At 42.1% G+C, this 121,896-nt stretch overlaps 1 protein-coding gene across 1 annotated transcript; it reads right to left on the bottom strand.

Annotated features, from left to right (window-relative positions):
- Nucleotides 1–28,169: 28,169 nt before the first annotated feature.
- LOC145353440 (succinate--CoA ligase [ADP-forming] subunit beta, mitochondrial-like) lies at nt 28,170–116,892 on the bottom strand. Its single transcript, XM_080204219.1, has 11 exons — nt 116,623–116,892; nt 114,423–114,606; nt 88,169–88,268; nt 81,951–82,113; nt 76,079–76,207; nt 71,874–72,012; nt 66,431–66,592; nt 50,177–50,319; nt 37,974–38,094; nt 29,859–29,947; nt 28,170–29,137 (listed from the first exon to the last, which is right to left on the bottom strand). Exons 1-11 carry the CDS (start codon nt 116,707–116,709, stop codon nt 29,063–29,065), a joined length of 1,392 nt encoding a protein of 463 aa, XP_080060345.1. The 5' UTR covers nt 116,710–116,892; the 3' UTR covers nt 28,170–29,062.
- Nucleotides 116,893–121,896: the final 5,004 nt, after the last annotated feature.

Raw genomic sequence — 121,896 nt, forward strand, 5'->3', positions numbered from 1 at the left:
TTCTTCTTAAACAAATGCCTAAGTTGATTGAATTACTAAATAAGACTATAACATCACCACAGATGTCTTAGGCATGCGGGCGATACCATTTTAATAATTAGTAACAAATCATTCAATAGGGTACTGGATAATAGGTTAATGGCTTCAGCATCATTGGCTAATTAGAAAAGGCCAAAAGCAAAGGAAATAACGCGATTAGATATAAAGCTTAATACTTCTGATGAAAAATAATTTGAAGTTACAGACGTCAGTATGAATATCTTTGTCTATTATGAATGTATTTTGTGTGATACAGGCTAACTCATGATTCGGGTTCAGATTAAAATTCTTCAGATCAAAGGAAACAAACTGAATGTGTTAGCTTAGACAATGTAAGAAGCATAAAGGATCCTCAGGAGTGACTTGATTTGAAGACAGCATATCTGGTTTACATTTGTTATTCTGGAAAAGGTATGAATGCTATGAAAGGTATGAATGAATAGGTAATAAAATCTTTCACGTTATAGCCAGAATTAAGACTAAATAATGCAAGATTGCCATCTACTGGTATAATAGTGTATGATGTGGAGATGCTGCTTTTGGACTGGGGTAAGCACGGTAAGTCTCTCACCTCCAGGTTAAAGTCCAACAGGTTTAATTGGTAGCAAAAGCCACTAGCTTTCGGAGCGCTCAGTGCTCCTTTGTCAGGTGAGTGGGGTTTCAATTCACAAACAGGGCACACAATTGTGTCTTTATATGCCCTGTTTGTGAACTGAAATCCCACTCACCTGACGAAGGAGCAGTGAGCGCTCCAAAAGCTAGTGGCTTTTGCTACCAAATAAACCTGTTGAATTTTAACATGGTGTTGTGAGACTTCTTACTATAATAATGTATGACATAAAGATCACATGGCAATAACCTCAGATTTGACATGTTCGGAGCAAGACGTCTAGAGCAACTATCTCTCTAAGTCTATCAATATCTCAGCAGTTCTTCAGCATGCGGTGCTGAGATCTGAGCTAGATTGGATCAATCCAGATGAATAGCCCACTGGTAATTAACTGAACTGTTTAAAGCATTTATTTATTGTATTTACTGCTTTGAGAATTCTGAGGGAGTGGTTAGCAGGCAGTTGTGGTTCATCAGATTTAAATATCAACTGACCACAAGGTGAAGCCTTCCATTGTTTGCTGGAGCAGACGAGTGAAGGAGCAGAGAGACAGCTAAGATTTTACCTGTTAAAAACCAGTTTAAAATAAGTTTAAAGCACTTTGTTCTTTGTAGAACTGTTTAAAGCATTTATTTATTGTATTTACTGCTTTAAGAATTCTGAGGGTGTGGTTAGCAGGCAGTTGTGGGCCATCAGATTTAAATCAGCGCCAGGTTTAAAAGGAGGCCTGGTGTAGACAGCGGGCAGCGTCTGAGCGGGCAGCGGAGTGAGAGGGAAGCAGAGTGAGCTACTAGGGCTTAATATCAAAAAGGGCTGGAAGGAAAAAAGGCCAGGTGAGTTCGTTTGAAAAACAAAAAAAAACAAAAAAAAAAAAAAATTTTTTTCAAAACTACTACAGTGAATAATGGAGGAGCATGTGATGTGTGGTTTCTGTATGATGTGGGAACTGGTGGACCCTAGGGTTCATCCCAGTGACCATGTCTGCAGTAAGTGCAGGTTGCTGGAGGAGCTCCAGCTCAGGGTAAATGAGCTGGCCTCTGAGCTACAGACACTGAGGCTCATGAAGGGGAGAGAGGGTGCCATTGTCAATGGGGTGCAAGTGACAGCCACCCCCCCTAGACTGGCTAACTCTAAGGGTCAGGGACAAGAGGGGGCTACTGGGAAGAGGAAGGGGGGTGAGGAGCGGAGGCCTCAGCCTCTTAATCTGCATAACAGGTTTGAGGTTCTTGCTTCCAAGTTGGACGAGAACGAGGCAGGTGAGGTTGGTGAGCAAGCTGCACACGGTACAGTGCTACAGCAGGACATAGGCAAAGAGAAAAGGAAAAGGAACGTAGTAGTTATTGGGGATAGTGGGGTGAAGGGTATTGACACTGTCCTTTGTCACAATGACAAAGTGCACAGAAGGGTGTGTTGTCTGCCTGGTGCTCGGGTACAGGATGTCGCAGCTGGGCTGCAGAAGAACCTGGAGTGGGAGGGTGAGAATCCGGTCGTTGTGGTACATGTGGGTGGGAGGGAATAATGATCTGGAATAATGAATAATGATCTGGAGATGGGGCGGGCTGTTAACGCGCAAATAAGTGCGGCGTGCAGGAATGGGACGGCCGTAGTTATGGGGGATTTCAATCTGCATATTGATTGGTCGACCCATGTTGGACGTGGGGGGCTCGAGGAAGAGTTCTTGGAATGCTGCCGGGATAGTTTCCTCGAACAGTGTGTGTTGGAGCCGACGAGGGAGCGAGCTATCTTGGATCTGGTGCTATGTAATGAAGCGGGTAGAATTAGGGACCTTGTGGTGAAGGATCCTCTTGGGGAGAGTGATCATTGTATGGTGGAGTTTCTGGTGCAGATGGAGGAGGAGAAAGTGGGTTCCCGGACACGCGTCCTTTGTTTGAATAGAGGGAAATACGGTAGGATGAGAGAAGAATTGGTGAATGTGGACTGGGAGAGCGCGTTGGAGGGAGGGTCTGGTAAGGAGCAGTGGAGGATCTTTAAGGAGATCTTTCTTGGTGCTCAACAGAAATTTATTCCGATGGTCAAAAAGGATAGTAGGAGGAGAGGTAATAAGCCGTGGATAACAAAGGAGGTGAAGGAAAGTGTTAAACTAAAAGCGGAGGAATTTAGAGTAGCTAAGAGTAGTGGGCGAGAAGAGGATTGGGAGAGGTTTAAATGTCAACAAAGATTGACAAAGAAGTTGATAAGGAAGGGTAGGAGAAACTATGAAGCTGGGCTAGCGCTTAATATAAAAAAGGATAGCAAGAGTTTTTATAAATATATAAAAAGGAAGAGGCTGGCTAGGGTGAATGTTGGTCCTTTAGAGGATGAGAAAGGGGACCTAGTGGTAGGGGATGGGGATATGGCTAAGGTATTGAATAACTTTTTTGTTTCTGTCTTCACGGAGGAGGACGTGAATAATTTGCCGGGTGTTAGCGATAGAAAGGTGGTAGGACTGGAGGGTCTTAATGACATTACTGTTAATAGAAAGGCGGTGCTCGACAGACTGGAGGGGCTGATTGTGGACAAGTCCCCAGGACCGGATGGAATGCATCCGAGGGTTCTGAAAGAAATGGCAGAGGTGATAGTGGATGCCTTGGTGGTTATTTTCCAAACGTCGCTGGATTCCGGGGAAGTGCCGGATGATTGGAAAACGGCTAATGTTACGCCGTTGTTTAAGAAGGGTGCCAGGCAAAAGGCGGAGAATTACAGGCCGGTTAGTTTAACATCTGTGGTAGGTAAAATGTTAGAATCTGTCATTAAGGAGGAAATTGCGAGGCATCTTGAAGGGAATTGCTTGATAGAGCAGACGCAGCACGGTTTCATTAAAGGGAAGTCGTGTCTGACAAATTTACTGGAGTTCTATGAGGATGTGTCTAGGGCGGTGGATAGAGGAGAGCCGGTGGATGTGGTCTTTCTAGATTTTCAGAAAGCGTTTGACAAAGTGCCTCACAAGAGGTTATTGCAGAAGGTCGAGGGACATGGAGTTGGGGGTAGGGTGTTAGCGTGGATAGAGGATTGGTTGTCAAATAGGAGGCAGAGAGTGGGGGTCAACGGGTGCTATTCGGATTGGCGGATGGTGACTAGTGGAGTGCCCCAGGGGTCGGTGCTAGGGCCTCAGCTTTTTATCATTTATATAGATGATCTGGAGGAGGGAACCGAGTGTAGAGTGTCGAAATTTGCTGATGACACCAAGATTGGGGGAACGGCAAATTGTGCGGAGGGTGTGGAGAGTCTGCAGAAGGATCTAGATAGGCTGGGCGAATGGGCCAGGAAATGGCAAATGGAATTTAATGTTGGCAAGTGTGAGGTGGTCCACTTTGGTAGGAAAAATGGTAGGAAGGACTATTACTTACGTGGCGAAAAACTGCAGCAGGCGACGGTGCAGAGGGACCTCGGGGTCCTTGTGCATGAGTCGCAAAAACCCAGCTTGCAGGTGCAGCAGGTGGTCAGGAAGGCGAATGGGATGCTGGCCTTCATAGCGAGGGGGATTGAATATAAAAGTAGGGAGGTCTTGCTGCAGCTGTATAGGGCATTGGTGAGGCCGCAAATGGAGTACTGTGTGCATTTTTGGGCGCCGCACCTGCGCAAAGATATTTTGGCCTTGGAGGGAGTGCAGAGGAGGTTTACTAGGCTGATACCGGAGTTGAGGGGGTTGAGCTATGAGGAGAGGCTGAATAAACTGGGCTTGTACTCGTTAGAGTTTAGAAGAATGAGAGGAGATCTCATTGAGACGTATAAGATGATGAATGGGATGGATAGGATAGAGGTGGAAAGACTCTTCCCGCTCAAAAAAGACAATAGGACTAGGGGGCACAGCCTCAAGATAAAGGGGGGGCGGTTTAGAACGGAGTTGAGGAGGAACTTCTTCACTCAAAGGGTGGTGAATCTCTGGAATTCTCTGCCCGTTGAAGTGGTGGAGGCTGCCTCGCTAAATATTTTTAAGACGCGGGTTGATGGGTTTTTGATAGGAGAGGGGATTAAGGGTTATGGGGAGAGGGCGGGAAAGTGGAACTGAGCAGCGACAGATCAGCCATGATCTTATTGAATGGCGGGGCAGGCTCGAAGGGCTGGATGGCCTACTCCTGCTCCTATTTCTTATGTTCTTATGTTCTTAATTACTAAACATTTGGACACATACTTCCTATCAATATTAAGAACACCTAGTTCATTTCCTTTGATGTCTGAACTTTTTATTATTTGATTTAATCTACTTGTTAGCTCAAACACAAACTCAAATTACACAAAAGAAACAGAGAAAGGTGATCAAAAATAAATAGAAGAGTACAATTTGAGAGACAGAAAAGGAGGAGACACTAATTTTTTAACCAGACAAGATCAAATCCAGCCAGTAACAACAGTGGTGTGTGAAGCTAAAAATCCGATTTGTGTCTGGTGCCAAATGAGCTGTGATCTTCCTGACCCCTTTCGAATGCACAAATCACATTAAAGTTTCTTAGCATGAGATTGACTGACTGGATTTCAGTATCATTAGTGAGCTCGGCACACAATCATCCCCACCTCCCAGAGACTTCCCATTTCTCTGGCATGATGTCACGCCGCTACCAATTAGTGCAGATATTTAAAGATGTGGGTCAGTTGCAGCAGTAGTGAAGGAGATGAGTACTGCTGAGCACCAACATCTAAGTTGCAAAGGTGGAGCCAGCCGCTGCCATGGTGTGGGATATGGTGGCGAGCTTGCGTTGGTGTGGGGAATTGTGGGACTTGGACATGTCCAAGGACTCACTGGTCAGGGATCACCATTGGCTTGGTGCGCACATTCCCCCTGGACACTGAATGACCCCCAAAGGGTTGCATAAGAGGCCATGTCCCAATCACACTAATGTCGCACTTGTTACCCTGTCATCTGCCTCCTGGGGTTGATGCCAGCAAGCAGATGACAGGGCTGTGAGGTTCATTGCAGACATTCCACCTGTTCATTGCAGACATTCCATCCCAGGTCCCACTAACAGTAACAAGCACGAGGTCTGGTAGCTGTTGCCCCAATCAAGGAAACTTGGCAGGTGTTAACATGGTTGTTCACACTGGATAAACTCTACAGTGCTCCCTGCAATGGCCATCCATTGCTTGAAAGTCATGAGGGTGCATCTCTGCCGTCAGCCTGAACTGCAAGCCATTTCCGGAAGCCAGTGCACCAGATGTGCAGATGGATGCACACAGGTCCATATTTCAAGGATTCCCAATGGGGATCTCCTCACAGCCACTCTTATGCTCTATGCGAGCACGGAGCCCAGTCTGTCACATGCTGCCGGCAATGACCTGTGGTATCGGGGGGCGGGGGCTGTAGCTGGGATGGAGTGTTGGCTGGCCATTTGAAGGAGCAAGCTTGCAGTGCACACCAGCGACCACACAACTTCAAGGGCTGCGGAATGCATCATGCCACACCATATGAAGGGAGGGTACAGCCATGTGGGAAGCCATTAGTGATTATGAGGGGGCATTTGCAGTGCCTGTGGCCACCATAGTGATGATGTGGCAATGGTCAGCAGCCCATTGGGATGGGGCATAGCACCAGCTGGCAGTGTCCAGAGTCATGGGGACATGGGTTGATGGGAGGGATTGAGGAAATGGGATGGATAACTTCATGGACCTTCTCCCTCGCTCTCTCCTTACCCACCCTTGACCTGTGCCTCATACTATGGTTAGCAGGCAAGGCATCAGGCAGTCTGCCTGCACTTAGGCTTATTGAGGCCACTTAGAAGCCTTATTCCACTTCTGCCTGGGGAAAACGGGGTCAAAGGGAGCAGCCTGGCAGCTTTAACTGCGCGGGCTGGTGTTGGGCATGAGGAGGATTACCTCTTTTAGGAGGTCCACTGTGCCCTTGGGGCAACCTCCCAAGACTGTACCCCACTCCCGGCCCCTTTATTCCTCCTTCTGCCACTAAAACCCAAATCTCCATTCCACCCGCCCTCTCACTGGGGTTGGCCTGACCAAAGATCTCTGACTTACCATCTATCCATCACTCCTTCTTCCTGAACTGCCTATAGTCCCAGCAGTGGTCAGTATTCAATTGTGAAGTCCCTGTGTGTTTGACACAGCAGGGATTTCACAGCTACACACCAATCAAATTGGCTGGTAGCTTTCTTGGGCAGACTTCCTCCCAAATGGGGGTGGAGGTCCCACTCTGAACCAATTGAAACTGTCCCTAGCATTTTATTGCTGCTGAGTACTGGATTACTGATCGCCTCTGTGCAGATGGATTTTTCAATTGGTAGGGGAGAGAGTAATCCATCCCACCATAAAATCCATCCCATTATTACACTCTGTATTTCTAGGTATAAAAATGCATGAAGAAAAGTATGCCAAGAAAGGAACTGGTCTGGTACTTGGGAAAAGCAGGATAATCCAACTAATTTCCTTATTCAATTTATCTCTGCTGGGTAACTGTCTTATGTGACTTCTTAATAACGAGTTTTGTCTGGACTCAGGGTATATCATTTTCCCTCATTCATACTACCTGTTTTCATTATCAAGAAGAAAGATTTGCATCTGTCACAAGTCAGGACATCCAAAAGCACTTTAAAGCCAATGAGTTACTTTTGAAGTGTGGTCATCATTGTAGTATCAATTGAGTGAGATGAATGTGACTGCCCTAGTTGGCATTAAGGAGCCCTGGCAAAATTTAAGAAGGTGGAAATTGGAAAAAGCTCTCCACTGGCTTGAGTCATACCAAACACCAAGAAAAATGAGTGTGGCTTTTGGAGACCAATCATCTAATAGCCCAGGACATCATGCAGTTCCTTTGGGTAGTGCCCTAGGCCCAAGCATCTTCAGCTGCTTCAAACATGACCTTCACTCTGTCATAAGTTCAGTTATTAGTACACTGTCCTCCATGAATTGCCAGCCATGGCTTGCTGGGTAGGACTCTCAATTCTCAGTTAGAAGGTTGTGGGTTCAAGTACACCCTTGTAAGAATGGGATAGGGCAGTCGACTCATCGGTCGACAGTTCCGATGCGACACAGCAAAAAACCACAACGACCTCAGAAGACAAACATGGGACACGGTGGACAGAGTACCCTTCATCGTTTAGTACTTCCCGGAGCTGAGAAACTACGACATCTTCTTCAGAGCCTTCAACGTGTCATCAACGAAGATGAACATCTCGTCAAGGCCATCCTCACACCCCCACTGCTTGCTGTCAAACAATCCATTATTTGCAGCAACTACCCAGCCTTGCTGAAGAACAACAATGATGACACCACAGAACCCTGCCTTGGCAACCTCTGCAAGATGTGCCAGATCATCAACCAAGGTACCACCATCACACTTGAGAACACCATCCACCAAGTACCTGGTACATACTAATGTGATTCCGCCAATGTTGCAGGAAAGGATGTCCCGGGACACGGTACATCACTGAGACCGTATGGCACACATACGTTACTTGGCCAAGTCTGGATTTTTGAGGTCTTGCTGCATTTGGAAGTGGTTGGCTTCAGTATCTGATGAGTCACAACAATGGACGAACGGACACTGCATGACAATCACCTGGCAGGAGTCAGGGAACACTTACGCAGTCAAGAGCATTCAGCCTCCGATCTTCAGGTAAGCAATCTCCAAGGCGGCCTTCAAGACACACAGCAAGGCAGAATCACCAAGTAGCAACTGACCGCCAAGTTCCGCACGAATAAGAACGGCCTGAACCGGGACCTTGGGTTCATATCACACTACACGTAACCCCTACCATTTGGCCTGGGCTTGCAAAATCTTACTAATTGTCCTGGCTTGAGACAATTCAGACCTCTTTAATCTGTGATTATCCTTGTCCACTTGTATTGTCTGTACCTGTAGAGACTTGATTAGTAAAGATTCGCATTCCAGCCAATCTTGCAATTGAGTCTTTGTCTATATAAGGCCTGTTTGTAAACCCACCTCTCCACTCACCCAGCGAAGGAGCACACTCCAAAAGCTCGTGATACCAAATAAACCTGTTGGACTTTAACTTGATATTGTGAGACTTCTTACTGCATTCAAGTACCTCAGTCCAGAAACCGAAGAACTAACTCAGGTAGTGCAGTGTCGAGAGACCAAAGTCGTTTGGATGAGACATTAAACTGGGGCCCTGTTTGTTCATTCAGGTGGTTGTAAAAAATCTCATTTTGAAAAAGAGCATAGGAGTTCTTGCTAGAATCCAGGCTGATGTTTACCGCTCAATCAATATCTCTACAAATAGATGATCTGGTCATTATTTTAATACTGCTGTATGTGGGAGCTAGCCCTATGTAAATTGTATTTCTTTTTATCATTCTTTCCCAGGATGCGAGCATCACTGGTTAAGCCAGCATTTGTTGTCCATACTTAACTGCCTCTGAGAAGGTGGTAATAAGCTCCCTTCTTAACCTGCTGATTCAGTGATGGTAATGCCATTGAATGTCATAGGGCGATGGTTAGATTCTTTATTGCTGGAGATAGCAATTGCCTGGCGCTTGTGTGGCACACATACATTACTTGTCCGGCACACATACATTACTTGTCCAAGTCTGGACGTTTGAGGTCTTGCTGCATTTGGACATGGTCGGTTTCAGTATCTGAGGAGTCACAATTATCAGCGAATATCCCCATTTTGACATAATGGAAACAAGGTAATTGATGAAGCAGCTGGAGATGGCTGGGCCAAGGACAGTACCCTGAGGATCTCCTTTAGAAACATCAGCCACGATTCTCCCAAAAGCACTGAATTGGTGGGAAAAATGTGCTAAATGTCAATTGTTTTGTCAGTTCAACTTCTCACCCGAATCTCCCCACTCTGTGCACTGCAGAGGTCCCAATCGTGAATGTCATTAAAAACCCGGGGTCGGGGGTGCCTATTCACACCAGAGTCTGTCAGTTCTGGAACTCTGTGCATGCGCAGTAGCCCCGACCTGTCAATCTCCCCGATCACTGGCCATTCTGGGACCCCCGCAGTGCTGCCTCTCCCGCTCCCCCCATGGCACAATTGCAGCCCCCACAACAATTCCTGGGCCAACTCTGACCCCACCCCCCCACAATCCCCGGAGTACCCTGATGTCCAACACACTCCTCCCCTCAGCTTTGGGGATATCCTCACCCCGGCAGACCCTCTCCTCCCTCCCAGATGACATTTAAAACATATTTTAAAACTTTCAAATTACTTACCTGCCTTCCTGCCAGTTTCCAGCATGGTCTGATTGGCAAATGTTCACTAGTTCTGGCAAATGCGAATCTGTTCCTGGCGCATGCACAAATTCTGGAACAAGGCCAGCGACATGCATCTCCCCACCCCGACCCACCAGAAAAGTCGCAGGTCAGGATGGGAGAATCGCAGCATCATTTCAAATGAGTAAGGGGCCAGTTACCTCAGTTGGCTTGATGGCTAGTGTGTGGTTTTGAATATGACCAACACCATGGGTTTTATTTCCATTCTGCCAAAAAAGATTTGGGACCTGCTGCCTCACCCTGCCACTGTGGAAATCTCCAGTGCTAAAGATCAAGATGAAGAATGAGCAGACAATGAGCCAAGGACCTGCTTTTGGGCCAAGCACACATGAATGAATAAATGAAGCCTTGATGGTAAGATCTATACTGTCACCATCTCCAGGCTTGTCTGGTCCATTGCTTGTTACCCACATACCTGGGAAATAATCAAGGCCTATGCCTCAGCAACTGAATCAGGCTTAACTTTAGGTATCCTTTCATTCAAGTGAAAGCCTGAAAGTAGATCCTTCAAGATTCCAATAATCTACTTACAGCCTGATGTTTCTCTTTTGCCACAGAATTACATTAGTTAGGAGTTCATTCTTCTGTACCAGTTGCAGTCTGAATTTCATAGCACGGAATTTTGCAATATGGAACTTTATAAAATAAATGCACCATAACTCAGCCAACCAGAACATCGCTTCAATAATTCCACTATGTTCTGTGTTCACAGATTACAAATCTTAAATGGTACAGGTCACACATGTTGCATTCAATCCAAGGAAATGTGGGCAGCATTAAAGATATAAGATGTCCACCTCTCCTTCACTTTTATAAATTAAGGGAAAGTTGAAGCAACCTTTCTGAGAGCCAAGGCAATCAGCAGACAGGGAATGGAATCATATAGCAGAGAGTCTCAACACAGACTCAGAAACTTGTCACATTTGGAACAAAGTCAGCAAAATCTGTCTATCTTTGCAAAGGCATAAATATTGTATTCCTCACTCCTTTTATATTTTTGGGTTGTGTCAAAGCACTTTATTGCCACTAAATTATTTTTGAGGGGTAATCACTATTGCTATAAAGGAAAACTAAGAACTAAGAAAAACATAGGAGTAACCAAGCCAGGTGCATATGTTACCGCAAGATCTTATGTGGTATGTAATATATACAGGGAATTCACTGGCCCCATTTGCCACTAATGGGAATCTCAGTGGCCCACTGAATGGGGTGTTGGCCGAAACTTGAATGTTTTGGATTCGCCCGGTCTGTCCCGAAGACCCTGATCAGGTTTCCGTCCATAGTGGGCATCAACCCAGTAATTACAGCTAAATCCATAATTGGTGGGTTGGACAGCCCATTCAGCAGGCACCCGCTGTACACCACCTCTCCAGCGGGTAACCTGAAGGGGGGGGCCTGAGTGGTGGTCTGAAGGAAGCAGGAATTGGAATCTAAGTGGACAGGGGGCTGAGTGGGTGGTCTGAGACTGGGGGGTTCTATGGGTAGTCTGACGGGGAGGGGGGTTGAGTGGAGCACCTGAGGACAGGGTTGGGTTACCTTCATCCCTGCATGATGTGGGGAGGGTGACCTGTTATTTGAGTGGTGGGGGTTGGGGTGGATGTTCTCTTTGCTGAGAGATTGGTGCTGCTCCACTGGTCAGCAGGTGGGTGTGGGGGAGGAACCTGTCTCTGAGCACAGAGATCTCTGAACAGCTGGTTTAACTAGCATGTCATGCAGGATAGCCTCTTCCTGCGTATTTCAGGTGGGTGAGTCTCACTTGACGGATACTGCCAGCGGGAAATACGCCTGTTTTCCTGCTGTGTTGGTACTTATTTCCAATTTGACTTAATTGCACCCCATAATATTTATATAGATAGCATAAATTCTCTCTGCCCCAATACATCAGACAATTTCTTGCAACTCAACTAACTCTACACAGTTTTTCCTACAATGTAATATAATACCATAAGGTGTCAGAGCCTTGATTGAATCTGCCTCCACCACACTTCCAGGCACTGCATTCCAGACCCAAACCACTCACATCGCTTCCTCACGTTGCATTTGCTTTTTTTGCAAATCACTTTAAATCTGTGTCCTGTCGTGGTTGATCCTTTTACAAAAGGGAGGTTTCTCCCTATCTGCTCTGTCCAGCACCCTCAATTGTCAATATCTCTCACAAATTTCCTCTTAGCCTTTTTCTCTCCAAGCTCCTAGCCTCTCCAATCTATCCTCAAAACTGAAGTTCCTCATCCTTGGAACTATTCTTATATATTACATTCTAAAAGCACGTAAGACATGATTGAGTTCTTCAGGGGAAAATAAATATCATGTCATCTATTGAAATTGACTTGTAAAAGAGATATTGTGGGGAGTTCCTGGATTTGCAGAGAGTGTTGCTGTATCCTTGAAGGGAGGGCAATGGATTCAGTGGCTACGTGACAGAGCTACAGATAAGGGGCTGTAGTGACACTGCCTCTGGATCCGTAGCAGAACAGGGAGCAGAGACTGTGAAGGGAGGAAGCTCTGCGCAATGCCCTTCCAACTTGCAGTTGGCCGTTGTCAGTGACTGGAGACTGTTTGTTTGACTGGCCAGGAGTTACACAGCTTCACATGTATGCTTACCTATCAGCACTTTCCTGTGTTACCCAGCCCCCTCCTCCCAACTCTCCCCACCCAAAATGGGCAGAAACCAATTCCAAACCAGCCTCTAGGTAGTATTGAGTTGGACTCACTGACCTTCCAACTTGCCTCTTCCCTCCGGCTAATGTTGCTAAGTTTGATTTCATTTCATTTTATTTATTATTGCCACATGTATTAACACACAGTGAAAGTATTGTTTCTTGCATGCTATACAGACAAAGCACATCGTTCATAGAGAAGGAAATGAGAGAATGCGGAATGTAGTGTTACAATCACAGCTGAAGTGTAGAGAAAGATCAACTTAATGCTAGGTAGGTTCATTCAAAAGTCTGATGGCAATGAGGAGGAAGCTGTTTTTCAGTCGATTGGTACGTGACCTCAGACTTTTGTATCTTTTTCTCAGTGCAAGAAGGTGTTCTCTTTGTTCTTTAGAGAATGTCCGGGGTGCATGGGATCCTTAATAATGCTGGCTGCTTTGCCAAGGCAGTGGGATGTGTCGAGAGAGTCAGTGGATGGGAGGCTGGTTTGCAAGATGGATTGGGCTACATTCACGACATTTTGTAGTTTCTTGTGGTTTTGGGCAGAGCAGGAGTCATACCAACGTGTGATACAACCAGAAAGAATGCTTTCTATGGCGCATCTGTAAAGCTTGGTGAGAGTCGTAGCTGACATGCCAAGTTTCCTTAGTCTTCTGAGAAAGTAGAGGCACTGGTAGGCTTTCTTTAACTATAGTGTCAGATGGGAGGACCAGGATAGATTGTTAGTGATCAGGCCACCTAAAAATTTGAAGCTCTTGACTCTTTCTACTTCATCCCCAATGTAGACAGGGGCATGTTCTCCTATACGCTTCCTGGAGTCGATGACAGTCTCCTTCATTTTGTTGACATTGAGGGAGAGATTATTGTTACAGCACCAGTTCACCAGATTCTCTATGTCATTTGTGTACTCTGTCTTGTCATTGTTTGAGATCCAACCCACTATGGTAGTGTCACCAGCAAACTTGAAGATTGAATTGGAGGAGAATTTGGCCTCAGTCATAGTGTGTATAAGGCTATTGTAGGGCACCGGTGTTGAGGATGATCACGAAGGAGGTGTTGTTACCTATCCTTACTGATTGTGGTCTGTGAGTCAGGAAGTTCAGGATCCACTAGCAGAGGGAGATGCCGAGGCCCAGGCCACGGAGTTTGGAGATGAGTTTCGTGGAAATAATGGTGTTGAAGGCTGAGCTGTAGTCAATAAATAGGAGGCTAATATAGATGCCCTTGTTGTCTAGGTGTTCCAGGGTTTAGTGCAGAGCCAGGGAGATGGTGTCTGCTGTGAACCTGTTGCGGCGATAGGTAAATTGTAATGGATCCAGGCAGTCGGGACGCTGGAATTGATTCATGCCATGACTATCCTTTTGTAGCACTTCATAATGATGGATATCAGAGTCATTGGCCAATAGTCATTAAGGCATGCTGCTTGGTTTTTCTTAGGTACCAGGATGATGATTATCTTGTTGAAGCAGATAGGGAACACAGATTGTTGCAAAGAGAGGTTGAAGATGTCTGCGAATACTCCCACAGCTGATCTGCACAGGATTTGAGTGCTCGTCCAGATACTCATCCGGTCCAGTCACTTTCCATGGGTTGACCTTCAAGAAAGCAGCACTAACATCTGCAATGGTGACCCCAGATACAGATTCATCCAGGGCTTCCAGGGTGGAGGGTGTGCTCTCGCTGATCCCTAGCTGAAAACACAATGAGCGTTGCTCAGAATGCAATGAGCTCATCAGAGAAGGTGCATTGGAGCAGCGATTTTACGTCTTGTAGGCTATAATGTCTTGCAGTCTTTGCCATAGTCGGCAGGGATTGGTATGGCTAGCCTGGGGTTCTAGCTTTGTTCAGTATTACCTTTCGGCATCTTTGATGGATCTCCTTATTATATCTGGTTTTCTTGTATAGGTCAGGATCTCCTGACTTGAATACCTCAGACCTGGACTTCAGAAAACAGTGGATATGAAATCATGTTCATGCATGGTTTCCAATTGGGGAACACCTGGATTTGTTTCTTTGGCACACAGTTCCCCTTGCCACCTCTCCCGAGCACGGCTGGTTCTTACATCCTCATGTTCCTGGCCGTACACACTGGATCCTTACCAGCCCCATTTCTGCTGTCAAACTTGTATTGCACCTCAGAAATAAATATCTGCGCCAATAGAGCTCATCTTCCCTCAAAAACTACTCACTAATTCAGAGCTAGAAAAACCAACTCCTCCTCTCTGTTATCTCCAGCTTCCAGAGCTTTCTCTCTGTCTCACTCTGTGCATTATCAAGAGGCTGCCAGCCAATCAGCTGTTGCCACATGGCCAAGCATCAACAGTAATCAGGCACCTTTGGATTTCTGGCCATGTGTGACCTCACAGCTTCATAAAATGTTGATTGGTGAGCAGCAGAATACTCTCCACATGTCTTGCTGGCAATGTTAGCAATCAAGTGTGCAACAATTGATGACTGGTGCCTAGCCACGTGGTTTAGAGGGGACTTGCATTCACATGCGTTCACCAGACTGTTGAAGAAACTGCTTCAGTAGGAACTCAGTCAAGGCAAAACATTTCGAGGAGGACAGTGGAAACATTGTAAGGGTGTCCTCAAAGCATGCCTGAAGAGACCAAACATCCTGACTGACTCATAGGTGACCATGGCTTGTGACTGACCAAACTGAAGAAGGTTCATTCAGAAAGGCTATGAACGTATCAAGAGACGTCATTAGGAATATGCAGGGGCAAAATCAAAGCATTGGAGAGAGCTCACAAACCTCACAACAAGTCATGCAACCAACCCTTCAAGCATCACCTGCCCTGCATGTGACAGAGTCTGTATATCATGCAATGGACTTACCAACTCCACAGAACCCATCAAACAAAAGTGGAAGCAAATCACCCTCGCTCCTGAGGCATTGCCTAAGAGAGTATTTTGTAGTTTTTAAAAATTTCTTTTTAGCTGATTATTGGAATGATTTTGAAGGAGCTGCAATAAAATGACAATACCTTCCCTCAATGGTCTACACCCGGAAATGGGGTCAGGCTATCTGAAATCAAGGTCTAGATTGTTTACTCTGCTAATTATTTAAGATGCATTGTCACAGCATTTAGTGGTTCCTGAGGATGTAAAGCCCAGAGGAAATGTAAACAGGGTTATGTTCAAAATGTTCCATTCTGTTTGGCCTGATTGATATCTCCGTGTCTGGAGGCCTCTTAGGCTTGTGATTGAGATGGCAATAGTTGAACCGTTATTTAATTTACTTGTTTGAACCATGTGCCTAAAACATTGTGGCAAGATTCTTGAAGATTGAAACATCCATGTTTTACATTTCTGATTCACTGTCATCGTGAACATTTAGAAGAACTTCCAAAATGCTTGTTCGTTGAATCATAGAAACTTACAGCACAGAGGCCATTCAACCCATCATAATTGTGCTGGCTCTTTGAAAAGAAATTTCAATTGCACAGAAAGTTAACCTGTGTGCTATTTTAATTTTAGATCCTGAATAATTTAATGTGTTGTAAAGAATTCAAAATAGCAACCTCATCCTTAATCATTCTTTTTAATTAACTCAACATGCTAATTTGTCTTACCATCAGGAATGCTGTAGGATAATTTTCCAGAAAGTTAACTCGCCCAGAAAAAGATGCAGGATATTAATTAATATTTGCTTTTTACACTGACTGGAACGCAGTAAGAAATATTGACCTCAAGGTGGAGTATATATGTAAAGAAATAAACCATACTGGAATGGATTTGTTGTTTAGTTTGGTCGTGTGTTTCATGTTTAGAGTCATAGAAGTTTACAGCATAGAAACAGGCCCTTCAGCCCAACTCTGTCAATGCCGCTCCTTTTTTAATCCCTAAGTTAATTGCCCGCATTTGGCCCATATCCCTCTAAACCCATCTTGTAACTGTCTAAACGCTTTTTAAAAGATAAAATTGTACCCATCTCTACTACTACTTCTGGCAGCTTGTTCCAGACACTCACCATCCTCTGTGGGAAAAAATTGTCCCTCTGGACCCTTTTGTACCTCTTCCCTCTCACCTTAAACCTATGCCCTCTAGTTTTCAACTCTCCTACCTTTGGGAGAAGATATTGATAATCTGGCTGATCTATGCCCCAATAAACGAATCAATTTGGTCTTTAACACACCAACACTTTACTTACAATACCCCAAACAAGTTCAACTTTACTTTGGTGGAGCTTGCTCCAAATTTAGTCAGACTGATGTCCACAGCTGCGCAGCTGTGCCAGTGCCCAGTCGAGTCTTAGTGTCCAGATACTGAATGACTTCAGCAGCCCTAAGAGCAAGCTGTAGTTACCATTGCGCAAAGCAGCCACATCAGTATCCCATTCCCAGCAAGAAATAAATCAGCTGTTTGACTCATCATTAGGTGAGCCTTCATGCTGCCAGTATACACCAGGAAAGTTGGCACAAATTATGTGGAAGTAACATCACACAACAATTGTACTGACCAACAGTTAAAACAGACCAGCAGCAAGTTTCTATTTTGTGACGAGCCTGTGAACATTACTTTTTTATTGGCTGTGCAGACTCAGAAAGTTGAACATTATTACAAAGGCATCATGATGTAGAACCGATGAATTACAAATAGGAAAGGTGATTGCAATTCAGTGTCTTTCTTTAATCTCGCCATTGCACGAATACTGATTGCATAGCAAGAGATCCAGCAGTTTAGGAATGTAGGAACTTATGTGGAGATATCAAATGTCACAGCATGTTGACAATTTGGACTAAAGGTTCTGGCTTTCAGAGACTTGGAGTGCGATATTATAGATAGATTCTAAGTGCCGAGTGAGAAAATGGGAGAGAATTGCGTTTTGCCTTTAGTGAGCTGAGCCGCAATCTTATGGCATTTTGTGAGAGGGAAGCGGGGGGGAGCCAGAGCTCACCTGGGAAGCTGGATGCTGAGGCATATTGTGTAGGCATCCCGATCTCCCAGTCAACTCCACCTTCCGCACCTCCTCCCCTCCGCCTGCCCCAGAGACATAAGGAACCCCCGCCAATAATCCACTGTGTTGGTCCCCACCTCCACAGACATCAGTAGCTCTCCGCAACATCGATTGCCCCCCATGTCTGTTTCCCCCACCCCACGGACCTTGCCAAGCCACCACTGCTGAGGCCCCCCCCCCCCCCCCCACGATTACCCCCATCTGCAGAAGGTGGCAGGATGGCACAGTGGTTAGCACTGCTGCCTCAGCACCAGATGACTGTGTGGAGTTTGCATGTTCTCTCCGTGTCTGCATGGGTTTCGTCTGGATGCTCTGGTTTCCTCTCACCAAGATGTGCTGGTTAGGTGCATTGGCCATTCTCCCTCAGTGTATCCGAACAGGCACCAGGGTGTCGTAACAAGGGGTTTTTCACAGTAATTTCATCACAGTGTTAATGTAGGCCTACTTGTGACTGATAAATGAACTTTACTTTAGTTCCCCTTCCGTCCCCGATCACCACCACTACAGAGTTCCTTGCTTCCCCGATCACCACCCTTGCAGAGCTCCCCTTCTTTCACCTCTGTCATCACTCTGGATGGAAACCAGCTGTGATTCTCACCAGTAGGAAGCTCAACTGACCTGCAAGTAAAGTCTGGGCACGAAGCTGATTTCACCGGCAAAAAGTGGGAGGTGAGAATTGAGCGCATTTCTGATTTCTCACCTCTCAGCCCAACGGACCACCTCGCTTAACATTGGTCAGATGAGGTCGTAAAATCGCACCCTTGGCCTTTCACAGTTATTTGTTAACTTCTGAGGCATTGTGCTTAGCAGGAGAAATAGGAAAATTATCTCCAAACTAACAATGTTAAACCACAATATCTAGACATCATCATTTCTGAAACTGAAATTGATCGAGATTGATTTGATTTGCTGTTTCAAGGCTCAAGAAATGAACATTTATTTATGAGGATTATTACAATTTCACTAAAAGGGGATGACTGTTGTGTATCAAGGGAGAAAGTTTGTTGGAAGAGAGGGGAAAAATATTCAAGATTCACAAAATCTGTCCATGATTTGCAGTCATTTTGGACTGATAAAATGGACTCAGAAATAGTTCGTCTGGTTATTTTGGTTATTAAGGAACACAAATAAAGAAACAAAATGTTTTCATAACTGAGGCCAAGTGGAAATATTTAAATCTGTGTTTTTTCCATGTTTAATAATCAATCGAATATTACATTTCTTCAAAGAACCCAACTGAGATATGATGGAAATAAATGGCAATTACTGTGAAAAGATTGAATGAGAGAAAGTGATTGAGGAGATAAGATGGAAATTGGAAAGTTTCACCATCAAATGAAAAATTTTCTAAAATCATTTTCTTCAATGAATTGGAATAAAGCATCTAAGGGCAATTCACCAGAAGCTATCAGTCTAGTTTTAATGTGCATTCTGGTGAAAGTTAGGAGAGTGAAGCTGTGAGTAATAAATTAATGCTGTTCTTTAGGAGATGTTTGTATCCTGGCTTATGAATATCTTCTAAAAACTGCATTTCACAGTGTGGTCGCTACCTGAAACATGAGGATAATGGGAAGAAGATAAGTAAACATGAGGGGTGTGTGTATACATGTACATGTGTGGATGTAACTTGTCACGTATGAAGCAAACAACATGTGAAAATACATAGTGCATTGCACTGAAGAATGAGTCTCAGACATGTTTAGTTATTTGCCAATAGCATGTACAAAATCAATAAGAATGTTTTCACTCTGGCGAATAAGACAACCATTTATACAATCAAGACATTGGCAAAAACTCCATCAAAAACCAACTGTGAAACAATCCAGTTATAGTCAAACACACTGATACCGGTCAGAGGAATTATAACTAAAGAGTTATGTAGCATTTAGACTGGAAAATTAGGGGCTGGGGAAAATAGTACCAAACAAGGGATTTTCCACAAAATGGGTATGGGTAAAGAGATTCTTTTGTGACTACAGTTTATTGGTGACATTTAAACTTTAACTTTCTGTACAGTATATTTTGCTTCATGTTACTTAGAAAGTATGTATCTTGTTGTGTCTGGGATAGACCTTTATGGGATTATCACTAGAAAAGAACAAGGGAGGACTGGGCGCGATCTTCATTGTATTTCTTATCTCCCCGATTTGAAGGAATGCACTCAGAACATTTCCCTTTCATCCTAGACGATTTTTGACATTCTCGATATGGGGGCCAGGAAATATAAACAGGGGGACACATACAAATAAGAGAATGGTTAGCACTCTGGATTCTGAATCCAGTGACCCGAGAATGCAAACCTCCGAAGTGTCTACACAGGAAGGAAGCTTGGTGACTTGCTGACCAATGGCTGAGACCACAGCTGCCTGGTTTTGGGCATCGAGCCATTTTGACCAGGGGAAAGCACACGAGGTACGCAGGATGCAGCATAAGGGTTTGGGGTTTGGACCCCCTGCATAGGCATGGTTTTGCCGGGGTTCGAGTCCCCGTGAATGCTTATCTTGATTGCAGCGGTCCCGGTTTGATTGATTACCTACGTTCAAAAGTCCACGCCAGTTTTTTTTTGCTTTATTGCTGCGTTATTCTTTTCTGCCACATGATGGTGCTCTGGACCAAATGATTTCACTCTGCTACAATTGTAAATATCTTAACCCTTCGTTAGCTTTAACTGTTCTTCATTTGTCTTAACTGTTTCAGTGTTTGTCGATCTTTGTCTCTCTGTATGTATCCATGTCCAACAACGGCCGGCAGAATAGAACAGATCCCCTCTTTGATCGTAAGAAATTCATTAGGGAACGCATATGAGCCTCCTCCCAAGGACACTAAGGAACCCTTAGTTCTCTTAGGTTTTGTTTCTTATGCCGGTTTTGTTTTAGTATGGACGCTAAATGTACATTGGTACAGGATACATAGCATGGTATAGGAACCCGGTAAGCGTGTATTATGTAGAGAAGTTTTGCTCGGTTTTTATGAATTGTATGGATATACCTCAAAACGCTGGAATGTCAGCGCCTGTAAATAGTCTTGTCCAGGGGTTGCATCCTAATCTGAAGAAAATGTTTACAATGACTTGTATTGGAAGTCGAAGGGCAGATAAAATCAACCCAAGTTTGTTAGTGTCCTCCAGAACTGTGAATGCCAGCTCCAATACCAGCAGCCTAAATCGAGAAGTAAAATTAGGGCAGAGGTAGAGGACACAGGCTGCGAAAAGATAATTAGAGATAATCAGCTGGCCCAGGCAGCGACTCAAGTGCCTGTTTCACCGGCGGTCTCCAGGAACACTGGTCCCGGACTGTATCCGGAGACAACAGGCACAGAGACCTTCGGCTGTGCCACCCCTGCCTTCCCCACTGCCTGTACTCCAACAACTTCCTATACCATGCACCGACACTTAATTTAGCCATAAATGTCAATATATACGACTGCAGCTTAAAATATTGTAGAACTTACTTGTACGATTATCATATGCAATGTTATTCCTGTGATAAGATTCTTTTTTGTTTGTTTTGATTTTCTTGACCTTGTGAAGCTTCAGTTTTGCTGTGTCCTTTCAATTTAACTCTTCGTGCCTAGTTTTGATTATACCTGAATCAGTGACAGTTTCTTGGACATCGCTTAGTGCATATATATTTATTGATCTTTTCTGAATTCTTTGAATGATAAACTGTCTCTGCAATTTTTAACTGTCGGGCTAACACAAGAGACAGCTCTTTTTTTGGTCAATCTGGATCGACCTTGACATTATCAGTACCAGTATTGTTTTGGAATGTAATTCTATTTGCCAGCGTCCCTGCCAGCGAAGTCTGTCTTTATTTTGGCAACAGTAATTTTGTAGGGTTTATGAAGTTGTAATTTAATATACCTGGTAATTTATTTTGCTGATTACTTTCATTCTTGCATTTAACATATGCAATTTTATCATTCTCATGTGTTTCATGTGTGAACATTTCACGTATGAACAAATGTTTATAACTGCTGTTACAGAAAAGATATACTTTAATGATTACAGTAAAAATCTGATGTCATTTGAGGGAGGGGGTTTGTGATACAATTCATCGATTGCAATTTTCACTTGCTTAGCATTTTAAGGATTGTATTTAAAATCTGATCAACTGCCTTCTATGTAACCCTTAACACTGGTACCCCCCTGCTCGCCTCCCACAATGCTCACTGTTCTCTTTAGCATAGATTTTAATATTTGTGAAGACATACATATTTGGCAATGGATCTGGTGAAAGAAAGGTTTAAATTTAATCTTGACCTTATTGTAAATATTTAGAGGGAGAAAATCTTCTCCTGTGATAATTGTAAACTATCACTTCTTAACACTGATTTACATGAATGTTAAACTCATTTACTACTCTGACAGTTTGGCTGTAATAAAATCAGGTGATTGTGTAAGTTATGAATCTTTCAGGAGAAATCTTACATTTTATTTCGGTTAAAAATATAAATTTATTAAAAAAAGGAGTTCCAACATCATAACAGGAGAAGCACTTCATTAGCTATGAAGTAGTTTGAGGCATCCTGAAGCCATGAAATGTACAATATAAGCTCTTTCTTTTCACTCAATGTCTAAAACTGATGATACATGGCTGGTTGAAAATACAGCCAGAATGGGCAATAAGAGGGTGCGGCAAACAATGTTATCCAGTAATTTATTCATTTTGGTGGGAGGGGACACGCAGTAAATTAGCTATTCAGATTCCAATGGGAATCATAACTGTATTCTAATCTTAAACATTATTTATTTTTGTATTCATGTTTAATCAGAGTAATAAATTAGTTTTGAAAGTATAAATCACCAAACACCAAAATTAAGAGAAAATGCTTTGCATGAAGTAAATATAAACACAATGAAATAACACAAGGAACTCCATACAAATGTGATAACATGATAAGTACAAATATTTTGGACAGTCGTTCTTTTCTTTTGATGCTCAATATTGAAAGATTGACAGCAATTTGACTTTTGCCATTTGCCTAAAATGAGTGATTATAGATTTGCTGCTCATTTTACATCCCCTTCAAAAAGTCAGGAGAGTTGTACGTAAGAAATAGGAGCAGGAGTAGGCCAACTAGCCCTTCGAGCCTGCCCCGCCATTCAGTAAGATCATGGCTGATCTGTCGTGGCTCAGTTCCACATTCCCGCCCTCTCCCCATAACCCTTAATCCCCTCGCTTATCAAAAACCCATCAACCCGCGTCTTAAAAATATTTAGCGAGGCAGCCTCCACCACTTCAACGGGCAGAGAATTCCAGAGATTCACCACCCTTTGAGTGAAGAAGTTCCTCCTCAACTCCGTTCTAAACCGCCCCCCCTTTATCTTGAGGCTGTGCCCTCTGGTCCTACTGTCCTTTCTGAGCGGGAAGAGTCTCTCCACCTCTATCCTATCCATCCCATTCATCATCTTATATGTCTCAATGAGATCTCCCCTCATTCTTCTAAACTCTAACGAGTACAAGCCTAGTTTATTCAGCCTCTCCTCATAGCTCAACCCCCTCAACTCCAGAATCAGCCTAGTAAACCTCCTCTGCACTCCCTCCAAGGCCAAAATATCCTTGCGTAAGTACGGCGCCCAAAACTGCACTGGTGGTGAACTGTGATCACCCATTTTACACTATCGCCATAAGTTAATTTCATTGAATCTTGGGATTTATTTGGGTGCTTTACCTCAGTCTTGTTGCTATTCAAATTACAGATAATGCCAAATTGTGTCACAAAGCAAGTAGATTGAGTTGTATCTTATTGTTAAAATAAGATACTTCCATTCACATACTAAAGGTTAACCCTAATTGGCAACCTTGAGATCATCCAGGATCCACAACAAAAGCTGCATGGTTTTAGTTGAAACTAACTTCAGTTGCCATAATGCTTATTAGCCTGTGTCAAGAGTTCAGAGTGACTTCTGACTGTTATGCAGATTCTGTCAAATACAGATATAGCTATATGCATGAATTCCCAAGTATGCTAGAATCAGCCGTCCCCTCCAGAACCTTGCCCTCCCCTCAGCCCATGACAATGTCACATCTGAAACCTGAGCAAAAAAAAACACTTCTGAAAACTGGTGCAATATTGAGAGCAATTTGTGCCTGCATTGCTAATAGGGCCCAAAACAACAGCTCCAGCTCTAGATGCCATCAACCTGTGCTTAACAAAATAAGCAGAAGTTTGCTTTATCCTAACTCGAGTATTTTTTAGAAGCAGATTCTATTTTTTTAAACATTGTCAATTAAATAAAATGTGTACAATTCTGCAACATTTGTACAATTACAAAGTGCAGTAGAAAGGCTGCCTCTTCCGCCTCTCCCATCCCAAAAGGAAACGGATGTTACATTCAATTCACTGGCAGCTCACCAAAGTCTGGCAGAGAAGTGGAATAGAAACGAAGGAGGAATGCAGCACTCGGCAGCCAACTGATTATTAAGGGACAAGTTTTTTTAAAAACTATATGTAATAACTCTGAAGTCCATTACATATTGTTCTGGGCCAAAATAATTTTCTTTGTTTTGAAGGAGTCAATGGGGAGGAGAGGAAGGGAATCATTTTATTCAACATGCATTCAAGTTTTTGGCTTCAATTATTTAGATCTATGGCTTGTGACCGTCAAGAACAAAATATAAACTTCAACTATCTGTCAGAGTAACTCATATGTGTTCAGCATAGTTTGCTTAAAAATTTAAAAGGGCTTGTAATTCAACTACTTTAACTGCTGAGAGCCACTGTTCACATAAATTAGAAGCAGCAAACAGGTCTTTGTGGACCACATACAACTTATAAATCAAGTCCTCAGTAATGTTTATATAACTAATGTTATAAAACTGATGTTTTGGTTTAGGACCAGTGAAACAACAGTCCTAAAATCAGCCCTTCCCAAACCTACAGACGCACACAATAAAAAGGATATCATTATAAACAAGATCGTGTTATGTGGGCGTTAGATGCTGGGATTCCAGCCCAGGGAAATGGAAATGTTTTGTTCCCATACCCACCCAATATGAACAGGCGAATTGAACAGGGTCAGTGTAGGAACACAGAACAGACGGACATGCCATACATTTGTGGGAGTTAGTTTTGTTCTACAACTGGCAATACAAAGATTGAACAGTCAATATTTTATAGAATTATATCACAGCTTTCAAATTTTAGTCTGCGCTGCATAACTTAAATTACCTATTAATTTCATTTTCCCCCAAGCTATAAATACTGTATGTTATCTATATTGCAAAACAACTTTGAAACAAACTGAGCCAGTTTTGAAGAATGCTTTTTTCCTTTCCCAAGTTTCTGCTCGTTGCACCATGAACCAGCACAATCACAAAGCATTTTAAAAAGTTGCATTTTCAAAAATATTTTGCATTAAAAATATCAAGGTGTATATTTTTACGAGTGGCAACTTAATGAAGTCTGAATATTACAACTGAAGATGGGCTTACCATAAAACATTGAATGGCATTTCAAATCACTCCACCATTGAGTAATTTGTTTTTATATTGCTGCAAATGAATCTTTACAAGTATATAAAATTATTTCCTAGTTAAATTACTCTGTTCCTGAGTAAATTAAAATATATATAAGGTAATATATACACACACACTCAAATCATCTCGATTACTGTCCTTGCACCTAATAGTTTCAGGTTAGATAACTTTTCAGCCTCCACAAGCATTTTCAATGTGATTAATTCACAACAAAGACATGAGCAGTAGTGTGGCCTGTTTCTAACAAAATGTTTTTAAATATAGAGATCATGGAACTTGTGGTTGGACTGAATGAATTTGGCTTTAAAATTCCATGAGTTTTAGCACCAGTGTTGCACTGGGGAAAAAAAAATCGTAATCACAGTAAAAAGTCTGACAACACCAGGTTTTAGTCCAACCTATTGGACTAAAACCTGGTGTTGTCAGACTTTTTACTGTGTTTATGCCAGTCCAACGCCGGCATACCCACATCATGAAAAAAAAATCAGCACAATCAAGCAGAAACTTCAAGCACACTTAGAACCATAGAAACGATACAGTGCAGAAAGAGGCCATTCAGTCCAGTGTGTCTGTGCTGACCAAAAAATTGAAAATCCAAAGCCATAAATTTAACTGCTAATGACTAGAACGCAGTGTTAGAAATGAAAGTGAAATTGTTTTGCAACTCCTCTGTGTTGAACTTAACTGGACTCAATGTCACAAATTAATCTAAATAACCATTATCTTTTCCACAATGACAATAGGATTACCTTCTGGTTAGGCGGTGTAAAAGGCGATTTCCTCTGCTTCATCAAATGTTCCTGTGGCTCACAGGTACGTCATTTGTATTCAACGTTTTTAGAATTGCCTTGTTAGTTCATTTTAAGCTGTTAATTTCATTCAGGAACTGATGGGTAACAAAATGATGATCAATGGGATTTTCAATTTTTTGAAACAGTACAAAGATGTGTAGATTAGGCTGATTGATGATGATGCTAAATTGACCCCAGGGTCAGGGGATTAGCAGGGTACATATGTGGAATTGTGGTCAATGCACTGTGGGGATTCTATGAACAGTTGAAGAAAGTAATGTAGAAGTTGGAAATCTGATGAAATATCACAGCTGTAAAAAATTAACTCTGCTTTTCGCTCCACAGATACAGTCAAACCTGCTGCGCATTTTCTGTTGTTAATATTAAAGCTGGTATTGTTAATGTGGGTCTATCTGGAGTGTACCTCAGTGCATTTTAACATTAAAGACCAAAAATGTTGCTTACTCTTGTCAAATACCTTTAGATGGTTACCTGATCCGTAACCATTTATTCATTCAATACTTAATTCTGTCTCAAACATCCTGCTGAAGCAATATCCAAGATTGCATTTGTATATATATTGTGTCAGGCTATGAGAGCCAGCAATTCTCTCTCTTTCTCTCTCAGAGCTGAGAGCCATGACGTACTCTCCCAATTTGCCCCAATGCCATGTATTTTATAACCCTGATGACATATCAATATTTCCCACAATATTACCAAAACATCAATTTCAAAAATAGGTTGCCGATGGCTAAATGACTAATTTAAATTATTAAGTGACTCATTAATGACAGACTTACACTTGGGTGGGGGATGCGGGGTGGGGTGGGAGGAGGAGGAGGCACCTGGCAGGGGGCCAGTTAATTATAGTCAAATTTGCTGAAATTCATTACAATTAGGCACTTGCCCTTTGAGTGTAAACCACATGACATCACTGGCAAGGGGTGTGGAAGGTCAAGAAATATGAGCTTTGTAGATTTTCTGCCTGCGCTGGTGTTCTGACAGCAAACGCTGGATGAAAATCACCCATGTATTTTTCACCATCACTGCATCAAAATCCTACAACATCCCTCCCATCAGTGCTACAGGAGTAGCAGTTCACCATCACCTTCTCAAAGACAGGGTCTTGTAAAAGGCGCTCACTCTTGCATGAGCACGCCCTCTCATGCACTTATGCTTGCTGTATCTCTAAAGCACATATGCCCTCCTACACACATATTCATGCACACTGTCCCTCACATACTCTCTGGTAAAGATCAGATGAACATTTGGGAGGGTTCGGTCCATTGGATGCCATGATGGCACAGTTAGCACTGTTTCCTCAATGCCAGGGACCTGGGTTTGATTGTCACCTTGGGTCACCATCTGTGTTAACTTTGCATGTTCTCCCCATGTCTGCATGGGTATCCTCCAGGTGCTGTGGTTTCCTCCCACACTCCCAATATGTGCAGGTTAGGTTGACTGACCATGCTGAATTTCCCCTTAATGTCAGGGAGACTAGCAGGGTAAATACATGGGGTTATGGGGCCTGGGAAGAATTGTTGTCAGTGCAGTCTCAATGAGCCAAATAGCATTGTAGGAATTCTATAATTCTAATGCCTTAAAATGGAACTTGACAAATGCTCTGCAGAGGAAATAAATTACAAAATCAAAGTATCAAGCTGGCCAGGATTATGAGCTCAATGGGGTCTCCACTTCTCTTTCAGACTCCTTTGATTGCCTTTGGGAGTCAGGAGGTTTACAGCATGGAAGCAGGCCCTTGTGCCCAATTTATCCATAGTACCCTTCTTTTAAGCCCTGAAGCTAGTCCCAATTGCCCACATTTGGCCCATATCCCTCTATATCCATCTTTTATCATGTAACTGTCTAAATGCTTTTTAAAAGACAAAATTGTACCTGCGTCTACTACTATCTCTGGCAGCTTGTTCCAGACACACACTATGCTGTGTGAAATAATTGCCCCTCTAGACACTTTTGTATCTCTCCCTTCTCACCTTAAACCTATGCCCTCTAGTTTTAGACTCCCCTACCTTTGGGAAAAGGTATTGACTAGCTGATCTGTCATCAACTGCACTGTCCTCATCTACCTTCTTGCTTATGCCATCAAAAAACTAATCAAATTGGAGTTGGAGAATCAGATGAATTGATAGCTATATAGCATTTCATGGCCTCAGGACTGCCCTATGGCTTCACAGTCAATAAAGTACATCCAAAGTTTTTGGATTGTGGGAGGAAACCAGAGCACCCGGAGGAAACTGACATGGGGAGAATGCGTAAACTCCATGCAGGCAGTGACCTGAGACCGGAATTGAACCTATGTCCCTACTGCTGAGACACAACAGTGCTAATCACTGTGCCACCGTGCTGCCTGTAAAAAAAAACAAGTTTTCATACATTTTCAATCTGAACAAGTTAGCAATAATTTGGATTCAAAAACCCAATTATCAAGCAAGTTCTCACAGAACTGAAGTATACTTTATTGTTGAGTACAATAACCAGAATTTCAAAAATGCATATTAAAATATTTCAACTCTAGCCTATGAGGCTTAAACATATTACAGAAATGCCTTGCTACATACACAAGGGTACAATGTGCGTTTTTCTTTTAATAAGCTCATTTTTGATCTGTGTCAAACTAATTACAGCAGCAAACATCTTCATCTCTTTTTGTACAACACTGTTTTGGCCCTTTATCATTCATTACTTCACAAGTTTGAATTCATTGCTGTATGGAAATGTATCTGGAGTGTCTCATTTGTAATTTTATCAATAATAAATCTATGTGAAATGTGTTGTAGTGGAGGAATGTACAAAGATTAGTGAGTTGACCATCCTAATGCAATGATGAATGAGTTAACTACTGTTGCATAAAATACATCCCTCAAACACATCCTGTGCTTTTTCAAACAGAGCAGAAATATACTTAGTGTAAACTGTAAAGTACATGATCCTTTGTTGGAAGCCAGGTTATCAAAAACATCAGATCAATTCAGACTTGTGTTCAGTCATACATTGTGCTTCAAGACCTACCAGCTAAACACATCAGTGCTCAACAGCATTTGGAGAGCTACTCAGCATACACACAAGCTTTAAATAACTGATGGGTAATAATTTAAAAATCTGGATTTACATCACATTCCCAACCTATATATTTGGAGATGTAATACTAAACAAAATGCCTGAACACCATGCTAACAAGTCAACATTATATTTTGTGCAGTACTGTAACTTGAGTAATAGTACATCTTCACAAAGAGAAACAAAGGGTAATGCACCATTTAACAATATACCACAATTGTGAACACCATAGGAATTTCTTTCTTTGATGAACATCTCAAATTGGCAGCTGGAAATTGACATCCACCGGCACCTCCTTTGCCAATGACACGATTGCTGAAAGTTTTACAACCTGTAAGCATACAAAAACATCAAAAGGAGGTACTTAATCAATTCTACGTTGAACAGTTCATAAAAGCAAAACTACAGTGGCAAAATAAATTTGAATTTAGAAATAATTCTCATATGGAAATTGGTACTCAAATCAACCCAAACAATGTGCCACAACGTAATTTACTGGAAACTACTTTTTGCTTAACAAATAAAACAGACATTGGCTAGATCACATCATGTAAATTATTATTGCTCTGGCTTTTGATTTTTTTTTTTAGAAATCACAGTCTGAAGAACCCAATTTTTGGAAAAAGTAGTTGCACCTCCAAAATGGAGGATAAGAACCAATCTTTTAGCTTTTCTCTTTAAAGAAACAAGATTGGGTAGGGAATAATAAGTTAAACTAGCTTTCAAGAAGAAAAGTTACAGAATGGAAGGAAGGGGAAATGAGGCAATCGTAAGGGGAGGAAAATATATCACATCAAGGCAAGTATAATGAAAATTTTTTGTTCCCCATATTTGAGCATCTTGATTACTGTAATATTAACTTTAAATTTTACTAGAACAACATGCTAATTGAAAACATACATCAGCTAACTCATGAAGATGGTTATGTCCCTACATAATCATTAGGTTTTTAAAAGGACCTCATTGAAAGTACATTTCCTAAAGCATATGCAATCTGTTGATAATTGAGCCTGGAGTAAAGAGTACTTTCAGTTTTCCAAGCAATTTCTTACCATTTTAGCAGCTTCATCCAAGTCATCACAACCCAGAATCTTGAGATTGCTGGAAGCAATCAGTGCTTTGGCGTCATCAACTTTAGAGCCTGTGGGTGCACAATAATATGCACTAAGCATTCAGCATACATTTCCTCCATGAAAGAAAATCTTGCATTTCTACATTTTCACAACCACAGGCTGTCCTAAAGCTCAAAACATCCAAAGTATTTTTGAAGTATAATTCCTGTTAGAGAACATGGCAGCCAATTCGTACACTGCAAGCTGATAAGGACTGGATAGTCTGAAGCATAAGGGTGATCAGGACAACTCAAAAAACAAAGAACAGTACAGCACAGTAACAGGTCCTTGAGCTCATCAAAGCTGTGCCGATCATGTTGTGCTATCGAGATCAACTGCCTGTATCCCTCTATTCCCTGTCTGTTCATATGTCTATCCAGATAAATTTTAAATATCGCTAATCTGCTTCAACCACCTCACTTGGCATTCCAGGCTCTCACCACCCTCCGTGTAAAAAAAAAACCTCCCCCGCACATCTCTACTGAACCTTTCCCCCTCTTTCCTTGAAGTTGTGCACCTTGTAATTGTCATATCTACTCTGGGAAAAAGCTTCCAACTGCTCACCTTATCTATGTCCTTCAAAATTTTATAAACTTCTATCAGGTCTCCCCTCAGCCTCCATCTTTCCAGGGAGAATAATCCCAGTTTATTCAATCTCACCTCATTGCTGAACACCCTCCATATCAGGCAACAGCCTGGTAAACCCTTTTCTGTATTCCCTCCAAAGCCTCCACATCCTTCTGGTAGTGTGGCAACCAGAATTGGACACAGCATTCCAAATATAGCCTAATTAACATTTTATGTAATTGTAACAATTCACCAATTTTTATACCCGATGCCCTGGCCGATGAAGGCGAGCATGCCACATGCTTTTATCACCACCTTTTCCACCTGTGCTGCCACTTTGAAGGATCTGTGGACCTGTCTCCCAGATCTGTGTGACTATGCTCTTGATGATTCTGCTATTTATTTTATAGCTCCCACCTGAATTGGATCTACCAAAACACATCAGTTCACATTTGTCCTGATTAAATTCCATCTGCATTTCTCGGCCCAATTTTTCAGCCCATCTATATCCTGCTCTAACAATCTTCATCACTATCCACAACTCCAGCAATCTTAGTATCATCCGCAAACTTGCTAATCAGACCTGTTATGTTTTCTTACAAGTCATTTATATAAATTACAAACAGAGGTCCCAGCACCGATCCCTGCAGAATACCACTTGTTACAGACCTCCATTTAGAAAAACACCCTTCCCACCATTACCCCATGTCTTCTATGGCCAAGCCAGTTCTGAATCCATCTCGCTAGTTCACCCTTGGTCTCGCATGATTTAACCTTTAGCACTCGCCTGTCATGAGGGACCTTGTCAAATGCTTAACTAAAGTGCATACAGACAATATCCACAGCCCTTCCCCCAATCATTTTTGTTCACCTCCTCAAAAATCTCAATTAAGTTAGTGAGACATGACTTCCCTCGTACAAAACCATGCTGTCTGTCGCTAATAAGACCATTCAGTTCCAAGTGTGTATAGATCCTAAGAATCTTCTCCAACAATTTCACTATCACTGTCATCATATTCACTGGCCTATGAATTATGTGGGTTATCCTTGCTATCCTTCTTAAATAATGGGACAACATTGGCTATCCTCCAATCCTCCAGGATCTCACCTGTGGCCAATGAAGAAACAAAGATTTCTGTTAGAGGCCCAGCAATTTCCTCTTGTCTCCCTCAGTAATCTGGGATAGAATCCATCTGGCCCTGGGGGTTTGTCTACCTTAAGAACCATCAAGAGTATAGAAGCACATTTAGAACCATTAAGAGTACAGAAACAGAGGGACCTAGGTGTGCAAGTCCACAAATCCTTGAAGGTGGCAGCACACATGGAGAAGGTGGTGAAGAAGGCATATGGCATGCTTGCCTTTATAGGACAGGGTATAGAGTACAAAAACTGGAGTCTGATGTTGGTTAGGCCACATTTGGAGTACTGCGTCCAGTTCTGGTTGCCACACTACCAGAAGGACATGGAGGCTTTGGAGAGAGTGCAGAGGAGGTTTACCTGGTATGGAGGGTCTTAGCTGTGAGGAGAGATTGGGTAAACTGGGGTTGTTCTCCCTGGAAAGACGGAGAATGAGGGGACACCTAATAGGAGGTGTACAAAATTATGAAGGGTATTCATGGCGTGAACAGCAAGAAGCTTTTTCCCAGGTCGGAGGTGACGATCACAAGGGGTCACAGGCTCAAGGTGAGAGGAGCGAGGTTTAACTCAGATATCAGAGGGACGTTCTTACACAGAGGGTGGTGGGGGCCTGGAATGCACTGCCAAGTAGGGTGGTGGAGGCGGACACTCTGGGATCGTTTAAGACTTACCTGCATAGTCACATGAGCAGATTGGGAATGGAGGGATACAAACGAATGGTCTAGTTGGACCAACGAACAGCACAGGCTTGGAGGGCCTGTTTCCTGTGCTGTACTGTTCTTTGTTAATGCTTTTTAATACACTTAACACTTCCTTCCTTGTAACGATGACTTGCTCTAGCGGGTTTACATATCTCTCCGAGACACCATCAATGTGTCTCTCTCCTTTGTGAATACTAATGCAATGTACTCATTAAGGATCTCATCCACTTCCTTTGGTTCTACACAATTTCCCCCCTTTGGCCTTGAGTGGACCAACTCTTTCTCTACCTACCTTCGTGTTCCTAATATATGTATAAAATGCCTTAGGTTTTCCTTAATCCTGTCTGCCAAGAACATTTCATGACCCCTTTGTGTCCTGTTTGAGCTCCTTTCCACCTTCCCTGTATTCTTCAAGTACTTCATCTATTTTCAGTTGCCTAGATCTCATGTATGCGTCCTTTTTCTTTTTTTGATTGGACTTCCAATTTCCCTGGTCATCCATGGTTCCCAAATCCTGCCATTCCTGTCCTTCCTTTTCACAGGCACATGCCTGTCTTACACTCCATTCAACTGCTCCTTAAAACTTCTACATGCCAGATGTGAGTTTACTCTCAGCCTCTCCCAAACAACAGCCTCCAAATCCTGCTTAATAGGTTGTAGTTAGCCTTCCCCCAATTTAGCACTTTAACCCTAGGAAAACATTTGTCCTTTTCCCCACTGCAACTTTAATGACCTGGCTGGGCTCATTCCCTAGTACCAGGTCCAATATAGACCCCTCCCTAGTCAGACTATCCACATATTGTTCCAAAAAATCTTCCTGGACACACTTAAATTCCTCACCATGCAGCCCCCTTAAGGGATTTCCAGTCAATATGAGGAAAATTAAAGTCTCTCACTATAACAACCCTATTTCTAAAATTTGAATGCTCTTCTTCAATCCAATGGAAATGCTGCAGGCTTTGGTTTACTCACAACGTGCAAGTATTCTCCCAGATTTTGTGCTCTCAGGTTTCTCCACAACCTTCAGACAAGACAGGTGTGATCCTAAGGCACTAACTGGAATAAAAAGGGGAGAGTCCTTCTTGCATTTGTCTATGAACTCTAGATACTGGCCATTAACCCCTGCTAAGTGCCTAGATGTGGACATTAAGGGTGGATTTTCATAAGGCGGGAAGACTCCATGAACCTCTATTACCATGGTGGGTAGGACACAGATGTGGAACTAACACTCCCATTTCCAACAGATCCTACTTTTGCTAATAAAGAATTGGCAGGAGGGGGAATTTACACAGGAGGGAAACCAAATTCAGAAGGACTTTTTGAACTTAGTCAGAAAAAAGATCCCTTTTTTGGTGCTGCAGGAGACTTGAACTGCAGTGCTGGTGTCACAAATTTATGTGGTTGACGCAAATTCCTTTGAAACGTGAATAAGGTCACTGTGCGCCACGTGGAACAAGAGGTAGTATCAGAAGCGGGTACAATTTTATCTTTTGAAAGCACTTAGATAGTTACATGGTACGATGGGTATAGAGGGATATGGGCCAAATGCAGGCAATTGGGATTAACTTAGGGGTTTTAAAATAAAAAGGGCGGCATGGACAAGTTGGGCCAAAAGGGCCTGTTTCCATGCTGCAAAATTCTATGTCTCTAAGGCTTGTTTGACTGTCACAACCTGCAACTGTTTTAAATCCCTGCTCTTTACCCTCTTAAAAACTGCTGCAGCTGTAAAAATAAAAAAAAGTTTCTTCAAAGGCTTTTTGTGAATGCCTGGCTGAATTTCAAAAACTACAATTATCTCAGCAGGGGTTCTGCATTCAGTTTGATTGACAGGTTCAACAGCCTATTAAATGATATATCCCATATCAGCTGATTTTGATATGAGATATGAATATAAGAATGTTGGCTTTAAAAGAGATTAAATACTTGAAAGCTCATTCATAGCTTTTAACTCTCGAATGGATTTTTAAAAAATTATTGAGTTTGTATAGTGAAATCCATGTTGTATTTTAAGAACGTTAATTTATTTTCAAATGGCTCGCAATCTGCCCATGATGGATAATGGTGAGTTTGCTTGGAGGGAATGAAGGGCCATGGAGATAGGTAGGAGGCATGCATTGTCATGAGGGCTAATAGGAGACAATAGGGGGCATGAGCTAGCAAAGTGGCCATGGGAGATACAAGGGAGGCATGAGTTGATGTGGAGGATATAAGAAACAATGGGGAGTGGATTGCCGTTGAGGGCTGGAGGGCCTAAAAGTTTATAATACAACTAAGATAAAGTCTCAGAGAACCAACGTGGATCTTTTAACCAGCCTCCCTCATCACTCAGACAACCCCGTAGCCATCTTTCTCTGATTCCAGAGCTAGCTGGCTCAACTTCATCATGCACACCCCCATCTCTCTCCCCAGAGGGATAGTAAAACCACAAAACAATTATGCAGAAACAACAATAGGACTCATGTGAAAAAGTAGACAAAAAAGGGGATCAATAGTAGAAAATTCAAGATTCCAAACTTTTAATAAATATTTTCAGTAAAATTTTAAAATTGCAAAACACATGCTCTGCAGTGGTGCTCAGATGAAATATTTTTTGATCATTGCGATGCTTTTTCAGAAGAAAAATAACTGGACTGTGTGGAACACATGAAATTTTTGAAACTTAAACGTGCCTGCAGAATACTTATTCAGCAGAATTGCAAAATGAATTTTAAAGTGTGCACAGTTGTAACACAGCAGGCCTTATGACATGTCATCATTTTGAATCACGCTAAGCTGTAAAATGTATAGTCGCCTGTTCCTGCTAATTTTGGATATCTCGTTAAGTAAGATATGCATTTCCCATGTATTATGACAAGAATGGCTTTATGAAAACTGCAGAGAAGGAATTCAGCTTTTAAAATTGTTTTCAAGGCAACTTGGTGCACACTAATTTCAGAGCTGGAGAATCTTCTTTTCGTGCTTTACAACTGGCGGCCAAGCTTTCAGTTGCCTTGGCCCGAAGCTCTGGAATACCCCACACGCCCCCCCAAACCAAAAACCTCTCTACATGTCTTTCTTCCTTTAATTCACTTCTTAAAAAACCCAGCAGATACCAAGGCAGTATTTCATCAAATGTAGTATCAAGGCACTCCAAAGTTGAAATCAATGGGAATCAAAAATTCTCTTCAAGTTGGAGTCATATACATAGAATAGAATCCCTACTGTGCAGGAGGCCTTTACCAACTTTCTGACAAAGAATTTTACCCAGCCCTTTCTTCTGCTCCCCATAACCTCACATTTACCTTGGCTAATCCCTCAACTCACAGATCTTCGGACACTAAGGAACAATTTACCATGGCCAATCCACCTAACCTGCACATTTTTGGATTGCAGAAGCAAACCCACACAAACATAGGGAGAATGTGCAAATTCTGCACAGTCATCCAAGGCTGGAATTGAACCCTGGCACTGAGAGGCAGCAAGCTAATCACTGTCTGCCTATCTATCCAGCATAAAGGAAGATAGTTGTTGTTAATGGTGGTCAGTTCTGAGGCTGACATAACTTTGCTGCAGGAGTTCCTCAATGAAGTGTCTTAGGCCCAACTATCTTCAGTGGCTTCATCACTGAACCTCTCTCCATCATAATGTCAGAAATGGAGATTTTCACTGATGATTACACAAAGTTCAGCACCATTCATAATTCCTCGGGTAGTGAAGCAGTCCTTACCCACATGCAGCAAAACCTGGACAACATTCAGGCTTGGGCTGATAACTGGCAAATAAAATTTGTGCTGCAGAAGTGCTATGCAAAGAACAGCTTCAGCAAAAGAGAACCTAATTATCTCCCCTGAAATTCAGTGGCATTATTCTCAGAGATGAGGGGTAGTTTTAATTAGTCTATATTTGTATTGTTTGCTTTTAAAAATAAGGCATAGATTCAAGTCTAATTTAGTGTTTCTGTGCAAGAAAGGGTAAGATTCATGGCATGTAAGGGGGATTTTGGTTTCAGTTTGTTTCAAACTATGTCAGTATTGTGATTTGACAGTTTACGATGTGAAAAGCAAACAGAACTTAGAGGAGGAGTGAGTTGTCGTTTAGCAACCATGTCACTTTTAATCAAAAGGATCTTTTGAGTTTCTTTTGGACCAAAGGTAGTTGGAGCTTAGCAGTTAGAGAAGAAACAGCTTTCATAGAAGTAGAGGCCACACAATGGAGTAATAGGGAAAAGAATCAAACCCAGTTACCAAAGAATATATAGTTTTAGAAACCAGGGAATGGAAAGAGAGATCCCAGGAAGACTGAAGTCAAAGGGATAAAAGGAACTGGAATTTGAAAAAGGTACTGTTCATTGTAATTTAAGTAAAAGGCAGAGAAAGTGCTCTGAGTTAGAGACAGCTACAGTAAACAGATTTAAGGTAGGGAACCAGACATCTTCATACAACCTGTGAAGCAGTAGTGTTCCACTGGAGTGGCTAAAAGATTGCGAGAGACTGAATGTATGTAGCAATTCAAGATGGCACAGCTGCTTACAGTGTCAGGGACCCAGGTTCGATTCCTGGCTTGGGTTACTGTCTGTGCGTTCTCCCACTTTCTGCGTGGGTTTCCTCCCATAGTCCAAAAGACATTCTAGTTAGGTGCATTAGCATGCTAAATTCTCCCTCAACATACTTGAACAGACGTTAGCATGGCAACTTGGGGATTTTCACAGTAACCTTATTAGTGTTGATGTAAGCCTATTTGTGACACTAATAAATAAACTAAACTAAACTACTGAAAGAACACTTCCATGGACATTAGTATTGCCACCCCGCAATGTGACACCATACTAGTGGGAATCACTATAGCTCTCCAGTAGAAGAGATGGCTAGCTCAAGTTGTGAAGACAAATTCAATCACGACTTTCAAAAGAAAACTGTATAATTATTTGAATAGAAAATGTTTCCAGGGCTCCTACAAAAAGCCAGAGTAAGACTAATGATGTATTTTGTGTTGCAACTATATTGTGTCACAACTATATTGTGTCAATATCAACATGAGCTGCAGCAACACACCAAGGCTCGTTTGAAGGTACTTTCAAAACACGTGAACTCTATGCCTACAAGAACAAAAGTAAATAGATGTTTGGGATGTCTGGGCACTTCCAAGTTCCATACCCTCTTGACGTAGAACTACAATCACAATTCCTTCACTCCTTCCCTAATAGTACTGCAGATGTAGTTACACCACATAGACTGCAGGCAAGATGTCATTTGAAGCTCAACAATAAAGGCTGGCCTTGCCAGCAACATTCAGGTGCCAAGAATGAATTAAAACCCACTTCTTTGAACAAACTTTAGCCATCTTCTGACAATCCATCATATCCAGTTCAGTGTTAAACTTTACCTCTATACTACTCCTATGAAGCACCTCCTATGAAAGTTTCATCACGTTACGTCAATTATCTAAATACAAGCAGCTGATACTGCTAATACTAGTTTTTGATGTTTCACTAGATAGCAATCACCAATTTCAAATAAGTCCCAAAATCCAGCAATGGTTATGGTTGAGAGAAAAAAGTTAAATGTGTTGGGAATTCATTTAATTAATGAAATTCTAATGGTCGTCATTCATTGATGCACCAACTAGACAAGTACTTTTCTGTAGTTGAATTAGTGGAAACTGCCATGCTCACCTTGCAATCTCACAACTATCGGAATCTTCAAATCCAAGTCCTCCACAGCCAGAATTATACCTCTAGCAATTATATCGCAGCGCATGATGCCACCAAATATATTTACCAGAATAGCAAGTACCTAGAGAAAGAAGGGTCCTTTTTTAAGTAATAATGAAACTGCCTGGGTGAAGAGCAAAATGATGCAGTAGAATTAAATCAAATGTACTTATTTATCGACTTACCAGCAATAATCATTTTATATACTATGTGTTGGCAACATATAGAAGGAATATTACTAATTTATACTCTCGGCAGTAAGCTTTGTCTCCTTATATAGCAGTGGTTGCCAGACCTTTTGAACTTTAAGAGCTACATTCAATATCTTCAGACATTCGACAGCCAGAAGACATGGACAACCTCTACAGGCACTTTTTTTTAAACTATTGTAAATATTTGTGAACAAATATATCGGTACATGTGACAATAATAAACCAAACCAAAAACTAAAAATGTAAGTTCAAATAGCATAAAAAGTATATGCACAGATAAAAAATGTATTTATCTCCTGTTCACTGTAGGTGGTCTTTTTGCAAGTATTCCTTCCCCAGTTTAGCTTTAATCCCTGAAGTAACTCCCAGCTTCCTTCGTCATTGTATACAAGTTTGCAAGCAGTCGTGGACATTCAGTGCGCTGATCCCACTGCCAGACTGGCCACTGTTTTCAGCAAGATACCCATTGTGTTTAGGTCATAGCAAAGATTTTGCATTTGTTTGATAAATGATTAATTGATGAATAACAAACACAGGAATAGATCCCACGTGCGGTCACAAACAACATGTGATCACCACACATTCCTCTGGTCTAGTCTCCTATTCCTGCTCTCAATATCATGTGGCATTGGGAGTAATCTTGAGATTACCACCTTGAGGTCCTGCTTTTTAATTTATTTCCTTGCTCCCTATATTCTACTTTGAGGACCTCATCCCTTTTCTTACGTATGTTGCTACTGGACCACAAACTCTGGCTGTTCACCCTCCCCCTTTCAGAATGTCCTGAAGCCATTCACTGACATCTTTGATCCTGGCACCACAGAGGCTATATACACTCGCAGTGTAACTGGGGTTCTATCTGCTTGTGCAGATGGACTAAAACCAGGAAAACCTCCCAATGTCTTGGTTAATATTCTTCCTCAACTACCACCACAAACAGAAAAATAATTTGGTTTCAGTGTTACTGTCTCTATCTAGTTGCACACATATGGCTTCTGCAGTTGTCTATGAGATTGTGCTTGGAAAAAGTAACTGGTATGTAAGTTTTTGTATGTTACTCATGAGTGGTAAGATATGTATAAATAGATGCTTGTCTTTTAATTTCTCCTGTCCATTTTCATGTCCTAACACTAATAATTAGCAGACTGGAAATCATTCCTTTTTTAAACGCATTATTCCATTTGCGATTCACCCCTTTTTAAAAAAAATAGGTTTTTTTGCTTGGTATTCCTTTTCCTTTTTGGAAATTCAGTTTCCTTGATCCTGAAACATCAAGCCTTTTATATTTAAATAATTATATTTAATGCTTCGTTATTCAGCTTATTTGGCACAAAACAAAATGAAAAAGATAAAGATCAGAACATTTTAATAGAAGTAGGTCGCATGAGCACTGTGAACAAGCACTTTAAAGAATAAAGGATTAGCATCAGAACCACTGATATTTCCAGACAATGAATGAAAATGACGAAGGTTATTTAAGCTGAAAATCTGTGCTTCAATTGTATTTTTGCACAAAATTCAAAGTTGAATCTCATTAGATAAGAGTCAATAAAAACATCCTTTGGACCTAAAGCTAGAATTCGTCAGGAATATTGATAAAACAAAAAGTAGAAAATATTTAAATGATAGGCTTGCTGTTTTTAGGCTTTTGTCGAGGACTTTGAACTATTTTTCTTAGTCACAGAGGAAATAGCTGAACTTAAATGAAGGAACGCTCACACCAAGAAACTGCAATTAGATGATTAGTGATATTGCAGTAAATCAGATTTTTAAAAATCCTATAATTAAACAATATTATACACTATATTTTAGGACTCCACTACTATGTTTAGAGCTTTGTTAATATGACCCATCCCTTTTCAAAGCATAAAACCAACACTGTCTAGGATCAATCAGTTCAATTGACGTTTGGCAAGGGAAAAAAAAATCAATGTTCTCTCGTCTCTCCATACTTTTGAATGCCTGGAGATTGGCAGATGCTTAAGACTTTTAGGAGGTATGCATATAAAAAATAGATTATATACGCCAGCAGAAAATCTAATACTAAATAAAAGGCTTTACCAAGCATACTGCATGTGTGCTTCACCAGTTTATACTAATTTCACTGTAGTTCATGACAACAATAAAGTGCTTCCATTTTAATTCCCACGCTTAAGAGACTTACTTCTATGGCAGGGCAGGAACTAACCCCAAATTCCTTGCAAAATTTGGCCTTGATATTCTTATGAATGCTTCATAATCATTTCAATCCTCTATTTTTCATGGAAGAGTCTTGTAACCTTCATAAAGCAAGTATCTATAAAGGAGTGAATCAAGACACACTTTCACCACACTCTCACCCCTCTGTGCTATTTTTCTTGCGCCTGGGTGGGAGAATCTCGCAACTGGGCATGCTTGAGATTTGTACAATCTCCCAGCGCTGGATTTCCAGTGCGGTCAGATCTGCGCTGGAAACCGGCAGGAAAACAGGTAAGTAATTTACATCCTTATCTGAATGTAATTTACATGTGATTAGCTGGCCCACCACTGAATTCTTTGGGCCAGCTAGCATTTCCCCCCGCGCCAGAGTGTTTCACTCCAATGAGGTTTACAGTAGGTCCCCACTTTCAGGGAACTATTGGGACGACCCTGCTGGAGTGAAAGTACGGGGGTGCAGGTAATCAGAGTCCCCCAGGGGATCACACAGTATGGAGTAAGGGACGCCCAGAGCATGGGCACATTGTGCCAGCTTGTATCCACTAGCACTACCCAAAAGTCAAAGTGCCAGTGCACAGGGGGCATATTGGCACTGTGCATTAGCCAAGGGGCTAGGGCCAATGGGGGTGCAATCAATGAAGTGGAGGTCCTGTTACCACTCTGCCATCAGGATCAATTGGGTAGACTCGGGGGTGACTGGCTGGAATGGTCTGGGGGTGCAGAATAGGGCCAATCAATGTGGGTTGGGGGCATCACTGCAGAGGTCCTGGGCTGGCCAGCAATCGAGCTGTCTAGCAAAGGGGAGGCTGGCAGTTCAGGGCCACCACGCACATGCCGAGACCCTCTGGTTTCGGCCTCCCGAGCAAGAATAGGTCCCACCCTCGCCCCCAATTCACACTGGTGGCCTCTGCATTACACAGTGTGGGAGATTCTAGCGTGAACTCCCACTAAAAAATCCAGCATGAATTTAACACTTAGAATTTCACCCAGAATATCCGAGATCCAGAAAACACTTCTTGTGCATGATTTCAAGATCAAGATTAATACATATTTGTTCGGCAAGGCTACAAGGAATATGGGGGGGGGGGGGGGGGGGAAGAGGTAAATGGAAATGTGTTACAAATGTCTGTCTGAATGGCCCACTGCTGTATCTAATATTTCTGTATAAGGAAATAAAACTCTAGGAGAAGAGTTTTCTACTCTAGGTGTTCAAATGAACATCTGATGGAAATTGAAGGCCACATCAGGTTTAACAGGAAGTTAATTCCAAGAGCAACCAATTCATGCATCCTGCAGAATAAAGCACTAAACTTAACGAAATACCATCTGGAATACTACACAGTCTCCTACACAAATCCAAAGGAGGACAATTTGGAGTTTCTATATGGAAGTAACAAACTTGGTATAATATTGTACACTGGGTCCTCTCAGCTTTGCTCCATACAGAATCTTTTCAGAGGTAATTTCCAATTAAGAGCTAGTCTTCCTTAAGGATCGCTTTCTATTAGTAATCAACAAATGACTACATTCCTGATACATACAACCTTAAAAATGCACTGTCTTCCATGTGTTTGAGTTTCTTACAATCACAGTACAACACAACAAATTCAGCATCTTAGGAATGGTCGAGAAGCACTTTGGAGCCATGTTCACAAAAGCAAAGAAAATCTGCATGCATCTCCTACCATTGTTAGGCTCCAGAAGCACATAAAACCATAAAACATGGTCAGTAAACCCTCAAAAGATAACATCACCATAATATTCAGTTATTTTTGTTATAATCTGCACAATGTCAGACTTGAAATTAGGCCCATTAGTGCTAAATTATTGTGTGTATTGTTATAGCTGCAGCTAATGTTATGGAATTTTTGTGGCCCCAATCACAGAACAAAAAAAAACCAAATAACGTTCTACTGTCTGTCAACCCTTTGATTTTGCACTGTGGACTAGAGAAAGCAATTTTAAAAACTAATCAAGCAGTTAATGTTTCTCTATAAATGAGTTTTCTTCAATCGCCAGAAATAACCTAATTAAAGTTGTCTCAATTGTTTATAATATTCAAACAAACCTTTCCCTATCCTCTTTGTGAAATGGTATGTATTGTTTCTTGTAATTTTATCAAAACTCATTCACCTCTGCTTTTAAAAATTGCTGAAGGTTGGATTAGTTGCATCTGCTCTAAGACTTGCTTTTAACATGTACCTATTTCAATCATATCTGTGTATACATTAAACACATTTTTGCATTATTATAGTAATAAAAATCAAAGCTAATTGGTTGCAACATTCTAACCAAATCTATAGAATCCCTAAAGTGCAGAAGGAGGCCATTCAGCCTATCAAGTCTGCACCCATTCCCAAAAGAGCATCTCATCAAGGTCCTCCCCTCACCCTATCCCCACAACTCTTCATATTTACCATGGCCAATCCACCTAACCTGCACATCTTTGGACTGTGGGAGAAAATCAGAGCATCCAGAGGAAACCCATGGGGACAAGGAGAGAACACACAAATTCCACAATCACCCAAGGCTGGAACTGAACCCGAGTTCCTGGTACTGTGAGGAAGCAGTGCTAACCACTACATCACTATGCCGCAAAGTAATATCTGGCAATACATCCTGCTATATGGAATACCTACATTATATCACATGCAGAAATAAAGTGTAAATATTTAGGCCAGCAGTAATGTAAATGCACAAACCCAATATAATACCAATACAGAAGTGTTCTGGTTACATCCCTCAACTGTGCTGTTAGCTGTCCTGAGTCAAGCAATGCTAAAGAGTGCCTTCAACATGTGTTGAAAGAGCAAAATAAAATCAGCTGGGGTTCACACTCCTGACTGCCATCCAATGACTCTACTGGAAAGTGCATGTGTGCAGGCAGCTCCACCTTAACCATTCACTCTCTCCATCATTGGCACCCACAAGATCCACTGTAGCAACTCACTAAGGCTCCTTTAACAGCAGCACCAAACCTGCAAGCTCTGCGACCTAGAAGAACAAGGGCAGCAAGTTAACTGGATCATGCAGGCTCCCCTCCACATCATTCTTACTTGAAACTATATCACTGTTCCTTGACGGTTTTAGGTGAAAATCCTGGAACTCCATTCCCACAGCACTGCAACTGTACCTACACCACATGAACTGCAGCATTTCAAGGTGGTGGCTCACTAGGAATTTTTTGGGGCAATTAGAGATGGTCAAAAAAATGTTGGTCTGGCCAGTGATACTCACATCTGGGAAATGAATTTTAAACGAGTAATAGCACATTGGCTATGGTACAACTGAATACAGCACTACCATTCAGCACTGAAAGTATTGATCCTAATTCGTACGATTACTTAGTCTGAATTGTCAGCAATAAAATCAATGTAAAGGAAGAACCATGGCAATATGAACATAAACTATGATATGTGCATGAGCTGGTCAAAGGTACCTCCACATCTTATGAGAATTTATACTCAACACCAGCAACAAATTTCACATTAAAACAAAACAAAAATAAATCATTTAACTAATTTTTATACAGGAAGAAGTATTTGTGTAACAGGGGTGTTTGGAAGATTCAAATTCAAGAATGAGTAAGTGCCCAGTTTTGAATTTGGGCCACAAATACAAAATTATTACAGCTCTGGATAAAAAGTCACAGACTGAATTAGCAAAAGAATATCCCATCATGTAGACAGTCACAACAAAATCTATAAAGAAATAACATGCAACTCTTTGGGCCGGAAGCCATTTCTATAACACAGTATCTATTCAGAGACCATTGCGGCAAATAGAGATCGAGCAATTTTCTTAACTGATGGATAGAGACCTTAAAAAAATCTGGATATCGAAGCCTAGTAAAAACTAAAGTGCATCTAAATAGCGATTTTTCTGACCTCAGACCAACCCTCCATCCCTAAGTGTTTCATACTTAAAGTACTATTTGAATTGCAGTCACTATTGTACTGTAGGAAAACTTGACAGCTAATGTATACATAACAGATCCCAAAAACAAGATGACAATGACCAAGGTTTTTGATGACTTTGGTTGAGTTTTCACTATTGGCCAGAGCTGTAATAATTGTATCCTGGAGATACCCATGCTCTTCTTTGAAAAGTGCCTTGGGATCAGTTAAGTTCACTTAAAGGGGCGGATAGGCCCTTACTTTAATGTTTCCTTGGATAAAGACAGCGTGATACCAAATTATATGCTTAAATCTCTGAAATAGGCCTTGAATCACAGGGGCAAATACAGCCAAATGAAACACAGCCGATATCCGTACTAGCTCTGCAGTAGAGAAGTTGTGTTCCTAATGTATCACATTATTCAACAGTGCCACACTACCTTTAGATTATCTCACACTGCTTTAGCTTTACACTAACTGTAACAACATACAAAGCGAATTTCAAAAATTCCCAGACAGTCCACCAAAAATAATCCTGAATGCTGTAAAGAGCAAATAATTGCTAACTTACTAGTCTGTACAATGCATTTTAACTTTCACTGTGCCATTCAGTTCAGCACACAAATGGGCCAGCGCTAGTGTGATTAGAGTTGATATGAAACTAGCAAAATCATTCAGCTTGTTCTCCAATATTTTAAAATGTTCATTAAGTTATGCTTCAGTCTTTTTCAGAGGAAAGTCTCAGAATAGCTAACGTTTCTTCTAAACACGGCCATAGGTTTGGGAAAAACTTCTGCTAGCCCTTCCACCCTCCCTTAAATAAATTTATACACATTTCTTAATAGTACATTTAAATCTTATATCTATAAGCACTTCCTGTCCATCTGTCCCATTATAAATCCCTTTGCCCATATTTATAATGGAAACTTGATGTTAGAATTGCATTTTCTCGCCATGTTATTTTCAAAACAGATAGGACACCAGGTGTAATCAATATTATAGCTTTAAAAGGCACAGATTGGAAACTAAATTGTTGCTACATGAGTTTGTTACATATAGACTATTACGTCACTACAAAATAAATAAAGGCAAGAGGAAATGATAGGTCAGATATTGTTAGGTGGTTTTAGTCAGTATCAAATATCCGATGAGACGAGTACAGGAAAGAGAGAGAACCTAGTGAAATGGTGTGACGATTATAATCTCTCCCTCAACGTCAGTAAAACGAAGGAGATAGTCATTGACTTCAGGAAGTGTAGTGGAGGACATACCCATCCACATCAAAGTTAATGGAGTGGAGCTGGTTGACAACTTCAAGTTCTTAGATGTTCAGATCACCAACAATCTGTCCTCAGTGTCCCCATGCTGACCCAGCGTTAAGAAAATCCACCAACACCTCTACTTTCTCACTTCTACTTTAGCATGTCCACTAAACTCTCACTGATTTTTACAGATGCACATAGAAAGCATCCAATCTGGATGGATCACAACTTGGTATGGCTCCTGCTTTGATCAAGACCGCGAGAAACTATAAAGGGTTGTGAACGAAGCCGAGTCCATTGTGCAAACCAGCCTCCCATCCATTGACTCTGTCTAAACGCCCCACTGTCTTGGGAAAGCAGCCAGCATAATCAAAGACCCCACACACCTGGACACGATTTCTTTCATCTTCACCATTGGGAAAAAGATACAACAGTCTCAAAACACATACCAATAGACTCAAGAACAGCTTCTTTTCTGCTGTCAGACTTTTGAATGGTCCTATCATATATTAATCGATCTTTCTCTTCACCCTACCTGTAACCTGAAGTGAAGGCAAGCGTCCAGCAGAGCAGCAACGCTGACTGGCTGTCGTAGGCAAGATTTGCATCAGCACAATCACTGCTGCAAGAGTGGTTTGTGGAGGAGCTGTTGTCAAGGGACAGTTAAACCCCAAACATTATTTCAGTGTTCCCTCCCTACCTCCTTCTGTAACCAAACAAATTCACTTGAGGACCACAAGCAAGGGAAAGGTGAGTTGAGATTCTTTTCTCCTTTTAACTGTAAAAGGCAGTATGGCAGTTAGGGCAATGGTATGCTGCTGTAAAAATGTGGGGAAATTAGGGAACAATCTAGTCTCCCTGACAACACTGTCTGCAAGTAGTGTGTCCAGCTGCAGCTCCTCACAGACCGCATTGTTCAGTTAGAGTGGCAGCTGGACTCACTGTAGATCATACAGGAGGCAGAGAGCATGATAGACACTAGTTACGGTTCAGTCAGGTAGATGGGCAAATACCAGGAGAGGCAGGCAGTATTTCTCTTTTAAACAGGTATACTGTTTTGGATATTGTTGAGGGAGGTAACTTTAGGGGAAAATTCCAGCAGCAGCCAGGCCTGTGGCATCAAACCTGGTTCTGCTACAGAGCAGGGTGACAGAAGTTGTGCTGTGTTTAAGAACTCCCAGCCACCTGATGAAGGGACAGGCTGTCCCGAAAGCTTGCGGCTTTTGCTACAAATAAACCTGTTTGGACTTTAAACTAGTGTTGTGGGATTTCTGTGTTTTTTTACCCCAGTCCAATGCCGGCGTCTCCACATCATGACTTTAAGGAGGGCTGCAGGGAAAAGCCTGGGATATACAGACCAGTGAGCCTAACATCTGTAGTAGGTATGTTGTTAGAAGATATTCTGAGAGACAGGATCTGTAGATATTTAGAGAGGCAAGGATTGATTAGGGACAGTCAGCATAGCTTAGTGAGTGGAAAATCATGTCTCTCAAATTTTGAGTTTTTTGAACCAAGGTGGTAGATGAGGGCAGTGCAATTAATTTTGTCTACATGGACCTTAGCAAGGCCTTTGACAAGATACTACGATAGTTTGTTGCATAGATTAAATCTCGTGGGATCCAGGGTGAGGTAGCCAACTGGATACAAAATTGGCTCGATGACAGCAGACAGAGGGTGGTTGTGGAGGTTTTTTTCCCCCCAAACTGGAGGCCTGCGATTAGTGGTGTGCCTCAGGAATCGGTACTATCCACTGTTATTTGTCATTTATATTGATGATTTGGATGAAAATTTACGAGGCATGAAGTAAGTTCGCAGATGATATCAAGATTAGTGGGATAGTGGACAGTAAGGAAGGTTATCTAGGATTGTAATGGGATCTTGGTCATTTGGGCCAGTGGGCTGATGATGGCAAATGGAGTTTAATTTAGGGTTTAATTTAGATAAATGCGACGTGATACATTTTGGTAGAACCAGGACAGGGCTTACTCAGTTAATGGTAGGGCGTTGGGGAGTGTTATGGAACAAAGGGAGCTACGGGTACAGCTCCTTGAAAGTGGAGTCACAGGTAGTTAGGGTAATGAAGAAGGCATTCAGCATGCTTGGTTTCATTGGTCAGAACACTGAATACAGGAGCTGGGATGTCATGCTGAAATTGTACAAGACATTGATAATGCCATACTTGGAATACAGTTCTGGTCACCCTATTATAAAAAGTATATTATCAAACTAGAAAGAGTACAGAAAAGATTTACTAGGATGCTACTGGGACTTGATGGTTTGAGACACAAGGAGAGGGTGGACAGATTGGGACTTTTTTCTCTGGAGCATAGGAGGCTTAGGTGTGATCTTATAAAGGTCTATAAAATAATGAGGTGCATAGATCAGCTAGATAATCAACACCTGAAACTAGAGGGCATAGGTTTAAGCCGAGAGGGGAGAGATACAAAAGGATCCAGAGGGGCGATTTTTTCTCAGAGGGTGGTGAGTGTCTGGAACAAGTTGCCAAAAGTAGTAGCAGAGATGGGTACAATTTTGGCTTTTAAAAAGCATTTTGACAGTTATATGGCTAAGATGTGTATTGAGGGATATGGGCCAAATGTGGACAATTGGGACAAGTTTAGTGGTTCAAAGAAAAAGGCAGTATGGACAAGTTGGGCCAAAGGGCCTGTTTCCACCCTGTAAAACTCAGTGATTATGAGGGAAGCAGTTCTAGGATTTTGATCCCATGATAGTGAAGGAATCTGAAAGGATGGTGAAGGTTTCACGGTAGCTAACACTGCTCCCTCAGAGCACCAGGGACCTGGGTTGAATTCCAGCCTTGGGTGACTGTGTGGCACTTACACATTCTCCGTGCCTGCATGGGTTTCCTCCAGGTGCTCCAAAGATGTGCGGTTTAGGTGGATTAGCCATGGAGACTAGCAGGGTAAATATGTGGGGTTACGGGGATAGTGTCTGGATGGGATTGTCCATGCAGGCTTGATGGGCCAAATGGCCTGTACAGTAGTGATTCTATAAATAGCGATACAGTTCCAAGTCAGAATGGTGTGCGACTTGGAAGGGAACATGCAGGCATTCATTGGGTGGGATTTTATAGCCTTGTTCATCCCAAAACCAGAAAATCCCACCTGAGGTCAACAGACCTTTCCATTTCTGCTCCTCATCCCTTCTAATTCCCATAGCGGGCGGGCCAGTAAAATTCCAGCCCTTGTGTCTGCTGGCTTTATTCTTCTAGGAACTAGAGGATACAAATTTGGAAGATGCCATCAAAACAGCCTTGGTACATTGCCTTTGTGTACCCTGATTATGACTCTGGTCACTTATACAGTTAAAACTCAGCATTTATTTGTGCTGATCTATAATGATAGCCTATTGCCTACGTAACTTTTGATACTTGCTTTGTTACGTCCATTAATGATATGCTGCTCAACTGCCTGTTAACAGATTGCATTTATCTACGTTTATGAAGTGCTCTTGCAACCAACTTTAACCTGTGATTTTGACCAAGAACTCTTGCTTGTTACGATAGTGATCTGGCTTCTTCCTTGACAAGGAGGAGTTAATTCATACATTCAGTAGCTTGTTGCTAACTTAATCATGGCGTTGTAAATTAAATTATATATACACAAGATTCAGTGAGCCAAAATTAAAATTATTCATTCCAAGATCTACAGTAATATTCTAAGCAGTTCTTTAGTAAGCTGCCAATGAAGGACATAAAGGAATCATCTGGTTTCTCTGCATATATTTGTCAAGATGCAGAGAGTCAACATTTTGCAATGCAATGGTTCCGACAACACCAAATATTCCACTACTGTGAAGAGCTTCAACAATGTTGACCTTGTGCAATCTACATACAAGTAAATTTCTCTATATATGTTGAGAATTTAACCCTGCATTAAAAATGTAACAAAAAGCAGCAACTACAGCAAAGAATCTGAGGCATGCCATGCTGGTGGTGACATCACTGAATGAACTGCAGGAACAGAATAGTAGGTAAAAGGATTGTGCTGTGCCATCCAACCTCTCCCTATTTTTTCTACAACCATGAAAGTGACAACATTGGTACTTTCTTTGTATAAAAAGGGTTGCAATGAATATACAAATCAATAAAATAAAGAGACTTCAATTCAGAGATAGGTCAATCCCAGTTATAGTGTATTTAGAAACACTAGTTCAGAGAATCCAGCATCTTGTAATAAGTTTGAAGCTGAGTAGCTATTTTAAACGAATACACCAACTAATAGCTGATAAGCACAATATTTGACTTGTCCTGACGACAGCTTGCACTTGTTAAGTCACAGATCTTGTCATGTAAACATCTCAATGGCGTTCCCACGTGACCGACTTTTCTTAAAATCAGCAACTAGATACAAAGCAGTTTGATTTTGATGTGATTCCAGGTTTCTACAGAGTCTCGTTCATGTTTAATTATCTGTCAGCATTGACAGATTGGGTTCCACACCTTTGCTCAGTGACTGGTACATTGAAAAGATGCATAAAAATACAATTGCTCAGGAGACTGAAGGAACATTTAGACTCAAAATCCTTGGAAAAGTCCAAACAGTTGCAAGAGAAATCGATAATTCAATTCCACTCACCTGTTCATTTGAGGTAATAAGTTTAAAAGCCTCTTTTACTTGCTGAGCTGTTGCCCCACCACCTACATCTAGAAAGTTGGCAGGATTTCCGCCATGAAGTTTTATGATATCCATTGTGGCCATAGCCAGTCCTGCACCATTTACTGTAAAACAAAATACCACAAATGAAGCAATTAATTCATGTTTAATAAAATAAAACCAGCTTGGCAAGATCTCCAAGGGAAAGAAAAGCATCTCAGTCAAAAAGTAACTTGAAAATAAAATGCACAGACTTGCAAATATCAACATAAACTAACATGACCACCTTAATCAGCTTTATTTTCTTCTTTCTTGATGCTTCTGAAAGTTTTGCCCTTTTTTAAAATCTTTGTTCAAAAATATAAACTTACACCAAGAAACCATCATTTAATTCATTCAAGTGACCTGGTGTTCCATGACAGGAAGGCATTTATTTACTGGAATATATGAAAATGCAGAAATTACAACAGCCAGCTTGATCAGTCAATCAGTCCATGAATAAGTATTTATCCATCATACATGATACATTTTCAAACTAGCTCTACATTTTTCTTAATTGGACTTCACAAATTGTTAAATGATAACAAAAAGTAAGTTAATGGAAAGGGTCCTGAGAGATAGAATTTATGACCATTTGGAAAGATGCAGTATAATCCGGGACAGTCAGCACGGTTTCGTGAGGGGTAAGTCCTGCCTCACAAATTTGATTGAATTTTTTGAGGAGGTAACTGAGTGTGTGGATGAAAGTAGAGCAGTTGATGTTGTACACATGGATTTTAGTAAGGCATTTGAAAATTTCCCCATGGTAGTCTCATGAAGATAAGGTTGTGTGGGATAGTAGGAAATTTGGCCGATAGGATAAGTAACTGGCTATATCGTAGAAGACAGAGGGTGGTGATGGAAGGAAAATTTTCAGACTGGAGGCCAGTTACCAGCAGTGTACCACAGGGGTCAGTGCTGCGTCCTCTGCTATTTGTGATTTTTATCAATGACTTGGAAGAGGGGGCTGAAGGATGGATTAGTAAATTTGCTGATGACACCAAGATTGGTGGAGTTGTGCATGAGGTGGAGGGCTCTTGCAGGCTGCAAAGAGACATTGACAGGATGCAAAGCTGGGCCGAAAAGTGGCAGATGGAGTTTAACCCTGATAAGTGTGAGGTGATTCATTTTTGCAGGACAAACTGGAATGCAGATTACAGGGTCAACAGCAGGGTTCTAAGGAATGTGGAGGAGTAGAGAGATCTTGGGGTTCATATCCGCAGATCTCTGAAGGTTGCCACTCAAGTGGATAGAGCCGTGAAGAAGACTTATAAGAACATAAGAACATAAGAAATAGGAGCAGGAGTAGGCCATCTAGCCCTTCGAGCCTGCCCCGCCATTCAATAAGATCATGGCTGATCTGTTGTGGCTCAGTTCCACTTTCCCGCCCTCTCCCCATAACCCTTAATCCCCTCTCTTATCAAGAACCCATCAACCCGCTTCTTAAAAATATTTAGTGAGGCAGCCTCCACCACTTCAACGGGCAGAGAATTCCAGAGATTCACCACCCTTTGAGTGAAGAAGTTCCTCCTCAACTCCATTCTAAACCGCCTCCCCTTTATCTTGAGGCTGTGCCCCCTAGTCCTACTGTCTTTTTTGAGCGGGAAGAGTCTCTCCACCTCTATCCTATCCATCCCATTCATCATCTTATACGTCTCAATGAGATCTCCCCTCATTCTTCTAAACTCTAACGAGTACAAGCCTAGTTTATTCAGCCTCTCCTCATAGCTCAATCCCCTCAACTCTGGTATCAGCCTAGTAAACCTCCTCTGCACTCCCTCCAGGGCCAAAATATCCTTGCGCAGGTGCGGCGCCCAAAACTGCACACAGTACTCCAGCTGCGGCCTCACCAATGCCCTATACAGCTGCAGCAAGACCTCCCTACTTTTATATTCAATCCCCCTCGCTATGAAGGCCAGCATCCCATTTGCCTTCCTGACCACCTGCTGCACCTGCAAGCTGGGTTTTTGCGACTCATGCACAAGGACCCCGAGGTCCCTCTGCACCGTCGCCTGCTGCAGTTTTTCGCCACGTAAGTAATAGTCCTTCCTACCATTCTTCCTACCAAAGTGGACCACCTCACACTTGCCAACATTAAATTCCATTTGCCATTTCCTGGCCCATTCGCCCAGCCTATCTAGATCCTTCTGCAGACTCTCCACACCCTCCGCACAATTTGCCTTTCCCCCAATCTTGGTGTCATCAGCAAATTTCGACACCCTGCACTCGGTTCCCTCCTCCAGATCATCTATATAAATGGTAAATAGCTGAGGCCCCAGCACCGACCCCTGGGGCACCCCACTAGTCACCAACCGCCAATCCGAATAGCACCCATTGACCCCCACTCTCTGCCTCCTATTTGACAACCAATCCTCTATCCACGCTAACACCCTACCCCCAACTCCATGTCCCCTGACCTTCTGCAATAACCTCTTGTGAGGTACCTTGTCAAACGCCTTCTGAAAATCCAGAAAGACCACATCCACCGGCTCTCCTCTATCCACTGCCCTAGACACATCCTCATAGAACTCCAGTAAATTTGTCAGACACGACTTCCCTTTAATGAAACCGTGTTGCGTCCGCCCTATCAAGCAATTCCCTTCAAGATGCCTCGCAATTTCCTCCTTAATGACGGATTCTAACATTTTACCTACCACAGACGTTAAACTAACCGGCCTATAATTCCCCGCCTTTTGCCTTGCACCCTTCTTAAACAACGGCGTAACATTAGCCGTTTTCCAATCTTCCGGCACTTCCCCGGAATCCAGCGACGTCTGGAAAATAACCACCAAGGCATCCACTATCACCTCCGCCATTTCTTTCAGAACCCTCAGATGCATTCCATCCGGTCCTGGGGACTTGTCCACAATCAGCCCCTCCAGTCTGTCGAGCACCACCTCTCTAGTAACAGTAATGTCATTAAGACCCTCCATTCCTACCACCTTTCCATCGCTAACACCCGGCAAATTATTCACGTCCTCCTCCGTGAAGACAGAAACAAAAAAGTTATTCAAGACCTTAGCCATATCCCCATCCCCTACCACTAGCTCCCCTTTCTCATCCTCTAAAGGACCAACGTTCACCCTAGCCAGCCTCTTCCTTTTTATATATTTATAAAAACTCTTGCTATCCTTTTTTATATTAAGCGCTAGCCCAGCCTCATAGCTTCTCCTACCCTCCTTTATCAACTTCTTTGTCAATCTTTGTTGACATTTAAACCTTTCCCAATCCTCTTCTCGCCCACTACTCTTAGCTACTCTAAATTCCTCCGCTTTTAATTTAACACTTTCCTTCACCTCCTTCGTTATCCACGGCTTATTACCTCTCTTCCTACTGTCCTTTTTAACCATCGGAATAAATTTCTGCTAAGCACCAAGAAAGATCTCCTTAAAGATCCTCCACTGCTCCTCAGCAGACCTACCTTCCAACGCACTCCCCCAGTCCACATTCGCCAATTCTTCTCTCATCCTACCATACTCCCCTCTATTCAAACAAAGGACGCGTGTCCGGGAACCCACTTTCTCCTCCTCCATCTGCACCAGAAACTCCACCATACAATGATCACTCTCTCCAAGAGGATCCTTCACCGCAAGGTCCCTAATTCTACCCGCCTCATTACATAGCACCAGATCCAAGATAGCTCGCTCCCTCGTCGGCTCCAACACACACTGTTCAAGGAAATTATCCCGGCAGCATTCCAAGAACTCCTCCTCGAGCCCACCTCGTCCAACATGGGTCGACCAATCAATATGCAGATTGAAATCTCCCATAACTACTGCCGTCCCATTCCTGCACGCCGCACTTATTTGCGTGTTAACAGCCCGCCCCACCTCCAGATCATTATTCGGGGGCCTATAGACGACACCCACCAGCGTCTTCCTCCCTTTGCTGTTCCTAATCTCCACCCACAACGATTCCACGTTCTGCTCTTTGACTCCGATATCATCCCTTGCTACCACCTTGATACTATCCTTAATCAGCAGAGCTACGCCACCCCCTCTTTCCTCCTGCCTATCCTTCCTAAACACTTGATAGCCCTGTACATTCATCTCCCAGTCCCTGTCACCTTGCAGCCACGTCTCTGTAATGGCCACCAGATCGTATCCATTTGTGTCGATCTGCGCCACCAGCTCATCCACTTTATTCCGAATGCTTCGTGCATTCAGATAAAGCGCTTTCATCCCAGCCTTCACCTGGACCCTATTTGCCGTAACGCCACCAATTGGGACATCCTTGGCCTCTTCCCTTACCTGTACCCTATCCTTAACTTTAGACCTCGTAGCATCACCTACCCTCGCACCCTCCCCCCCCCAATTAGTTTAAAGCCCTGTCTACAGTCCTCTTTACTCGATTCGCCAACACTCTGGTCCCAGCACGATTCAGACCAACCCCATCCCGCCCGAACAAGTCCCACCTACCCCAATACTGGTGCCAATGCCCCATAAATTCGAACCCATTCCTCCCACACCAATCCCTGAGCCACCCATTCACTTCCTTTATCCTGTCAATCCTACGCCCGTCTGCACTCAGTTCAGGCAGTAGCCCAGAGACGACCACCTTGTCGGTTCTACTTTTTAATTCCATTCCCAGCTTCGCATACTCCCTCCCCAGATCCTCAGTCCGCACTTTGCCTACGTCGCCGGCACCCACATGTACTACAACGACCGGGTTCTCACCCTCCCACTCCAGGTTCCTCTGCAGCCCAGCTGCGACATCCTGTACCCGAGCACCAGGCAGACAACACACCCTTCTGTGCACTTTGTCATTGTGACAAAGGACAGTGTCAATACTCTTCACCCCACTATCTCCAATCACTACTACGTTCCTTTTCCCCTTCTCTTTGCCTATGTCCTGCTGCATCACTGTACCGTGTGCAGTTTGCTCACCAACCTCACCTGCCTCGTCCTCTTCCAGAGTGGAAGCAAGAACCTCAAACCTGTTATGCAGATTAAGAGGCTGAGGCCTCCGCTCCTCACCCCCCTTCCTCCTCCTCCCAGCAGCCCCCTTTTGTCCCTGACCCTTAGATTTAGCCAGTCTAGGGGCACCCTCTCTCCCCCTGATGAGCCTCAGTGTCTGTAGCTCAGAGGCCAGCTCATCCACCTTGAGCTGGAGCTCCTCCAGCAACCTGCAGTTACTGCAGACATGGTCACTGGGAAGGACCCTGGGGTCCGCCAGTTCCCACATCATACAGAAACCACACGTCACATGCCCCTCCATTATTCACTGTAATTTTTTATGGGGAAAAAATTTTTTTCCTTGTTTCTTGCTGTAGTAGTTTTGAAAAAATTTTTTTTCCTTGTTTTTTTTTCAAACATATTGTGTTAGCGTTTATTAACAGGGGGTTTTGAGTTTAAGAATGTTGACTGGGGGAACGCGTTGGAAGGTAGGTCTGCTGAGGAGCAGTGGAGGATCTTTAAGGAGATCTTTCTTGGTGCTTAGCAGAAATTTATTCCGATGGTTAAAAAGGACCGTAGGAGGAGAGGTAATAAGTCGTGGATAATGAAGGAGGTGAAGGAAAGTGTTAAATTAAAAGCGGAGGTGTTTAGAGTAGCTAAGATTAGTGGGCGAGAAGAGGATTGGGAGAGGTTTAAATGTCAACAAAGATTGACAAAGAAGTTGATAAAGAAGGGTAGGAGAAACTATGAAGCTGGGCTAGCGCTTAATATAAAAAAGGATAGCAAGAGTTTTTATAAATATATAAAAAGGAAGAGGCTGGCTAGGGTGAACGTTGGACCCTTAGAGGATGAGAGGGGGGACTTAGTGGTAGGGGATGGGGAAATGGCGGAGGTCTTGAATAACTTTTTTATTTCGGTCTTCACGGAGGAGGATGTGAATAATTTGCCAGGTGTTAGCGATGGAAAGGTGGTAGGACTGGAGGGTCTCAATGACATTATTGTTACTAGAGAGGCAGTGCTCGACAGACTGGAGGGACTGATTGTGGACAAGTCCCCAGGACCGGATGGAATGCATCCAAGGGTTCTGAAAGAAATGGTGGAGGTGATAGTGGATGCCTTGGTGGTTATTTTCCAAACGTCGCTGGATTCCGGGGAAGTGCCGGAAGATTGGAAAGCAGCTAATGTTACGCCGTTGTTTAAGAAGGGTGCCAGGCAAAAGGCAAGGAATTATAGGCCAGTTAGTTTAACGTCTGTTGTAGGTAAAATGTTAGAATCCGTCATCAAGGAGGAAATAGCGAGGCATCTTGAGGGGAATTGCTTGACAGTGCAGACGCAGCATGGTTTTGTTAAGGGGAAGTCGTGTCTGACAAATTTATTGGAGTTCTATGAGGATGTGTCTAGGGCGGTGGATAGAGGAGAGCGGTGGATGTGGTCTTTCTTGATTTTCAGAAGGCGTTTGACAAGGTACCTCACAAGAGGTTATTGCAGAAGGTAAGGGGGCATGGAGTTGGGGGTAGGGTGTTAGCATGGATAAAGGATTGGTTGTCAAATAGGAGGCAGAGAGTGGGGGTTAATGGGTGCTATTCGGATTGGCGGTTGGTGACTAGTGGAGTGCCCCAGGGGTCGGTGCTGGGGCCTCAGCTATTTACCATTTATATAGATGATCTGGAGGAGGGAACCAAGTGTATGGTGTCGAAATTTGCTGATGACACCAAGATTGGTGGAACGGCAAATTGCGCGGAGGGTGTGGAGAGTCTACAGAAGAATCTAGATAGGCTGGGCGAATGGGCCAGGAAATGGCAAATGGAATTTAATGTTGGCAAGTGTGAGGTGGTCCACTTTGGTAGGAATAATGGTAGGAAGGACTATTACTTACATGGCGAAAAACTGCAGCAGGCGACGGTGCAGAGGGACCTCGGGGGTCCTTGTGCATGAGTCGCAAAAACTCAGCCTGCAGGTGCAGCAGGTGGTCAGGAAGGCTAATGGGATGCTGGCCTTCATAGCGAGGGGGATTGAATATAAAAGTAGGGAGGTCTTGCTGCAACTGTACAGGGCACTGGTGAGGCTGCAGCTGGAGTACTGTGTGCAGTTTTGGTTGCCGCACTTACGCAAGGATATTTTGGCCTTGGAGGGAGTGCAGAGGAGGTTTACTAGGCTGATACCGGAGTTGAGGGGGTTGAGCTATGAGGAGAGGCTGAATAAACTAGGCTTGTACTCGTTAGAGTTTAGAAGAATGAGGGGAGATCTCATTGAGACGTATAAGATGATGAATGGGATGGATAGGATAGAGGTGGAGAGACTCTTCCCGCTCAGAAAGGACAGTAGGACTAGGGGGCACAGCCTCAAGGTAAAGGGGGGCGGTTTAGAATGGAGTTGAGGAGGAACTTCTTCACTCAAAGGGTGGTGAATCTCTGGAATTCTCTGCCCGTTGAAGTGGTGGAGGCTGCCTTGCTAAATATTTTTAAGACGCGGGTTGATGGGTTTTTGATAAGCGAGGGGATTAAGGGTTATGGGGAGAGGGCGGGAATGTGGAACTGAACCACGACAGATCAGCCATGATCTTATTGAATGGCGGGGCAGGCTCGAAGGGCTAGATGGCCTACTCCTGCTCCTATTTCTTATGTTCTTATGTTATGCTACAACTATACCGGACGTTGGTGAGACCACATTTGGAATATTGTGTTCAGCTCTGGTCACCCCACTATGAGAAGGATGTGGAAACATTGGAGTGAGTGCAGAGGAGATTTACCAGGATGCTGCCTGCTTTGGAGGATAGGTCTTACGAGGAAAAGTTGAGGGAGCTGGGGCTTTTCTCTTTGGAGTGGAGGAGAATGAGAGGCGACTTAATAGAGGTTTATAAGATGATGAGAGGGATTGATAGAGTGGACGTGCAGAGACTATTTCCTTGGGTGGATGTAACTGTTATTAGGGGGCATAACTGTAAGGTTCATGTTGGGAGATACAGGAGGGATGTCTGAGGTAGATTCTTTATTCAGAGTGTGGTTGGAGTGTGGAATGCACTGCCTGCTGTGATAGTGGAGTCAGGCACTTTAGGAACTTTAAAGCGATTATTGGATAGGCACGTGGAGCACACCAGAACTATAGGGAGTGGGATAGCTTGATCGTGGGATTGGACATAGCTCGGCACAACATTGAGGGTCAAAGGGCCTGTACTATGCTGTAATATTCTATGTTCTAAAAACAACCAAAAAGGCTGATAAATTGGCTTTCATCTCAAGGGGGCTTATTACAGTATGAAAGAAGCTATGTTTCAATTCTATACAGCCTTAGTCAGACCCCATCTGGAGAATAATGTTAAATTTTAGGCACCAGTAACAATATGTTGGCAGTGGAGGGAGCGCAAGACAGATTCTCCAGAATTATATCAGGGCTCAGAAAGTTATGGTTACATAAACTTTTCTCAAATTTCCTTGAGTATAAAAAAATTATAGAAGCTGTGATTAAGCACTAAAATGTTTTTAAAAATTCAATATGGTAGAATCAGAGACTGGAATTTTACTGGCACGCCCACCCAAGGCTCATAACATCACACCCGAGGCCAATGGAAAACACCGCTCTGCGAGCCTCGCCCAACCCGATTTCAGGGCTGGCGTGCCGGTAAAAATCAGGGTCAGAGAAATTATTTCCTCTAGTGAGAGAATCTGAAATGAGTCAACATAAAATTAGAATTAGGCCACCAAGCAGAGAAATCATAACGCACACTTTCACATAAAAAGTAGTTGAAATCTGGACAGAGAGAGCGGTGTAATGGTAATATCATTGGACAAGTAATCCAGAGGCCCAGGCCAATGCTCTGGGGACACATGATCAAATCCTACCAGACAGCTGGTGCAATTAAAATTAAATTAAATATGAAACATCTCGAACTGATCTAAAAACAATGATCAACTGCTATAAAAACCTATCTGGTTAATTCATGTGCTTCCAAGAGGGAAATCTGTCATCCTTATCTGGTCTGGCTGACATCAGACTCCAGACACACAGTACTCTTAACTGGTCTCTGAAATGGCCTAGCAAGCCACTTGGTTCAAAGACAATTAAGGATGGGCAACAAATGCTAGCTTTGTCAGTGACGCCCACATCCCAGGAAAGAATACAAAAAAAAACCTCCCTCCCCCAAAAGGTTTTAGATTCAGGGACAATTAGAGGTTAAACATTTGAGATCAATTATTTGTTACATAAGGCTTTCATAGATAAGGAACAAATAGTATTGAAGCACAGATCAACCATGATCTAATTGAATGGAGAAGCAGACTCTTGGCCTGAGTGGCCTCCTACCGTTCTCTGTACTGAATCACCTGCATCATAGGTGCATTATAAGCACCTAGGAGTGGACTCATCCCTATGCTGATTGTAGGCTGTGGACTCCTGCCAGCGTGGATTGGCAGCCAGCTGTTGGCTTAATGGATGCTAACATTGTGTGATACCTAGCTATACGCACCAAATATCTCCAGTGAATACATAGGTACTACAATTAGTTTAAAAGTGCAGTAAATAAATAAATCATTTCTGATCAGTAACTCCTGTTGGAAAGGGCACTGGGATGAATATTATTAAATAATCTGCTGTCCAGACCAACACCTGAAGAATAGTCACATTTGTGACTGCATCATCAGCAACTAGGGTCTGTGAAAGAGTACCTCAGCAGGAGTCAATGCCTTCAACAGAGAAAGATAATTGAGGAAAGAGCTGATCAAAACAATCTCCTCTTACGTGCACACACCCAGCACTGTTTGTCTTTTCAGATTACATATTTCAATTCAAGAATTTGCATGCAAAGTCAAAATCCTGGAACTTCCTAACAGCACTCTGGCTGTGCGTATACAAACAGATTGCCCCGGTTCAAGGCAGCTGACCAACACATTCTCAAGGGTAATAAATGTTGGCCTAGCCAGTGAGACCCACATTCCGTAAATGAATAAAACACAAGCTAGAAGGTGTGGACAGAGAAGGAACGGCTACAACAATGATTTAACAACAATATTGGCAATAGTGGCTTTAAACTGATTATTCTGGTTGCATGAAGCATGCTGGGAATTTTGGTCAACTTATAGATTAAAACCAGATGCAGGTGGTAAAGAGGCTCTGGTCTGGGAGCTGTGATCTGAAGCTTCCTGTATTGATCAGATCAGGGAAGTTGTTTACATTAACTGAGACATTGTGGCTCCGATTTATGGCCATTACATCTGGGACATGTAAAATAAACCAAGCATCATGGCTTCGTTCAAAAGTAATTTCACTGGATGTTTGAGCCATATGATTGATTTCTGATTACACAATTGGCTGGATGACAGAATCTTCCTGAAGCAAGTGAAGAATTGTGGATAAAAAACATAAGTTCTCTGGCAGCAATAACTCAGAAGAGACCAATCATTGCAACAAAGCTTGTACCCTTAAGAATGCTTCAGGAGAGAAGATTGATTCGACAGCAAGGATATTTCTTGGCCAAACTTTTCCTACTCAGGAGTTAAAACTGACGTTCAGTTAGAGTTAAAATGCAGTTGAAAGTTGTTTTTCAGTTAAAGTTCAGTAAAGAGTTAATGAGTTGCAACTGTTTGTTTTGAGTTGGCACTACAAGTATTAAATAAATAATTGAATTACTGTCCTTGTTTGTCTCTTTAAACGGGAATGCTTGGGAAGTATTTAGGTTAAATCTGTATAACAAAGGAATAGTCTTGGCTGGTAAAGGACACAACACAATTATATAAAATTTATAGCTCAAAAACAGTCCATTCAGCCCAACTGGTCTGTCGCAATGTCTATTTTCCACACAAACTTCCTTTCTTCTTACTGCATTTCACCTCATCAATATCCATCCATTCTTTTATTCCTCATGTATTTAATCTAACTTCACTTAAGAAAGGGGTTGCAAGACCAAGTATATTTTTATTTGTATGATGCAGATTGTTACATGAAAATGCTGCAGTGTAGGCCAAGGCAGTTTTATTGGCTAGGGTTACCTGCTTCTACTACTGGAAATGTGATAGAATTTGTAACATGCTACATTACATAGTATGTAATTAGGAGTCCAATTGCACCCAAACAAGTGGGGTATTTAAAATGAAGATGTTATTTTCTGGGCAGCACGGTGGCACAGTAGTTAGCACCGCGTCCTCACAGCGCCAAAGACCCAGGTTCAATTCCAGCCTCGAGTAACTGTCTGTGGAGTTTGCACGTTCTCCCAGTGTCTGTGTGGGTTTCCTCTGGGTGCTCCGATTTCTTCCTACAGTCCAAAGATGTGCAGATTAGATGGATTGGGCATGCTAAATTACCCCTTTGGTTCAAGCTGATTAGCAGGGTAAATATGTGGGGATAGGGCCTGGGTGGGATTGTTGTCAGTGCAGGGTCACTGGACTGAATGACCTCCTTCTGCACTGTAGGAACTCTATGATTAATTTGGTCTTTTATGTGGCAGTACAGTAGATTTCTAGCTTGCCAATTCAATAAATATCACGAACATGCTTTATTAAACAGATAACTATGAGAATAAAATATTTACATCTGGCATTTTTCACACCTTTCATCTGTAAAGATCTGCACGCTTTTTATATACTATTAATTATTTTTAAACTCAAGTCAATACTGTGATATTGGTGAATGCCATAGCCATTTTGCAGACAGCGATACAGTCTCAAACAATAAGGTCAAGACCAGTTTGTCTATTTTTTGTGATGTTGGTCAAAAGAATTTAGCTAAGACATCAGGAGAACTCCCATGTTCTTCTTCAAATACCGCCATGGGATCTTCAGTCCAACGAATGGATGAAGCTTAGTTTAACATTTTATCCCCCTAAAAATTGTACCTCTATGTGATTTTTGATCTGGTTTATTGTCACATGTATTAGTGTACAGTGAAAAATACTGTTTCTTGTGTGCTATACAGAGCATTACATTCATATAGAAGGAAATGAGAGAGTGCAGAATAGTGTTACAGTCATAGCTATGGTGTAGAGAAAGATCAACTTAATGAGAGGTAGGTCCATTCAAAAGTCTGATGGCAGCAGGGGGGAAACTTCTTCAGTCGGTTGGTATGTGTCCTCAGACTTTTGAATCTTTTTCCCCAACAGAAAGCGGAAGAGTGTACGTCCAGGATGCGCGGGGACCTTAATTATGCTGGCTGCTTTCCCGAGGCTGTGGAAAGTGTAGACGGTGTCAATGGATGGGAGGCTGGTATGCGTGACGGATTGGGCTACATTCATGACCTTTTGTAGTTTCTTGCGGTCTTGGGCAGAGTAGGAGCCATACCAAGCTACGATATAACAAGAATGCTTTCTATGGTGTATCTGTAAAAGTTGGTAAGAGTCATAGCTGATGTGCCAAATTTCCTTAGTCATCTGAGAAAGTAGAGGCATTGGTGGACTTTCTCAACTATACTGTTGGCATGGGAGGATCAGGACAGATTGATGATGATCTGGACACCTAAAAACTTGAAGCTTTCGACCATTTCTACTTTGTCCCCACTACACTTCCTGATGTCGATGTCAACAAAATGAAGGAGATTGACATTGAGGGAGAGATTGTTGTCATTGCACCAGATTCTCTATCTCATTCCTCTCGTCATTAGACCATAGAAAAACTACAGCACAAACAGACCCCTCAGCCCACAAGTTGTGCTGATGATATCCATACCTACTAGGCTTACCTATAATCCTCAATTCTATTAAGTCCCATGTACTCATCCAGAAGTCTCTTGAAAGACTATCGAATTTGCCTCCACCACCAACGGCAGCCAATTCCACTCATCCACCACCCTCTGAGTTAAAAACTTACCCGTGATATCTTCTCTATAACTATTCCCCAACACCTTAAACCTGTGTCCTTTCGTAGCAACCATTCCAGCCCTTGGAAAAAGCCTCTGAGAATCCACCTGATCTATACCTCTCAACATCTTATACATTTCTATCAGGTCACCTCTCATCCTTTGTCTCTCCAGGGAGAAAAGACTGAGCTCCCTCAACCTATCCTCATAAGGCATGCCACCCAATCCAAGCAACATCCTGGTAAATCTCCTCTGCACCCTTTCAATAGCTTCCACATCCTTCCTGTAATGAGGCAACCAGAACTGAGCACAGTATTCCAAGAGAGGTCTGACTAGGGTCTTATAAAGCTGCAACACTATCTTCCGACTCCTAAACTCAATCCCTCGATTGACGAAGGCCAGTACACCATGTGCCTTTTTAACCACATCCTCTACCTGCGAGGCCAATTTAACAGTCCTATGGACCCAGACCCCAAGGTCCTTCTGATCCTTTACAATGCTAAGAGTCTTACACTTGATATTATACTCCTTCATCCCATTTGACCTGCCAAAATGGACCACTACACATTTATCCGGGTTGAAGTCCATCTGCCACTTCTCCGCCCAGCCTTGCATCCTATCTAATGTCATGCTGCAACTTCTGCCATCCCTCCACAACTATCCACAACAACACCAACCTTCATGTCATCAGCAAACTTACCAACCCATCCCTCCACTTCCTCATCCAGGTCATTTATGAAAATTACAAACAGCGAGGGTCCCAGAACAGATCACTGGGGCACTCCACTGGTGACCATGCAGAAAAAGACCCATCTACAACCACTCTCTGCCTTCTGCAGGCAAGCCAGTTCTGGATCCACAAGGCAACAGCCCCTTGAATCCCATGCCCTCTCACTTTCCCAAGAAGTCTTGCAAGGGGGACCTTATCGAACGCCTTGGTGAAGTCCATATAAATCACATCTACCGCTCTTCCTTCGTCAATGTATTTAGTCACATTTTCAAAGAATTCAACCAGGCTCATAAGGCACAATCTGCCTTTGACAAAGCCGCGCTGACTACTATTCAGCATACTAAATTTCTCTAAGTGTTTAGAAATCCTGTCCCTCAGAATCTTCTCCATCAACTTACCAACCACTGAGGTTAGACTCACTGGTCGGTAATTTCCTGGGCTATCCCTATTCCCTTTTTTGAATATAGGAACCACATTCGCAATCCTCCAATCCTCTGGAATCTCTCCCGTCTCCATCAACGACACAAAGATCATCGCCAGAGGTTCTGCAATCTCTTCCCTGGCCTCCCACAGTGACCTGGGGTACATCCCATCCAATCCCAGCGATTTAGCTATCCACATACTCAATCTTTTCAGTCCGCCGCAAGCCTGCAGTCATTGTTTGAGATCCGACCCACTACAGTGGTGTCATCAGCAAACTTGAAAATCAAGTTGGAGGGGAATTTGGCCATACGGTGATAAATGTATGAGTATAGTAGGGGGCTGAGAACACAACCTTGTGGGGAGCACAAGGTTGAGGATGATCTTAGGGGAGATGTCGCTATCCTTACTGACTGTGGTCTGAGAGTTAGGAAGTTCAGGATCCAGTCGCAGAGGAACTCTGCACACTGTCAGCTTGCAGTACGTGCTGAGACCCGGAGTGGGGTTTGCACCCAGTACATTCTGACTCACATAAGCATGCTATCAACTGAGCTAATCAGAGAATGAAAATCAACATGTAAATTTTATTAACAATTTCAGTTTTTTTCAGACTTGCTCAGGGGAAATTTCAAAAGGAATACAGGTGCTTAAAGGGAGTATAAAGAACTACAATGTTTCAGTAGGCAGGCGACAGCTGACAGCTTTTTGCAGTTATATTGACCAGAGATAGGCTGGGCCAAACCTAATTTCCAAAATTAATTCTGGATTTGGTAAGGGAAGAACATTCAATTGGATTTTGTGGTGAATTACACAGCCCACAGATTATCCATCATGTTTTATATAGTGATTTGCTGTCAGTGGGCTTTCCAAAGGGCATCTGGAATTTATGTGAACAAGACAAGCAAATATACCCTCCTAAATCAGGAGATTGCAGACTTGTTGATGAGGCACATAGTCTGAACCTTGAAGTGCAAGATAGAAAATTTAACTTTATGTCAAATCAGGAATAGAAAGCAAAATAGGAGGGAAAAGAATGACTGAACTGAGACAGTGCAAAAATGGACAAAGAAAAAGCAAAAAAAAACAAATTTCCAACACATTTGAAGGTGCTTGTAACTGTAATTTTCATTGGCAGAGAGGAGATTTGGCAGTAATTAGACTCATCATGTTGTTAAAAGGATTGTTCAAGCCTTTACCTTTCTGTGGCCAATTTAAGCTATACCTTCCAGAGAGCATCACATCATTTAATGTTTTTGAATGGTAAGTCAGACAACGAGATGCTATTTTTGCAAAGCTAAAGGAGGCAGCACAATTTCGACAGAAATAATCAGATTTTTACATTTAACTGCATGCCTGTTCAATTTGTGCATTAACAATGGCCAGTGTTTCACTTCTAATTTGATTTGAGAGGACTAATTTGTGTATGGTGATAATATCATAGAATCTACAATGTAGAAGGAGCCCATTTGGCCCATCAAGCCTGCACTGACAACAATCCTACCCACGTCCTGTCCTATCCCCGTAACCCCACATATTTACCCTCCTAATCCCCTTGACATTAAGGGGCAATTTATCCTGGCCAATCAACCTAACCCACACATTTTGGACTGTGGGAAAAAACCAGAGCACACATGGGCAGACATGGGGAGAATGTGCAAAATCCACACAGTCACCCGAGGCTGGAATTGAACCCGGACACCTGCCACCCACTGACAATTTATTTTTAATTCATTGTTGGCGGGGGGTCGCTGACTGGCCAGAATTTATTGCCCATCCCTAGTTGCATTTGTTCAGAGGGCACCTGAGAGTCAGCCACATTTTTGTGGCCCTGGAGTCACACGTAGGCCAGGCCAGGTTAAAACAACAGATTTCTTTCCCTGAAGGAGATTAGTGAACCAGATGGGTTTTTCCGATAACTAACAATGTTTCATGGTCATCAGTAGATTCTTAATTCCAGATAGTATTTTTTTTAATTGAATTCAAATTCCACACCTACCATGGCAGGGCTCAAACCCGGGTCCCCAGCTGAGTTTCTGAATTGTCCAATGATAATACTACTAGGCCACTGCCTCCTCTTGTGTAGCTCTCCTCTATCACAAAACCCTCAATTGATAAATTGAGAGCAGAAGCAGCAGCAAACAAAAATCATGCCTAGTTTCAAACACATTTATTTGGATAATAATATTAAAGGTAATTTTGATCATATCTTTATATCAAAGAAAACTGGTCATTTCTATGCACAAACAAGGTGAATGTTAAGGTAAAATGGGTTTAATAAGAAACTACATTTGGAAAAACACAATCTGGACACAATTCTTTTACTCAATTGATTCCAAAAGTTGATCAGTAATGTATTGAAAATTCATCTCTTACCCAAACAACCAATGTTTCCATCCAATCCAATGTAACTGAGAGCTGAATCAGCCGCTCGCCTGTCTTGTTCATCCTCTTGACTCCAGTCCTGCTGGGCAAAAATATCCTTCTGGCGATAGGCTGCATTAGAATCAAAGCTGATCTTTGCATCAATGCACATCACTGAAAACAAAGAAAAGTTATGTCCAAAAAACACATCACTAATACAGAATTAATTGATTAAATTGTTGGCAACTGTTAAGAATTGCTTGCATTGTAGAAATTTAAACTGATAAATGAGAGTCAATTACTCTAGACTAAATTTTAATTAGGCCTAGTGATGCAAAAACATCATGCCTGGAACAGCGGAGTCATTGGTCAGGCAGGTTGATTCCCAGGCTGGGGTAGAATAAAGGATCAGGATAGCCGATGAGGTTAAACCTGATTTGACTTATTGTCACATGTATTAGTATACAGTAAAATGTATTGTTTTTTGCGCGCTATACAGACAAAGCATACTATACATCCAGAAAGATACGAGAGAGTGCAGAATGTAGTGTTATAGTCACAGCGAGGGTGTAGAGAAAGATCAACATCAACATAATGGGAGGTCAGTCCATTCAAAAGTCTGATAGCAGCAGGGAAGAAGCTGTTCTTGAGTCAGTTGGTACATGTCCTCAGACTTTTGTATCCTTTTCCCAATGGAAGAAGGTAGAAGAAAGTATGTCCAGGGTGCGCGGGGTCCTTAGTTATCCTGGCTGCTTTTCCGAGTAAGCAGGAAGTGTAGACCACATCAATGGATGGGAGGCTGGTTTGAGTGATGGATTGGGCTATATTCACGACCTTTTGTAGTTCCTTGTGGTCTTGGATAGAGCAGGAACCATGCCAAGCTGTGCCACAACTAGAAAGAGTACTATGGTGCATTTGAAGTTGGTAAGAGTCGTAGCAGACATGTCAAGTTTCTTTAGTTTTCTGAGAAAGCAGAGGCATTGGTGGGCTTCCTTAACTATAATGTCGGCGTGGAGGGACCAGGACAGGTTGTTGGTGATCTGAACACCTAAAAATCTGAAGCTCTTGACCAGTTTTATGTCATCCCTATGGATGTAGAGAGGGGCATGTCCTCCACTGCGCTTCCTGAAGTCGATGATTATCTCCTTCATTTTGTTGACGTTGAGGGAGAGATTATGGTCATACCTGTTCACCAGATTCTCTCTTTCCTGTACTCTGTCTGGTCATTGTTTAAGATCTAACCCACTATGGTAGTGCCAACAACAAACTTGAAAATTGAGCCAGAGGTAAATTTAGCCACACAATCATAGGCGTATAAGGAATATAGTAAGGGCTGAGGACACAGCCTTGTGGGGCACTGGTGTCAAGGATGATTTTTGAAGATGGTGTTGTTACTTATCCTTACTGATTGCGGTCTGTGTGTTCACAAGTTCAGGATTCAGTGCAGAGGGAGATGCTGAGGCCCAGGCCATAGAGTTTGGAGTTGAGATTCATGGGAATAGTGGTGTTAAATACGAGTCTGACATTAAGTGTCTTTGTTATCTAGGTGTTCTAATGTTGAATGTAGGACTAGGGAGATGGCGTCTGCTGTGAAACTGTTGCGGCGGTAAGTGAACTGTAGCAGTTCCAGGCAATCTGGGAGGTCGGAATCGATTCATGCCACGACTAACCTTTCAAAGCACTTCATAATGATGGATGTCAGAGCCACCAGACGACAGTCATTAAGGCACACTGCCTGGTTTTTCTTTGATATCAGGATAATGGTCGTCTTCTTGAAGCAGATAGGGACCTCGGATTGTTGTAAAGACAGGTTGAAGATGTCTGCGAATACTAGATACCAGCTGGTTTGTGCAGGATCTGAATGCTCGTCTGGATACTCCATCTGGGCCAGTCGTTTTCTGTGAGCTGACCTTCAAAAAGGCTGATTTGACGTCAGCAGTGGTGACCTCGGATAGAGGTTCGTCTAAGGTCTCTGGGATGGAGGGCAATCTCTCACTGACCTCTTGCTCAAAACGGGCACCAATGCACTGAATTCATCAGGGAGGGGTGCACTGATGCCAGCAATTTTACATGCCTTCATCTAGTAGCCTGTTATGTCTTGCAAACTTTGCCATAGTCAGTGGGGATCTGCGAGGCTATCAGGAGACTCTAGCTTGGCATGATATTGTCTTTTGGCATATTTGATAGATTTCCTTCCGTCATATCTGGGATCATAAACCTAATGGAATTTTCAAAGCCATCTTAACTTCTAAGCTAAGATGAAGCATCAGATCAAGCCCAAGATTGGATGCAATACCTCATTTTGTCAGCTTGGATCTTGTTTGTCTCTTTTGTGGGGACTATGAATTGGATTCAATTTGATTATTTGGATGGAATAAAAATTTGAAAAAAATCCTGGGAAGAGCATTAATCTTCAAGTAGTAGAGGAAAGAAAGTCTTTTAAAAAAACCATAATTTGTGTCAATCTGAAGGGACAATTTTATGTTGTGCGTGCTTTTGGCCATTGCCAATTCCTCTAAGTATCCACTAACATTTTCACTACTATTCACATTTTGAAAAGTAGAATTGTAACAGTCATGACCAAGATATTTGGTTTTTCTAGCAGAAAGAGGTAGGTGGAAAAAACACTCCAAGAAGGGATAAGGAGACCATTTAAAAAACATACGAAACAGCCTATTTTTCTAAAACGCCAATGTCACACAACCAATAAGTAACTAGGTTACAGTTGGCATTGTGCACCTTTTGTTATGAATGTTCCTACAGTTAACTTATCAAACATTTTTATATGCCACAAGACTTAAGCTGAAAATCTCCCATCTCGCCCACTGCAGGAAGCACAGTGGATGAGACAGAAAATTTGGCAGATCATTTAAAGGTTCGTTGAGCTCAGGCAGGAATGTCCTGTTTTGGGATGCATGCAGCCAGAGAATCCAGTCCTCAGTCCCAAAAGGAAGAAACCTGCCCTACATCTTCATCGGCACATTTAATAACTGATCCTTTTAAATGTAGAAATGATGGGTTCAAGGATTCCTCTGCAATTTGTTGTAAAGGTATTAGTACTTGGCTCATCTTAGGAAACGCTACATATTTTCCATTGGCCTCAGGCAGGATTTTACACGCTTCAGTCAAGCTGGGCCATAAAATTCTGGCCAACATCTCCAACTGGTCACTTGATGGCTTCCAGTGGTTTCAAAGTAACAGTGGCCCTGCAGACAATGGGTCTACTCCAGCCAACTTCGAACAAATACAATCTTTCACAGGTCTTAATCTCCCATAATGGTGCTAATAGCCCAAGCATTAATCGTTCTAACACAATGGTTTTGACAAGACGACTTAACCGAGTTCACCTGAAACCAGTGTCTCCAAGAACAGAAGGGAATCCTGACTCCAGATTAAACACTTCCAGATTCCAGCCATCCTTGAGGTGATATGTCATATGACCTACCCCAAGTTGCACGGTAATATTGTTTGGAGGAACTGAACTCAGGCAGTTACTGTTTGACCTCCAGCGTAAACAGGACTCCAGACAACAGCCAATGATGTCTCCCATCAAGCTGCCGATAGCAGAAAAACCTCAAAACTTGTAAAACTACTGGAACATTGGAACTCATGCTTCCTATTGTGAAAGCCTCACTCTGGAAGCCAGATCATATCACTCTACAATCAATTAACCATCCTTCAGAAGGAATATTCCAATTGACTTCTGGTTCTGGACACAAGTGAAGTACCGACTTGTCTTTACTGTGGTTGTAACCTGAACCTTCTATTTCATCTTACCTCAAGTTTGCTGTGCAAGTTATTAATAGCGGATTGGGACAATGTTAATAGGCAAAGATGGAATGTTGGTTTTGTGCTTGGAAGCCTGTGACCAGCTGTGTACCATAGGGATTGATGCTGGGACTCCTGCTGTTTGTTATATACATTAACAACTTGGGGTGTGAATGTACAGAATACAATTAGTAAGTTTGCAGATGACACAAAAATTGGTGTTGTTGTTAATAGTGGGGATAGCTTTGGGCTACAGACTGATATTGATCAGCTGGTGAGTTGACTTGGTGGCACAATGGTTAGCACTGCTGCCTCTGAGTGCCAGGGACCCAGGCTCGATTCCTGGCTTGGGTCAGTGCCTGAGTGGAGTTTGCATGTTCTCCCTACGTCTGCATGGGTTTCCTTTGGGTGCTTTGGTTTCCTCCCTCAGTCTGAAATATGCACTGGTTAGGTGCACTGGCTGTGCTAAACTTTCCCTCAGTGTACCAGAACAAGTGCCAGAGTGTGGCGACAATGAGATTTTCACAACAACCTCATTGCAGTATTAATACAAGCCTAGCTGTGACATTAATAAATAAACTTTTATACTTGGGCAGAATAAACACAGATTTAACTCTGATAAGTGTGAGGTGATGCATTTTGGGAGGTCTAATAAGGGTAGAATGGTAGGTCCCTAGAGACTGTTGAGGAATAAAAAGACCTAGAGGTATGTCCATAGGTCCCTGGAGGTGGCAGCACAGATAGATAGGATGGTAAAGGTGGCATATGAAATTCTTGTCTTCATTAGACAAGTCATAGAAAATAGGAGCAGAGGGGTCTTGGTACAACTTCATAAAATATTGCTTAAGCCACAGATGGAATTATTGTGGGTAGTTCTAGTCGCTAATGGAAGGACATAATTGCACTGTCGAGGGTGCAGAGAAGATTCGTCAGGATGTTTCCTGAGATGGAAAGTTTCAACTATGAGGAGAGACTGGATTTGTTTTCCCTGAAGCAGAGGAGACTGAGGGGGGATCTGATTGAAGTATACAAAATTATGAGAGGCACAGGTAGGGTAAATCTTAAGAATTGTTTTCTCGTGGCAGAAGTGTCCAAGACCAGAAGGCATACTTTAAGGTGAGGAGTTTAGAAGGGATCCGAGGAAAATCTTTTTTCACCCAGAGGGTGGTGGAAATATGGAACACGTGTCCTTACAGGGTGGTGGAGGGAGGTACTCTTGCAGCATTTACGAAGCATCCGTACGAGCATTTAAATCGCCAAGACACAGTAGGCTATGGACCACGTGCTGGTGAATGAGATTAGTACAGATCAGTATTTGCTGGTCGTCGTAGGCACAGTAGGCCAAAGGGCTTGTTTCTGTGCTGTATGACTCTAAGGTCTGGATAAGCCACCATTTATAAAGGAGGGGGGGTCAGAATTTAAAAAAAACTAGTTTACAGGCACGTAGAGAGCAGGAAAATCAGGACAGGTTTGACCCCTTCTCTGTCCGTGGTCTATGGCATAATTTCTCAGGGCTTTTGCTACATTCCACCTTTTCTCTTGCCAAACTAAATAACATAGGTCCACCATATCCAGAAGAATTTAGAAATGGTCAGTTTTTTTAAGAAAGTACAGAACCCTTTCCATATAAAATCCTACTAGGAAACATTAAGCAAATTTGAAGTAAAAGCAGGCCAGTGTACATTACCAATCCCAGAAGCGTCCTCCACCATAGGATTTATCTCTATCATACTGGCATCATATTTGATAAACAGCTCGTATAATTTGATCATATTTTCTGCTGCATCTTCTATGACATTAGCTGGAAAACCCATTTTCCGTGCAAGCTGAAAAAATGACGTTATCAGTGAAATTAATATTGAAATATAATCCTTTTTAAAGCAGTTTTTGCCAAAAGGTGAATAGCATGTCTAGGTATACACATTACTTGCTGCAAAATACTAAAATCACATGGGTAAAGGTTTAATTTTAAGATGAATCAATTTACAATTATTCACCAAGGTCAGAAAACTCAGCCTCCAAAGTAATCAGAGGTCAGATTAGTTTAGAAAAATCAGAGGGTATTTTGTGCCAATGTTTCAGTGTAAACAATATCCCTTTATTTGTCAAATTGTTTCATGTTAAAATGATATTTGCCTCAGAATTAGAAGATCATATGCTCAAATCCCACACCTGAGACGACTTCAAACAATTTAGGTGCCATTTCAGTGAGGCACTGAGAAGTGCCATTTTAGTGAGGCACTGAGAAGTGCCATTTTTCAAAGTCAAATCAACATCCATCTACCAGTAAGACATGAAGGATTGCAGTGCATTAGTCTAAGAAGAGCAGTATTCTCTTGGTGCCATGACAAACATTTAACTCTCAACCAATGCCACAAAGAAAACAATTATCTGATCATATAGTGCTATTTCTGAGATCTTGCGATGCACAAATTGGCTGCCAGGTTGCCTACACTAAAATACTGATTGTACTTCAAGACTTACTTCAATGGCTGTATGGCACTTTGTCCTAGGGATGTGAAAGGAGCAATGGAAATGCAATGTTCTTTCTTGACATTTAATCTAAATTGGGATAGTGTAATCCACACTGGAGCTCTAGAGGATAGTGTTCGGAAGTTGTGCACATGCTGACTTTCTTGGATAATTCTTGGTCGCACTCTTCAAGAAAGATGTTAAGGCTTTAGAAAGGGCGACAGATGGTTTTCCAGAATGAGGACTGTGTGTTATGAAAAGAGGTTTCACTTGGAACAAAGAACTTCCAGGCCGACCTAATGGGTGATTTTCAAAATTATGGGATTTAGATAGTAGGTAGAAAAAAAACCATTCCCTCTAGCACTTGGGCCAGTAACTGGAGATCATACATTTAAGATCACTGACAAAAGATTCACCCCACCCCTCCATATAGAATATGTGCTTCTCGGTTCCAGTGTATTGCTACCAATGTCAAGTTCTTCTGCAACTGATGATGTTGCCACACTAATAAAAATAACTTCATAGAATCATAAACGTGTATTTACATAGTACTGTTAATGACCTTAGGACATCCCAAAGCACTTTATAGCCAACTAATACTAAGATTGGAAAGCCAGCAGCCAATTTATACACAGCAAGGTCCCACAAACAGCAATGTGATAAACGACCAAATAATCTTTTTGGTGACGTTGATTGCGGGGTAAATTTTGGCCAGGACATTGGAAGAACCTCCTCCCTCTTTATCAAATATAGAGGGGTATCTTTTACATCAAATAGGATAGACACATTATAACATGTGTCATCTGAAAGACAGTAGCTCCTACAGTGCAGGGCTCCCTCAATTCTACGTTGAAATGTTAATCTAGATCAGGGTTTTTCAAAGTGGGGATGATAACCTGTGTGTGGGTCACAGGAGTGTTGAAAATTATTCACCGGATATCATTTTTAAAGAAATGCAGGATGTTTTGTGGCCCTTTTCAAAACATGGCCTGATGTTTTGTGGTCCTGTTCAAACATCACAAGGTGTTCTGTGGTCCTGTTTAAAATATTGCAAGATGTGTTCAAAGCATTATGAGATGTTTTGTGATCCTGTTCAAAAGTAAAGAGCGATGTTCTGTTTAGAGCGCAAGTCTTGCAGAAGGTCTCTCGACTCAGATAACTACATAGCCAGCCTGAGGAGGAAGTATTGCCTGTTATAATTCAAGTTACGTGCACATCATGAAAGGAAAGGCAAGAAGGTGTATTTTTAAACATACAGAAAATCCAGTTTAGGTGCGACTGTAAGGCAGCTTGCCCTGGTTGGTGGGTTGCGAGATGCAACCAATTTGTGCAAGTAGTACATTGGAAAAATAGTTTGACAGCAACTGGTTAAGATTATGTACTCAGGTCTGTGCAGAGAGGCTTCACTCCATGACCTTCTGATTCAGGAGTAATAGTATTACCACCATGCCAAGGCTCACACCTCAGTACAATGCACCAGAAATCAGGTTTTAGTTTCTTCCCTTTTAAGTTCACTAAATTTGATACTTTCATCATTGCCCATCAGAAAATAGTGCATGATATACTGATGATCCAAGAGGAGACATTTGGGAAAAAATACAACAGAAAAATTGTTGCTGAAACTTGTAAACTAGGTACACTCATTTGCATTAGGAGTCCTTACTTTCAAAATGGTCATTACATGTCCAGTAAACCAGATATTCCAGGATTAGTGCTATTCATTCTTTTCTCTCACTCTCATCTTATATAGTGCTTAAGCAAAGGAATTTTCTGATGGTGGATTTCCCACCCAGCCATCTGAAAAGTTAGCAGGGAATGCCTCCTGCAAGTCATAGCAGCCCATAGCATTTGGCTTCCAAAGTGGCTGCAGATGGACTTCCAAAGTGGCTGCAGATGGACTTCCAGCCCCCCACTTAGTTCCACCTCAGAGATCCGCCAGTCATTCAAATTGTATCAACTCCACTTTCAATCTAAAACACCTAAAATCATGTCTCACAAATTTGATTGAGTTTTTTGAAGGGGTAACCGAGAAGGTAGATAAGGACAGAGCAGTTGATGTCGTCTACATGGACTTTAGCAAGGCCTTTAACAAGGTACCGCATTGTAGGTTGTTGAATAAGGTTAAATCTCATGGGATCCAAGGTGAGGTATCTAAATGGATATAACATTGGCTTCTTGACTGAAGCCAGAGGGTGTTTGTAGAGGATTGCTTTTCAAACTGGAGGCCTGTGACTAGCAGTATGCCTCAGGGATCAGTGCTGGATCCACTGTTATTTGTCACTTATATTAATTTCTTTAATATCTTTTCCCAAAGAAAATTTGGGTGAGAATATAGGAGGCATGGTTAGTAAGTTTGCAGATGACATCAAGATTGGTGGCATAGTCGACAGTGAAGATTATCTCCGATTGCAAGGGGATCTTGATCAATTGGGCCAGTGGGCTGATGAATGGTAGATGGAGTTTAATTTAGACAAATGTGAGCTGATGAGGACAGGACTTACTCAGTTAATGGCAGGGTGCCAGGGGGAGTTACAGAACAAAGGGATTTAGGGGTACAGGTTCATAGCTCCTTGAAAGGAGTGTCACAGGTGGACAGAGAAGGCATTCGGCGTGCTTGGTTTCATCGATCAGAACACTGAATACAGGAGTTGGGATGCCTTATTGAAGTTGTACAAGACATGGTACGGCCACACTTGGAATACTGTGTACAGTATTGGTCATCCTATTATAGAAAGGGCATTATTAAACCAGAAAGATTACAGAAAATATTTATTAGGATGCTACCGGGACTTGATGGTTTGGGTTATAAGGACACGCTGGATAGACTGGGATTTTTTCTCTGGAGCATAGAAGGTTAAGGGGTGATCTTATGGAGGTCTACAAAATAACAAGGGGCACAAATCAGCTAAATAGTCAATATCTTTTCCCAAAGATAGGGAGTCTAAAACTACAACGCTTAGGTTCAAAGTAGGAGGGTAGAGATAGAGAAGTGTCCAGAGGGGCAATTTTTTTTCACACAGAGGGTGGTGTCTGGAACAAGTAGAGGTGGTTACAATTTTGACTTTTAAAACCCATTTAGATAGTTATATAGATAAGATGGGTATAGAGAGATATAGGCCAAATGTGGACAATTGGGATTAGCTTAGGGTTTAAAAAAATAGGGTGGCATGGACAAAGTTGGGCCGAAGGGCCTGTTTCCATGCTGTAAACCTCTATGACTATGACTAGACAGATAATTGCCAGATGGCAGCAGCTGAAGGAAGTGCTTACATCTACTCTAACATACTTGTTTAGGACTGACAGTTTTTGTGTCCTTATTTTGGCAGTTTCACTGTATTTGAAATGAACTGCTTCTAACAATTAGAACTTCAACTATCTGAACTCTATTCAGTTTTCATACTTGGAATTTCAGTGCACTACCTTGATAGTTTGCTCTTTCTTGATGCCTTCCATTATATCAATGGGCTCCTTAAAAATTGCTTCAGGATTTTCAGCTGCTACATCCTCGATATTAACCCCTCCCTCTGAACAGCCTATTAATGTTGGCCCCTAAAGAAAGAAAACATTGATTAGTTGGCATAAATAAAATATTTTTCCTCAGTACCAAGTGAAAGCTATAATTACACGAACAGTCACATATCAACACAGTTCCAAAGTTAATATGTACCAACAGTTTGGCAGTTAACTACCAGTCAATATCTATTTCACTTATATAGTATATCCTCTTCATGTTGCCTTAAAGAGTAGATGATTCAAGATGTGGGCATCACTGGCAGGCCCACATTTATTGCCCATCCTGAGTATCGTAATAATAGTTTGTCTCAGTCCACTGAACTTTGTGTTGTTATTTATATTTGTTTGCTAGATAACTTCAGAGGGCCATTAAGAGTAACCCTGCCAATGAGAGACTGGAAACACAAATAGGTCAGATTAAGGAAGGACAGTAGCTTTCCTTCTCCATGGAATAACTGCGAATTTACTAGGATTTTTTAAACTACAATCAGCTTCTTGGTCAGTTTACTAGAATTAGCATTTCATTTCTAGAATTTAAAAAGAAAATTGAATTTTCAAACCGCTATGATGGGATTTGAAATCATGCTTTCTTAAATAACAAGACACTAGTACAGTACAGATTAATTGCATTATTTGCAAGATTATCCAGATTCATGTATTATTAATGGTTCTTTTATTGGAACAAATGCAAAACTAATGGATTGTATGGGTTGTCTGAATAGAATGCACGATAATGATGTGTTCTAATATACCTTGTGTTATTTGTACACACGTGGGAAAGTGTAGTAAAAATTCAGTAGTGGATAACCAGTCAGCTGTTCTGTCAAAACACTTCCTTCGCAACCCACCACTTATTAACAAAACCAGTAAGAATTATTATAAATTAACAGTCTCAGTCAAAATCACATACAGTTAATTGTCACTGTCAGGCAAGTTGATAAACATGGAGTCCCATTGTCAAATTATTTTTTTAAAAAATCCTTCCAGTTTCTTTTTTTCTTTATAACTCAATCGATCCATCTTTTACTCTTTGCAATATTACCCCAAATTCATCCATTTTAATGGGCTGTCTGTGGCAGTGTCTAAGAGTTGTGAAATTGCTCACAACATGATAGGAAGACTCAAAAATCTGGCATTGTAAGTATAAATTGTATACTTCTTAAAAGTACTGTGCTATCTAATGGTAAATAATGGAAAAACCTCTATCAATGTGTTTTTTCCCCCCAAGTCATTCTGTTGATCACTTATTGGTAATGTTGACATTTTGCTCTGTTATAGACTCATTACTGCTTGTGCATATGTGGATAAGAGCTCTGAATTCAACAACCCAAGTAAAATTGAAGTCAATGGGAATCGGGGGAAAACTCCCCACCATTTGGAGTTGGATCTAAGAGGAAGATGGCTGTTAAAGGACACCACTCAATCCAAGGACACCACTGCAGGTGTTCCTCAAGGTAGTGCCCTCGGCTCAAGCATCTTCAATTGCATCATCAATGACTTTCCTTCTGTGAGTGAAGATTGCACAGTCATCAGTTCTATTTGCTACTCCTCTGATAATAAAGTAGTTCATACCCTCATGCATCAAGATCTGCACAATATTGGTAAGTGCCTCACAATGATCTCCAACAAGAGGACTTAACTACCTCCCCTTTACATTCAATGGCTTTACCATCACTGAATTTCCCACCATCAACTTTCTTTGGGTCACCATTGACCAGTAACTTGAGGACTAATCATGCAGATAATGTGGCTACAAGAGCAAGTCAAAATCTGGGTATTCTGCAACAAGTAACTCACCCAATGATTTCCCCAATACCTGAACATCATCCATAAGGTACCAGTCAAGAATGTGATGGAATATTCTCCATTTGTTTGGATGCATGCTGCTCTAATAACAGTCAAGAAGCTTTACCCCATTTAGGACAAAGCAGCTTGCTTGATCTGTATCCCATCCATCACTTTAAGCATTCATTCCCTCCACATGCTATCTAATTTGGAAATATATTACTGTTTGTGTCCAGAAATTGAGTTACATGCTGCAGGATTCCTAGTCTTTGACCTGTTCTGGTAACCACAGTACTTATATGGCTAGTCCAGTTCAGTTTCTAGTCAATGGTAACCCCCAGGATGCAGATAGTGGGGAATTCAGTAATGGTAGTGCCATTGAATCTCAAAAGGCTAGTATGCAAATAGAGCAAGTAATTATGAAAGCGAATAGAATGTAATCATTTATTGCAAGGGGAATTGAATAGAAAAGTAGGGATGTCATGTTTCAGATATACAAGGCATGGTGAGACTACATCTGGAATACTGTGTACTGTATTGGTTTCCTTTTTTAAAGAAGTACGGAAACGTGTTAGAAGCAGTTCAGAGAAGGTTTACTGGGCAAATACCTGGAATGGGAGGGATAGCTTACGAGGAAAGGATGGGCATGCTAGCCTTATATCTGGCAGAGATTAGAAAAGTGAGAGGAGATGAATTGATTGATCCTGAGGGGTTTTGACAGTGTGGATGTTGAAAGGATGTTTCCTCTTGTGGGAGATTTTAGAATGAGGGGTCACAGTGCTAAAAATAAGGGCTTGGTCAGTTATGACAAGGACAGCACAGTGGTTAGCACTGCTGCCTCATAGCACCAGGGACCCGAGTTCAATTCCAGCCTTGGGTGTCTGTGCAGAATTTGCACATTCTCCCAGTCTCTGCATGGGTATCACTAGCTGGCCAGCATTTATTGCCCATCCTGAATTGCCTTTGAGAAAAATGTTGGTGTGCTACCTTCTTGAATCATTGTAGTCAAAGTGCTGTGGGTCAACCCACAATGCCATTAGGGAGGAAAATGCCACAGCCAACTTATGCATGGCAAAGTCCCAAAAAAAGTCAAGGGAATTGACTAGTTAGTCTGTTTCTTACAGTCTTACTGGAAGGATCAGTGTTGGCCTATACTTTGAGGGAATTAATCTGCTCTTATTCAAATAACATCCAGGTAAATGGGTGCCACAGTTCAATGTCGCAACTGAAAGTCAACACTTCTCACAATATAGCACTCCTGGAGTACTACACTGAAGTATCAACAGAGATTATGGGTGGAATTTTATGGCCTCGCTTGTCCTAAAAAAGTTGCCCAAGGTCAACAGACCTTTCCAGAATTTGCCCCTCGCCTGTTCCAATTTGGTAAAATTTCAGCATACATGTTCAAATCTCTGATGTTAGGCTTGAACTCACAAACCACTTATACAGAAGTGGGGGTGCGACTACTGGACCTAGATAGGAATGGAATAGGGTGCAATTTGTGTTGAAAGAGGGATCAAATGAGAATGGTTAGGGTAATTCAAGCAAAGTGGTGACTAAGCTTAGAGTGGTGGGTTGAGGTTAGATGGCATACTGTCAATGAAATAGGATTTTCTTTACATTCAAACAAACTGATTAGGAGTATGCTACTCATTCCCTCAGTCCTGCACCGCTTTTCAATAAGATCCTGCCTACCCTGTTAAGCTTTACCAAGTTTTACCACTTATCAACAATCTACTTATCTCTGCCTTAAAAAAATATTCAAAGTATCTGCTTTCAGACACTGAGGAAGAGAGTTACAAAGAGAGAAAAAAGAACATCCTTGGTAGAATCATATAAGAGGCCATTTGGCCCATCAGGTTTGCATTGACTCTGAATGACATTACAGTCCAGGGCCCCGCCTCCCCTTGTCCTATTCCCATAACCCCTCACATTCATCATAGTTAATCCACCTCACGTACACATAGTTGGACACTAACGGGCAATTTACCATGGCCAACCCACCTAATCTGTACATCTTTGGTCTGTGGGAAGAAACTGAAGTACACGTCCCATGAACGAATAAAAAGCATTAAAAAAAATTGCTACAATTCAACAAGAAAATAATTCCATATGACATATTTTGGGATGTCCTAAAAACATGAACAAGAGTATATCAACAAAAATTCTTCAGAAAGGAGACAGGCCAAAGATTGAAGAAGCCAATTTTGTTTTTGGTGATAAGTAATCATGCCACATTACAGCACAATGCAGCAAAATCACTGCAGGATGAAAGGCCAGAAAAATATAGCACTCTCTGTTACCTGTAGTGAAATGCAATTGCTTTCAAGGCCATTTGAAATGGGTGGAATTGTAAAAGTACCATGTGATAAGCAGTTAATTAACACCTCCCAAAATATCCAATTATCTTAGTCTTCAGAAGTTTGAAATACTTGGGAGGTTAGGTATTTATGCTTACACAGTCAAGCATAATCTATTTTACTGAAAAACAGTTTAATCCACATTTAGAAATTGCAAAGCGGGGCAGGAAAAAGGATGAAAAGATAAAGAGTGATTAAAAAGAGACAACTACTTTGAAGACAATCACATAAAGAGTACTTCTGTTAGCATATAAATAACCACTCCTTAAATTCAACTCACTTTTTCAAATTAAAGTCATGCCCTCAATGAATTCAGATAATGTTAGATTTACACAAAGTTCCATTAATCCAGAAGGAGAATGTTTAAAATCAAATTTAATGGTTTCAATGCTGGGGTATGCTGATTTCAATCTTGATGTGGGTATGCCGGCGTTGGACTGGCGTAAACACAGTAAAAAGTCTGACAACACCAGGTTTTAGTCCAACCTATTTATTTGATAATATTCTCACAAGCTTTCGAGGGGACAGCCTCTTCGTCAGGTGAATGGAGAGTTCTGGCCTCAGACAAAGCATATAAAGCACAGACAGTTTAGAGATTACTGATTAAAATGCGAATCCTTACACCTAACCTGCTGTTCAAGACCTGGAGTGGCCACATTGTCAGCCACTTCAGGTCTTGAACAGCAGGTTAGGTGTAAGGATTCGCATTTTAATCAGTAATCTCTAAACTGTCTGTGCTTTATATGCTCTGTCTGAGGCCAGAACTCTCCATTCACCTGACGAAGAGGCTGTCCCCTCGAAAGCTTGCGAGAATATTATCAAATAAATAGGTTGGACTAAAACCTGGTGTTGTCAGACTTTTTACTGTGATTTCAATCTTACCATAGGAGGAGTGGAACAAAGAGAGAGCAAGCAGTAAATGCAATCCTGAGTTTGTTTCACATCAATGTACTCACAGAGATCCAAAACATAAAAAGAACCCGAGCACACTAGAAACTGATTGATCCCTTGTCAGTTCCTCATTTCATTTCTTTTATTTTAGAGATTGAAATTAAATACTGCATAGATGGAAGTACATAATAATACATTTACTGAACCATTTGGATCAAATAAATATTTCATGAGTATATGTAAATTAATCCAAGTGATGAAGTTACAGACCATTTGGTCCACTGTGTTTGTGCTGGTGCATCAACTGGAGCCTTCTATCTAACCAACTTCTTTGTCATTTAATATATGTTCTCATTCCTTTTAAATGATGTTGTGGTCTCTGGCTCAATAGGCACTTGTCATAAAGCATTCCACAGATCAATAAACTGCATGAGAATATTCTTTCAACATTTCTGTGATGTGGTAGGAGTATAAATAGCCACCACTACAATAAAGACATCTTTTTTAATAAAAGTTCACATTGAACACACAAGATGACAACAAAAGACTTTGAACCTAAATCTGAATTCAACATATTCCTAGCAAGTCCCATACTTAAGATCTCATGGATCATGCCCCTAAAGAATATCATAAAAGATGAAATTTATTTTTGATTTATACAACTTCACATAAGAATGAACCACGCATTATGGCAGGAATTAAAATAGCTAAATTTTAAACATTAGTCACTTCTGCTTACTAACCTGAAATGTTCTTTCCAGTGTTATTGCAAAGTAATACTCTTTTCTGGGGTACCTTCGCTCACAGATAAACACTTGATTGCATATCCTTCCTTTCTCACCTGTCTGTTTGGTAAATAACTTCTTTCCAATCATTTTTGAAGAGATATCCCGGACTTCCTCTGGACTGTAAATGAGATAAGTCAACTAACAACTTGCTTTTTATTGCAAATATGAAGCAAATGCTCACAATATGAATGAGGCACATTCAGAATCACTTGATATGAATGGGATAAAAGGCTTTTTAAAGTTAACGTTAAGATACAGTACTTAGAGTAAGGATCTTTTTTCCCTTACACACTTGAAACAAAGGGTTTGATATTTATAGGGTGGTGAGGACAGAAAGGAAAACCTCCAAATCCCAGAGAAGTAGGTGTCCTGCCAAATTTAATGATTGGTCTTTCTCATAATTTCCTTACTCTGTTTACAAACTGCCAGGCTGTTACAAAAGGCTGCTGGCAATTGACAAAGATCATGTGATGTGTATGAAGGGGGCAGTTTAAATTAGCAATCAGGATGGAGAAAGCAGTCACAGGGCATACGACTCGGGGATGACCAAATTGGGGTTAGCTAGCCAAGCATAACAGGAAGAGGTCACGACCAGCTAAACATTTGCTTCAGGACACGAGCTATGATCCTCCTGGTTCACAAGCAACTACACTGTTGGTGTCTAATTAAAATATTTTAATGAAATGTTTTACCTCATCAAGACTGAACACAGTTAGTTCACAACCTGTTTCAGTATAGATGGCATCAGGCACCTACATGGTGGGGTTGGATTTTAAACAGTGCACCCATGGTATGGGTGTTAATATTGAAATAATCTATGTTGGTTTGTTTTATAATCATATAAAACAGATCACTATAGATCCCCAAAGTTGCAATTAATAAACCAATGCCCAATCACTCTCTACTGGGGACAGACAAAACTTACTGCACTGATATGTGTATACATACATACATACATACATTCGTGTCCCTCTCAATCAGTATACACCAAGTGTTCTCCCTTGCCGATTTTTTCATATCTGCTCCATTTCATTTCCCATTACTATGTCTTGCAAGACTTTCCCCTTTGTTGGGCATCTTGCACATTGGGTCAGAAGGGTATCTGTAAAAGCTCCACCATTATCTCCTGTTTCAATCTGCTGTCAGTTTATTTGGAGATAGTTCAAATCCCCTATGATTATCACATTAATTTGTAGCTGCGCTGAATTCATGAACAAAGGATGAAAAATAGAACGCATATGGATTGAGATAAAGATTCAGGAGAGTTATTTTCCATTGTTTGATGATTTGTAACCTAAGTAGAGAAATAAGTATGTAGGACAATCTATGAAATGAGTAAAAATGCCAAATCACTGTGATAATTAGGTTAATGATTGAGAGGGACACAAATAGTACTAAGACAAAATTAAAACTGGAAAAACTGAGGGAATGATGATAGAGTTAAAAGTGGTAAACTGGAGAAAGATGCTGACAGAGATAGAACAACACTGAGTGATAAAAGAACGACTAATAAAATTTCACAGAAATACATAAGAACATAAGAACATAAGAAATAGGAGCAGGAGTAGGCCATCTGGCCCTTCGAGCCTGCCCCACCATTCAATAAGATCATGGCTGATCTGTCGTGGCTCAGTTCCACTTTCCCGCCCTCTCCCCATAACCCTTAATCCCCTCTCCTATCAAAAACCCATCAACCCGCGTCTTAAAAATATTTAGCAAGGCAGCCTCCACCACTTCAACGGGCAGAGAATTCCAGATATTCACCACCCTTTGAGTGAAGAAGTTCCTCCTCAACTCCGTTCTAAACCGCCTCCCCTTTATCTTGAGGCTGTGCCCCCTAGTCCTACTGTCTTTTTTGAGCGGGAAGAGTCTCTCCACCTCTATCCTATCCATCCCATTCATCATCTTATACGTCTCAATGAGATCTCCCCTCATTCTTCTAAACTCTAACGAGTACAAGCCTAGTTTATTCAGCCTCTCCTCATAGCTCAACCCCCTCAACTCCGGTATCAGCCTAGTAAACCTCCTCTGCACTCCCTCCAAGGCCAAAATATCCTTGCGCAGGTGCGGCGCCCAAAACTGCACACAGTACTCCAGCTGCGGCCTCACCAATGCCCTATACAGCTGCAGCAAGACCTCCCTACTTTTATATTCAATCCCCCTCGCTATGAAGGCCAGCATCCCATTCGCCTTCCTGACCACCTGCTGCACCTGCAGGCTGGGTTTTTGCGACTCATGCACAAGGACCCCGAGGTCCCTCTGCACTGTCACCTGCTGCAGTTTTTCGCCACGTAAGTAATAGTCCTTCCTACCATTCTTCCTACCAAAGTGGACCACCTCACACTTGCCAACATTAAATTCCATTTGCCATTTCCTGGCCCATTCGCCCAGCCTATCCAGATCCTTCTGCAGACTCTCCACACCCTCCACACAATTTGCCTTTCCCCCAATCTTGGTGTCATCAGCAAATTTCGACACCCTACACTCGGTTCCCTCCTCCAGATCATCTATATAAATGGTAAATAGCTGAGGCCCCAGCACCGACCCCTGGGGCACCCCACTAGTCACCAACCGCCAATCCGAATAGCACCCATTGACCCCCACTCTCTGCCTCCTATTTGACAACCAATCCTCTATCCACGCTAACACCCTACCCCCAACTCCATGTCCTCTGACCTTCTGCAGTAACCTCTTGTGAGGTACCTTATCAAACGCCTTCTGAAAATCCAGAAAGACCACATCCACCGGCTGTCCTCTATCCACCGCCCTAGACACATCCTCATAGAACTCCAGTAAATTTGTCAGACACGACTTCCCTTTAATGAAACCGTGTTGCGTCTGCCCTATCAAGCAATTCCCTTCAAGATGCCTCGCAATTTCCTCCTTAATGACGGATTCTAACATTTTACCTACCACAGACGTTAAACTAACCGGCCTATAATTCCCCGCCTTTTGCCTGGCACCCTTCTTAAACAACGGCGTAACATTAGCCGTTTTCCAATCTTCCGGCACTTCCCCGGAATCCAGCGACGTCTGGAAAATAACCACCAAGGCATCCACTATAACCTCCGCCATTTCTTTCAGAACCCTCGGATGCATTCCATCCGGTCCTGGGGACTTGTCCACAATCAGCCCCTCCAGTCTGTCGCGCACCACCTCTCTAGTAACAGTAATGTCATTAAGACCCTCCAGTCCTACCACCTTTCCATCGCTGACACCCGGCAAATTATTCACGTCCTCCTCCGTGAAGACAGAAACAAAAAAGTTATTCAAGACCTTAGCCATATCCCCATCCCCTACCACTAGGTCCCCTTTCTCATCCTCTAAGGGACCAACGTTCACCCTAGCCACATTTTGTTTCTCCTTGTCTGTCCTCTTTTCATCAATCTCAGCTCTGAACTTTTCTATTACACACAAGTATGGGGTGATTTTGAATATAATTTCACAATTCCTAGTTACACTAGATCTGTCAAATCTTAATTATTGCCAAAAAAAAAGACATGCTGTTGAAACTTTGCTTTGTAGTCATCGGAACAGACACAAGAATACCAAATTTCAAAGGGAACAAAAAAAAATATACCGTAGGAATAAAGTTTGCAGATTGGCTGACAATCGGACTCTTCCATAGAAACGAGAAACAGGGGTAGGCATTCGGCCCTTCGAGCCTGCACCCATTCATCTTGATCAAATTCAATACCCTGATTCCCCCAACTTCCTCCATATTCCTTGATTCCTTCAGTCCCAAGAACTATATATAATTTCTTCTTGAAATTAGGCAATGTTTTGGCCTCAGCTACATTCTACGGTAGTGAATTCCACGCATTTACCACCCCCTGGGTGAAGAAATTTCTCCTTAGCTCAGTTCTAAAAGATTTACCCCTTATCCTCAAACAATGACCCCTAGTTCTAGGCTTCCCCACCATTGGGAACCATCTTTCTGAATCTACCCTGTCTAACCCTGTTAGAATTTTATAAGTTTCTATGAAATCCCCTCTCTCTCTTCTAAACTCCAGTGAATATAATCCTAACAGACTTAGTCTCTCCTCATATGACAGATCTGCCATCCCAGGAATCAGTCTTTGCTGTTCTCCTTCTATAGCAAGGACATCCTTCCTCAGATAAGGACACCAAAACTGCACACAATACTCCAAATACAGGGCCTCACCAAAGCCCTACACTATTGCAGCAAAACATTCCTACCCCTATAATCAAATCCTCTCACTATGGAGGCCAACATACCATTTGCCTTCTTTACTGCCTGCTGCACCTGCATGCTTACTTTCAGTGACTGATGCATGAGGATTCCAAGTTCTCATTGAGTATCCACCTCTCTCAATTTACCTCCATTCAAGTAATAATCTATCTTCCTATTATTACCAAAGTGGATAACCTCACATTTATCCACATTATACTGAATCTGTCATGCAGATGCCCACATACCCAGCCTGTCCAAATCATGCTAATGGCAACATCTCGACCAATGCGCCAGGGAACTGTTATCCAGGTTTTTGCTGAATTAAAAAAGGGACCACTCTTGCCCATATTCTCTCTGTTTGATGATAGGGACCTATGTATGAATATGTGTAGTTTCTAGCAGGCATAAACGAACCACGTCGGAAGCCCAACAGAATCTTAAATTGGTTGCTGATGGATTTCTTAACATACTCTGGATTGTTCAGTAAATACACTCCAATTGAGAAATCGCACCTAGCATTGGAACGACGTTCTGAGTTGGGTAAGCACAGGCTGGCTGAGTATATTCACTAAGAATTACATGAGCAACCAATTTGAAATTATCAATCGGGGCTCACAATGTGGCTTACTTTCGCTTAATAGAAGCCACATATATATTCCAGAGTCCAGTCCTCTGCAAGCAGAGAGAATGGACAGAGTTTTACACTTCTCCTACGGCAAGTTCTCAGACGGGGGGATTGAATGGATAAGATTACCATCAAAAACTTGCCCACCCAAAGCAAGTCACAATGTCACACTTGCATGGGGCAGGGCTTCAGGCAGGAATTCCACCCTTTCACATATTAAGGCTCTTAAGTGGCCACTTAATGGCTTTTTCCCACCCAGCCTCAATTTCTAGATTGGCAGGACTGAGTAGGGTGGGAAGGTGATAGTAAAACTTTTCCTCACCTCAAGCCGGAAGAGCGCATCATTCTGAATGCACCCTCAGCATTTGGGCATCCTTTCCCTCAGAACACTGGAGCTCCAGGACCCCTCCCCACCTGGTCTATCCCCCAAAATTGTGATAGCCTTCCCCATCCCCCATGCCTGGGGCATCCCTTACCTTCCTGCCCATGGGACCCTCGTTCCAGGCACAGTGCTGTGATATCTGTTCTGGCCACTGCAAGACTGTGCAAGGCCAGATTTAAGAGCTGCCAGCTGATCTGAATGGTATGTGGAACTTCCCTCCAAGGGCAGATGGATATCCTACCCACTGACAATAAGCGCTCACACGGGCATTAAATGGCAGTTGGAGTTCAGTCAGCAGTTGCTTGTTATGTACTGACTCTCAACATGAGAAGCGCTGCTTAGTCACATCATTAAAATCCTACGCTATACATCCAGGCATTATATCTTTTTCAATTAAATAAAAGCATGGGGGACAACAGTTCTCTGGTGCATTTCCAAGTTATTGCCTCAAGCTGAGTCAAATTTGTCTTTCATGAATTTAAACAAAAACTTGGTGGATAACTGTTCCTTGGCACATTGATTGTCTATGTCAAAGCCTTGACCAGAGTCCAATTGCCAACCAACCCTTCCTCTTGCAGTAAAAATTGTTGTTCCTTTAGAAATTTGATAAGACTTGTGTCTGTTCTGATGAATGTAAGACACAATGCTTTAGTAGCATGTCTCTTTTTTTCAACAATATCAATTGACTAAATCATGATGTAGTGAGTCATTTTTGATTTGAAATGCACCCCATTTTAAACTACATCACTTTTCAAGGTAAACACAGCCAATACTATTTAAATGGGTTTGCACCAGCTTTCATTGTTTTCAATCATGTACGTTTAAATATTTTTTCCAAATATTTCTCTAGTGTTTAAAGCTTTGTGTCATGTATGGTGAGAAGAAACACAGATGATGTTACAAGTATCTAACTCCTGTATAAAAACATTAAGAAAGAATTTTAAAAATGTGTTTTATCTTACAATACTTACGAATAAACAATTCTGACTCCTCCTTTCAGACCACCTTCAAATGTCCCTTTCCCTCTGCCACCAGCTAATACTTGTGCTTTTACAACAAAGTCCTTTGAACCTGTAGGGCAGAACAAAAGCCAAAAAGTATAGGCCTCAGAAATAGTTTTCCAGTATTTATAATATATTTACCTGTTCAGTATAGAGTGCTAACATCTGTCAAAATATACATTGCTCATACGTCAGGACTGGGCAAAAAACATTGCCCTACACCTTCCCTAACAGTTTTAAAACAAAAATACAGACACTGAAACAGAAGTTAAGGAATACTGGGACACAAACACATGCACAACCATGTATGCGAAACAATCAAGTCAGTACAGTCCATGAACAGCATCAGCCTGAAGTTACAAAGATGCTAGGCAATCTAGTCCCTCTTTTTGTAAACCTACATTACCCAGACACCATCCCAACACGACCCCACATTCCAAAACTTTCTTCATAAAACATGGCTCTGCTCTCTAATGATCTGCTAAAGACGGAGCCTTTGTTAGCCAAATGGTCTCTAGCAACAGCTGCCCAGCTGCAGTGATTCCCAACAAGCATAATCGTACCAATAATCCTGTAAATATTTTGGGAACTTCACAGTAAGTCCCGATTATTCATATTTTTTTCTTCTAAAATAAAACGTTGCAATGTGGAATTGGTCTGTATCTATGCATTTCATATTCATGAGACATTAAAAGAGACATTCTTGGCAAGAACAATTTCACAAACCATTCCTTGTACTTATCCTGTCAATTTTCAACCCTCTGAAGAAGAAAAAGAAACAGGCTGGTTTCAGATGTCCTTTATCCTAAAAATGTGAAGCAATTTGCAATTATAGAGTTCATTGTTCAAGCGTAAACACACGTGAAGTAAATTAGGAAGAAAGAGCAAGAACTTTTTCCCTTTAATCACAGCCTTATGAGTTACAGCTGGTGGTAACTGCAAGACAGGTGGAACAAGAGAATGAAAAAGAACGATTAAATCAGAGGGATGGGAATAATAAATAAAATACAAGGATGAATGAATGAGAGAGAAGTGAAAAAGAGAAAGGGAAAATAAAATATCATAAATTGCAATAATCACATGTAATAGAGAAGTTAAGAACTGAGATAGAAAAAAAAAGGAACAGACAGGATATGACATACGGGGAAAAAACAAAGTAAAGAAATAGGAAATGTGGGAGGTAAGGTACTACAATAGTTGAGAAGCAAACTGAGTTCCTTTAATTTTCTTGCAGTTTGTCAGTGAGCAAAGGTGTTTTAATTTTCAAACAGACTATGGTGCCTTTCTCCAAATCCTCTGTTTGTGAATACAATTTTAGAGTGATTTGCAATAAACCCTCCTTAGGACTAAATCACAAGTATTGTTTATTCATACATCCAAACCTTGTCACAACTACTTATGCACACAACGTGTAATGACTTCAATAAGGCACTTGAGGTTGGCCTCTTGGAGGGTATGAATTCCTTGATCAAGATCATTATTGCCTGCTCTCCTGCTTAGAGAGGGCAATCAGGCACTGACGTGACTTAACACCCAGGTGGCAACCTTCCACAGAGGAATCTTTACGTCAAGCCTCCTCCACGATGTGCCCTAGCGACGTATTTCTTGCACCAGGTACACAGTCTGAATTATGATGCGCAGCTCCTGTATATAAATCTGGAAGGTCCTTGGAACTCTTTGCAGGCGTGGCCCATTTTTTTTTAAACCAGGACCTTCTCAAAGTCTGGAACATAGTAGCCTCTTGCCATAGCTCTCCCCCATCTGGAACTGTGCCTACGGTTTGAGAGCCACTGCTCAGGAATCTGCTCCTCCAACCATAACTGCGGGGGGCTGTGGATGCCGGACGTGCTGGGTGATGGAACAATGGGGGCGGGGGGGGGGGGGGGGGGGGGGGTGTCCCGTCCAAGACCTTAGAACAGTGGTGCTTGGACCCGTGGTCTCGAGGAGGCGCAACTGTGCAATGGGGTCTTGCCCAAGCATACCCTTGCTCTGATGGAATTTCACATTGGACCCCACTCTAGACCTTCCCTCCCGTATCAGATGCCCCACAGCCTTGTGAAAATGCTGTCCGTGCCCTTTGTTACTGCATGAGACATTTTCTGTATGAGCCGCTGCTGCACATCTTTCACTATTGCTTCCTCGCCCGGACACCTGTTGCCGTCCGGCGTCAGAGATCTCCAGTGGAGGCTCTTCTATGGAGGGATTCTTCCCCACTTTCTTGGGGATCTGGGGTGGACGGTGGTGGTGCATCCAGCACTTCCATACAATAAAAGGTTAAATTGGTTCATGGACTCCCAAGCAACCTGCCTTTTTGCAACAATGTCAAGTCCATGGACCATCTCTATGTTCAATGTCACAGACTGCACACCCTTTTTAGTTTCCTCAAAAACCTTCTCTTGATGGTTTGTTCGCACTTCATTCCCATGCTCCTGATTACGGACGCTCGGTGTGGAGGCAAGCAAGGAAGAAGGACCTCCTCATGAACCTGCTCCTAGCAAAGCTTGCCATAAACAGGTCCAGGCAATGGACACCGAGGGGATCATCCAACCTGAATGATCCTCTACTGCAGCTATATTCGTGGCCAGGTGCCGCTGGTGAGGGAGCATGCAGTGTCCGAGGGCACCGTTAAAGCCTTCCATGCCCGCTGGGCACCACAATGACTGGGGCGCGCTATTGACCTCTTCAATCACATTTTGATTTGATGTTTTAAGTTTCCTTTCCACTTTGTCTTTTGTTTTGAGCAGTTCCCCTCCTTTTGGGAGCTGCCTATTTTAATTTGTCCCCTCGTTAATTTGATTTAGTTTATTTGGTTGGCCCAAAAAGACTGTCATTATTTCTTGCCCCAACAGGGAGCCTGACCTGTATATAAAAATGGGAGCGTCTGATCTGCTGTCTCTCTGAATTCTGACCGTGGACCAGAAGCACTGTAGGGGTGGGACAGAGTTTGTAAATAAAGGAAATTGGTGGTGAAGGGACATGGGCCTCTGAGCCATTACTTCAGCAGCGATGAGACAAAAGAACGACCCCAGGAACTTGCTCGCTTTGCTTGGGGGTAAGCCATTTTTAGCATCATGACTCTGTTTGGGAAACTGGACTCTTGACCCGTGGGCTGTGAAAGACTGCGCCCAATGTGTTACTTTTTTGGGCTAATGACATTGTGGCAAATAAAAAAACAAGAAGCTCAACGCAAAGGCCACAACAATTGCAGCTAGGAAAGGCAATTGGATGCTGGTGAAAATGTTTGGATAATAAATTATGCAAATAGTCCTGCACAATTACGTGTAATGATGTCAATTGTGGGGCTATACAGAATAGGTGTGGATGAAGCCATCTTGAAAAATCATCTGGACCAGGTGTGAGCCTTGAAATCAGTTTGTCCTGGAGCCAACTATGCCCAGTGGGCTGAGAACCAAGGAATGCTCTTTCAGACCAGCCAGCTCTGCCTCTCCATCACTTGTAATTAGGATCTCTGAATCCAAAATGGACATTGCAGATGAAGCCACGGCTACTCCTCCAACACCCAATTAAGGTGACGAGCTAGAATTCTGGTGCTCACATCGCAAGAGACAGGTGCCTGGTAGATACATTCCTCCCACGTTGGATGCCAAGTTGGGGGATCCGGACCCAGTGCTAAAATGTCATAAGAGACCCATGAGGCACATGAACACTGAGATCAGGGAACCTCACCTGAATATAAAAGTCGAGAGTATCAGGTCATTTGGCTCTCTAGATTCTGTCTACAAGAAGCACTCTAGAATAAAGTTTGTAAATAAAGGGAATTTGCTGAAGGGACACCGGCCTCTGAGGAGTTATTTCAGAAGGGGGGATAGGAAAATAGAGTTTTACAACTCAGAATAACTTAGAACAAAGAAAAACTAAAACTAGAAATATTAATTCATGCGAATGTCAGAGTCCAGAAAGTTCAGCTGTGTTCAGTTAGCTGAAAGCAAGAGCTGCCAAATTCCTTCAAAATTGATAACACAGGGAGATAAGGATGACTTACGGAGACCTGGACTACCCTACAGGAGTTGGCAGAAATCTTCAAGGAGGTTTAGACTTGAGGCAGTCTTTGTTGTCAGCCTTGAGTCTGGCTTTGTGTTGACAGGTTGGATGTTAACAGAAGCAGATTGCCCTGGGAGTCCAGGAATGCAACATTACAAATTTCAAAAGGCCAATCAATGTGGCAGTTTCACTATCCATTTCTATATCCCTGGTCAAATTCCAACATTCCCCTTAGTAGAGAATGTAATGAGTTTTAACGGTTCTCTTTGTTACAAGTCCAAGCTAGAGAGACAGACCAGCTGCCGCTCCCTTGATTGTAATGGATCCCACATAACAGGTGCAAGATTACACAAGGATGCGGTTAAGCTTTGTGCTGCAATTACTATTGGAAGTTGTCAGAACTGTGACCACTTGTAAATCATGTAAACTGCAGCAGCCACACATTTGATCCAGCGAAGTTTAATTTAAAATAAGCAGAAAATAAGTTTGATTTAAGCAATTTATGATTTTTTATGTCTTAAGGCCATGACATACACACAGGAGAGAGAAAATGAGAACAAGACTGTAAAAAGAAACAAAGGGTTAAAAGGGGATGACAAATGTAATAAGAATTATGGAAGAGGAACAAGTAAAAAGGGCAATCCTTTAAGTGTACACCTTCACCACATTGTAATAATGTGGGGTTAACACAATTACATTTTTCCTTGGGGCTTTTCCTCATCTAACGGATGCTCTGTAATTGCAAAGCTGAGAATAGAAATATTTTTATTAAAAGCTTCCATCTCTCAGAAATGAGGCTTATCCTAATCCAATCTACTCTGAAAACTCTGCTCACATTTTGACAACTGTGACAAGCCACAGTATTTCAATAAAAGTCAATTCTCCCCATATCCCAATGTTAACGAAGGTAAAGGCAAAATACTGCAGAAGCTGGAATCTAACACAAAAACAGAAAATGCTGGAAAAAACTTAGCAGATCTGACAGCAGCTGTGGAGAGAGAATAAATAAAGGCTCTGACTCTAAACGTTGGCTCTATTCTCTCTCTCCACAGACATTGTCAGATCTGCTGAGTTTTTCCAGCATTCTGTTTTTGTGCCGTGTTAACCAATCCTTTTTAAAGATTCTAGGATTGAGATCCGAATTGACATCTTTGCCAAATACAATCAGTTCTTGGGTCCTACTAAGTTTCACTGTAATCTATTTTAGTTTTGAGTTGTCTGTAAACCAGCAAAAACATTACCTCTGCCCAACTTCAGTGGCAGAAGTATTGAGAGAAAGCAGAATGCGAGTGACAAACTGACAGGAAAGGAAGAAAAAATGAAGTGACCAAGTAGGAACAACTGACTATAAAGTGGGAAGAAGACGCAATTAGGGAGTATACCTGAGACTGGAGGAGATGTAACGGGGGAAAAGGGAATGGGGTGCTCAATAATAATAATTGGAGTAAAAAAAAACGTAATCTTAGAGTGAGGAAGGCAAGTGAAGCATATTTCAGTGGGAAAGCATTTGGGAAGTGATCTTCATCAGGTTCTGAATAGCTATGGAAAAGGACAAATAAGAAACAAGTGCAAGAATATGTGAATAAAGAGATTAATTTCCGTGATTCAAAAAAAGATCTGGCCCAGGTGAACTGGATTCAGAAGTTCATGGACAAAACCATTTTCTACAGTTTTACAAAGACTCAAGTTAGACCACATCTTAGAAAAATTACATTGGCTTCAAATGGAAAATTATAGTGGCTTCAAATGGAAGTGTGGTGTAGATTTACCAAAATGATATATGGATTCCAAGGGTTAAATTACAAGGAGAAATTGCACAAATTAGGGTGTATTCTCAGGATCTTGCTGATCAAAGTTTGCAAGATAATGAAGAAAATCAAATAGTGAGACAGAAAATACTTCCACTGATTGGGGTGTCTAGGACAAGGGGACATTTGGCACATAACCTAAAAGTTGAGAGCCAAGCCTTTTCAAAGTGAAGTTAGAAACAATTCCACACACAAAAGATAGAAGTTTGGAACCCTCTTTTGCAAACAGCATATCAATTGCAAAAAGAGATCAATAGATTGTTAACTAAAGGTGTTAAGGGATAGGGGATAAAGGTGGGTATATAGTGTTATGCCACAGCTCAGCCATGATCTCACTGAATGGCAGAACAGGCTGGCAGGGCTAAATTTCCTCATTTATTACAATTCAACAGAGGCCTTCAAAGCGATGACGGTTCTGGTAAAAGTCAACATTTGCACGAGGACAAAAGGAAGGGCACACAAAAATTGAAATTCCTGGATGGTTAAAGATTAAGTGAGATAGAAAATGAGGTTTAAAGCAATTGCAAAGGTATTAGTGGAGAACTAAGCTGAATATAGAAAGAGATCTAAAAAAAAAGTAATTAAAGGGGCAAATAGAGAGTACCAGTCTAGATTAGTGGCTAACAGAAAAGGGATAGCGAAGGTCTTTTATAAACACTAATAAAAAAATGATCAAAAGGGTGGAACTGATTACAGACCCCAAAGGCAACTTTCTTGTGGAGGCAGAGGACATGGCTGAAGTACTTAATGAGTACTTTATATCTGTCTGTCCTAAGAGAATACTGCTAATAGGGGAAGACAGTAGTAATACAGGATAAGATCCTAAAGGGACGCAAATAAGAAAGTCAGGTGATCAGGGTTGTGACACATCCTAAGCTGATGGAAATACAGGAGGAAGTTGTGAAGGCTCGAGTCACAATCCAATCTTCCTTAGGTAAAGGGAGTGTTTCCAAAAGACGGGAGAATTTCAAATATTACACTCCAATTCAAAAATGGAAACGGGTTAACTAGGTAATGAAGGTATTTCTAGTGTTAAATAGGAAATTCCAGGATTTTGATCCAGCGATGACTGAAGGCAGTACATTTCATTTTAGGTTAGCGTGTCACTTAACAGATGGTGTTCCTAGGCAGTAGAAGTCAAAAGTTCAAAACATGCTGTTAAAGAAGCCTTTTTGATTTAAGTTCCTCTTGAAAATTTACTCACTGGAAAACACACTGCATTGGTCGGAGTACATTTTTCAGTTGTCATATGGGATATCAATCAAGTGGGCTGCTATGGACGGTGTCAAGATTGAGTGTTTTTGGGGCTGTGCTCAGAGATAAGTGGAGAGTATTCCATCAAACTCCTGACTTGTGCTTTGTGGATAGTGGAAGGTTTCTTGGTAGTCAGCAGGTGTCACCCAGTGTAAACTACCCAACTTCTGACCTGCTCTTGAAGTTGACATTTATTTGAACAATCCAGTTAAATTTCTGGTCATTGCTTACCCCAGATTGTCGATGGTGCGGTATTGAACAAGGTTAGTGCTATTTAACTTCAAGGGAAAATGGTCAGATTCTCTTGTTTGCATGGCACAAATGAATGTTGTCCAGGTCTTCTGCATGTAGGCACAAACTGCTTCATTATCTTAGGAATTGCGAAAGGGGCTGAACACTGTTCAATCATCAGCAGATATCACTATTTCTGATCATTACTTGGAATGGAGATCTTTGATGAAGTAGTTGACAATAGTTGGTCCTAGAACACTCCTCCTCCTCCTCTCCCCCCAGGAACCCCAGCAATGATGTTCTGAGGCTGAGATGATTAGCTTCCAAAAAGCAGTATCATCTTCCTTTGTCAGGTATAATCTATGATGTGGAGATGCTGGCGTTGACTGGAGTAAACACAGTAAGAAGTCTCACAACACCAGGTTCAAGTCCAATAGGTTTATTTGGTAGCAAAAGCCACTGGCTTTCGGAGTGCGGCCCCTTCGTCAGATGAGTGAGAATTCCATTCACAAACAGGACATATAAAGACACAAACTCAATTTACAAACTAATGATTGGAATGTGAGTCTTTACAGGTAATCAAGTCTTAAAGGTACAGACAGTGTGAATGGAGAGAGCGTTAAGCACAGGTTAAAAGGATGTGTATTGTCTCCAGACAGGACAGTTGTGGGAATTACAGATAGTGTGATGTGAACCCAAGATCCCAGCTGAGGTCTTCCTCATGTATGAGGAACTTGGCTATCAGTCTCTGCTCAGTGACTCTGGTTGTCATGTGTTTTGAAGGCCACTTTGGAGAACACTTACCCACAGAGGCCAAATGCCTGTGATCACTGAAGTGTTCCTTTCCTGCAGCGTAACATTCGCTGTGTTCTCTTCCTGTTGAGGAACACTTCAGCGGTCATGGACATTCGGCCTCTGATCTTTGGGTAAGCGTTCTCCAAGGCGGCCCTCACAACACACGACAATGCAGAGTCGCTGAGCAGAGACAGATAGCCAAGTTGCACACACGAGGACGGCCTCAATCGAGATCTTTGGTTCATGTCGTACTATCTGCAACCCCCACAACTTGCTTGGGCTTGCAAAATCTCACTGACTGTACTATCTGAAGACAATACACATCTCTTTAACCTGTGCTTAACACTCTCTCCATTCACATTGTCTGTACCTTTAAGACTTGATTACCTGTAAAGACTCACATTCCAATCATTACTTTGTAAATTGAGTTTGTGTCTTTATATGCCCTGTTTGTAAACAGAACTCAGTAAGAAGTCTCACAACACCAGGTTGAAGTCCAACAGGTTTATTTGGAACAGCGTTCCAAAAGCTAGTGGCATTTACTACCAAATAAACCTATTGGACTTTAACGTGGTGTTGTGAGAATTCTTACTGTGTTTACCCCAGTCCAATGCTGGCATCTCCACATTGTGGATAGAACTCCCACTCACCTGACGAAGGAACAGCGCTCCACAAGCTAGAGGCTTTTGCTACCAAGTGAACCTCTTGGACTTTAACCTGATGTTGTGAGCCTTCTTATTAAGATATAATGTAGCCAGTGAAATATTTCCCTTCCCAATTCCTGCTGATATCAATTTTGCCAAGACTCCTTAGTGCCACATAGTCAGATGTTGCATTGATGTAAAGGCTGACACACTCATATCACTGGGATTGACTATTAGTTAATACCAGCTAATAGCATTCACTGACAGCCTCCATTTCTTAATGGATAATCAAGAGTAGACTGTTGCAGCAGTGACTGGACTTTGTCCTCCTTTTTGCGTCAATGACAGACTGAGGGCAAGGTTAAATATGCTGCTCATTTGTTCATGTTTGATTAAATGGGGTCCAGAATCAAAGTTTGGAACCCTTGGCATTACCACTCAGCTGTACACCAGATCCAGCCACTTCTGGTTACCTGTCCTGCTTGCAGGACGTAACACATCCGGAGATGGGGATGGAGAAGTCTGAAATATTGGCAGAAAGATATGGCAGCTCTGAGAGAATGATATTAGGCTATCATTTGACTAGTCTATGGCTCAGATCTTCCAATTTTGACAAGTCACCACAATTGAGTAAGGTTTACAGGGTCAACTAGGTTGGGTGTATTTTTGCCAAGTCCAAATCTGTTAGCTAGCTTTTTGTGTGGTTTTGATACAATTCACTGGCTTGTTCGGCCATTGCCCAAACAGGTGTCTAGAGTCGTACAGAAGCCAGACTAGGTCAGGACAGCTTTATAAAGGATTGGGTATAAAAAGAAAGAAATGCTTAGTCTTTATATTTTTAAAAAACTGCTTCGAGCTCAGGTGGAACAGCGTGTTTGGGAGGATGTCAAGGCTTTGAACAGAATGCGGAAGAGGTTTACTCAGATGGTGAACTTTAGTTCAGTGACTAGACTGGAGAGGTTGGGTTTTTAGTGGTTAAGAGGAGATTTGACAAAAGATGTTCAAATACATGACTAGATTTAACACAGCAAATAGGGAGAAACTATTTCTGAAGGCAGAAGAGTTTGTAACTGATGAGACAGATTTCGTGTTTGTTAGAAGTACCAGAAGAGAAATTAACTTTCTTTAATAAGAACATAAGAAATAGGAGCAGGAGTAGGCCATCCAGCCCCTCGAGCCTGCCCCGCCATTCAATAAGATCATGGCTGATCTGTCGTGGCTTAGTTCCACATTCCCACCCTCTCCCCATAACCCTTAATCCCCTTGCCTATCAAAAACCTATCAACCCGCGCCTTAAATATATTCAGCGAGGCAGCCTCCACCACTTCAACGGGCAGAGAATTCCAGAGATTCACCACCCTTTGAGTGAAGAAGTTCCTCCTCAACTCCGTTCTAAACAGCCCCCCCTTTATCTTGAGGCTGTGCCCTCTAGTCCTACTGTCCTTTCTGAGCGGGAAGAGCCTCTCCATCTCTATCCTATCCAACTCATTCATCATCTTATATGTCTCGATGAGATCTCCCCTCATTCTTCTAAACTCTAACGAGTACAAGCCTAGTTTACTCAGCCTCTCCTCATAGTTCAACCCCTTCAACTCCGGTATCAGCCTAGTAAACCTCCTCTGCACTCCAAGGCCAAAATATCCTTGCGTAAGTGCGGCGACCAAAACTGCACACAGTACTCCAGCTGCGGCCTCACCAATGCCCCATACAGCCGCAGCAAAACCTCCCTACTTTTATATTCAATCCCCCTCGCCATGAAGGCCCACATCCCATTCGCCTTCCTGACCACCTGCTGCACCTGCAGGCTGGGTTTTTGCGACTCATGCACAAGGACCCCGAGGTCCCTCTGCACTGTCGCATGCTGCAGTTTTTCACCACGTAAGTAATAATCCTTCCTACCATTATTCCTACCAAAGTGGACAACTTCACACTTGCCAACATTAAATTCCATTTGCCAGTTCCTGGCCCATTCGCCCAGCCTATCTAGATCCTTCTGCAGACTTTCCACACCCTCTGCACAATTTGCCGTTCCACCAATCTTGCTCGGGTCCGGGATGTCGCATCTGGGCTGCAGAGGAACCTGGAGTGGGAGGGTGAGAATCCGGTCGTTGTGGTTCATGTGGGTGCCAACGACGTAGGCAAAATGCGAACTGAGGATCTGGGGAGGGAATATGAAAAGCTGGGAATGGAATTAAAAAGTAGAACCGACAAGGTGGTCATCTCTGGGCTACTGCCTGAACCAAGTGCAGACGGGTGTAGGGTTGATAGGATTAAGGAAGTGAATGGGTGGCTCAGGGATTGGTGTGGGAGGAATGGGTTTGAATTTATGGGGCATTGGCACCAGTATTGGGGTAGGTGGGACCTGTTCGGGTGGGATGGGGTTGGTCTGAACTGTGGTGGGACCAGAGTGCTGGCGAATCGTGTAAACAGGACTGTAGACAGGGCTTTAAACTAATTGGGGGGGGGGGGGGGGGGGCGGGGGCGGGTGGTGGTGGTGGTGGAGGAGGAGGGTGTGAGGGTAGGTGACATTACGGGGTCTAAAGTTAAGGAGACGGTACAGGTAAGGATAGAGGGAGCAAGGGGCGTGAGTATGGTTGGTGGCGTTCCAGCAAATAAGGTCCAGGTGAAGGCTGGGATGAAGGCACTTTATCTGAATGCGCGAAGCATTAGGAATAAAATGGATGAGTTGGTGGCACAGATCAACACAAATGGATATGATCTGGTGGCCATTACAGAGACGTGGCTGCAAGGTGACAGGGACTGGGAGCTGAATGTCCAGGGGTATCAAGTGTTTAGGAAGGATAGGCGGGAGGGAAAAGGGGAGGGGGACGTAGCTCTGCTGATTAAGGATAGCATCAGGGTGGTAGCGAGGGATGATATTGGAGCCAAGGAGCAGAACGTGGAATCATTGTGGGTAGAGATTAGGAACAGCAAAGGGAGGAAGACGCTGGTGGGTGTTGTCTATAGGCCCCCGAATAATGATCTGGAGGTGGGGCGGGCTGTTAACGCGCAAATAAGTGCGGCGTGCAGGAATGGGACGGCCGTAGTTATGGGGGATTTCAATCTGCACATTGATTGGTCGACCCATGTTGGACGTGGTGGGCTCGAGGAGGAGTTCTTGGAATGCTGCCGGGATAGCTTCCTGGAACAGTGTGCGTTGGAGCCGACGAGGGAGTGAGCTATCTTGGATCTGGTGCTATGTAATGAGGCGGGTAGAATTAGGGAACTTGCAGTGAAGGATCCTCTTGGGGAGAGTGATCATTGTATGGTGGACTTTCTGGTGCAGATGGAGGAGGAGAAAGTGGGTTCCCGGACACGCGTCCTTTGTTTGAACAGAGGGGAGTACGATAGGACGAGAGAAGAATTGGCGAATGTGGACTGGGGGAGCGCGTTGGAAGGTAGGTCTGCTGAGGAGCAGTGGAGGATCTTTAAGGAGACCTTCCTTGGTGCTCAGCAGAAATTTATTCCGATGGTCAAAAAGTACCGTAGGAGGAGAGGTAATAAGCCGTGGATAATGAAGGAGGTGAAGGAAAGTGTTAAATTAAAAGCGGAGGCGTTTAGAGTAGCTAAGAGTAGTGGGCGAGAAGAGGATTGGGAGAGGTTTAAATGTCAACAAAGATTGACAAAGAAGTTGATAAAGAAGAGTAGGAGAAACTATGAAGCTGGGCTAGCGCTTAATATAAAAAAGGATAGCAAGAGTTTTTATAAATATATAAAAAGGAAGAGGCTGGCTAGGGTGAACGTTGGTCCCTTAGAGGATGAGAAGGGGGACTTAGTGGTAGGGATGGGGAAATGGCTGAGGTCTTGAATAACTTTTTTGTTTCGGTCTTCACGGAGGAGGACGTGAATAATTTGCCGGATGTTAGAGATGGAAAGATGGTAGGGCTGGAAGGTCTTGATGACATTACTGTTACTAGAGAGGTGGTGCTCGGCAGACTGGAGGGGCTGATTGTGGACAAGTCCCCAGGACCGGATGGAATGCATCCGAGGGTTCTGAAAGAAGTGGAGGAGGTGATACTGGATGCCTTGGTGGTTATTTTCCAGACATCGCTGGATTCCGGGGAAGTGCCGGAAGATTGGAAAACGGCTAATGTTACGCCGTTGTTTAAGAAGGGTGCCAGGCAAAAGGCGGGGAATTATAGGCCTGTTAGTTTAACGTCTGTTGTAGGTAAAATGTTAGAATCCGTCATCAAGGAGGAAATAGCGAGGCATCTTGAGGGGAACTGCTTGATAGAGCAGACGCAGCACGGTTTCATTAAAGGGAAGTCGTGTCTGACAAATTTACTGGAGTTCTATGAGGATGTGTCTAGGGCGGTGGATAGAGGAGAGCCGGTGGATGTGGTCTTTCTTGATTTTCAGAAGGCGTTTGACAAGGTACCTCACAAGAGGTTATTGCAGAAGGTAAGGGGGCATGGAGTTGGGGGTAGGGTGTTAGCGTGGATAGAGGACTGGTTGTCAAATAGGGGGCAGAGAGTGGGGGTCAATGGGTGCTATTCGGATTGGCGGATGGTGACTAGTGGAGTGCCCCAGGGGTCGGTGCTGGGGCCTCAGCTATTTACCATTTATATAGATGATCTGGAGGAGGGAACCGAGTGTAGGGTGTCGAAATTTGCTGATGACACCAAAATTGGTGGAAAGGCAAATTGTGCGGAGGGTGGGGAGAGTCTACAGAAGGATCTAGATAGGCTGGGCGAATGGGCCAGGAAATGGCAAATGGAATTTAATGTTGGCAAGTGCGAGGTGGACCACTTTGATAGGAATAATGGTAGGAAGGATTATTACTTACGTTGAGAAAAACTGCAGCAGGCGACGGTGCAGAGGGACCTCGGAGTCCTTGTGCATGAGTCGCAAAAACGGAGCTTGCAGGTGCAGCAGATGGTCAGGAAGGCAAATGGGATGCTGGCCTTCATAGTGAGGGGGATTGAATATAAAAGTAGGGAGGTCTTGCTGCGGCTGCATAGGGCATTGGTGAGGCCGCAGCTGGAGTACTGTGTGCAGTTTTGGGCGCTGTACTTACGCAAGGATATTTTGGCCTTGGAGGGAGTGCAGAGGAGGTTTACTAGGCTGATGCCGGAGTTGAGGGGGTTGAGCTATGAGGAGAGGCTGAATAAATTAGGCTTGTACTCGTTGGAGTTTAGAAGAATGAGGGGAGATCTCATTGAGACGTATAAGATGATGAATAGGTTGGATAGGATAGAGGTGGAGAGACTCTTCCCGCTCAGAAAGGATAGTAGGACTAGGGGGCACAGCCTCAAGATAAAGGGGGGGCGGTTTAGAACGGAGTTGAGGAGGAACTTCTTCACTCAAAGGGTGGTGAATCTCTGGAATTCTCTGCCTGTTGAAGTGGTGGAGGCTACCTCGCTAAATATTTTTAAGACGCGGGTTGATGGGTTTTTGATAAGAGAGGGGATTAAGGGTTATGGGGAGAGGGCGGGAATGTGGAACTGAGCCAAGACAGATCAGCCATGATCTTATTGAATGGCGGGGCAGGCTCGAAGGGCTAGTTGGCCTACTCCTGCTCCTATTTCTTATGTTCTTATGTAAATTTCGACACCATACACTCGGTTCCCTCCTCCAGATCACCTATATAAATGATAAATAGCTGAGGTCCCAACACCGACCGCCAATCCGAATAGCACCCACTGACCCCCACTCTCTGCCTCCTATTTGACAGCCAATCCCCTAGCCACGCTAACACCCTACCCCCAACTCCATGCCCCCTGACCTTCTGTAATAACCTCTTGTGCGGCATCTTATCAAACGCCTTCTGAAAAATCAAGAAACACCACATCCACCGGCTCTCCTCTATCCACCGCCCTAGACACATCCTCATAGAACTCCAATAAATTCATCAGACACGACTTCCCCTTAACGAAACCATGCTGCATCTGCTCTATCAAACAATTCTCCTCAACATGCCTCGTTATTTTCTCCTTGATCACGGATTCTAACATTTTACCTACAACAGACGTTAAAGTAACCGGCCTACAATTCCCTGCATATTGCCTGCCACCCTTCTTAAACAATGGCGTAACATTAGCCGTTTTCCAATCTTCCGGCCCTTCCCCGGCATCCAGCGACGTTTGGAAAATAATCACCAAGGCATCCACTATCACCTCCGCCATTTCTTTCAGAACCCTTGGATGCATTCCATCCGGTCCTGGGGACTTCTCCACAATCAGTCCCTCCAGTCGTTTGAGCACTGCCTCTCTAGTAACAATAATGTCATTCAGGCCCTCCACTCCTACCATCTTTCCATCGCTAACACCCAGCAAATTATTCACGTCCTCCTCCGTGAAGACCGATACAAAAAAGTTATTCAAGGCCTCAGCCATTTCCCCATCCCCTACCACTAAGTCCCCCCTCTCATCCTCTAAGGGTCCAACGTTCACCCTAGCCAGCCTCTTCCTTTTTATATATTTATAAAAACTCTTGCTATCCTTTTTTATATTAAGCGCTAGCCCAGCTTCATAGTTTATCCTACCCTTCTTTATCAACTTCTTCGTCATTCTTTGTTGATGTTTAAACCTCTCCCAATCCTCTTCTAGCCCACTACTCTTAGCTACTCTAAACGCATCTGCTTTTAATTTAACACTTTCCTTTACCTCCTTCATTATCCACGGCTGATTATCTCTCCTCCTCCGATCCTTTTTAACCATCGGAATAAATTTCTGCTGAGCACCAAGAAAGATCTCCTTAAAGATCCTCCACTGTTCCTCAGCAGACCTACCTTCCAATGCGCTCTCCCAATCAACATTCGCCAATTCCTCTCTCATCCTATTGTACTCCCCTCTGTTCAAACAAAGGACACATGTCCGGGAACCCACTTTCTCCTCCTCCATCTGCATCAGAAACTCCACCGTACAATGATCACTCTTCCCAAGAGGATCCTTCACCACAAGGTCCCTAATTCTACCCGCCTCATTATATAACACCAGATCCAAGATAGCTCGCTCCCTCGTCGGCTCCAACGCACACTGTTCAAGGAAACTATCCCGGCAGCATTCCAAGAACTCTTCCTCCAGCCCACCGTGTCCAACATGGGTTGACCAATCAATACGTAGATTGAAATCCCCCATAATTATCGCCGTTCCATTCCTGCACGCTGCATTTATTTGTGCATTAATAGCCCGCCCCACCTCCAGATCATTATTCGGGGGCCTATAAACAACACCCACAAGCGTCTTCCTCCCTTTGCTGTTCCTAATCTCCACCCACAACAATTCCACTTTCTGCTCTTTGGCTCCTATATCATCCCTTACTACCACCCTGATGCTATCCTTAATCAGCAGAGCCACGCCCCCCCTTTTTCCTCCCACCTATCCTTCCTAAACACTTGATACCCTTGTACATTCAGCTCCCAGTCCCTGTCACCTTGCAGCCACGTCTCTGTAATGGCCACCAGATCATATCCATTTGTGCTGAGTCTGAAGAGTTTAAAGTCTGAAAAGGTGATGGAAACAGATTCCAAGCAATATTCAAGGGAGAACTGGTAAATACTTGAAGGGAAATAATTTACAGGGATATGGGGAAAAAATAGAGTGGCTGTGTCATTGAGATTCTTCATAAACAGCAAACTGGGTTATCTTCATTGGTCCTATGGGAATAATAGAATGGTGACAGGACATCATTCAGTCTGTCATAAAATAAAAACAAATTATTGCGGATGCTGGAATTTGAAACTGGAAGGGTCATCTGGATTCTAAACATCAGCTCTTTTCTCTCCTTACAAATGCTGCCAGACATGAGATTTTCCAGCATTTTCTCTTTTGGATTCAGTTTGTCATGTCTGTGCTGGCTCCTGCAAGAATTATTCACATAATGCCACCCTTCATCTTCACCCCAGAGACCCGCAGATATTTCCTCTTGACATATTAATTTAATCCTCTTTTGAAAGCCACTACTGAATCTGCCTCCACCACACTCAGGTAGTGCATTCCAGATCCTGAACACTTTATTTTATAAAAGGGTTTTCTCTCAGTGTTTCTTTTGCTAACCACCTGTCTTCTGGTCTTCCATCCTCTGTCAATAAGAACAGCGTTCTCTGTCCAGGCCCATCATGACTTTAAATCTCCTTGCAGTCTTCTAATCACCAAAGACAACAGGCACCGCTTCTCCAATTCATGTAACTGAAGTACTTCATCCCAAAACCATGTCATTAATAGTTTCTCTCTCCTCTCTAATGCCTTCACATTCTTTCTAAAGTGTGGTGCCCAGAACTGGACACAATACTCCAGTTGAGGCCAAACCAGTGTTAATTGTAACTTCCTTGTTTTTGCACTCTATGCCCTCATTTGTTTAACTCAGGATATTTTTTGCTTTAACTTCACTCTCAATCTGCTCGCTATCTCCATGGCCTTTGCACATATGCTCCCAGGTCTCTCTGCTTCCATACCCTCTTCACAATTTGACTATTTTATATTGCCTCTCTTCATTCTCCCTACCAACATGAACCACTTCATACTTTTTCACATTGAATGCTATATGTCACTTGTCCATCCATTCCACCAACCTGTGTCTTTCTGAAGTTTAACATTACCTTCGCACAGTTCACAATACATTTAAATTTTGTGTAATCCACAAATTATAAAATTCTGTCCTTTCAACACGTCCAGCTAATTAATATAGATCAAGAGCCAACTCGCAATGTGATTCTGCATAAATGTAATACAATATAAAATCCATTTTATAAGATGGTGCTTTTAGAAAAATTGAAATATTTGAAATTTTATTCCACAAGGAACTGACATCCATTTAGAGTATTATGGTTCAATCCAGTGTCAGGTTTTGTAGGTTCTGACTCATGAGGATTCAGCCAAAACATCAAGAGATGTTTAGATTGAAGTACTAAATTGCTTTTATGCAATCTTGAGATGGAATTTTAATACTAGCTCCTTGTGGCACAAGGTGCCACACAGATTAAGATTTTCTGCTTGTTTACTCCTCCATCCATGGTTTTCTTCAATCATTTTAATTGGCATGCATTGGCTAGTTATGGAAACAGAAAATCCCAGCCATTAGATTACTTTTTCAAATGAATTAGTTTACATCATGATTTACCATGTCTTCTGGTAAGAGAGGTATAAATTAATACTGGGCCAAATTATGGTCTTAAACTGGAATTAAAAATTGCAGCACGGCTATAATAACATGGAGATTAGAAGATGATCCTCTGATGTGCTATCAATAGAATAGAGTTTCTTAAACTTTGTTTGAGGGACCGTTTTTCAAATGAATTTGTAATCATGGAGTTGATTCTTCTAAATTATATTATAAACTTTTTGCACATTCACAGTAACTTCATTGCATTATTAATGTAAGCCTATATGTGATTAATAAATAAACTTTAAACTTTTCACTTGAGTGTGAAATTCTGTTAAAGGAGCTTGAATGAAATGTTGCCAGTATGGTCTATTTTGGTGAACATTGATACAAAAAAAAGTTATCCACCCTTAAGTTGAAAGATCATCTTAAGTGATTCAACAATATACCTACTAAATACTTCAAGAGCACACCTTCTCATTTTGCATAGAGTGTAATTAGGCTTGGTGGTTCATGTTGGGGACACTGCGCTGTTTCACACGCGATCCTCCTCTGCCTGACTACTCACGGCACAACAGCTGAATTTTTACAGGGTTTTTTAATCCTCCAGTTCTGTTTACTAGTCTCTATGCTGGAACATTACTGATGGGCTGCCTGAGATGCAACATTTCTGTCATTGGGTCACTGCTGATAACTGGGACCATGACTTCAGCCCAGTTTCAGGAAATCAAAATAGTTTCAAATGCTGCAAACCTAACCTGTACCATTACAGCAACAGGTTCCACACAAAAGAAATCTGTAATGACCTCCAGGCGTCCATGAAGTTTAGGAATAACTGCAATAGAAAACCAGCAGAGCCAGGGGTTTAAGGTTTAATACAGTACATGCACTACCAAAGACATAAAATTTAGTAAACATCAGAATGAATAAGATTGTACCAATTTTCATAAAGCAAATAATTAAGAAACCATAAAAATTTGAAATAAAGGAATCAGTATACTTTAATGGTTAGGATGTCAAATTTCCTTTTTCGTGGAGAATTTTAATGGGTGGACAATAAGATGAGTTCTTTGGTTGAGTGCACACATTAGCCACATACAGATGCTGAAATACTTTAAATGCGGGTGACTAGCAGAGTGCTTCAGTGGCTAGAGCTCAGACCAACGTTCAATGTTTGTTGATATCAAATTGAGAGGGATTGCAAGTAACCAAACCAATGGCCTATATACAGACAGAAAGATACAAATAGAAATCAGGCAAGCAAGTGAAGGCCAGCTGGTCAATTAAGCCTGCTCTACACTATCCAGAGATATACTCTCCAAGTTCCAGACTTTCCAATATGGATATTCAACAAGTTAGAGTAAGCTTGATCACCAAAAATCTTCTTGACATAGAACAAAAAAAAACTTTCAGCCTAGTCCTTCTCTAAACAGACACTCTCAAAACATGCTATTAAATTGAGATGATTCGCTGACAGTTTGTTTCTGGACCTTAAATGAGCCAAGTTTTCCTTGGTCCCAAAGACTAACATCTTCAACCTCAACTTCTAACAATAATAAAGAAAAGTGTCTTCAATAAGACTGACATCAATCCCCTGTAAATCTGGGATTGACTTAACTATCCTCTGAAATCACATGGCAAGACATTCATTTCAAGGGAAATTGGAGCAACAAATGCTGACCTTGCCTAAGCCATTGCTGTGGTAATCTTTCCAGAATTTCTCTATCCTCCTGTTTCAAAATGTTGACACGAAACCTATTTCCTAAAAAAAACACAAAATTTGATATTGAAGATGCTATTCATTTGATGCACATTTAGGGCCCGATTCGCCCCAAAAAATTTAAAGTGCTGAATTGGCAGAAAAAACTGGTGTAAATCATGATTGTTTTTCAGTGGGAGTTCAGACTGAATCTCCTACACTCTATACTCTGCAGAGATCACAATCGTGGATACTATAAGTTTGGGGGGGGGGGGGGAGGTAATCATGTCAGAGTCAGATAGTGCCAGGCCTCTGCACATGCGCAGTGGCCCCGATCTGTCAGCCTCCTGTTTGCTGGCCAGCTGATCGACCAGCCCAGGACTCCGGCAGTGCTGCTCCTACATTCTTCTGATGACCAGGCCCAACCCCCGTCCCAGAACATCCCAATCTGCAGACCACCGCCCCTGCCCCAACCCCCAAGCCAGTCAGCCCCGACCGATCCCCCTGCAGCTGGCAGCAGGATCCCACCCCCCCCCCTCAACACCAACTGCCCCCAAACCTCACGTTAGCACTGCCCAATGGGCATGGGTGGCACTGCCAATGGTACCCATGCCCAAGGGGCATCACCCACTGACCACCAGACCCCCTGGGGAGCCCCAATTGCCCCCCACTTCACTCCAGTGGGGTCTACCGCTAGTTCCCCAAATGTGGGGAGCTACCCTAAGCCCCAGAGTGAAATACTCCTGGCAGGGTGGGAGATCCTATTGGGCATGGAAAAGTCAAAATAGATTAACAGATTAAAATGACTTATCTGGTCTTCCTGCCAGTTTCCAGCGTGGTCCCAACTGTGCCTGCTTTCCAGCTGTAGGTGATGCACATGCGTCAGGAACACATGCGCAAATCCTGCAAAATGGCCAAAACACGCATCTCCCAACCCAATGCACCAAAAAACGTATACGTTGGGATGGGAGAATCAGGCGTTTAGTTCTTGCTCTGCAATGTTCCACGCAATTAAGCATTCTGAAAGATGTTTCGAGCAAAAGACAATTTGGTGCCAATGGTACCTTTGCTACATTGAAGTAACAAGGGAAGATGAATTCCAGGTTGCTGACAAATTTCATAACCTCAAGTGCTATTCCTCGACAGATACATAAACTGCTGAGGAATCATTTTGAGAGTACGAATTAATCCAAATCCGTGAATTGATTAAAAAGTTTGATTTCAGAGTCTGCATCCAAAGCATCTGTAATCTCCTAATCCTAAAGAGGACAGCCCCAATTTCAAATTCTTATTATTTTGACCCCCAAACTGCTGTGTTCTTACTATCATTTTACATAAATCCAGATTTTTCCATGGCAAAGAAACCCTTTTTTAACAATTTTATCTATTTGCAGGGCAGAATTTAATATTTTGTGAACCAAAGTCCCAAATCCATCTGCTCTTCCAGATCAGTTCACTCCCACAACCCACAATATGTATACTTTTTGTTTCTAATTACAACATACTGCTTCACATTTAGCGATATTGAACTCCATTTGCCACGTGCTTCAAGTTGCAACTAATTTGGCACACTATTTTCACTTTCTAGACCAGTTAAATGAGGTTATTTCACATTCTTCTGGAGATAATAATTTGCAATAGAAACCTTCACTTCTCTCATGAGGAAACCATTTTATGATTTAGCTATCTCCTTAACCCTTAACTTGCTTAGAACAGGTACCTCAACCGTTAAGAAATATTGTCCTACTTTACTGAAAAGCCCTTCTCCAAAGATAATGAATGTACACCATGAAAAAAACTTAAAGCAAAGAAATCTCTTTGCTCCTAAAAAAAAGGATCAGTGATTGAACTTTATGGACAGAATGCATTTGTTAAGTAATTTTGGGATTGCTTTGGCACTTACTTCTACTTAAACCCTACTTTCCTCATTTGGATTTCCAAAGAATTCTTTCCCTATAGAAAGATTTAACAGTTCCAAACAAAGGAACATTAAGTCACCCTCATGACAGATTGGGTGGAATTTTCCCGTGCCACCCGCCATGGGAATCATAGCATGCAGGGGCGGACCATGCAAAGGTCCGTTGACTTCAGATGGGAATTTCCAGCCTTTGGATAACCACTGGAAAATTCTACCCATTGCCTATAAGTATGTCCTTAATCTTCCTCTACTGCTTATTCCATGTACCGCTGCATGATGGGCTATTAAGGGTTCTTAGTTGTTCCCTTTCTTAAAACACAACAAAGCTTTAGTCTTCTTTGATCTTTGGTATAGGCACTGTTCTTATTCAAATCATATTCTTGCATCATTCTTGATTCTTTGCATGATGGATACTCTCCGTATACTTTTCACAACTTATTTTTACCATTATTTTTTGCTGGTTAACTGATCTCCTGTTAAACTACTTTTTCTGGTTTTAATATTCAGATCTATAATAAAATGGAGGTAACCATCACCTCAAAACACAAACTATCTTTCAGTTTTCACATTCTGATTATCCAAAGGCAGAAAAAAATATATGAAGGGATGAATGACCTGCTCCTAAATCTTTTCACAGAATCCCTACAATGCAGAATAAGGCCGTTCGGTCCATCAAGTCTGCTCTGATTCTCCAACATCTTAATAAACCCGCTACCCTATCCCCATAACCACACATTTACCCCGTTAATCTCCGTAACCTACACATCCTGAGACAGACACTAAGGGGCAACTTAGCACGGCAATCCAGCTAACCTTTGGATTGTGGAGCAGAAACCCACAGACACGGAATGAACAGGCAAACTCCACACAGTCACCCTAGGTTGAAATCGAACCCAGGTCCCTGACACTGTGAGGCAGCAGTGCTAACCACCGTGCCACCATTCTGCTCATTGATCCCATGTTCCTAACAAAAGATGTTTCACAGTAAAAAGAAAAAGTGAATTCCACAAAACCCCAAGCTAAAATCAATACCTCACAACTCACAATGATTTGCTGTCTGCATAACGATTATTTGAAAAGCTGTTTGGATTGCTACAAGAAGGAAAAGAGACAAAGTCACATGGGTGAATGAATAATGAAACATGATCTGACGTTCTACAGCAGGCAATGCAACAAGAGAGCAATAGGATTGTCCCAGCATTGTCCCAGTTCTGGCCAGCATTATTCTCCCATTCATAAACAACACAAATTAGCTAATTTAAAATATGTTACTGCATAGATTTAAAGAGCAGGGAGTTTTCCTCAATGTCCTAACATTTATCCCTTAATAAATATACATGAGGGAAAAGTGATACGGTCTAGAGTTCAAGTCTGAACTAGGAATTTCTGCATTGCTTAAAATAGTCAGCCAGTAAACACAGCTGATAATGTATAGCAGTCACAAAAGGCAATCTTCAGATTCCAAACAACTGGCTTTATGCAGGGCAATCTTCCATGGCATTAATATAATTCTAGCCTTTGAAATCAATTCCTGCAGTTGGACTCAATGTTAAGGTGTCTGAATAAGGCAAAGAGTTTTCTTGTGCATGGAAGAATAGGATTTGACTTATTATTGTCACATGTATTAGTATACAGTGAAAAGTAGGTTTCTAAATGGCGAGAGATTTGTCCTTTCAAAACATATGCATTCAAATCTGAGTTGTTCACAGTACAGGCACAATAGATAATCTAAGTTTAGCAACCTAGTTCAAATTATGAAAATAAACACAACGTTAAAGGAATACCTTTCATTACGTCAAGACATCCCAAAATGCTTTATAACTAAATAAATATTTATGAGCATTGTCACTTTTGTTACATACCATGTGCAGCATCAATTTGTGTGCAGCAAGGTCAATCATAGAAAATTCAGACCATCTATTTTCCATGATGTTGGTTAAGTAATCAATATTAGTCAGGACAGTGGGGAGAACACCCTGATCATCTTCAAAATAGTGCACTGGGATGTTATAACATCCTTTGTTTAACATCTCATCTGATAAATGTCCCTTCCAACAATATGACTCAGAGGCGAATGTTCTACCAAATGAGGCAGTTACCATATTGCTAATGCCATGCAGCAAAAAAAAAGTGTTCAATTCTAAACCAAAACAGTAACTGAACAGATGCATATGCAGAATAGGTAACTATTTTATATATTTAGAATACTTGTTTTAACACTCAATATTTCAAGTTTTCCACAGAGCTCGCCAAAAATAAATCCACTTTTGTTCACATAAGAATAAGCAAGGTGTACTGAAATAAGAGGGAAACATGTCAACTCCCCAAAACAAATGTAATAACTGCTGCTTTCCAGTCCAGTCTCCATTTAAGTTTAGTCCTTTGTAAAATCATACCAAAAAAAAACTAAGCTCAGAATCTCACAGAGCAAATATAAATCATACCAAGCAACCTGAAAGTTGCTAGCTTAGCTTTCTTAATGACATAGCCATCACAGATCAGTCCTCCCTGTTATTAAACACATACATTTGATTTTATGTGGAAAAAATTTCACAAGTGCTAAAGTTTTCAGCCCCTGAAAACTGCAGCTACCGTTTTCCTCCGATTCCAATTTCCAAGGAATGTAAAAAGACCTCCCAAACAATTATGAAACCAAATGGCATTTTCTTCACAGCCCTGCAGCTAATACATTGCAATATTGTAACAAGAGTGGAGTGCGAGTGAAATCAGACCAGGAACATTGATGCCTGACTGAAATGAAGAGTTGTGTCAATTAGCCATTAATCTGGCTAACTTTTATTTACAGTCTTTCAACAGCTTCTTCCGATTTCAGTTTTACTAAACAATATCTCAGGACTCCAGCAAACAGTTCATTTTACACAAAGTGAAAGGGCACAATGCTTGTAAGCATGCATCAGAGAAGCAAAACTAATTTAAAGAATATTTCCCAATGGAGTAACCTCACAATTTCTTAAGTCAAAAGCTGCACAAAGAAAAGGGTCTCCCAAACCAGAGAATTTAATTAGCAACATTAAAAAAGACATATTATGACATTAACATGATGCATTATGCCTTTAGTGTGAATACCAGGAAGTATTTAAAGGTAGCTTGCAAAAAAATATCAAATATAACTTCAGGTTATTAATATATATGGGAGATGCTTGTGAGGCCAAGCACCCTTAATCCTCTACCAAGTCGCATACCCTTATCAAAAGGGATATGGGTAGGGGAAATTAGCATTCCACAACTGTCCAGCTTTCACTTATGACCAAGCTCCTGGATAATTCAAAAAGACACTAGACTTGAACATATTCCTTTTGGTTGCAAAGAACAGGTCCCTGTGGTTGAATGTATATCACTTTTAGCAAGCGCGAGACATATTATGAGCTTGGCTGATTATCTTAAATGATTTCCTGGTGTACTAAGGCATTAGAAAATCACATCCAAGTGTAGTTGTTTTGTCTTTAATTTTGAGGGTGGAGGTTGTGGAGTATAGTGTGTATTCCCTTTATTAAGAACAACCAAAGCAACATGCTGTTCGGTTAAGCAGTCATTCACTAGGATATATTACCGACATATCAGGCATCGCACTGGCATTGAAATTCAGACATGACGTTACTGAATTGTGTGGTAGAGAGAACATTTTTTCAATGTTCAGCAGCATCCAGTTAATGAAAAATACCAATTGCATTGCCACTGCATAATAACAGCAGGAAATGGCCTGATTAACTTGGTTTTCAATGTTTTGCCTTTTCATTGTAATGAGGTAGACCAAGTCACTTCAGGTTCAAAAGTGGTTGCCTTTGGCCCATTTGCGAATTAAAATAGGGCCCTAGCCATTTGCTCACTTTGTAAGATCAGACTATTGTTTGCTGTATATTTACAAATGAGCTGATGGCAACACTTCCAAACCTTCATTTTTATAACTCATCTTCTCTATTTCCAATGAAAATATTTTAAGTAGCCCACAAAAACATGTTCCAAAAAAGAAAAGCATTCTTTTTGCACTTGTCCTGCAGCTTTCAGTAATCTCATACTTATATATTCATGTAAAACATTTTCATAAGCTATAGTCAAGTTTAAATTTTCAAATCAAGTAAACTTTCAAGTCAGAAGAAAAGTGCATAACATATAAAAAATGCACTATTTCTCTACCAAGCTGTCAGTTGGGGTCTGTTCTCAGATATGTCACCCTTAATACTAAAATTAGAAGCTATGTTCTGGTACATCAAGTTCCTATTGCTTGGCTTTCACATTTTAAAGAGACCAATGCAGTAAGGAACTCACCATACAAACAAATTTAGGGATACATATGCTCTATCAAATTTAAAAAAAAATGCTGGGTCTACATAATTAGCACATGTAGAGTTGAAGCCATGTCAATATTTTGAGCAAATTGACTTTACTAGAACTAGAAACTAAAAGCTAAACATGCACCTTAAGGTGATGGTTTCTTGGAAACGAAGCAAAACTAGGTGATTAGAGTCAGTGTTACTTCTTTCTCTTCCTTTTCTTCTTTATTTGCCAACCTCACTGAAATACTTGCTTATAATTAGTTTTCTGGTCTTAAGCATTCACTCCAAAACATTAACTTGAATTTCCTTTTACAAATAGAGCTGCTAATTATCACCAATGTTTTCAACTTATACACATCCTGTTATTCTCTGATGTTATAGATTGGTACAATAATTCTGAACTACTGTCCTGTCAAAATTATTCATTTTCCACAACAATACTATCCTTATAGTTGTCAGACTTCATTAACAAGTTCACATTTACCTCCATCTAAAATTACTAGGCAATTTCAAATTAATTGTAGCTGTCATCATACCAATTGCTTTGGCAGCAGAATATGCTTCTTCTGGTGTAGAAACAGCTTTCCCCTTAGGAACAGAAATGCCTGCATCTTTCAGTAATCCAATACTTATGTACTCATGCAAAGAAAGGTTCCTCTGCTGCTGCTGAATGTACTGCAAACCATGAATTGAAAGCAATTCAGACGATACACCAAACACCTAAAAAAAATTCAAAACAAATCATTTGATAGGTGAATTCAAATAATTTCCATAAATTGCATTTTATTGTATTAGTTTTAAACTAAAAATTTAAATGAAAGCTTCAGAATGCAACATGGATCAATGCTCCATTGGTGAGGATAGCCTACAGCCTCAGGAACTTTGAAGGTCACCCTCAGCAGTCTAATCTAAATAAAGACCACATTCATCACAAAAACATCAGATTAATATACTTAGCCTTTGTTCTTTCAAGGTATCAATGACTTGCAAATAATTTGATGGATTCTCTTTTTTGGAACCTATGCCGTTCAAACTTAAAGGAGGAAAGTTAACTCAAGTCATTTTTACATTAACTCTCCAATGGATCCCCAATCATACTTTTCAGAAAACTGAATGGACTCAAAATTAATTGATGCTCAATACATCATAGAACCTGAAAAAAAACTGATCACCCGCTACAGCTATTTTTTCTTGTAGTGTCAAAGAACCCTGGAAGGCACTGGAATTGTTACATTATATCCAACCAGAGAGAAAACAAAACACCCCAGTGGGATAATTACAACTTTATAATGTAACAAAAACATTTGACAAACCAACAAAAAAACTGTCATGGGGAATAGGGAGTCTATGCCAGAGATTGTTCTATCATTGTAGTTGCAGTTTTCTTTAGAGTTTAGCAGCCTGAGTTCAGCACTGACAGCAAAAACGAGGTCATCAATGATTTTTCTCTACCAATGCTGCCAGACCTGCTGAGTATTTCCAATATTGTCGGCTTTAATTTCTGATTTCCAGCATTCACAGTATATTGTTCATATCTGGAAAGGGATTTTTTTCTGCAATGCAATATGTTATTGCCAGTATACAATGTATGAAAGCTGGAGGGAAAAATATATTTGCTTTCTAATTAAAACTAGGTAATAGCAATAACAACCAGAAGTTATCAATTTAACCTGTATTAATAACTAATCCCAATAAAAACCCATACAAGAACAATTAGGTACAGTGTAACTGTTTACTGCAATTTCTTCATAAAATGTTCCTGTCGTTTAGAAACTGTAAACAATTTGAGTTAAAAACATACAATGGGGGGGGGGGGGAAATCAGCATTGTTTTTATAAATCACCTTTAAAGTACTGTTGTTACTTCGGTGTGTAATCTGAAAAAAAGGACATTAGGACAGGTGGGCAAAAGCTTGGTTAAGACATCTTCTATCAGATATACAGCACAAGACAGGCCATTTGGCCCAGTTAATGCTGATATTTATGATCCTGTTCCTGTGATGTTTATGCTACTTAAAACCACTGGCATGTTTTATTTACAGCAGACTCGCTAAGTACTCAGAATTACTATGCATATAGCCAAGTGCAACATCTGAAATGTTACAAACAGATCTAGGGATGCTGTGAAATGGTCTCAGCAGAAATCCACACCAAAAAAAACAGAAAATGCTGGAAAACCTCAGGTCTAGCAGCATCTATGGAGAGATCAACAAGAGTTAACGTTTCAAATTCAATATGATACTTCTTCAGAATCTTTCAGTTCCATATTTTACTAGAAACGTTAATTCGGTTTCTCACAGGTCGGCTGAGTTTGTTCAGCACTTCTCGTTTTTAAAGTCAGAACTCCAGCATGTGCAATATTTTGCTTTTCTTTAAGGACAAATCGGAATTGGAGGGCTGAGCCAGATTGGATGGTAATGCGAGCGAGAATACGTGAACAAGCTTGCATTTAGCATAAAAAGAGCCCGAAGGTTACAGTGACATTTAGATATTCGCCCGTCAGCGTATGTGGAGTCCATCAGCCTCCCCAAAGCGGTGGGGGGGGGGGGCTACAGCTCTCACGTGCACCACTTTCGCACTGATCGCGAGTTCGGATTTAAACCTCGGCACCGATCCCCCGCCCCCCACCGCTCTCACGCCGGGCCCAACATACCAACAGCGGCAAACAAACTTAACCCCTCCCCTCCATGACCAAACCCCACTTTCATCCATCTTTACTTCCCGACCCGTCACTCACCCTAGCTCCGTCGCGGCTGACAACCCGGCTATGACAAACACCACAGCCACTAAGAGCCGCCAAGAACCGGCAACCCAACGCCATCATCCGTCCGTTCGTGTCCGTCCACACTCCCGGCGACTTTTCAAGAACGCGCAGGCGCCGGTTTGCTTCAATGAGCGCGCAGGCGGGCTCGGCGCTGCAGCTCAACCAGTCGGAAGGGACGGATAAGGCGAGACTTGGGGAAGAATGGTGTTGACAGTAAGGGGACTGTTTGGCATCCAGAATCAAATCCTGCTGATGCTGGAAATCTGAAATAAAGGCACAAAATGCTCAACAGATACTGAGTATTTTCAGCATTTTCTGTCAAATTAGGATTGAGCTCTTCAGCATCCCAACCCAAAAAAGTAACAGTGACAACTGTTTGCAAGTTCTCCCCGTGTCTGTGTGGGTTTTCTCCCACAGTCTAAAAGACAGGCTGATTAGTTGTATTGAGCTGAACAGGTGCTGAAGTGTGGCGACAAGGAGAATTTCACAGTAACTTCATTGCAGTGTTAATGTAAACCTTGCTCGTGATTAATAAATAAACTTACAATTGAGAGCCAAGCAATTCCCATGCTTTCACACTGCAAGCAATGGAAGAAAGTTTCCAATACTCTATCACAGAGAGTTGCAGCAGCCACATCTTGCATTTATATAACATGTATATTGTTGGATGTATCCCTAGGAGATTAATCGTATGATCTCCCTGATCAATGACTTTTTTCTCAATCTCTCATAAGAACATAAGAAATAGGAGCAGGAGTAGGCCATCTAGCCCTTCGAGCCTGCCCCGCCATTCAATAAGATCATGGCTGATCTGTCGTGGCTCAGTTCCACATTCCCGCCCTCTCCCCATAACCCTTAATCCCCTCGCTTATCAAAAACCCATCAACCCGCGTCTTAAAAATATTTAGCGAGGCAGCCTCCACCACTTCAACGGGCAGAGAATTCCAGAGATTCACCACCCTTTGAGTGAAGAAGTTCCTCCTCAACTCCGTTCTAAACCGCCCCCCCCTTTATCTTGAGGCTGTGCCCCCTAGTCCTACTGTCCTTTCTGAGCGGGAAGAGCCTCTCCACCTCTATCCTATCCATCCCATTCATCATCTTATATGTCTCAATGAGATCTCCCCTCATTCTTCTAAACTCTAACGAGTACAAGCCTAGTTTATTCAGCCTCTCCTCATAGCTCAACCCCCTCAACTCCGGTATCAGCCTAGTAAACCTCCTCTGCACTCCCTCCAAGGCCAAAATATCCTTGTGTAAGTGCGGCGACCAAAACTGCACACTACTCCAGCTGCGGCCTCACCAATGCCCTATACAGCTGCAGCAAGACCTCCCTACTTTTATATTCAATCCCCCTCGCTATGAAGGCCAGCATCCCATTAGCCTTCCTGACCACCTGCTGCACCTGAAGGCTGGGTTTTTGCGACTCATGCACAAGGACCCCATATTTTTATAACTCATGAGTAAAACCGCTTAATAAAATGGAAATGCACTCTTTTGTCTTCTGCTTCTTCGAATTTTTTTTTGACTGACAGCAGCAGTGTCCTGAAGACTCATCTTTGCTTCTTGAGGACTCCAAGGCAATACTGAAAAGTTGATAAGTCTACCCTTGGTGTTTCATTGCAGGATTATCAAATAAATTTGACACTGACCATGTTAAGTGATATTAAATCAAGTAACCAAAAACTTAGTCAAAGATGTAGGTTTTTAAGTAGTGATAGAGTGGTGGAAAGCTTTCTGGAGGAAATTCCAAAGCTTAGGACCTAGACAGATGAAAGTACCACCATCAAATCACCTATTTTGAAGGGTTATAGTCAATAGGCAGGTAAGTAGAGTTGAAGCCAAGATAAGATCAGCCATGATCATACTAAAGGGGGAAGCTTAAGAAGTGAATTGTCTACTCCTCCTGTTAGTTCTTATCAAAATCAGGAATGTGCAAGAGTCTAGAATTGGAAGGGCAAAAAATTCTCAGAGGGTTTCAGAGCTTAGGGAGCAGTGAACACAAAATAATAGAATTTACCCTGCAGTTTGAGAGCAAGAAGCTGGAATTAGATGTAATGGTATTATAATAAAACAAAGGTAACTACAAAGACAGGAGCTGGCCAGAACTGATTGGAAAGGGAGCCTAGCAGAGAAGACAATGAAATAGCAATGGCAGGAGTTTTGGGGGGGTTATTCCGGAGGCACAATAGAAATTCATCCCAAGGAGGAGGAAACATGTTAGGGGGAGGACGAAGCTTCCAAGGCTGACGAGAGGGGGTCAAGGATGACACAAATGCAAAAGAAAAAGCAGACAAAGTGGCACGGATTAGTGGGAAGCCAGAGGATTGGGAAGCCTTTAAAAACAAGCAGAGGACAACTAAAAAAGCAATAAGGGGGAGAAGATTAAATATGAGTGTAAGCTAGCTAGTATATAAAAGAAGACAGGAAGAGTTTTTTTCAATATATAAAAGATAAGAAAGGCAAAAATAGACATTGGACCACTGGAAAATGAGGCTGGAGACATAATAATAGGAAACAAAGAAATGGCAGAGGAACTAGTTACTTTACATCAGTCTTCATAGTGGAAGTTGTAGCCAAACAGGCCATCTAAAATGGCGTTTTGTAAAGCACTCTGGGACAACTGGGCAAGAAACTAAACCGACAGACTGCAGTTTAAAGACAGACAAACAGGCTGCAACCCTGATGAGTGAATACACAGGACATGGGCCATCTCCAGGATGAAAGAGACTTTCTGGTCACACTGGGTTGTGTGCCAGACATAGGGGCACCGTGAATCCTTATTTAGGAGGAAGGTATGTGACCTATGTGCCTACAACACCTACAGGCATGGCCGCTGGGGACACATCCAGAGATCGGTGTGGTAGCACCTGATTGGACTCTTATCGATCAGGGTGATCAAGTCCTGATCGATTGATTGGCAATGGCCAAAAAAGGGGCGTGAAACCAAACGGGGTATAAAGGATGCTGTACAAGCAGGAATCTCTCTCTCTCTCTGACCCCATGAATGAGCTACAACAATGGTGAACATCACCAGCAAGAGGAGAGCTACCACACCCAGAAAGAAAGACCACAGCCAGAATGCCTGACCAGACCAAAGGACCAAACTACACAGACAACTACCAAGACCAGCACACAGATAAAGGCCAATATCTGTTTGGGTACTTGTCAGTCATGCAAAGTTAAGTCAAGGTCTTGTATTGTACTTGAATTCTAGTATTTTCTGTAAGTTAACTTATTGTTGGTTGGGTGGGTGATTATTGATCGTGTGAGTTTAAATAAATATTGTTTGTACTAATAAGATGTCTACTCAAAGTTATTTGTCCACCGTGTAAGGGTTAAAACAGACTGATTTTTACAACAAAGTCAACAGTGGATGCCAGAGCTCCATGAAAATGAGGGGGCACAGGTGAGTGTAGTGGCCATCACTAAGGAGAAGGTTCTGGGGAAACTAAGGTCTAAAGGTGGATAAAGTACCTGTACTGAATGGACTACACCCCAAGGTTTTAAAAGAGATCACTGAGGAAAATTGTAGAGGCAGTGATCTTTCAGGAATCACTGGGGGCAGGGGAGATGCCAGAGAGCTGGAAAATAACTAATGTAACATTGCCATTTAAGAGATGGAGGGAGCAGATGAAAAATTATAGGCCAGTAGCCTAACCAGTCATTAGCAAGATTTTAGAGTTCATTATTAAAGATGAGATCGTGGAATACTTGGAAGTGCATGATGAAATAGGACTGAGTCAGCACGGCTTTGTCAAGGGGAAGTTATGTCTGACAAATCTGTTAGAGCTCTTTGAAGAGGTAACAAGTAGTTAGATAAAGGAGAACCAGTGGACTTGATTTATTTAGATTTCCAAAAGGCCTTTGACAAGGTGCCACATAGTAGACTGTTGAATAAGTGCCCATGGTGTTACGGGTAAGATCTTGGCATGGATAGAGGAGTGGTTGACTGGCAAGACAGAGTGGGGATAAAGGAGTCTTTCAAAATGGCAGCCGGTTACTAGTGGTGTGCCTTAAGGGTTGGTGCTGGGACCACAAATTTTCACAATATGCATTAACGATGTGGAAGAAGGAACTGAAGGCACTGTTACTAAGTTTGCATATGATACAAAGATACGTAGAGGAACAGGCCATATTGAGAAAGCAGCAGGGAGTGCTGCAGAGGAACTTGAACAGGTTGCGAGAATGGGAAAGAAGTGGCAGATGGAATACAATGTGGAGAAGTGAGGCTATGCGCTTTGAAAGAAGGAATGGAGGTATGGACTATTTTATAATTGGAGAAATGCTTATGAAATCAGAAACACAAAGGGACTTGGGAGTCCTTGTTCAAGATTCTCAAGGTTAACGTGCAGTTCAGTCAGCAATTAGAAAGACAAATGCAATGTTAGCATTCATGTCGAGAGGGCTAGAATACAAGAGCAAGGATACACTTGAGGTTATATAAGACTCTGATCAGACCCTATTTGGAGTATTGTGAGCAGTTTTGGGCCCCACATCTAAGAATGATGTGCTGGCTTTGGAAAGGGTCCAGAGGAGGTTCACAAGAATGATCCCGGGAATGAAGAGCTTTCTCATGAGGAACGGTTGAAGACTCAGTCTGTACTCTTTGGAGTTTAGAAGGATGAGGGGGGATCTTATTGAAACTTACAGGATACTGCGAGGCCTGAATACAGTGGACATGGAGAGGATGTTTCCACCAGTAGAACTAGAACCAGAGGGCACAACCTTAGGCTAAAGGAATGATCCTTTAAAACCGATATGAGGAGGAATTTATTCAGCCAGAGTGTGGTGAATCTGTGGAATTTGGCTGCAGAAAGTCATGGGAGCCAGGTCATTGAGTGTCTTTAAGACAGAAATAAATAGATTCTTGATTAATAAGGTGATCAAGGGTTATGGGAAAAGGCAGGAGGATAGAGATGAAAAAAATATCAGCCTCAATGGGCCAAGTGGCCTAATTCTGCTCTGATATCTTATGGTCTTCTTGGATATCATAGAAACATAACCATAGAAAATAGGAGCAAGAGGAGGCCTGCTCTGTCATTCATGATCATGTTTGATCATCGAACTCAGTAGCCTTATCCCATCTTCCTCCCATTTCCTTTGATAATTAGTAACTGGGTTCCCAGCACTGATCCCTGCAGTATCCAACTGCCTACCATTTGGAAAAAGATCTGTTTATTCCTACTTTGTTTTCTGTCTGTCAACCAGTTTTCCATCCATCTCAATATGTACCCCCGATCCTATATG

Source organism: Carcharhinus amblyrhynchos, chromosome 15 (assembly GCF_965287045.1).
Source record: "Carcharhinus amblyrhynchos chromosome 15, sCarAmb.v2.hapA, whole genome shotgun sequence".
NCBI lineage: Eukaryota > Metazoa > Chordata > Chondrichthyes > Carcharhiniformes > Carcharhinidae > Carcharhinus > Carcharhinus amblyrhynchos.

Bases quoted from the DNA above. Each gene is read 5' to 3' on its own strand.
- LOC145353440 (XM_080204219.1), bottom strand. From the start codon at position 116,709: ATGATGGCGTTGGGTTGCCGGTTCTTGGCGGCTCTTAGTGGCTGTGGT. The intron at 114,607-116,622 runs GTGAGTGACGGG...AATTTTTTTTAG, and splicing joins TCAGCCGCGACGGAGCTAGG to GTGTTTGGTGTATCGTCTGA. The intron at 29,948-37,973 runs GTGAGCATGGCA...GTGCACCCACAG, and splicing joins GATAGTTGTGAGATTGCAAG to GCTCTAAAGTTGATGACGCC.